Genomic DNA, 131,062 nt, shown 5'->3' on the forward strand with positions numbered 1-131,062 from the left:
ACTCCACTGATTCGTTCATTATTTCCTCTCTGACAAACCCCTCGCAACCACGATCTTTTTACTGCCGCTACAGCTTTGCCTTTTCCGGAATGTCATAGAGTTGGAATCATACAGTATGTAGCCTTTTAAGTTTGGCTTCTTTCAGTTAACAATATATGTTTAAGATTCCTCTGTGTCTTTGCATGGCCTGATAGCTCATGTCTCTGTATTGCTGAACGATATTCCATCGTATGGATGTTGTGATGGTTAATTTTATGTGTCAGTTTGACTGGGCCATGGAGGGAAGCCTGGGAGGGGCAAACGGGCAGACGTTAGATTAGATATTATTCTGGGTATGTCAGTGAGGGTGTTTCTGGATGAGATTAACATTTGAATCAACAGACTGAGAAAGCAGATGGCCTTCCCCAACGTGGGCAGGCCTCATCCAATCCACTGAATGCCAGAATAGAACAAAAGGCTGAGCCAGAGAGAATTCAGTCACTTTGCCTGAGAGTCTTCAAGAGGGACATCAGTATTTTCTTGCCTTAGGACCCACTGGAACTTGAATCATCAGCTCTCCTTCTTAGGCCTTTGGACTACCGATCTAGGACTTTTTGGTCCCAGATATATATTATATATTTAAGAGAAGAACAAAACAGCCCAGACAGAGAGCCAGACTAACTTATACTCTTCCATATAAGGCAACCAAATATTTACAAGGCCAAATGGGAAAAGGGCGAGAGCTAAAGGCAAATGACAAGCAGTGCCCAATCCCTTGGGACTTGTAAGACATTGCACCTCGGACATGTTCTACTTTCATTTCCAGATACCTAATCAATGTTTCTTCCAATGGTTCAGTTTAATGCCTAGAACACAGAGTTGGTAGACCTGGGAGGAATTGAAGGTGTGTGTGTGGAGCTGAGGTACACGGTGTTGCGGAATGGAATGGGAAAACCAATAATTCACAGTGTGAAATGTGAACCAGAAACATACTGTTTTATTATTGTTATTGTTTGCCGACTGAATCCCTAGGCAAGTGTACCTGCAGAAATGCAGATTATATGTAGAAACGTCAAGAACAATGAAGGAACACTGCATACCCATTTTCCCACCACCCAAGCTTGACTATTCTTAGCTTGAAATTTAAATGTCCTCATTAATTTACGCGATTTTTTGGGAATGTTATTTATCTGAAAGTACTGAACACTGCTAAGTAATTTTCTCCTCTTGTTTTTTTGAATAAATGGGAAAGGGAGTTTGAAATCCCAGTTTAAAATTCTTGTAAAACATTAAGCTAAAACACCAAGGTCTCAGGTGAACCTGTTTTTATAAATGGTCATAAGCAGCTAAGAATTGGAGTCACATAAAATATTTATACTTCTTTCTGTCTTATGGTGGTAGACAAAGTTGGGAAGTGGAGAGCCAGAAGGCAAAAGAAAGATACGCATGGCTTCACTTGGCAGTCAGCTGACCAAACCTTCAGGTTTTAGTTAGATTCTTAAAGAAGATTTTACGTAGATTAGATACAATATCTTTCCAAGTATATGCCAGTGCTTTGTAACACATTACCCGCTTCCCTAGCTCGAGGTACAGTTATGCCAACAGCACTTTTATGTCTCCAACTAATCGCGTAAGTACCCACCTGTCTAAATTAGGACATCTAATACCCTCTTGTAAGCTCTTCTCATCGAGAAGACATAAGAACCCAAAGAACCCACTTAATCCAATAGGATCAGTCTTATTCCGAAACACCACAAAGGCAGACAAGTACGAGATCCCATCTGTTCACCAGGAGATGCTGGTTTTAAAATATTGTTGCCACACTTTATGGCACTATTAAAAACTGGCTCCTACTGACAACACCAAATGCTGACAGCGATGTAGGGTAACAGGAACTCTCATTCGTAGTTGGTGGGAATGCAACATGGTATAGTCATTTTGGAAGACCATTTGGCAATTGATTACAAAATATAAACTACTGTACAATCCAATAATCATGCTCCCAGGTGTTTTCCCAAATAAGCTAAAAACTTACATACACACAGAAACCTAGACACAAATGTTTATAGCAGCTTTATTCATAATTGTCAAAAATTGGAAACAACCAAGATGTCCTTTAATGAGTGAATGAATAAACAAACTGTGGTCCGTCTGCGATGAAGGATAGTTGGAAGAAGGCAGGTAGGGACAAGGGGCCCCCCTGCTCTAAGAGGAAACCACCCTTAAAAGGATTTTATACCACCCTGGAAGGAGAGACCCCCACCACACACACTCTTTCCCATGTAATAGATGACAAAAACCTGATTAGATAGACAAAAATTTATCAGATTAAAACAGCCCACCAACAAGCCCATAACAACACCTAGACTTAGAAATTCCAGTGGTGGCAACCCTCTCTTGTCCCCTCCCTCTTCGAGAGCTTTGTACTATCATTTTGCTATCGCTCAAACCTTGCTTCGCTGCCCACCACTCTTCGTCTGGTCTACCTCTTCATTCTCCAGAGTGGCGTGATCAAGAACTGCAGGCACCAAAGGAAAAGAAATCCTGTAACATCTGAATTAGGGTTCTCTAAAGAAACAGAATAAATAGAATATATAAATATATATGACTTTTATTTTAATGTGGTCAATTTTTGAGTCTTTTAAAAAATATGTTGTGCTATTTGCATCTTGATTAAATGGATCTATCCTATCCCAACATCATAAAATTATGTATTTATGACTATACATATAGAGAACATATCCTTTATATTTGCTTCCAAAAGTTTTAATATTTTGGGCAGTGATTTTTGTCTGCTTTAATTACTACTATATTCCAAATGTCTGGAAGAGTGTTGGCACAAAAAAGGCAGGCAACATTTGTTAAAAGAGTGAAAGGAGGGGCACCTGGGTGGCTCAGTGGGTTAAGCGTCTGCCTTTGGCTCAGATCATGATCTGCATGGGGCTCCCTACTTAGCAGGGAGTTTGCTTCTTCCTCCCCCTGCTCTTGCACTCTCTCTCTCTCAAATAAATGCATAAAATATTTTTTTTAAAGTGAAAGGAGAGGAAATGTTCAGGGGAAAGCAAAGTAAGAATAGAAAATCAAAATGGTTAGGGGAAGATGGAATTTCTTTCATTTGTGCAAGGTAGAGAGCATTGTCTTGTGGCATATCTTTCCGTACTTATTGATTGGAAATCAATGGGTGCCTATTTAGAGCATGATAAATCCTTGTATCTGGCCATTATCCAAGACAAAGTTAAGATAGCTGCTGTCTGACTCAGCTGCAAGATCAAACCAGGAAATAATAGCCTACAGATGTGGGGCTGTCACGTATGAGTGGCTTCACCCAGCTGCTTAGGCATCATCCATTATGAGTTCTAAACTGGTTCCTGATTAGACAATATGTTTACCCTATTGTTAGGTGTGTTTAATGAATACCTTTATAGCCTCTTTATATTGCATTTACTTTTTATACAGCATTAGATAACACATTTATTTTGGCTTTACACTGATAAAAGATAATCTAAGTTTTAACCTAGTGGACCCAATGAGGTTATTTCAGGCTATCATAAATTTTAATCCAAACATCAAATTCTCCTCTTGAGGTACTTGATTTTCCTTGAGCTAATGAGGAGATACTTTCCATAGCCTCACAGGCTCTGATCTTCAAAGCGGTATCCATCATGACATCAGTTGCTTTCACTAAACCCACATTCATTGTCCCTTGAACCAATGCAAGAACTGCCTCATATTGTCCCAAGGAGTAGTGGTATGATATGGCGCCCATTGTCCCTTAGGCTAAGAGCAAAGGCAAATCTTTTTCATAAGCGGCAGGGACAGAAACCAGGGTTCCCAAACCGATCCAGTGAAATCTCCTGTAGGATTAGCACGGTTGAGAGGGAAGATGTGAATCACTGGGATAAGTTAAAGATTGACATCTGGCTGGAAGAAAAATAGCAAACTGGTGCTTCTGTGGATGTGAAACTTCTGGGCAGAAACTACATTTTTGCATACCATGGGACGCTGATATCATACCCAAGAACTGAGACATAATTTTTATCTCTTATTAATTATCTTGCTTTTATCAAGTCTGCTTCCTGTATGACATACATATTTAGCATATCATGACTCACTGTTAAAGGTTACTTCCCAATTTATCTGAACATGTTCCATCATGTCACTGGTTGTCCATACCTGGTACACGATGTCTTCTGGTTGGGCCCAAGTGTTACGTCAGATAACCCCTAAGGATAGCTAAATATTGAGGGCTCCAACACACGCATTGTGAGCTGTGCAGAGCTGCAGCCTTACCCCCAAATTCCCACAGTCCCTACCCCACCCCCACTGGCCCCGCCCATATCTCCTCCCTCTGCTCTACCTGGATCCCAGCCCCTCTCCTGTCCTGCATCTGTCCTACAGCCAGATCAGAGTTCATGGTTTTCTATGCTTTCTTATTCCAGTCTGCATGTTTCTCTAGTCCACAGAGCTTTTAACCGTCGGAGTGAAATCTCTCCACCTGGTATTCCTCTTACGTCACACAAATATAAAGTTTACAGATTCTATCACTTGAAGTAGTATCAATGAGCACCTAGTGAATATTGTAGATAGAAATATTTCGTAGATAGAATTTTGTAGATAAAAATACGTTGTAGATAGAATATTGTAGATAGACAATGTAGATAGAAATATTTAACCTACACTCACATATTGTTGGGTGTATTCTGGTATACTTTCTCACTCCATTCACTCAGCAGTATTCCGGGCATTGTTTTAAAGTCTGGTGTAGACACCAATTGTTATCATTATTTGTTTCAATACATTGATTACTGTCATCAATTACTTGAAAGAAGAGCTTGATCACTTCTCTATAGTTTGGTTTGCTCCCATAGAGCTCAGCCTTTTCCCACGGATACCTCCCAAACACATTACTGGGCATTTTTAATCATTAAATAAGTTGCTTGGCTGGTTCTCTGAATAGACACCATTCTGCAAGAGGACGATGGTACATATTCAGTCTTGCCCGAATACAAGGGTTTATCAGATAGTTGTAAGTCATGCCGCTTACCAATAGAAGGAAAAGTCACTTGTTTTAGCTACTATATGTGCCAGGAACTCCAGCTCTGAAGAGTAGCTGCTATCATCAAGAGCAACAGGATAGGGCAAATGTACTGGAAAAGGAGAATAAAATTACAGGATCAACTTCAAAGACTGTTGGAGCTTGGGTTATATCGTATTTACTACATATCCTTTTGTCAGCTTACTTGATCATTAGCTCTCCACTTCGTGGCTTAGTTCCTAGATAGTTCATTTGCACAAAGTTAATATTCCTTTTCACCTAAATCTTTTGTTACATTAATAAAGTTGTGAATCCTTACTCTGGTTTGTTCAGTAGATTGCTATCAAATCGTTTCCCAGTTTATGTAAATAAGAATTTATAAAGACTAAGCAAACAAGTAACATTTGATTCTAATCCAAATAGTACATGATTAAAATCAAGTCTATCAATTTTGTTAAAAATGGTTAGTAACTGTCAATATTGATATATGTTTCATTTTTAACATTTAATCGATATAGGAAAAATAATACCCAAAGATAGCTAATTTAGAACCCTTGTTTCTATTTTTTCTTTGCCCCAGAATAATTTATAGATTTTATTTATTTATTTATTTATTTATTTATTTATTTATTTATTGAGAGAGAGAGTGAGCACAAGCAGTGGGAAAGGCACAGGGAAAGGGAGAGGGAGAGAGAGAATCTCAAGCAGACTCTATACTCATCATGGGGCCTGAAGTGAGGCTCAATCTCGTGACCCTAGGATCATGGCCTGAGCTGAAATCAAGAGTCAGACACTTAACCCACTGAACCACCCAGGCAACCTTGCCCAAGAGTAATTTAAAAGGGTGATTATGAACTTCCAAATGGAAGTATTACATTTTGTTTTGATTTTTTATTATTTTGTTGTGCGTTTCCACATTTTTTGCATTATGGTTGAGAACGTGGTCTTATGTGAATTCTGATTTGGGAACTCTAAAATGTTTCAGTGTGACCTAATGAATCATCGATCTGGTAAGTATTTGATGTGGATTTCACAAATAAGTGTTTATTTTCACATATTAAGTGTAGGGCTTGCTATCCTTTTATTAATAAGGACTGTTAATTCCATTAAAAATTTTCAATTTTTACCATTCGCATTTTGATATTTTTATTTCCGAGTTATAATTAACTTTCCTACTCTGGTTGGGGATTTCTCATTTTCTCCTTGTCATTCTGTCAAATTTTGCTTGCTATATATTTGATGGTGTATTGATAGGTACATTAGCAATTCATGATTTTCTCACTAATAAAGATTTTTGCCATATAGTCTAGATATTTTTATTTTTATATTGCTACATTTATCTTTTTTATATTAGTGTTTGCCTTGTTTATCTTTCCCATTCTTTCTGGTCACTTTTTAATGTATGATTTTTTAATATCAAAAAGTTAGAATTTGTTTTTATCCCCCACAGTATAACAGCTTCTGCTTTTTTTTTTTTTTTTTTTTNTTTTTTTTTTAGGTAGGCACCATGCCCAATGGCTCACACTCACAACCCTGAGATCAAAGGTCACACATTCTACTGACTGAGCCAGCCAGGTGCCCTTGAAAGCTTCTACCTTTTCATAGGATAAAACTATTTCATGTTTATTTTTCTTTCTCATATCTTCCTATCCTACTTTTTATTTGCCAATTATCACTCTTTCTTATTCCTTATCCTCTTCCTACCTTTGTTGGACTGAGGCTTTTTTTCTCCGTATACTTAATTTTGATTGTCTTTTGTGGCATATATATAGACAGATAGCTATATCTGTCTATTAATAGATATAGATACATATTACATGTCTTCCTAACACCTAATATATATACTTATATATATATAAAATATATATATAATTTTAATATTAATTGTACTTATATTTTTAATACATGTATTTAATTGTATTCTTCTAGTAATATCTAAAGATATTCAGTGTTTTTTTATATTCTCAAACATAAGAAAAACCGAACATGATTTGTCTTCCCTCCTTCTAATGTCCCAGAATCTTCTATGTGGAGATAATTTTAATAAGTTCCAGTTTGTTGTTTTAAAGCTTTGGCTCTTTTCACATTATACATCAATAATCAGACTTTATATGTTTTGCTGGTATTACCACTGTTTTTCACATCCCACATATATATATCCTTCATTTTTAGTTTATTTATTTTATTTTAGTACTTAAATGTGCATAGCAGTGTTATTCTTTTTTTTATTTGTTTATTTATTTATTTTAAGTAAGCTGTAGGCCCAATGTGGGCCTTGAACTCACGACCCCAAGATCAAGAGTCATGTGCTCTACAGACTGAACCAGCTGGGTGCCTCTCAGAGAGGCTTTTTTCCCCCCCATTATTTTAATTAACATATAATGTATTATTGGTTTCAGAGGTACAGGTCCTTGATTCATCAGTCTTATATAATACCCAGTGCTCATTACATCACATGCCCTCCTTAATGTTCATCACCCAGTTACCCCATCCCTCCACTCCCCTCCCCTCCTATCCCTCATTTTTAGAGTCATTGTTTAATTTACTAGAATTTATCTATCCTCAAACAATTCTTTCAGGAAGAATGTGTGGCTATGCCCTTACCTTGCTTATCTATGAGGGCTCTTCAGTTTTTCCTGGAATCACTTACCTGAAGCAAAGTCTGGCTTATCTGCTCCAGTTTACATGCTCGGTATTCTACTGAGAGGTGACCACAACTGCCCTTTGTCCACGTGGGAAGAAGGAGAGTGAGTGTACCTGCTCTGTATCCTGCTACCATGGATAATTCTGCCAACTATCCCAATGACTTTCTTGCTTCTTGCATTTACTTATTTGAGCTTGGAGTTGCTGTGAAATGCCCGTGTCTTCAAACCAAAACTCTTCTGCATGTCTTTTGGGCTACAATTTTCTTCAGTAGTATTTTCTGGTGAGGGAAGAAGCCAGCTCAGCACCTCTACCCATTACTTAGGTGTTTCTGAGTGTCCCAGGAGAAGAGTTTGTGTAGCTAGGACCTGCCTCGCTGTGCTCACAGCGGCAGAGTGGCCTGACTATTGAGTCAGATATGGCTCTGGCGAGCTGTGTCCAAAGCAGAGAACCTAAGAAGTCTCTTGTTTTCACAGAAGCCGTATGTGCAAGGGTGGTATAGTAGACAGAGTGATGACCTTCTCAGGGTGTCCTTGTACTCAAGCCCAGAGCTTGCAGAAGTGTTCACTTACATGGCAAAAGGGACTTTGCAGCTGTGATTAAGGATCACATGAAGTTGGGAAGAATATCCTGTACAGTAGTGACAAGGGGGGCCCAATGTAATCATGAGAGAGGGGAAAGGGTTACAGTCACAAAAGCAAATGTGGTCACAGAAGCTAAGTTTGTAGAGATGAACTTTGAAGATGGAGGAAGTGACATGAGCCAAGCAGGCAGCTGCTGTAGGCAGCTTCAAAAAAGCAAAGAAATGAATTCTCCATGAGCGCCTCCGGAAGGGACACAATTCTGTCAACACCTTGAGTTGAGCCCGTAAAACCCGTTTCGGACTTCTGACCTCCAGAACTGTAAGGTAAGATATTTGTGCTGTCTTTAGGCACTAAGTTTGCTATATTTTGTTTCTACTTTGTTACAGCAGCAATAGGAAGCTCTCAGGTGGCATCTTTCCCCAGCAATAGTGATTTGGGGGGGGGGCTCCCTATTCCCTGTGCTATCTTCAGTGTAGGTTGGTCCCAGCCAAACCAGCCAAAGCTCTTCAGAGAAACCTTTTTCTTCTCCCCTGTCCTGGAGGCAAGAGAATGGACATGCCAGTTACCTCACAAATGGGAATCCACGGAGGTTCGCACTTTCGTGGAACAAAGCTATCAGGCCATGCTGGCTTCTGTAACGGTAAAACAGCCCAGAAATATCACTGGGGCTGGTGAAAGGTAAAATCTTGTTCAGGGATGTGAGGAGGAAGAAGCAAGCAAAAGAAAGGCCCTCTGCCCCGATGAACCCTCCTGAGAGCTGAGTAGAAGGCATGGTCCTACTGGCTAGGTTCTCTGTTCTGGCTACTCCCCCAGGAACTCCTGGCTGTGAGTCCATAGCAGAAGGAAATCTCCAGATTCAGTCCTGACAGTTCTGCACCCCAATGCTTAAGTGTAGAAGCAACCTGCTCTGACAGCTGTGTAGCTCCAGGTGACCTCTGGATGCTGGGTCAGATTCAGTCCCTGGGCCCAACCTCCCAAGACCCAAACGTGCCATCCCTTCATTTCCGTCTCTGCTTCAGTGTCAGAGCTGGCTCATCCTCACCTTCACAGTAACTCTATTTCAGGGTCCCCATTCCCCATACCTAGCTTGGTTGATTCTGGAAGATGCCCACAACTTCAAATCTTAGGGAACAAGAATTAGAATAGAGCTTCCTTGGGGCACCTGGGTGGCTCAGTCGCTTAAGAGTCTGACTCTTGACTTCAGCTCAGGTCATGATCTTGGGGTCCTGGGATCCAGCCCTGTGTAGTCATGCTCACTCTCTCTCTTTCTCTCTCAAGAGTAAATCTTAACAACAAACAACAAAAAAATACAGCTTTCTTTCCTCCAAAAAATTTCTGAATTGCTTAACCTCTTCTTCCCCCCCACCCCATAAGAAAAATCTGCTTCAAGGTGATTTTTCTGTCCCGGGCTGACTGTGAAGCAAGTGGCAATTACAAAGAGAAAAGTTAAACAAATGTAAGTTTGGGTTGTGTACTCTTTGGTAAGGCACTCTTCCATGATTGGGCTTGGATCCTTGTTTTCTGACTTACCATGAATCCTTATGACTAACTCTGTCCATCATACTGTCATGTATCTTTCATGATAGAAATCAAGTGACACGGTGTCTGGCATATTGAAAATGCTTAATACAGATGAATTATTTTGAAGTAATGCTGTGGCAAAGAATGCTGATTGCCTTACGATATCCCTTCTCCCTTCTCCTTTAATAACAGAACCCTGGGAAGTATGCTTGGCTGTAAGATGATCTTTCTTAGACCCTTTGCAATTAGATGTGGCCAGTGAATAATAATGTAACTATGCTCTGAGGCATCTAAGAAGGTTCCACAAAAGGCCTGTGCCCTTTAGCCCATCTGCTCTTCCTCTTTCCTGTTTTTTGGAATGTAAATGTGATGGCCAGAGCAGAGCAGGAACTTTGCATCATTTTCTTCTGGATTATTTTTATGTGAGAAAAATTAATGTCCATATGGTTTAAGTCACTTTATTTTAGATTTCTGTATGCAGCTGAACACAATCCCAACTAAATCAAGCATATTTTTCCTTGCTTGTAGAGAACAGAAGAAAAGAAACATGGAGAGAAGATTGAGGAAATGGGGAAAAGACAAAACAAAACAAACTAGTGTTAAGATTCTAGGGGTGGTGTAGTCCCTCAAGTCTTTCAAAGAACAAAACATCCAATCTATTCTGCTATCACATGTGTTTTGGTGACACAAATGAGCTCACAGACAATTGGTAAGCAGGGAAATATCAGTGTAATAATGTTGAAGTCACTTTGGTTTGTAAACAATTTTTCCCAGCATGTGATTTCCAAGAAATCAGGAGCAAACTTCCTCCACAATTAAAGAGCATGCATTAGCAACAACGTAGGAATGCCTTAAGAAAGAAATCCTACAGAGGTACTTTCCTTTAGAGAAAGCAAGGGCTAGATTACTGGTTTCAACAACTGCTGCATATTTCCCTACATTAAGCTATTTGCTGAAGCTGTGAAGACAGATAAGGAAGTTGCAACGATATTTCCTTCTGTATTTTAAATATTTTTTAAAGACTATTTATTTATTTGAAAGAGAGCAAGTAAGCAAGCATGAGTGGTGGGCAGAGGCAGAGGGAGAGGGAGAAGCAGACCCCTGCTGAGCAGGAAGCCCAATGAGGGGCTTGATCCCAGGACCCTGAGATCATGACCTGAGCTGAAGGCAGCCGCTTAACTGACTGAGCCACCTAGGCTCTGTATTTTAAAAAAATGATGAATCCTCCTGAATCGGATTTTTAATTTTGATAAATCTGGTCTCTTGGAAGCAAATGCCCCTATGTTTCAAGGAAGGAAATGCAACTCCCCAGATTCAAAGGCTACACAGGGCAAATTGCTAGTGGAGACCAACAGAGCCACTAAAAAAAAAAAAAAAATAGGGGCACCTGGGTGGCCAAGTTGATTAGGCATCTGGCTCTCAGTTTCGGCTCAGGTCATGGTCTCAGGGTTGTGAGATTGAGCCCCACACAGGGCTCTGTCCTCAGAGCAGAATCTGCTTGAGATTCTCTCTCTCCCTCTCCCTTTGCCTCTCCCCACACTTACAGGAGCAGGCTCTCTCTCTCTCTTTCTCTTAATAGATGAATAAAATCTTCAAAAAAAATAGATGTTTATTGTTTTTGTTAGTGCTCCTGTTATAAAGTTAGACAGTGTGGTCTTCCCTAACCCTATTATCCCATATGACCTTTTTTTTAGCACATGCTTTTGTAGAATGTAAAGCCTTAAATGAATGCATATATGATTTTACTTAAAAAAAAAACTAGCTGTACTAGGAAAACAGTGAGAATAGCTCTAGAGCAAACTATAACTGATACAATATTCCTCTTTCACATCTTACCACCAATTCTTCAGTCACAGTTGGCTTTCCAACCTGCTGCCTTTTATAATTTCATCTGCTTGTAACATCTAGAAAAAAAGTCTTGGAAAATGCCAAGTCTGAAGCCTTTTACCGTTCATGCTCCTTTTCTCAGAAGGCTGCAAGGGGTTATGCTTTTCCAGAATGAGAGCATGAATGGAGGGATGTAGGAGTCAGGGGCTCAAGGCAGGAGAGCAGTGGGGTGCGGTGTAGGGCAATAGTGATGGAAGGTCCCCAGAAAACCTTCCTGGAACTGACAGAAGACAAATAGCTCAGATGGGGTTCTTGGAAATGCAAATGAAGGGATATGCTTGAGCATATGGAAAACTAACATTTAAAGGTATCTTGCAGCTCTACTGGGGACACTGGGAAGAATTAGCTATAAGGCCAGAGAAAGCCAGTCCTAACTTGATTTGAGAAACAAGAGATAGGACAGTACTTGTATTTCCCATTATATAGTGTGGACCACACATCCTACACTGGCCATGAGGACTGAAGAATAAAAAAACGGATGCCATCCTGTTGTATTTCAAGAGTTCCAGGAACAACCCTGTACTTTTATTAGGAGATTTATTTGTCCTAAACACATGGAATGCTTCATGCTTTTGTGCCTGTGGCATAGCTCAGAGGGATTCTCTACCTCCCAAAACTCTGGTCAGGAAGCGCCATCTCTGCACTTCTCCCAGAGACGTAAAATTCTGATCACCTACTCGCTCTTTCTGAGTATCCTTATCCAGACCTTTGGCTTTAAATAGCAATAGTATACCTAGCCTACTTCTCCCAATTTCCTAGGCCAGGCCCAGATCTTGCTCCTGAAAGATTCCTTGTTTATCTTATATGCCTCTTCCACAGATACTAAGTTTATTGTGATGTAGGCCTCCCTTGAAAAGGGTGGGCCTTCCTAGGGAAACAACCTCTTAAAATACACACAAGTGAATACCTACTCTTCTCAAACTATTCCAAAAAATAGAAAAGGAAAACTTCCAAATTCATTCTCTGAGGCTAGTATCACCTGGATACCAAAAACAAATAAAGATACCACAAAAAAGGGAGAACTATAGGCCAATATCTCTCATGAATAAGGATGTAAAAATTCTGAACAAAATATGAGCAAGCTGGGTCCAACAATACATTTAAAAAATCGTACACCACAATCAACTGGGATCTATACCTGTGATGCAAGGTTGTTCGATATTTGCAAATCAGTTGACATGATACATCACATCAACAAGAGAAAGAATAAAAACCATATGATCATTTCAGTAGATGCAGAAAAAGCATTCAATAAAGTACAACATCCATTCAGGATAAAAACCCTCTGCAAAGTAGGTCTAGAGGGAACACCTCAACATAATAAAGGCCTTATATGAAAAACCGACAGCCAACATCATACTCAATAGTGAAAAACTGAGAGCTGTCCCCCTAAGGTCAGGAACAAGACAAGGATGTCCACTCTCACCACTTTTTTTTTTTAATGTTCCAAATGTGATGGGTTTATTTTATTTTACTCTGATGCAAACCCAAAGATTCCACTACAACACGGAGACCAATATATTAAAAGGTCATGAAAAAGTGGTGTGGAACACACAGGACATGATATACAAACTGGAGGATCTGGTCATTTCCTTTGTAACGTGACACTACATTGTCGCTGTGGAACACATTTAAAATAACACTTCGGAACTCAGCGGAAATGTGGCACAAACATGACAACTTCCAGGCATGCCTTCAAGTCCCTCCCTTAGGATGGACTCACAATTTCTAGAGTCAGTGTGGGGTGGAATACAATTCTTTGGAAGAATAAAAAGTTTATACTTTTGAAATTTCACAGAATTTTAAGGCCAAAACATGGTGGGTTCTCTTTACCTCTAGGGACAAATCAGATGCTTTACTCAAAACCACTTTAAAGTTCTAGTTCAAATCCCAACCTAACCTTGTGACCTCCTGCTTTGAAGTTCATTCTGTCCGCTAAAGCTGATAGGGTTGGTTTGATGCCTGGTCAAAGGGTCTGAGTATAACCCAGTCCAATCAGGCTGGCATTATTTATTTCAGCAGATAGAGAAGTTCTACAATACAACTTATATTTACCTGCAATGCCAAGAGGGGTATTGTTACTGCCGGCCATCCCAGCAAGTTTTATTGATGTTTTAATCTTCTCGTTAACCTTCTGTTAGATAGACCCTCCAAATTCAGTGCCATCATTCACATGAGTGTGCAGCTGGAAGTCTGCAGCCTTGTAAACCAGGCCAAAATTATTCTGTGACAGTTTGGATGTGACTGTGTCAAAACTCATCTGATAGCCAGCAAGCCAACCTTCAAAGGCTAACACAGCCCAGCCATAGATGGTTGGTCCAGAAAGATTTATACCAACATTACTGAAGAAGACCTTCAGCATTGCCCTGGTGGGGCAGGCCCTCTGCTCAGAGATATGTGTAACACACCAACTTACTGTGACCTAGGAAAGGCCACCAAGGAAGTCTTCAATAAAGGATATGGATTTGGCACGGTCAAAATAGATTTGAGAACCACATCTTGTAGTGGTGTGGAGTTTTCCACTTCTGGTCATGCATATGCTGATACAGGAAAAGCATCAGGCAACATAGAGACCAAATATAAGGTCTGTAACTATGGATTTACATTCACCCAGAAATGGAACACAGACAATACTCTTGGAACAGAAGTCTCTTTGGAGAATAAATTGGCTGAAGGGTGAAACTGACTCTTCTCAAATACCATATTTGTACCGAACACAGGAAAGAGGAGTGCAAAATTGAAGGCCTCTTATAAACAGGATTGTTTCAGTCTTGGCACTATCACCACTTTTATTCAAAATAGTACTGGAGGTCCTAGCCATAGCTATTACAACACATAAAGAAATAAAAGGCTTTCAAATTGATAAGGAAGAAGTAAAATTCTCACTATTGCAGATGACATGATACTGTGTATATAAAGCCCAAAATCTCCACCAAAAAGCTACTAGAATTGATAAATTAATTCAGTAAAGTCTCAGTTATTGTACAGAAATCTGTTCCATTCCTGTGCTCTAATAATAAAGCAGCAGAAAGTGAAAGTAAGAAAACAATCCCATTTACAATTACACCAAATACAATAAAATATCGAAGAATAAACTTAACCAAAGAGGTAAAACACCTGTATTCTGAAAACTATAAAACACATCTTGAAAGAAATTCAAGACAATGCAAAGAAATGGAAAGACATTCCATGCTCATGGATTGGAAGAACAAATATTGTTAAAATAGCTATACTACCCAAAGCAATATACACATTTAATGCAATCGCTATCAAAATACCACCAGCATTTTTCACAGAACTAGAAAAATCCTAAAATTTATATGGAACCACAAAAGACCCCAAATAGCCAAAACAATCTTAGAGGAAAAAAACAAACAAACAAACACAGAGCTGGAGGCATTACAGTTCCAGTCTCCAAGTTATAATACAAAGTGGTAGTAATTAAAACAATATGACACTGGCATAAAAATAGACATATAGACCAATAGAAGAGAATAGGAAACCCAGAAATAAACCCACGATTATATGGTCAATGAATTTCCACAAAGGAGGAATGAGTAAACAATGGGAAAAAAGTCTCTTCAACATATGGTGTTAGGAAAACTGGACAGCTATATGCAAAAGAATGAAACAGGACCACTTTCTTTCACTATACACAAAAATAAACTTAAAATGGATTAAAAATTTAAATGTGAGACCTGAAAGTATGGTTCCTAGAAGAAATCCTAGAAGATAGCACAGGAAGTAATGGCTCTGACATCGGCCATAGCAACATTTTTCTAAATATATCTCCTGTGGCAAGGGAAATGAAAGCAAAAATAAACTATTTGGGACCACAACAAAATAAAAAGTTTCTGCACAGTGAAAGAAACAATCAACAAAACTGAAAGGCAACCTACTGAATGGAAGATGGTATTTGCAAATGACTTATCCAATAAAGGGTTAGTATCCAAAATACATAAAGAACTTATACAACTCAAATCCAAAAAACAAACAGTCCAATTTTAAAATGGGCAGAAGACATGAACAAACATTTCTCCAAAGAAGACTTTTAGATGGCCAACAGACACATGAAAGATGTTCAACATCACTCATCATCAGGGAAATGCAAATCAAAACCACAATGAGATATCACTTCACACCTATCAGAATGGCTAAAATCAAAAACTCAAGAAACAAGTGTTGGTAAGGATGTGAAGAAAAAGGAACTCTCATGCACTGTTGGTGGGAATGGAAACTGGTGCAGCCACTCTGGAAAACATTATGGAGTTTCCTCAAAAAATTAAAAATAGAACTACCCTATGATCCAGTAATTGCACTACTGGGTATTTACCCAAAAATACAAAAACATGAACTCAAAGGGATACATGTACCCCTATGTTTATTGCAGCATTATTTACAATAGCCAAACTTTGGAAGTAGCCCAAGTGTCCATCAATTGATGAATGAATGAAGATGTGGCAAATATATATATATATATGGGTGTGTGTGTGTGTATAGAATGGAATTTTACAAATATTTATAAATATTATAAAAAATAAAATCTTGACATTTGCAATAACATGGATAGAGCTAGAGAGTATAATGCTAAGTAAAATAAGTCAGACTGGAAAAGACAAATACCATATGATTTCACTCATATGTAGAATTTAAGAAACAAAACAAAAGAACAAAGGAAAAAAAAGAGAGAAAGAGAAACCAAGAAACAGACTCTCAACTATAGAGAACAAACTGATGGTTACCAGAGGGGAGGTGGGTGGGGGGATAGGTGAAATAATTGATTGGGATTAAAGGGTACACTTATCATGAGGAAAAAATAATTAAATAACTAAAATATGCAGTAGGTGACATATCCTCTTTCTGGCCTTTGTTGCTTTTATTTATTTATTTTATTTTTGAGAGAGAGTGTGAGAACACACAAGCACACTCAAGGGTTGGGGGAGGAACAGAGGGGGAAGGAGAGAGAGAATCTTAAGTAGACTCCATGCTCAGTGCAGACTTGGTCTTGGGGCTGGATCCCATGACTTCGAGATCATGACCTGAGCGGAAGACCCTCAAACAACTGAGCCACCCAGGTGCCCCAAGTTGTCTTCAATTGCATGGGAAATCTATAGCTTCTCTTGTGGTTTTTAGCTACTTCACTGTGTAACCATTTTGAAGGCATTTACAGCGACAAAAAGGAATCCAGACTTATGTTAAAAATTTAACAGGTGGAGTGGTAAGAATGCAAATAATGCAAACAGGTGACAAAGTACCTGTTGGGCATGGCTACATGAGGAGGCGAGAAAAAATGTCTCAACTTACTCTTTGGCCTGGCAGCTGAAATATTCTATTGACAGTGATTATTACAGAACTCTTAAGTTTTGAGTTGTTAAAATGTGAAAACCAATGTGGATCCTAGGACCAGAAAAATACAGTAATTTTAGAATTATAGAAAAATTTCAGTTCCTCAGGCATTGTGCCAGGCATCAAAGACCATTTCAAGCATTGCCCCAGCCCTCAGGAAGTTTCTATAAGATGAAGTAATGATTACACAGAGGAAACAACCAGGAAGAAAAGCAAAGACAAGACCAGTTCTGATTACATGAGAAATTACATGGTAAGGACTCTGGCAAGAGCTGAAGGATGAGAGTGCCATCCAAAGGTCAAATTAATACAATTGCCTCATTATCCACACACAAGAGACTAAATGTTTGAAACTATAGTAATTTTCCTTATGAATACAGTTCAGAAATTATGCATTTTCCTGGTCATGTAAATGCAACTAATATGGTTGATTCTGAACATCTGGAACACTTTTGGCCGCGTGGAACCTGGAACAAAGCATGTGGCATCCTTTTTAAGGGTGTGTGCTTTCACAATTTAGGGAGGAATCCCTGATAGAATTCCACAGTTAAAAGCAAATACAATGTTTAATATGCTGTCCTGTGTGGTAGAGGAACACCCAGCTAATAAATGATGGGGCCCAGGGTAACCCAAATGTCAATGTGGAACATCTTCTGTGGAATGTGGATGCATTTAGAGACTTCAATGATTTTGCTTTCTTAATAGAACCCAAATGCTCTTAACTATTCCAGATAGTATTAAAAATTAACTCAAATATAGGTGGACTCAAAATATTATAGTGTTCCTTTAATGATTGTTGTGGTCACTGATGTAGAAAAAGAGCTAGGTCCTCCCTTTTATCAACATGGCTATTTCAAATGGGCTATTGTAAATTCTTGTGTATTACTGATCATTTCTTTATATTTTCTGTGTAAGAATTATGTATGAAGTGCATTAAAATATATTTAAATTTTGCTCCTTATAAGAATTATTCATTATGGTCAGTGAAAGAATATAGAAAATAGAACCTTGAAATAAAGCAAATGACCCAATTGACAATTGAAATGCTTTCTTTTCTAAGTCATATTTCACTCAGTTTGGCTTGCAAATTTTTCAGCAGCCCCCTAAAATATTTCTATTTTGTGGAGGGGAGGACTTTCTAAATGCAGTAAAATTTAAGTTTTTTAGGGAAGCAGAATTCAACACACATCTTTGAAAGGAGAGTCACATACCATACTTTAAGTTAATTTAACTATATTTACAAGTTATGTTTAACTTATTGGTATGTCATCCAACCATATTTTTATTACCTGTGAAAGGTGTGGCTCATGACCATGATAGAATTTTTAGTACTAATGACCACTTCACTATGGTGAAATAATCTATGATGAAGAAATTTTAAAACAGTTAGTAAAAGAGTACAAGAACACTAATTCAAAGGGATACATGCACCCCTATGTTTATAGTAGCATTATATACAATAGCTAAGATATGGAAGAAGCCCAAGTGTCTCTCGACTGATGAATGGATAAAGAAGATTTGGTGTATACATATAATAGAATATTATTCAGCCATAAAAAAGAATGAAATCTTGCCACTGGCAATGACATGAATGGAGCTAGAGTATAATGCTTAGTGAAATAAGTCGGTCAGAGAAAGATAAATAACATGCTTTAAAACATATGTGGAATTTAAGAAACAAAAGAAAGCAAATAAACAAAGGAGAGAGAGCGAGACAAATCAAGAAACAGACTTAATTATACAGAACAAACTGATGGTTGGGGGGATGGTTGAAATAGGAGATGGGTTGAAGAAGTGCCCTTATCGAGATGAAAACAGCGTGATGTATGGAAGCGTCGAATCACTATATTGTTCACCTAAGGCTAATATAACACTGTATGGTAACTACCTGGAATTAAAATTAAAGCTTAAAAAAAAAGTAGCTTTGTAAAAATTGTGAATACCTGGGAAAATGCTAATTTAACAACAGAAACTATTCATATTTACACATGAATGTTCTATCATAAAATAACCAGTTATACTAAATCCAAACTTAAGAAGTAATATTTATTAAGAAATAATGACTCATTTTTCACAAGTGTCTTTACATTTATTCCTGTGTTCTTTTTCTCTTTTAAGATTTTAATTATTTATTTGACAGAGAGAGAGACAACCAGTGAGAGAGGGAACACAAGCAGGGGAGTGGGAGAGGAAGAAGCAGGCTCATAGCAGAGGAGCCCGATATGGGGCTCCATCCCAGGACTCCAGGATCACGCCCTGAGCCGAAGGCAGGCGCTTAATGACTGAGCCACCCAGGCGCCCCTTCCATGTTCTTTTTCAATAGGGAGCACTCCTTGTGCATTTAAAAAGTGACTGATTCGACAATATATAGTTTATATATTTGTTTTTCAGGAAGATATTCTTTTAAGTGAGATTCTCTAGAATGTACATAAACAAATTTATTCCAGGAAAGTCAGCTGAGGAGTGTTTTAAGTGGTGGTTTCACTGTTCAATGAAACATTGTTCATAATCTTGTTGATGTAAAACCCTGAGGAAGGAAATGCGTTCCGGAATGGAAGCAAACATTATAAAGAGTTTAGGGCAGTCTGGTTTGTCATGTGGCTGGGATTTCAAAAAGGAAGAGGAAGTTGCATAATTCAGTTGAGCAAGTGACCCATAAGTGATCGACTATTTTTGTTCTTTACGGTAAAATTTCATCTTTAGGAATAGCAACAATGCTAATCATGGTAGTACTATTCATTTTTAGTGTTTCAAGGACCTTAAAAAGACAAAGTTCTCAGTTCTGAAAATTGAATAAAAATGTAATCATTCTTATATTTACTCCTACCCATAAGCAACATTACAAACCAAGAAGAGATCCAAGAGACACTGTTTTAAAATAAGAATATTGTACTTTAGGCATAGCATTGAATAGAAAGAGATTTTAGTATTCAGTAATATCTTCGGTTAGGCATACAGACCCTAGCTTGGAAAACTGTTAGAGTATATTCACATTTGTGGATCGGTTTTTGTACCAGACCAAAGTCCAAAGGAAATAACTGCATTAGCATTTATAGCTAACCTGTGATCACGGTTTGGGTCTAAACTAATAAATAATATATTAATCTTATTATGTTTACATAAATATTAGTCAAAGATGAGTCATGTAAAGTGATATGATTACATTTCTTTTCTTGGTCAATTTGCCTCATTTCCCCCCCACCTGTTTTGTACTCTAATGTCCTATTAATTCATCTGCCCTCTCCGAGAAATGGGAATCTCCTGCTATGTTCAAATATGTTACTTTTCTTGGGGACATTCCCCCTAGAGCCCTCTATCATCCAGTTTCAAATGGGTTTGCTCCTTTCTGGGCCTCTTGCATAGCTGTCATTCAAGGATCTCCCTTCAACACCATCCTTCAACAATGTTCACCTTGCTGAGGCTGAAGCCTCTATGTTGTGGGAACCTCCTCATCCCCCTTTCCTTTTCCTTCTTATATTCTTATTTTTGTGCAGCAAATGCACATTTACGTTGTCATTTACTTTCTGACAAAAAGAGCATGAGAAATAAACTTTATGATTCTTTGTAGTATTTATAAAAATGTCTTCATGTATCACACTCGAATGATCTCAACTGCCTCAGCGTAGACCTCTAGGTTAGAAATCACTTTCCCTTATAATTTTGAAGGCATTGCTCCATTGTCTACTGGTTTCAGGCATTTCTGTTGAGAAGTCCAATCCATTCTGTTTCTCAGTCATGAGCACAGGACCTGTTTCTTCTACCCGAGAACCTGTGCATGAACTCAGTCTCCAATGCCCTCTCCTCCTTAAAGGTAGGAAACCGAGGCTGAAAGTACCAACTCTCTAATCAAATGTGGTTTTGGTTTTTTTTTTTTTTTTTTTTTTAAGATTTTTATTCATTTGACAGAGAAGGCTTGGGAGAGAGGGCTCAAACAGGGAGAGTAGCAGGCTCCTGGCTAAGCACAGTGCTTGATGCGGGACTCAATCCCGGGATCCTGTGATCATGACCTGAACTGAAGCCAGACACTTAACGCCTGAGCCATCCAGATGCTCCACCTCGAATCCAATGCTTGGTCTTCCGGACAACCAGCCTTGGTCATGAAGCTATCTAGGGCTTCTTCCCTCTTAGCCGCTTCATTAGCATAACAAGGACACACCTATCACTCCTGAAACTCAAAGGGTTTCCGAAGCTCTGATCCAGGACCTAGGGACAAAGACTAAAAGTATATACACACACCACATACTGTTCTCTGGCTTTTGACAAAAGTAATGTCATTGTCTACCATTATGATATCAGACAAAATAGCTTCACCACCCTGTGTTTCACCTACTTACCCTTCTCCTTACTCCCCACGCTCTGGCAACTATTTTTTACTGCCTCTATAATTTTACTTTTTACTTTTTCCATAATGTCATATAGTTAGCATCATGTAGCCTTTTTAGACTGTGTGCTTTCACATAGCAATATGTAGTTAAGGTTCCTCCATGTCCTTGCATGACTTGATAGCTCATTTCTTTTTCTTGCTGAATAATAATCCATAGCATGGAGGTACCATAGTTTATCCATTCACCCGTGGAATTTGCTTCTAGTTTGGGGCAATTATGAATAAAGCAGCTATAAATATTCATGTGCAGAGTTTTTTTTGTTTGTTTGCTTGTTTTTAAAGATTTATCTATTTACTTGAGAGAGAGCACAGGCAGGAGAGGCAGAGAGAGAGGGAGAGAGAATTCCAAGCAAACTCCGCATGAAGTATGGAGCCTGCCTTGGGGCTCCATTTCAAAACCCTGAGGTCACAACCTGAGCCCAAACCAAGTGCCAGAAGCTTAGCCAGCTGTGCCACCCAGGAGTCGCCATGTGCAGAGTTCTGTGTGAACATAAGTTTTCCATTCGAGTAAATATTCATGAGCATGATAACTGGTTCGTATGGCAAGACTATGTTGATTTGTGTAACAACTTCCAAATTACCTTCCAAAGTGGCTGTACCATTTACATTCCCACTGGCAATGAATAAGCATTCTGGTTGCTCCATATCCTCACTGGCATCTGGTGTTGTCAGTATTTTGGATTTTAGCCTTGCTCATAGGTGTGCCCTGGTATCTCCTTGTTGCTTTAATTTGCATTTCTCTAATGTCGTATGCTGTTGAGTCTCCTTTCATACACTTACTTGTCATTTGTATATCTTATTTGGTGAGGTGTCTGTTCAGATCTTTTGCCTAGTTTTAAAATGGGTTGTTTTCTTGTTGTTGAGGTTTCAGTGTTCTTTGAATATTTTGAATACAAGCCTTTTATCATATATGTATTTGCAAATATTTTCTCCTAGTTTGTGGCTTGTCTTTTCCTTTTCTAAACAGTGTCTTTCACAGAGCCAAAGTTTTAAATTTTACTGAAGTTTAACTTGTAAATTTTTTCTTTCATGGATTGTGTTTTTGTTATATCTAAAAACTTATGACCAAACCCAAGGTCACCTAGATTTTCTCCAACGTTATCTCTCAGAAGTTTAGTTTTGTGTTTTAAATTTAGGTCAATGATCCATTTCACTTTTTTAAGATTGTATTTATTTAGTTCAGAGAGAAAGAGCGAACACAAGCAGAGAGGAGGAGCAGAGTATGAGGAAGAAGCAGACTTCCCGCTGAGCAGAGCAGGGAGCCCGATGTGGGGCTCAATGCGTGGACCCTGGGATCACGACCTGAGCTGAAGGCAGATGCTTAATTGACTGAGCCACCCAGGCGCACCCAACGATACATTTCAAATTAAGTTTTGCAAAAGGTATAAAGTCTATGGTTAGATTTTTTTTTTTTTGCACGTGAATGTTCAGTTGTTCTAGCACCATTTGTTGAAAAGACTATCCAATTAGCACATTTCTCAAAGATCCATTGAATGTATTCATGTGAGTCTATTTCTGGGCTCTGTATTCTGTGCCACTGAACTATTTTTCTAGTCTTTTGCAATGCCACACTCTTTTGAATACTGTAGCTTTATAGTAAGTTTTAATATTGGGCACTGTCCTGCCTGTGACTTTGTTCCTCTTCTTCAGTATTGGTTGGCTCTCCTGGGACTTTTGTCTTTCCATGAAGACTTTAGGATTAGCTTGTTGATGTCCAAAAAATAACTTGCTGAGATTTTAATTGAGATTACATCAAATCTATCAAGTTGGGAAGAACTGACATCTTTTTTTTTTAAATTTTGTTTATTTATTTGAGAGAAAGAGAGTAGGAGAGGGTGGAGAATCAGAGGGAGAAGCAGACTCCCCGCTGAGCAGGGAGACCAGTGCGGGACTCCATCCCGGGACACCAGGATCATGACCTGAGCCAAAGGCAGTCGCTTAACTAACCGAGTCACCCAGGCGCCCAGAACTGACATCTTGACAATATTCAATCTTCCTACTTATGAACATGGAATATCTTTCCACTTATGTGGATCTTCTTTGATTTCTTTCATCCAAATTTTATAGTTTTCCTCATATAGATTTTGTACACATTGTGTTAGATTTATACCTAAGTATTTCATTTTTTTGGTGCTAATATGAGTGGTATTGTGTCTTTAATTTCAAATTCCATTTGTTCATTCCTGGAAAATATAAGCAAGTAGCTTTTGTATATGTTAACCTTGTATCTTACAACTTTGCTATAATTGCTTATCAGTTTTAGGGTTTTTTTTTTTTTTGGTTAATTTTTTGGGGATTTTCTACATAACCATGTCACACATTTATTATTAAAAACAGGTATATTTCTTCCTTACCAATCCACTGTCTAATTATTTTTAAATGTCTAGTTTATCAGCTAGACCATAAACTCTCTGAGGGAGAGTTATTATCTTGTTTACTTGTCATCTCTTTTATGTTCAGATTTTTATTAGTTTTACCACATTAAATTGTTGTGGCACTAAATAACTTAGCTAGAAATTAAATGCTTCTAAGTTAATGCTATTTTGTCAAGTACTCTATGTTGGTATTTGGTAACTATGGTACCTATAGTAACTTGGTAAACTTGGCTAATTTAGTGCCTCAATTTCTCTGTGTGCTAACAGGGGTGTTGTATCTATGCTATAGATTGGTGTAAGGACTAAAGACTATATACATCAAGTTTTTAGGACAGTACCTTGAACATAGCCCTCAAGAAATACCGTTTTTTAGTGTTTGCATTAGGATATGGGTTATTACTTTTGTACAATACCACACATAACCTTGAACAGCCAACGAACTTTCGCTCAGATGGACAAAGAGTAATAAAAGCCAAAGAAAAAAATTGTAACAGACAAGGAAGGAGTTGAGAAGGATTAGTGGAAGCAATGTTTCTGAGCCTGTGAGTGGAGCGGTAAAGTGTGAGGGTCGAGAGGAGTAGGAGTAAAGCGGTGGGAGTTCAAGGCTGGCAAGGAAATCTCCAAAGGATAGGTTCTCAGGACTCTCTTTGTATTGGAGGTGATGGGAACCAAAGGACCTTAAACACAGACGAACACAGTAGAGGGCAAGTGGCACGGACCCTTCCGGACTACCCCTGGGGAGGGTGGAGAAGGTGGGGAGCTTAACCACTGGCAGCGGGTGGGCGGCATTACCTTCCCCAACCCTAGCACTAGCAGGAGCGGCCCACGCCTCTCCCCCGTAACCCCGCCCCCACCCCCGCTGCCCTGTTACCATAGGGACTGGGTCACCTGACCGGGAGCCGCGCGCCTGCGCGGGCGGAAGGCGGGGGTGGCACCGTGACGCGCCTCGCGGGCGGTCCTTGGGCGAGCGCGGCTCTTCTCTCTTCGGGTTTCGGAAGTCCGTGCCAGTTACCGGAGGCTGCGGCAACGGCGGTGAGCGGGTCCTTGTGGCCTAGGTGAGCAGCGGTCTGGGAAGAGAGGGGCGCTCAGGCCGTGTCCCGGGTGCGGGGACTAGGGGCGGAGGCGAGGGAGCCACGGGTCACCTAGCGGAGAGCGTCTTGGGCTCAGCGGTTTTCGGGTAGCGGTGGCGACGCCCTCTCCTCAGGGGTCTCCGCGCCCCTCCTGGCTCCCCGCGGGGTCCAGGGCGAAAGTTTGCCCCAGCAGCGCGCTCTGCCTGCGACCCTGTGGGTTTCATGGTCCCGCCCGGGACGGGGCCGAGGGGCGAGGGGGTGGGGGGACAGCGGGAGGTCGGCGGGGTTAGGGACAGCCCTGAGGCCCGGTCCGCGGCGACGCCGTCAGCTGCCGCCTCAGCTCGGACTCGTCGTTCTGGTCCGTCTCGGCCGTTTTTGTTCCTCTTGGCTGAGATCCCTCGGGACCGGCGGAGGACGAGCGGCTGGCTGTGGCTCCTCACGGTGCTCTGCGTTTCTTGGACTGTACCCAGTCACCTTCCTGGGTGGCTTAATCGGACCGCCCTGGATTTGGAAGGAGGAAGAAGGTGTCTGTCTTTTGAGTGGGCCGAGCCTTGACTTTCTGGAAGGGGGTGGGGAGGGCTTGTTCGCTGCGCGCCTATTCCTGGAGAAGTTGGAGGAAAGGGAGCAACGTTCCAGAAGGGTGTGTGCAGAAGGAAAATCCCTTGAGATGTAATGACTCAGAGTTTTCATTTCAGGATTTCCTTGTAATAATGGGAAAGTGAAGGCATATTGATGTGGAAAGTTTTCCTTTTCACTGAAGTGGAATTATTTAATCATGGAGTCTTCCAATGTGCCCGTTTTTGAAAGGAATTTCTAGGTTATCTAGTCTGTATATATTACCTGCATACACATTTACTGTGATTTTTTTTTTATGTAGTACATTACTTCAGAAGTACATTTGGCTTACCAAACTCTTAACATCTGCGTATTTGAAAGAAAAAAAAACAATTGATTAAAAAAGAAAATTACATTGAAAACAGCTGCAGGCCGTTAGCTTTATCTTCGATGTATATGTAAGTTATTGAAATTCAGATTTTCCAATCTTTACCTTTTCTATTTGAGGTTGAGGGCAAACGGTTAAAAAAAAAAAGTTTTTCATGTTTTCTGTTACCAATTTAGTACTATAAATTTTTGTCCTTTAAATGGTACGGAAATAGTATAGATCAAGTGGTTTGTGCCACAGAATGAAAATAAGGAAGTGGAATGTCTTTTAAAATGTTCAGGAAATAGTCCATTATAATACAAATTTAACTTCGACAACATTAATTTTTAGTTATTTTGAGCATTATAAGGATACAAAAATCTTTACCAGAAGAGGAATTTATAAATTGCCGGCAGTTGAATGTACTCATCAGTAAATCCATTCCTTAAATTAAACATGACTCAACTATTTTTTTTTTCTTGTTTTTGCCAGATTTAGGTACTTTTTAAGGTAGTAAATGCCACGATTTTCTAAAAAAAAAAAAAATTCCTCTGAACAACTTTAAAATATGTCCTGTATATGGGGCGCCTGGGTGGCACAGCGGTTAAGCGCCTGCCTTTGGCTCAGGGCGTGATCCCGGCATTATGGGATCGAGCCCCACATCAGGCTCCTCCGATATGAGCCTGCTTCTTCCTCTCCCACTCCCCCTGCTTGTGTTCCCTCTCTCACTGGCTGTCTCTATCTCTGTCGAATAAATAAATAAAATCTTTAAAAAAAAATATGTCCTGTATATAGTAATAGTTATATTAGCATTTATTAATTTCTTTCCAAGTGCTGCCAACATTATTTGTATATTTATTTAATTTTTGAGGAGGTAGTAGTAACCTTTTGAGCAGTAACATGGCTCGAAATGTAAGCAATAGAAAAGGTGTGCAGTGTAGTCTCCTTCCTTCTAAAGGTCCTCCAGCCAACCACATTTCCTTCCTATAGGAGCCAGTGTTTTTATGATTCTTAGGTATCCATCCAGGGTTATTTGATACCTATACAAACAAACATATATTCTCCCCCTTCCTCTTTCCTTTTTTATTGTGGTAAAATACACATAACAAAATTTACCATCTCAACCATTTTTAAGGATGCAGTTCATATACATTGACAGTGTTGTACACCATTACCACCATCCATCCTTAACAAACTCTTCATCTAGTAAAATGGGAACTCTATACCCATTAGACAGTAACTCCCCATTTTCTCCTTCCCCCAGCCCTTGGTAACCACCATTATACCTTATGATTTTGACGAAGTACCTCATATAAGTGGGATCACGCAGTATTTGTCTTTTTGTGATTGGTGTATTTCACCTAACGTAATGTCTTCAAGATTCATCCAGCATGATGCAGAAGTACCTTCCATTTTAAAGCTGAATAGTGTTCCATTGTATGTGTATACCACATGGTCTTGTCCATTTATTTATAGATGGACAGTTGAATTACTTCCATATTTGAGCTTTTGTGGATATTGCTGCTGTGAACATGGGTGTACAAATATCTCTTTAGACACAGATTTTAATTCTTTTGGATGTATACCCAGAGGGGGAATGATGGATCATATCGTAATTAATTTTTTTTTTTTTTTTTGTGGAACCACCATACTGTTTTCTATAGTGGCTGTACCATTTTATATTCCCATCAACAGTGCATAAGGGTTCCAATTTTTCCATATCCCCGTTAATTGATACTTAAAAAAAAATTCCAATATAGTCAACATACAGTGTTTTATTAGTTTTGGTTGTACAATATAGTGATTCAGCAATACCATATATCACCCATTGTTCATTAGGACAGATACATTCTTTAATCCCCATCACCAATTTCACCGATCCCCCCAGCTACTTCCCTTCTGGTAACCATAAGTTTGTTCTCTATAGTTAAGAGTCTGTTTTTTGGTTTGCCTCTTTTTTTCTTCCCTTTGCTCATTTGTTTTTTAAATTCCACATTCCACATATGAATGAAATCGTATGGTATTTGCCTTTCTCTGACTGACTTTGCTAACTTTATCCATGTTGTTGCAAATGGCAAGATGTCATTCTTTTTTATGGCTGAATAATATTTGTGTGTGTGTGTATGTGTATACATCCCACATCTTCATCTATTGATGGACACTTGGGCTGCCTCCATAGTTTGGCCATTGTAAATAATGCTGCAGTAAACACAGGGGTTCATGTATCTCTTAGAATTCATGTTTTTGTATTTTTTGGGTACATACCCAGTAGTGCAATTACTGGATCATAGGGTAGTTCTGTTTTTAATTTTTTGAGGAACTTCCATCCTGTTTTCTAGAGTGGCTGCTCCAGTTTGCGTTCCCACCAACAGTGCAGGAAGGTTCCTTTTTCTCACATCATGGCCAACACTTGCTTTTTCTTGTGTTTTTGATTTTAGCCGTTCTGATAGGTGTGAAGTGATATCTCATTGTGGTTTTGATTTGCATTTCCCTGACGATGAGTGATGTTGAGCATCTTTTCATATGTCTGTTGGCCATCCAAATGTGTTTTTTGGAGAAATGTCTGCTTTTAAATTGGATTATTCTTTGGACTTTGAGTTGTTTAAGTGCTTTATATATTTTGGATATTAATCCATTATCAGGTGTGTAATCTGCAGATACCCAGATTTCCCATTCAGTAGGATGCCTTTTAGTTTTGTTGATTGTTTTTTTGCTGTGCAGAAATCTTTTATTTTGAGGCAGTCCCAACAGTTCATTTTTGCTTTTGGTTTTCTTGCCTTAGGAGAATTATCTAGAAAAATGTTGCTATAGCTGTTACAACCACAACTGTCTGTACTCTCTTCTGGGTTTTTTATGGTTTCAGGTTTCACATTTAGGTCTTTAATCCATTTTGAGTTTATTTTTTGTGTATGGTGTGAGAAGTGGTCCGATTTAGTTTTTTGCATGTATCTGACCAATTTTCCCTCAGTACTTTTTTTTTTTTTATAGTAGCCATCCTAATGGGTGTGAGGTGGTATCTCCTAGTTTTGATTTGCATTTTTGTAATGATTAATGATGTTGAGCATCTTTTCATGTGTTTATGGCCATTCTTGTATCTTTTTTTGAGAAATGTCTATTCAAGTCCTTTGCGAGTTTTTTTTTCCTTGTTGAGTTTTTATAGTTCTCTAAATATTCTAGATGTTAATCCCTTATTGGATATATGATTTGCAAATATTTTCTCCCATTCTGTGGGTTGCTTTTTTTGCTCTGTTGATGCTATCTTTTCATGTACAAAAATTAAAAATTTTCACGAAGTCCAGTGTGTCTAGATCTTTTTTTTTTTTTTTTTAACCTGTACCTTTGGTATCATGTCCAAAGAAATCACTGGTAAATGCAAAGTCATGAATCTTTCGTCCTATGTTTTCTTCTAAGAGTTTTTACTGTTTTACATCTCAAGTTTAGGTCCTTTACCCATTTTGAGTTAATTTTTGTAGTGTTAGGTATGAGTCCACCTTCATGCTTTTGCACATGGATGTCCAATTTTCTCTGCCATTTGTTGAAGAGACTTTTACTCATTGAATGGTCTTGGCGCTCTTGTCAAAAATTATTTAACCATATGTGTGAGGGTTTATTTATAGGTTTCTCATCTTTTCCATTGATCTGTATGCCTTTTGCTAATACCCTACTGTTTGATTAGTGTAGCTTTATAGTTAGTTTTGAAATGAGGAAGTATGAGTCTTCCACTTTTGTTCTTTTTCAGGATTGTTTTGGATATTTGAGTCCTTTGAAACTTCATATGGATTTAGGATGTGTTTTTCTATTCCTGGAAAAAAGTTACTGTGATTCTGATAAGGATTGCATTGAATATTGAGATCACTGTGATCTCATTTTAACAGTATTAAGTCTACCAATCCATGAACATGGGATGTGCTGCATTTTATTTTATATATTCTTTTTGATTTCTTCCAGCAGTGTTTTGTAGTTTTTGTTTAAAGATTTCTTTTTTTATTTTGGAGAGAGAGAGAAAGAGCGCGCGCACGTGCACGTGGAAGCAGAAGCAGGGGGAGGGGTAGAAGGGTAGAGGGGGACAGAGAGGTTGAGAATTTCAAGCAGACTCTCTGCTGAGTGCAGAGCCTGACCTGGGGCTCAATCTCATGACCCTGAGATTCTGACCTGAGACCAAGATTGGATGCTTAACTGACTAAGCCACACAGGTACCCCTGTAGTTTTCATTGTACAAGGCTTTTACCTGCTTGATTAAATTGACAAATTCATTAATTAATTCCTAAGTATTATTTTTGATGCTATTGTAAGACCATAACAGTATTCAGATTGTTCCTTTTTCATGTATAGAAATCCACTGATTTTGTGCATTGACTACCCTATGTTGCTGAATTTATTAGTTCTAACAACTTTTTTTGTGGAGTCTTAATAGTTTTCTAAACCCTAGATATATAAATCAAATAATCTGCACGATCATTATACTTACCCAATTTGGATGCTTGTTATTTCTTATTTTTGCCTAATTGCTCTGGCTAGAACTTCCAGTACTATATTGAATAGAAATGGTAGAAGTGGGTTTCCTTGCCTTGTTCCTGATCTTAGAGGAGAAACAATCGGTCTTTCACCATTGGGTGTTATATTTGGTGTGAGTTTTTCGAATGTGGCTCTTATTAAGTAGATGTAATTTTCTTTTATTTTGTTTGTTCAATGTTTTTGTTTTTTTTAATCATAAAAGGGTGTTAAATTTAATGTTTTTTTCTGCATCCATTGAGATGATCGTGTGTTTTGTTTTTGTTTTTTACCCTTCATTTTGTTCATGTGACCTATTATACTGATTAGTTTTTTTGTATGTTGAACCATGCTTGTATTCAGGAATAAATCCCACTTGTTGAAAGGTGTATAATCCTTCAGTGTGCTGTTGAATTCCATTTGCTTAGTATTTTGAGGATTTTTTTCAGTGTTCATAAGGGATGTTGGTCTGTAATTTTCTTTTGTGGAGTGACTGGCTTTGGTATCAGGTTAATGCTGTCCTCAGAATGAGTTAGGAAGTGTTCCCTTCAACTTTTGCCAAATTTTGAGAAGGATTGGTATTCTTTTTTAAATGTTTAGTAGAATTCACCAATGAGGCTTAAGGCTTGGGGATTTTATTTGTTGGGAGATTTTTTTTTTTTTTTTAAAGATTTTATTTATTTATTCGACAGAGATAGAGACAGCCATCGAGAGAGGGAACACAAGCAGGGGGAGTGGGAGAGGAAGAAGAAGGCTCATAGCGGAGGAGCCTGATGTGGGGCTCGATCCCATAACGCCGGGATCACGCCCTGAGCCGAAGGCAGACGCTTAACCGCTGTGCCACCCAGGCGCCCCTTGTTGGGAGATTTTTGATTATTGATTCAGTCTTCTCACTAGTTATAGGTGTATTCAGATTTTTAATATATTTGTGATTTGTTCTGTGTAGGCTTAATGTTTCTTGGAATTTGTCCATTTCATCTGAGTTATCCAGTATTTTGGTGTACAAGCATTCAGAGTATTTTCAATTTATTTCTGTAGAATCAATGTGAATATTCCCATTTTCTCACTTCAGTATTTTGAATTTTCTTTTTGTGTATTTGTGTCTTGCAAAGGGTTTGTCAATTTTGTCGATTTTTTTTCAAAGAACCAACTTTTGGTTTCATTGATTTTTTTTGTTTTTTTCTATTTTCTAGTTTATTATCTCTATTCTAATCTTTATGATTTCTTTCTGCTAGCTTTAGGTTTAGTTTGTACTTCTTTTTCTAGATTTTTAAGCTCCCTCTTCCTTGTAACACAAATGTTAGCACGTTTATATATTGTTCTAAAGCACGCTTTGTTTTTCCAGGTAATGATATTTTAGATCCCTTTCAATATTGTATATAGAACTTTCTCCTTTGTTTGAAGTCTTTTGCTATTGCAGTTGGTGCTTCAGTGAATAAGATTTTATATATGTCACTTTTTATGTGCAAGTATATTTGTGGACTGAAGACTTGGATTGCAGGGTTGGAGGGTATCTGCATTTATAATTTTTTTTTTTTAAAGATTTTATTTATCTGACAGAGATAGAGACAGCCAGCGAGAGAGGGAACACAAGCAGGGGGAGTGGGAGAGGAAGAAGCAGGCTCATAGCAGAGGAGCCTGATGTGGGGCTCGATCCCATAATGCCGGGATCACGCCCTGAGCCGAAGGCAGACGCTCAACCGCTGTGCCACCCAGGCGCCCCGTGCATTTATAATTTTGATAAGATACTGCAAACTTACTCTGTATGGAGATTGTACACTTCCATGAGTAATGTATGAGTGTTTCTCAAAACCTTACTATCAGAGAGTGTTGTCAAACTTTGGATTTTTACCAGTCCAATAGGTCAGAAATGGAATCCTGTAGGTAAGAGGAAAGTCTTCTACTTAACAGATTTATGTGACCACATTTCACAATGGCTTATGAGAATCTCCCTGGATAATTATTAAAAAGAAGAGTTCCTAAGTCCTTCCATGAAATCTGTGTCAGCCTGGGAAGCTATTTTTAACTACTGCCCAAGTAATTCTGATCTGATGATTAGCCAAGTTTGAGAACCATCGCTCTAGATGACGGTTATGACTTTATCAAAATGAGTTCATTGATATCATTTATGAACTGTCTGGAATGCTTTTTATTCCTTAGTGTACTATAAAATTTGGTCATCACCGTTTACTGTCTGAGCCCAATGGACACTTATTTTTTATATTTTAGTTTATCTTCAGAAAAATTTGCAGAAGTGAAGGTAAAAGGGTCAGTTGAAGCACAGTTTTACCAGAAATACAATTTTAATAACTGGAACACAAGAAACCCATGAGTTTTTGTTGTTTTTCTGTTTTTAAAGATTTTATTTATTTAGAGAGAGTGGGGGAGGGGCAGAGGGAGAGGGAGAGAGAATATCTCAAGCAGATTCTGCGCTCAGCACAGAGCCTGATGCAGGGCTCAATATCATGACTCTGAGATCATGTCCTGAGCTGAAATCAAGCACTGGATCCCAGCATGCCAAAAAACCCATGTTTTTATTCTAAATTTTCCTGGATTTGAAAGTATATGTAGCTGAAATGGTCAGCATCTTTTTGAGTACAACTAATTGCTCATCATTTGTCATGAGTGAAATTAGCACATGTATTGTTCCTAGGTTTCAAATATGTTTCTATTACAGTTTATCATTACTTGTGGTTTTCCTTCATGAACTTGGTTTTCAAAATACAGTACTGATTCTGCATCTCAAATACATCTCTAATTCTGTTGTTACCATCTGGTAATTTTTGTACTTGCATTGTCTAAATGCAGTACTTTTGCAAATTGTAATGGCCCGTGATTTTATTGAGAGGATGACCATCTTCTGTATTTGTGGAGAATTTTCATTTATACCTTATATTATAAACACCAATTAGAATAATCAATGTGATAAGTTTTTAAAAATTTCACTATATTACTGTTTCTTTACAGTCAAATTGTTTAAAGGCCAACCTTCATTTGGCCACTTAAAAGCCATATCAAGTAAATTTTGGTCTACAAATATGAAAGGATATAAGATGGTAATAGTAAAACAGGATCAAGGGACTTGTTTCAAAATATTGCATGGTAAAGTTCTTTTGAATGAAAAGTTTTATTTCTTTTATTAACTACAAGTATTTTGTTTACTTTTAAATTTTAAAAATTTCAATTGGGATATCATGGTCTGAAAATTCATGGTCTGTAATTTGCTTATGTAATCAATTTCCTCATTATCATGAGTCTAGGGTATAGCTACATGTCTTCTGATTTGTCTAATAAATGTTTTCCTCCAGTTTCCTTTTCTCTGCCATCATGGGTGAAAAATGAAAAATTCCAAGCGCTCAAGGAACACTTTTTTAGAAAACAAGCTACAGATAATGTCTTCAGAGTTTATATGTTCTTGAAAGAGGATGCAGTACTCTGGGCAATACAAACTGAAGGATGAAAGAGTGCAATTATTTCAGTATTGCATCATTCTAGGTGATCTTATTTTTTGTTCTTTTTAGTTTTTTAGCATAGTTGCCAATAACTGATGAATTCTGATGTACTAATTTCTGGATTGATGAAATGGGTGTTTCAAGATAGAGGAAAACAAGTTCACTAAAATACCATAATAGACCTTAGATTTATAAAAAAGTTCAGTTGAACACTTATGATATTTAACAGATAGAGTGATTTTACTATATTTAAAGATTTTTCTTTCTCCTTTTTCCTTTGGAAGATCTCTAAGAAAGAATAAAAGTCACTCAATAGAACTGCTGAGAAAAGGAACTCTAAAATTAAAATTGAGTCCATTGGACCCTGTTGAGGACAGATTTCTGAACCCTAGTCTACACTTAATGTCTAGTTTCAGTTTCTGGGCTAGGACTTTAGAATCTTTATTAACATTTCTGATTTATCCTTTTGAACTTTAAATTTGAAGAAATGCTGTTTTAGGACCTTAAGATGGTTTTTAATTTGCTATCGTATGGTAGTATAGTAGTCACCACCACCCCCCCCCCCCCAAAANCCCCCCGCAAATCTGCATGGTCAGCTGTGGTCTGAACGCAGTAGCCTAACACTAAGTCACAATGCCTGTGTCATTCACCTCACTTCATCTCATCATTTTATCATCTAACATCATCACAAGAAGGGCAGGTACATTACGGTAAGATGTTTAGAGAGGGAGAGCACATTCATGTAACTTTTGCAGTATGTTGTTTTATTGTTACTAATTTCTTACTGTGCCTAGCTGTATTTTAAACTTTATCATAGTTCTATATGTATAGGAAAAAGCATAGTACATATAGGTTCAGTTGCTGTCACTAATTCAGATATCCATTAAGGGTCTTGGAATGTGTCCCTTTCTGATTAAGGGGGTACTTTAGGTTCCTGATGTGCATTTGTTGGTTCTTGTGCTAATTAAAAAAGTTTTGTACTGCATTATTGAAACTAATTAGGCTACTTATATGTTTAAATAAGGGAATAGTTTAATATGCTGCCTTCCTCTGAAAATAATTTATGGGACTAGAACATTCAAGCCCTTTGCTGTTGAAGAGTTCCAGGAACATAGCATGTAGTGGCAGATATTTAAAGAAAAATGTGTTCTAAATTTTTTGTCTTACAGAAAAGATACTTTGTTGATTTACTGTATCATACATTAAGTTGAAACCCTGGAAAGAAACTTTAAGTTGGGGGCAGAGCTGAGACTAAGACTTGCGTTTTTTTTCCCCCACTCATATTTTTTAATTTTTTAAATGTTTAAAAATTCAAATGTAATAGAGCTATAACATATTAGTTTTAGATGTACAATGTAATGATTCTCTGTGTGTAATGTGAAATGATCTCAGTAAGTCTAGTTAATATCCATCACCACACATGGTTTTTTTCCTTGTGAGAATTTCTAAGATTTACTCTCAGCAACTTTCAAATATACAGGACAGCATTATTAACTCTAGTCATCATCCTGTACATTACATTTTCAGGACTTATTTTATAAGTGGAAGCTTGTGCCTTTTGACCCCCTTCACCCATTTTGCCCATCCCTTTCCCTTCCCACCTCCCTCCCACCTCTGGGAACCACCCATCTGTTCTCTGTATCCATGAGTTTTTTTGTTGTTGTTTAGATTCCACATATAAATGAGGTCATATGGTTATTCTCTTTGACTTATTTCACATAGCATAATACCCTAAGGTCTGTCCATGTTGTCAAAAATAGCAAGATGTCCTTTTTTGGTTTTTTTTTTTTAATGGCTTGAAAATACTCCATTGTGTGTGTTTGTGTAGTCTCACACTTTCTTGGCAAGATTTCCTCTTCTGTTATGGCTGAAAAATATTCCATTGTGTATATATACCCCCCCTTTTTTTTTAATCTATTCATCCATTTGTGGACACAGCTTGCTTCCATGTCTTGGCTATTTTAAATGGTGCTGCCTGGAACATGGAGGTGCAGATATCTTTAAGTTAGTGTTTTTTCCTTCAGGTAATACCTGAAGGTGGAATTGCTGGATCATATGGTGTTTTTTGTTTTTTTTTTTTTAAATTTTTGGAGGAACCTCTGTGCTGTTTTCCACAGTGGCTGCACCAATTTACATTCCCACCAGTGTACAAGGGTTCCTTTTTCTCCATATCTTCACCGACATTTACTTCTTGTCCTTTTGAAAATAGCCATTCTAACTGGTGGAGGTGATAATCTCATTCTTGTTCTAATTTGCATTTCCCTAATGATTAATGATGTGAGTTGAGCACCTTTTCATATACTTGTTTGCCATCTGTATGTCTTTGGGAAAATGTCTATTTGGATCCTCTGTCCATTTTTGAATCAGATTTATTTATTTATTTTTCTCTTGAGTTGTAGGAGTTCTTTATTTTGGATATTAACTCCTTATCAAGTATATGACTTGGAAATATTTTCTCCTGTTTTGTAGGTTGCCTTTTAGTTTCTTGACTGTTACCTTTGCTCTGCAGGGGTTTTTTAGTTTGACATAGTTCCCACTTGTTTATTTTTCTTTTGTTGTATTTGATTTTGGTGTTACATCCAAAAAAAATCATCACCAAGACCAACGTCAAAGAGCTTATCTATATCTTTTTTCTAGGGGTTTTTAGGCCTTAAGTTCAAGTCCTTAATCCATTTTGACTTGATTTTTGTGTATGATATAAGATATTGGTCCAGTTTCATTGTTTTGCATGTGTGTCTCCAGTTTTCCCAGCACCATTCATTAAAGAGACTCTGTTTTCTTCATTGTATATTCCTGGCTTCTTTGTCATAAGTTAATTGACCACACATATGTGGGTTTATTTCTGGGCTGTCTTTTCTGTTCCATTGAACTGTGTGCCTTTTTTTATACCAGTAGCATACCCTTTTGATTACTAGAGCTTTGAAAGGTAATTTAAAATCTGGAAGTGTGCCGCCTCTAGCTTGTTTTTCTTTCAAGATTGCTTTGGCTGTTGGGAGTCTTTTGTGGTTCCATACATATTTTAGGATTTTATATTCTAGGCCTTTGAAAATGCTATTGGAAGTTTTATAGAGATTGTATTAAATTTGTAGATTGCTTTGGGAAATATGGACATTTTAACAATATCAATTCCCCTGTGAGCACAGAATATCTTTATTTGTATTGTCTTCAGTTTTTTTCATCCTTGTCTTATGGTTTCAGTTTACAGGTCTTTTGCCTCTTTGATTAAATTTATTTCTAAATACCTTATTGTTTTATGCATTTGTAAATGGAATTGTTTTCTTAATTTTTCTTTTAGCTTATTAGCGTATAGAAGCAGGTGATTTTTGTATATTGATTTTTTTTATCCTGCAACTCTACTGGACTTGTTTATTAGTTCAGACAGTTTTTTGATGAAGTCTTTAGGTGTTCTATACATAATGTATCACCCACACATAGAGACAGTTTCAACTTCTTCCTTTCCAATTTTGATGCCTTTTTTTTCTTACTTAATTACTCTGCTAGGCCTTCCAGTACTGTATTGAGTAAAAGTGGCAAGAGTGAGCCTCCTCATCTCTACATTTCCCCCCCATCTTTTATGTTTTTTATGTCATAATTAACTTTATTTTCTTTGCATTCCTTAGCAAATTACTGTACTTAGTTATTTTTGGTTTTTAGCATTCATACTAGTTTTGCAAATGATTACATCTTTATGGCACTAGAATATTCTGAATTTTGCAATGTATTTATTTTTAACAGTGAGATTCATATTTTCTTATATTTTCCTGTAATTAGCTCCCTTTGGTTTCTTTTCCTTTTTTTTTTTTTTTTTTTTTAAGAATTTATTTATTTATTTGACAGAGACAGCCAGCGAGAGAGGGAACACAAGCAGGGGGAGTGGGAGAGGAAGAAACAGGCTTCCCAGCAGAGCAGGGAGCCCGATGTGGGGCTCTATCCCAGGGTTCTGGGATCACGCCCTGAGCTGAAGGCAGATGCTTAATGACTGAGCTACCCGTGCTCCGCTCCCTTTGGTTTTGTAAGACACATCTAGTGGTGGTGAACTCCATTAGCTTTTGCTTGTCTGGAATACTTGTTATTGCTCCATCAGTTCTGAAGGACAGTTTTACTGAGTAGAGTATGCTTGGTGGCAGTTTTTTTCTTTATATTATGGCACTCCTTTTGGCCTGCAAAGTTTCTGCTTAAAAGTGTGCTTATAGTCTTAGGGAGGTTCCCTTGTACATAACCTGTTTTTCTCCTCCTGCTTTTAAGATTGCCTCTCTCTCTCTCTCTCTCTTTTTTTTTTTTTTTTTNTTTTTTAAATTTTTGACATTTGGGGCACATGCGTAGCTCAGTCATTCAGCGTCTGCCTTCAGCTCAGGGCGTGATCCCAGGGTCCTGGGATCAAGCACTGCATTGGGTTCCCTGCTCCACTGGGAGCCTATGTCTTCCTCTCCCACTCCCCCTGCTTGTGTTCCCTGTCTCACTGGCTGTCTCTCTCTCTCTGATAAATAAATAAATCCTTAAAAAAAATAAATTTTTGACATTTATTTATAATGTATTTTGATGTGGGTCACTTTGGATTCATGTTATTTGGAACTTTTTGAAGTTCCTGGATCTGTATATCTGTTTCCTTTCCCAGCTTGGGGAAGTTTTTAGCCATTATTTTGTCAAATAAGTTTTCTTCTGCCTCTTTCCGTCTTCTTCTGGGACCCTTATAATGGGAGTGTTGGTTTACTTGATGTCCTGTTAGTGTCTTATGCTGTCTTCCTCCCGCCCCCCTGTATTTTGTTGCTCGGATTGGATTAGTTCTTCTACTCAGTTCTTGAGTTCACTGATTCTATGTTCTACTTCATTTAACCTGTTGTTGAACCGCTCTGTTGTATTTTCATTTACGTTATTGTATTTTTCAGCTCTGTGACTTCTAGTTGGTACTTTATTTTCTTTTGGAATTTTCACTTTTTTCACCCATTGTTCTCCTGAGCTAGGTGAGCATCTGTATGAAGGTTATTTTGAACTCTGTTGTCAGGTGAATTATCTCCATTTCATTAAGGTCTTTTACTCAGGTTTTGTCTTGTTCTCTTACTTGGAATATTCCTTTGTTTCTCTGTTTTCCTTGATTTTCTATTGATTTCAGTGATTAGATTAAAAAAGCATCTCTCTTAGTCTTGAGTGACACACCTCACTTAAGAGATGGACCTCATCATTTAACTCAGTTCTCAGTTATCTCTCATAACTTTTTAATTGTCCAAGCAGCCTACTTTATTCTTAGTTGCTCCTAGTAGTTGAGGGTGTGCCAAGTTCTGTCAGTCTTCTAAAAGGGAGGATCTCAGTCAGCACCTAGGTTCAGGCTGATTGGAAGCTAGACCTTCAGGCAGCGGCTTTTAAAGTATGCAAAATACCTCTTTCAGGGGAAGATTTCTGTCTGCTCATTCTGTGTTGTGCCCTAGGGTGATAGCCAGTTCACTTTTTTTTTTTTTGGTCGTTGTTGTTATTTATAGTCCTGTTGAATTTGGGAATACAGGCTTCCTGGCTACCAAAGCCTGTTTATCTGGGGATGTGCCCTGTGGGCAGCAGCCTGTGTGCCAGGCCTGTACACTAGCTTCTTTCTTGGAGACACCAGTGACCTGGTATGGGGCAGAGGGAGAGTGCAAAGATGGCACCCACTAGCCTTCCCAGTCTCTGGAGAGAATTATAGTCAGCTCTTAGATGTGTGTTTAATTAGAAGCCTGTCCCTCAGGCACAGCAATGAAGATAAGCTAATTGACTTCTTTCATAGAAAGATTTGGGGGGGTGGTATTTATTTCAGTCTGTTGTCTCTGCCTTGTGCCCTGTTGAAGGTTGCCTGTTAACAACTGTTTCTGTTTGTTACAGTCTTAAGGGATTGATGAATTTAAGCCTTGCTGGTCACTACAGCCAGGCAATCAAGGAGTATCTTCTGGGCAGCAGCTAGCTAGAGTACCAGATGTGTTGTAACTGCAGTTTAAGATCACTGAATCTGCAGTCCCATATTTTCATTATCCTATGGGTTTTTTTAACAGCTGGGATTAAATAAACACCATTTTAACTTAATCACTCATCATTTTAAAAAGTGGAGACCGGTTGTAGTGGTTGGTTTGATTGAGGGAGTGAGGTCAGCAACTCAGAAAATGATCTGTATTGCCATCCTAGGTCATATTATCTGGAAAACCTTATTAGTATGTTTCCTACCTCATTAACCTGAGTATTGCAGTTAGAAAACAAATTAACTAGATGTCCCAAAATATTACATATGGTACCTGAGTTACGGAAACCTTTAGTCTGTACATACATAAAGACTCCAAGGAAGCTACCATGACATTGCCTTGCAGATAGAGAGTCAAATGGGAAAGTTGATACTGAGGCAGAATAGTCAGGTATTTTTTATTTTTAGATGTTTTAAAGGAACCCTGTAACTATTCCAAGTTCTGAGAAACCTCTTAGTAGAAACTAACTTGGGGGTTATTTTCTAAGCCTAGGGATGCAGTGGGTACAGGGGCCTTTCGTTATGCATGGAGATAGTTGAGAGTCGATGAGGTTGCAAAGAGTTTACAGTGGGCCAAACCTGGTCTAGGGGTAAGTGGAGAGACCAGTTTTTTCCAGGAATTAGACCAGTGAAACAAAGCTGTTAGGAATGTTGTGCTTATACTGTGGTAGAGTAGATGGCAAGATGCTTTGCCTACTAATCTCAGGGTCAGTGGAATCTTGTGATTGACGCTTAGTCAGTCAGCTGAAGGAAAGGCCTAGAAATAAAACTCTGTAGTCAGTACAATAATAGCATGTGAGAAGAATTTTAAGTGAAAATAAAACGAGAATTCACATACTGATGTAATAGAATTATATTCACAATCCCCTTAAATCTCATTATTGGTCATTTTGAAATTCCATCCATACGTGAAAGGATTTTTCAAAGGTAGCTTGGTAGTTCTTCAAAAAGGGCTAATTATTTTTGACATTAGATCAAAGGTTAGCTCATACAAGTTAATGGAATCCTTCAGAAAAATAATACAAGAATTTATTATTCTCCCTGAAAACCATGAACAGTTTGTGTTCAAAGTTGTAGACTTGAAAGATAAGAAAATTTGAACTTTTCAATGAATGTTTGAAAATATTTTGTTACTGATATTTTGACAATATTGGTCAAACTTTAATAAACATTTGTTTTTTTTAGGATAAGGAATCATGTTAGATAAATAAGAAATTAAAAGCCTTGATCTCAAGAGCAGAGAGAAACATTAACTATATAACATAAGGCAGAGTGAAACTTCTGAAGTGAGAGAAACGGTGTTAGACTGACGTCATCAAAGCTATCCTCACAGAAGTGGCTCTTGACTGGGATTTTGATAGAGAAGCCCTTGAAGGACATTCTGGGAAGAGGAAGCAGCTTTTGCAAAGATATGGGACACAGAAGAACTCAACCAGGGTGGGAAATAGCAAGTAGTTTGCGGCTAGAATGTTGTAATGCTTAGAAAGAAATTACGTGAAATGAGGCCACGAAAATAGTTTGTGAAGTAAAATCATTGAGGAATCCTTTGTATTTTAGGAGAATGATGAGTTGATTAAGGTTACACACTTAGAGCAAACTTGACACTAAATTTTTTAAAAAGCATAAGGTGGGGTGATATTTGTTATTTAAAGCATGAGAAGCCCATTTTATTTCTGGGATTGAGTTTGAGTATTTGTGAGTATGAAGTAACTTCTGGGGAATGAGTGACCTAAGAGTTGTTCAGACAACTTAGGTTAATATTTGTTTAAGGAAAAGCTTCTATGAGGAAAATACTTGAGAAAACTCACTGAATTTTGAAATTTACCACTCATCCAGTTCCTTTTTTATGAGGAAAAGGGGATCTTGTAGGTGGCCAGTGACAGAACTAAAAGTGGAAACCAAAAATAATAATAGTACTAGATTAAAAGTCAACATTTGTACCACTGAATTTAAAATGATTTTATGGATATTGATAAAATGGTTGGAAATGTAAATAAAACATGTTTAAGTGGGAAGCTTAATGATTTTTTGAAAGGTACTCCATTTTGTTTCCCTGGATTAATAGAATTAAACCATTTCTTATTATGCTTTCTCATGAATTTGCATTTTATTCACAAATACAAGCCTTATTTTCCCCTTAAAAACTGTATCAGGCCATTTTTTTAAAAACATTTATTTTTTTGAGAGAGAAAGGGAGGGGAAGAGCATGAGCGGGGAGGGGACTGCAGACTGCACTGAGCACAGAGCCTGATGCAGGGCTTGATCTCAAGACCCTGAGCCAAAACCAAGAGTTGGATGCTTAACTGACTGTGCCACCCAGGTGCCCCAGAGTACATACATTTTTTAAAAAGTACTGTTATTCAGCATCTAGCCAAGAGACAGAAACCATATAATAATTTGAACAGTGAAAATTTAATGTACATAAATATTAATTATAACATGATTAAAGGAACAGGAACTGTAAAAAGTAAAGTAGTAAAAAGTAAAGAGAACTTTAATGAATACAGGAATATCAAATTTAATAAGTATCTCCTAACCCCAGGACTGAGTTAGAGTGCCCCAAGAAGAGGCTGCCCTTTTCCTATGCCTGACAGCCCAGGCCTTGTTGGAGAGTGCAGCTGTTGCTCAGTGGATAGTGAAGTTGGTTTCTCAAAACGAAACTTACTGGAGATTCTCCCTGTGGAGTGCTGGTGGAGGCCAGCTACAGGAAGGTACTGCACCTTGGAATTTGCTGCACATGAGGGGAGTGTTACAGGGAAAGCTACTCATGGGGTGATGCCTTGCAGGTGGCAGCATGCTAGGGAAGCTGCTCCACAGAGTGCTGGGGTCGGTGTTGGTTTTGTGCACTGTGGGAATTGGGTACTTTAGAAGCTGCTCCCTGCGAGGAGCAAGATGCTAGAGAAACAGGTACTGCAGCAGCCTGGCTGGAGTGGTATACTGGAAACTGGAATGAAAATCCTTTTCTCCAGTGTATCTCCAGCTCCCTGCACTGACAAAGCTCAGCCTCATGCTAGCTGGCCACAGAGCGATATTTAAAGGGCCCAGCTCCATTTTCACAGCCCACAGTAATGTGTGGATTTGGAGATGGGAGGTAGTAAATTGATAGCCAGCTCAAGAACCTCTGACATACCTACCCTATGCCAGTTCAGGATATATTGTTTTGTTGGGTTTAAAGAAAGTACCAGATACTCATCTCAAAAATAACAAAATTTTCAAGTACATATCTTTGTGATACTTTTAGAGAATTTTGTTTTAAATTATTACAAAAAGCAGAGATGCCTGGGTGGCTCAGTCGGCTAAGCATCTGCCTTTGGCTCAGGTCATGATCCCAGGGTCCTGGGATTGAGCCCCACATCGGGCTCCTGCAGGGAAGCCTGCTTCTCCCTCTCCCACTCCCCCTGCTTGTGTTCCCTCTCTCGCTGTCCGTCAAATGAATAAATAAAATCTTTAAAAATAAATTATTACAAAAAACAATGGTCATTAAAAACATTGAACAGTATAGAAATGTTTAAAACGTAATAACTTCCATCTTATTCCTTAGTCCTTTAGTATCTGTATCATTTACGTCTTCTAAAGATAAAATTGTTAACAATTAGTATGTATTTTTTCTAAGTACATCTATAAGAATATATGTGTGCCTATATATATATATATATTTTTTTTCCCCCTAGTGATAGAGATTTCATAGATACTATATAGGAGCTCTTGTAGGTTTTTGTTCAGATATAATCCTTGCTCATTTCCTAAGCACTTGTGTAAGCTAGGTAAGTCACATAACCACTCTATTTGATTTTTTAAACTTTTGAAATGAAGGGACTTTTCCTTGAAGGGAAATTTAAGATCTGCAGTGGACATAGTTTGATAGTAGTAGTAAGGGAGGGAGAAGTAGTTTGGTAAACAGTAATAAGTTTTTAGTGTACGCTAGATGTTCATATTTTTCCATGTGTTTTGCAATATTAAACGTTCCTTATTGTGTTGAAAATTTACAGAAGTTTATATGTATCGCTGGTTTATATATACTACTTAAATTTCAGGGATGCTGGGTGGCTCAGTTGGTTATGCATCTGCCTTTGGCTCAAGTCATGATCTCAGGGTCCTGGTATTGAGTTCTGCATTGGGCTCCGTGCTCAGCAGGGAGCCTACTTCTCCCTCTGCCTGCTGCTCTGTTTCTGCCTGGTGCACGCTCTGACAAATAAATAAAATCTTTAAAAAAAAATTAAATTTCAATGAAATTTGAATTAAAGATTTATTTTTTGTTTTTTCTTTAGAAAAATCCTGCAAAAATGTCTCTGTACCCATCTCTTGAAGACCTGAAGGTAGACAAAGTTATTCAGGTATGTTCAAGTTGTTTGTGTAATTTTCTTTAATATATACAGTGTCATCTATTCTACTTACAGGTGAAGTGAAGCAAAGAACTTAAATAGCAGATGTATTCATTTTTACACTTACACATTTTTCAGTTTGTTGATTATAGACTAAAAAGTTACAGAAAAGCTACCAATTCTTTTTCATTTCACTGTGAATTAATGGACATGGGATATTATTTCTTTAAAACTGTACTTAAACTCTTTCAAGATAGCTTATTTTTAAGATTAAAATTTAAATTAAATATCATATACTTAAGTTGGTAAAATACACTTCAACTCTTTAGATGGTCATAGTTTTAAGTTAGTATGTACTTTGGATAGGACATATCTTTAAAAATAATTCTTTGGGGGCGCCTGAGTGGTACAGCGGTTAAGCGTCTGCCTTCGGCTCAGGGCGTGATCCCAGCATTATGGGATCGAGCCCTGCATCAGGCTCCTCTGCCAAGAGCCTGCTTCTTCCTCTCCCTCTCCCCCTGCTTGTGTTCCTTCTCTCGCTGGCTGTGTCTATCTCTGTCGAATAAATAAATAAAAAAATTAAAAAAAAATAATTCTTTGCCTTTACTTTGAAGTTAAAAATTACAGAAATGGTGAATGCTGTTTGAAGTAGTGTAAAAGCACAATGAAAGCAAAGTGATTTATTTCCTTTTAGATGGAAGTGGCAGACATTTCATGTGTTTATCTTCTACATGTCTAAATGTTAGATATTATAGTATTTCTAATTTCATGAAGTCCAAAGTTCTTTGTAGTCCTTCAAGTATTAACTTTGAAAATAGATGCTTCTGTTTAAGAAAGCTTGGAAATAGGGGTCAAGTCTTGGCTGTTTTGTAAGTTTTTATTCTGTTTAGCTGGGGATAATTTGTAGTACTTCAAAGCTTCTTACCCTGAGAATCCTTTTACTTGGGCCTTGGCCCCCGTTTACGCTAAGTAAGATTTACTTCTTAAGTATTTAATGGGCATAAAAATTTATTACAAACTTGTGATAAGTCTTAAGCAACGTCAAGGATAAAAGTGTCTTTTAGGCAAAATGTTGGCTTTTCTAGGGTGAAAACCCCCAGCAATAATAGTGGCAGCTGTATGGCTGAAATTGTTACCTGTAGCAATGATTGGGTAAATTTGGGGGGAGATCATGAACACATATATTCCATCATAAATCTGAGGATATTAAAATGTGGCTTATAAAATCTCTGATTTCTGTTCAGCTGCTAAAGTCTTTGATGCTTCAATTTTAAGAGGTTTGTTCAGTAACCTTAAATGCTATATTCTTTCTTCAGTATTTTGTCAGTATTTTTCTCATTGGGTTTTTATTTCTGCACAGTTCATCTGAACAAGCATACTTAGTTTTTAAAAAGCTTTTATCTGAAATACGTAACCTTCAAGAATAACAAGCCATTAATATGACATCAGAGCAGTAAATGATAAAGATTTGCATACGGATGTGGAAGATTGACTAATCTGTTTTCATTCTTTTTTGTTAGTTTTTATAGAATTGAACTGTTAAGCATCTGCCTTCGGCTCAGGTCGTGATCTCAGGGTCCTAGGATCGAGCCCCACATGGGACTCCCTAGTGGAGCAGGGAGTCTGCTTCTCACTCTCCCTCTGCCCCTTCCCCCACTCGTGTGTGCGTGCACCCGTGCGCACACACACATCTCTCTCATTTGCGCTCTCTCAAGTAAATAAATAAAATCTTAAAAGAAAAAAAATTTGAACTCTAACCATAGCTGACTTTGAGCAGAGGTTTTTGGTTTTTGAAACAGGAAAAGGAAAGTTGATATTGACAAATGTTTGATTGGAGAATAGGTCTACAAACACATCACACCTCTTTAAGGAAAAGCAAATTGTATAGATACTTCCATTAGAAGACATTTTATGTTCTGAGCAGGAAGTTAGCTGCTTGGAGATGTAACCATGAGTAAGAAGGGGGGAACATGAGTTTTTACTCTTTCTTTATCTGAAAATATTCCTTCCTGCCTTAGCCACTACAGTCTTGGGCTGGTTTTTCTTGTTGCTGTTGTTTCCTTTTCTCTGATAGAGGTATTTAAGTTTATTTTTGTTCTTGAGATGTCCTTGCACAGGTAGCATTTATTTCTAATCTTCTGCCCTTGTTACACCACAGCAAAGCTAAATTTGCAGCAGTTAACTGGCAGTTCATATTTTGTATTTTACAAAAGCCATTAGGCTGTTGCTTTCAGCAGCATAAAATCCCAGAATCTCTATCCATTGTGAATCCTTAACAGTTGTCTGTGGTTGTTATACCTACATAAAGTAAGCTTTTAAGAAACAGTGATGTAACAGAAACCCAGTGCTTACAGTCTCCTAAGACAGTGAGCATGGCTCCACATGCTCTGGCAGTAACTGAGTAATCCTTGGGGAGCCTCATCACTTTTTTTTTTTTTTTTATAGTTTGAGATTTCACATAAGTCTGAAATAATTTGCTACATTTAATGGCATATAGTCTTTAAGCCCTTGATGTACCACCTTCTGTTTTATTTTTATTATAGATTACATAAATATATAATTACTAGCTTTCTATATATATTCTCACTTCAGTATTCCTTGGATAAGGAAAAAAGCAATGAGTAAAGAATAGAAAATAATGTAAAAAGGAACAATTTTTAAAAATTAATACATTTTATTATTTTTTTATTTTAGAGAGGAGAATGAGCAGGGGAGAGGGAGAGAGAATCTTAAGCAGACTATACACTGAGTGCAGAGCCCGACTTGGGCTCTCATGACCCTGAGGTCATTCATGACATGAGGTGAAACTGAGTCAGGCACTTAACCGACTGCATCACCCAGGTGCCCCAATACATTCTATTTTTTAAAGCAGTTTTAGGTTCACAGCAAAATTGAGTGGAAGGTACAAAGACTTTCCATCTTAATTCTCCCTCCCCCAACACATACACATAGCACATCCTCCCACACTGTTGTTATTCTCATCTGTGTGATACATTTGTTACAATTGATTAACGTACACTGACATGTTATTCAACCACTCAAAGTCCATAGTTTACGTTAGGGTTCACTCTTGGTGTTGTATACTTGGTGTTTTGACAAATGTGTAATGACATAGAGGCACCATTGTTGTATAGAATCTAGTATCACATAGAAGTCTGTATTACAGAATACTGCCCTAAAAATTCTTGTCTATTCTTGCCTCCCTCCCGACTCATTTCTGGCAACTTCTGATCTTTTTACTGTCTCTGTAGTTTGCCTTTTCCAAAATGTCAAACAGTTGGAATCATACTGTATTCAGGCTTTTCAGATTCCTTTCTTTCACTTAATAATATGCATTTAAGTTTCCTCCCTGTCTTTTCATGGCTTGATAGTTCATTTCCTTTGAGTGAACAGTGTTGTGTTTTTTTCCTTAGAGATTATCCAAGAAATAATCCACTGGCTCCTAGCTATTTTTAGCTGATAGCTGGTGAAAGAACTTTGAAAATTCAATATACTTGGAGCTTGTGGACTATTATTTAAAATGGTAGAGATTTTCATTGCATTTTATTTCAGTTTAGAATGTGACAAATTGTAAAACAATAAATACTAAAGTATGATGCAATAACAAGCATGTCAGAACATTTACAATCCAAATGAGTGAAGTAGGATCCAGTGCCTTTATAGGCTATACTTATTTAAATTAAGCATCCATCACTCCAAGCATCTTTGGGACTATTCTTGTCATTATTTTCAGGGCTAGGTTAAGATATAAGGTATAAAACTTCGTTATGTAATCCACATATTTCCAATTAAGTAAAAAATGATATGACAGATTGGCCATACAACCAATCTTACCTCTAAATGATACATGGCTGTTTTAGAAAGTCAGACCTATTTGTATAGGAAAAAGGATTTCATTTTGGAATACTTAATGTAACATGGGCTGTGAAGGCAGCCTGAGAGGGGTTCCTGGCATACTTGAACATGAGTAGCATTTTGATAAATATATACATTGCAAAACGATTTTGACAAGTTTGTTTAAAAGTTACAAATTACATTATTTCAATCATTATCCTTTTATGTCTGTGATAAAGTATGCATTTTACATACTTTGTAATTTTTTTTATTTAGTATAGTGTATTACCTTCTTATAATTGCTAAAATGAAGATGAAGATAATTTCAGTAGGATATGCTAGAATGGCAAAATACTAGCAATGTAGTAAGATTTAAACTTTGGGGTGTTTTTCTGATATGTGACTTGCGTGAATATGGTTGAGCTTTTTCCTTATGCAAATAAAATATTAGACTAGTTAGTAAAAAAAATGAAAATGTAAAATGTGTAGCCATACATTTTATAATGCATTTTGAAAATACTAATTTATTAATTTTCAGCAGCACTATGAAATATTGGCTGTATGGTACTTAGTCAAATTTTATATCATAGTGTTAAAATATTTAGAATATGAAATGTGTTTTAGATTTGCAGATTTTCTTTGAAAAACATGTTGAAGTGTGTAAAATTAAACTACTGTTTAAATTTTTTTTAAAAGATTTTATTTTTTTAATTTATTTTAGAGAAAGAGCAAGTGCAAGCAGTGGGGGGAAGGAGCAGAGGGAGAGGAAGGAGAACCTCAAGCAGAGACTCTGCCCTGAGCGCAGAGCAGATGCAGGGCTTGATTTCAGACCCTGAGCTCAAGACCTAAGCTGAAATCAGGAGTAAGATGCTCAACTGACTGAGCCATCCACACACCCCAAAAGTAAACTTTATTGAATAAGACTTCAGTGTTTTAGTTTCTTCTTAGAAGTACTAAATTTAACTTATAAATTATATAAGAATTTTTAAGTAAGTGTATGTATAACATTGTTATATATATGAATTTTCTTTTTTCTTTTTCAGGCTCAAACTGCCTTTTCTGCAAACCCTGCCAACCCAGCAATTCTCTCTGAAGCTTCTGCTCCCATCTCTCAAGATGGAAGTAGGTTTATACTTGAGTTCATTCTTCCTGAACTAAAATATGTTTAAGTCTTCTTTTACTGAAATAGGGAATCCAAGATTTTTTTAATCTGCAGCGTGAAATAATGTGGTTAAAATTCTAGTAATAGAAAAAAATGTTTCCTTCAAAAAAAATAACCCTTTAATCAAGAAAGTAAACTGTGAATATGAAGATAGGTTTTATAACTTAATCAGAATTAAGTGAATTAAGTAAAGTCTCAGCCCTCATAAGACCCTAACTTATGACTGATTGATTTATGAAGAAAACTTATATGTGAGCTATGCCCCATGCTACTGCTCTTGAACTTCCTGAACTGTCCCTCCATCTTTTGGGGTGAGGGTGGGGTTTGAAATTTTCAACCACTTCCTTTTGGGGGAGCTTCCCAAATTCTGGAATCTTCATTAGGTCTCCATATACTTATCTTTGGTTCCTTTTCCTTCTAAGTTTATAGGGATTTAGGACTGAGCCCCTAAATAATACGACTTAAGATAAAAAGAGTATTAAAATAGGTTTTTGTAGCCAGACATAGCTATTGATAACATTCTTTCAGAAAATTCATTTTAATCACAAACTGTGAAAAAAAGAACAGTTGGAAATAGTACCTAACTCTGCTACTAAGTTAAGTACTGTTAATGTTTAAATACATTGTTTCCAAGATTTCATTGGAATGTGGTTAACTTTTTTTAAATAAGATACTAAATAGACTTCTGTAAGCTTTGGTTTTTTTTTTATTGTAGTTCAGAAGAATCATTTCATAGCAGTGTTTATTAAATGAGTTGTAAAGTAGCTGGCTTGACAATAAACATTTTAGTCAGTTGTTCTGAGGTGGAGAATCAGTGGTATGCTTATGAAATTCCTAATCAAAGAGATGTATTTTAAGAAAAAAGAAAGGTAAGATAATTTATTTGGAATAATTATTTCTGTCTTGACTGTTTCAGCTTTTTCTATATTTCCCATTTGTAATTATCATTATAGAGATAAGGAGACGATTTTCCAAATTGCTAATTTAGATTCATTCTAGATTTTATAGCATACATGTAATTTTTTAACACAAGTAGAAGCCATAATAACAGTTTTCATATTAAATATTCTAATGGGTTTTTTAAATTTATTTATTTTTTTTATTTAAACTTATTTATTCATTCATGTTAGATCTCTATCCTAAATTGTATCCGGAGCTCTACCAGTACATGGGCCTGAGTTTAAATGAAGAAGAAATCCGTGCAAATATGGCCTTGGTCCCTGGAGCATCAGTTCAGGGGGTACGTATACTGTACTTACTTTTGATTTGTATAAAGCCATATTTTAGACATAGACAAGTGATCTCCTTCTCTTCATGGCCAACTCATAAATTTATAACTTTAGCGTTGACCTCTCTTCTCTAATTTTAGACTGCCTTCTGGATATCGCTTCTTAAATGATCTACTTTCTTTTGACCTTTTACCACTTTTCTAATTTATTAGGAGTTAAAGATCCAAATGCCTTTGACTAGTCCATTTTCCTTAGTCTTCTGCATTTAGTCAGTTACTAAGACCTAGTGATTCTGTCCTCCCCATGTTTCTTGTATGCACTTTATCCATTCCAGTCCTACTATAACCCTCTTCAGGGTTTCTGTACTTCTTATCTAGATTATCACAGTCATCTCTTAAATTTTCTCTAGTAACTTCTTATATCAAACAGTACTAAGCCGCTGCTAGGTTAATCTTTCTGAAATACAGGTCTGTCGTACGTTTTTTTTTTTTTTTTTTGGTCATAATCTTTTAACATTCCAAAGTCTAAAGCTCCCTTGTTCTGGCAAGCAGTTAAGTTACATGTGCATCAGCTTGGTCCTTCTGAGGCTTGATTTTACATGTCGTTAGAGTAGGTCTGAAACAGCCTTTATTGTAGGGTTATGTAGCCCTATTACCCAAGATGTGTGTCCCCTCGGGTTCTCTGCTGAAGGCCCTGGGTATTCAGTAAGCACACCACTTTTGCTGGTAGGACCTTGGATGTCTGCCAATCCTGTGTGATCTGCAGGAAGGCTTAGCTTACAGCTTCCTGCATGTACTTTGCCGGGCCTCCGGAGCTTTACCTCACAGATACTGAGATTAGTATTTAGCAGACGGTTCAAGGAGACCTGTATATAGATTTCTGGAGCTTTTTCTCTGTGTAGCTCCTTCCTCTTTGAGACTCAGCCCTGAAAAGTCTTGCTGTTTTACTAGCTCTTCAGCCTTCCTGATTTTTGTCCCCCCAGCTTACAAGAGTGCAGTGTTCTGCTTGGGATTTGTACTTCTGCGTTCCAGTCCAGATAGTGGTCTGGGTAGCCAATTCAACTCCAGCTCGAGATGCATTATTGTTTAGAGGCTGGTGCTTGGAAGTCTATAAAGGGGACGCATTGTTGCAAGTTCCCTGGAGACCCACTCGAATGTGAGGCTGAGTGCAATCCCCACTTCTCTTAACGAGCTTGCGCAAAGTGGCCGTAAGAAAGCCAGGAGATGAAAAGGCTCACCTCACATGTTTCCTTTCAGGGATTACTGCTCTACATTGCCTAATGCCCAATGTTCAAAAACTGTTGCCTCCTATTTTTCCAGATTTTTAGTTATTTATAGCAAGAAGGTAAGCCTGGCTCCATTATGACTGCCCGCAGAAGTCTGGGTTTTGTTTTTGTTTTTTGGTGTTTTTTTAATAAATTTTACTGTTGGACATGGAAGACCTATTTAAAGGCACCTCAAAGAACCCCCTGGATTCCAAACATAGTCTCGAACCCATTATCTAGCAGCAACCCAATTTCTTCTTGGTAACTAGGATTAGTCACACTTGCCTGTTCAGTAATTTCTTTTTGCCTTTGTTTCAGTGGTATATGAAGTCCAAAACAGCAGTCAGGTGATGATCTTCTAATTCAGGGGAAACGTTGTGTTCCCCAGTTGAGGCATTCCTCCCTCTTAAATAAGACCTTCACACTGTAGAGCTCAAAATGTGGGGACAGGATGCAAAAGTTTTGTGTGTGTTTAGATATAAGAGTGAGAGGAACCATTCCCATGGCCACACCTTGGTTTCCAGACCTTTTATTTGGGCCTTGGAAGAAAATGCATCATGTATTTGGTTGATCATTCAAAGCATATATTGTATCCTTTAAGGTAGAACTCCTTTAATGGGTTGTCTCCCACTGGCACCTTAAATGAGTAGAGATGAGACTCAGTAGCTTAAGAACCCACACATTCCAGGCACTGTGCCAGGTGGATACAATAGTGAACCACAGCAATGCCCCTCTCCCCACCACACACACTTCTGAAGCTCACATTGTAGACAAATAAACCAGTGCTTATGACATGAACCAAATGAAAGAAGAGTAAGTGAATAAAGTGCTAGGGCTATATTTTGACATAGTGAGCATGTATGTTCTTTCTGAAGGGTTAACATTTGAGTAGAGAACTGAGTGAAATGGAGTAAGGCATGTGAATGTCCGGTGGGAGAATATTCCGTACAGTAGTGATGGAACTTGAAGGCTTTCAGGCAGAAATGAACTTAGTGGACTTGAGAGATAAGACTTGTGTGTTGAGCAGAGGAAGCAAGGCAGGACATGGCAGCAGATGGCATTGGAGGGGTAGTGGAGACCAGGCACTGTGTGGCATCGTACACCATGGTGTAAGGGATTGGGATCAGAGTTGTAGGAGTGGTCTAATCATGATTTCTTTTCCTTTTTTAAGATTTCTTTGCTTGCTCTCTGTGGAGAATCAGGAAGACGATCTAGAATGTTATTGTAGTAGCCCTCGCCAGAAATGGTTGCTTGCTTACAATGGGGGAAGGGGACAGTGGTAATGTGGTGTTGGTCATAATAAGTAAGAACACCTAGTAAGTCAAGTACTTAAAAATATTGCCAGAAGAAATATTTTCCAATAGTAATACCCACTCCAAAGGCCCCTCAACCCTTTTGTTTGTTCTGTATTCCAGCTAAACTAATTCATTTGCTTTTAAGTTTTTCTGTTTCTATCCCATTACCTGATTTTCCTGTGTCTCTTATAGCTGTAGTCATTTCTCTTTTGAATCTTTATAATCTCACAAGTAATATTTTTTGGCATTGCATTCTGATTTCTAGTGTAGTTGTGTATGTACAGTATTCCTGTTAGACTATTAGCTTTGGAATATGCTATCATAATTACCAGGAATTCTGAACAAAAACTTTGCCATCTGTGGTGATTATGTAATTGAGGTTCCTCTTTCCCTATGAATGCTGCTCTGAGCATCACAGTTCTTAAGTAGGTTAGAGGTGGTTTTTTTTTTTTTTCTTTTTTTGACAGATTCCAACGAAGAAGCCTTTGATTAGCTCTTCCCTCACTGTCTTTTTGGTTGAGAAAAGGGTTCACTTAAAATAAAAAACCAGTTTTGGTCAAGAAAACTTGAGATAGTGATCACTTAGAACATTCCATTTGAAACATTCAAAGATCACCTCAGCCGACGTTGGATTCACCCTCCTAGTGAAAGGGTATATAACCTGGACTTTAATCCACATCATGTACATGGGATTGATGACATCATGGGTGAACCATTAGTCCAGCAGGATGATAAACCCGAAGCCGAGGCTGCCAGTCTAAGACAGTACAAGGATGTGGCAAAGCCAGTCATTGAATTATACAAGAGCCGAGGAGTGCTTCACCAGTTTTCTGTCACAGAGACTAACAAAATCTGGCGCTATGTTTACATGCTTTTCTTGAACAAGGTCAAACCAACCTGTTCAGTCCAAAGAAGCATACTGAGCCCGCCCAGTGGAAGAACCAGGAAAATGTCGTTCTTTCAGTTGTATGTGTAGTACTTTGGTGCCGTGTCCAAGTTAGAAGCTAGTGGGGATAGCTTACAGTGTCTTTTCTAGTGAATGGTGAACTGAAATGAAAACGAATGAGTAGAAAGTGTTCCTGAAGAGGCTCCTCTCTGTCTTTCACGAGAAGGGTCACCTACACATGTCAGAGATGCCTCTGCATGTCTCTAGTCCTTCACAAGAAAGCAAGTGCAGGCTGGACTTAAGTGGTGTCGAACTCAAACTCTAGCTGATTTCAGACTGTCGTGTTGTTCCCATAGTAGCCTTTTCGCACGTGACGGTGTAGGCCTTTGGTTCCCTCCGTTCCCCGAAGGCTGTTGAACCACAATACCAGGAAGCCTTGTCCCAAATTTTCTGGTATGTGCCCTTCCTGGTGACCATGCAATTGAAGCATCAGTTGCTCTTTCTGGTTGCTTCCCTGGCCTTGAGTGAGTGTCCACAATTTTTCTGTTAAGAGTGATACCTTTTTTGCATTACATACTCCATAGAATCTCTCCTTTGCAGACATCTGGAATGAACAGATTTGGCTTCCAATATTTTTATTAGACTATTTTTTTACATCTGTTTTCTCCCTCTCTAGGCTATGAAGTAATACAGATAGTTACTGCTTTGAATTCTCTTAGATCTGAGAGTGAGGGGAGGGTGTGAAATCGCTTCCTGCACCAGGAGCTGAGCTCTGCAGAGGCTCTACTTACGCTGCTGGGCTGACTCTTATGGGTTGACACTGCCCTTTTCTTTTATTGTGAAAAAAATAAAATCCTCAAAGTCTTTGGGAGTTTTCAAAAAAGTGGGAGATACTTACCTACATAAATGTTAAAGGATCATATCTTGTGTATAAAAGTAATAAGACATAAGAAGTTACTTCACTAAAAGAATAGCTTTTTATTCAAGACAAAAAAAAAGTATTTTGAAATGCTGCTAAATATTGATGCTGACAGTGTTTTTCTCCTGTGAGTGACCCAAGCATATTATGAATAGTTGGTAAGGGAACGGAGCCTGTGGGTTGAGGAAAATGTTGCACTAGCTGTGCCCAGACTGCGTATGGCAGCTTTATGATTATGGGAAAACAAATTCTTAAAAATTTCCTGTCTATTCCAAAGATGCTTTCTATGGGATGGCCATTAAGTCTAGAAATATAGATAATACAATTTTGTCATTCTTTGTAATGTAGTATCAATAAACCATTTATTAAAAAAAAAAAAACTTGAGAAAATTGAAAAACTGGAAACAGGGTATCTGCCATGCTTCCCTCCTATAGCCGTTCTTGGTCAGTCTGGTTTGTGCATATAATTGGTTAATCCTTAAATGTTCATTACAGAGAACGAGAAATATATTATCCTGTCTTGCGTGTGCCAGTACTCATGTAAACATGCAGTTTTAATTCTCACAGTGGCACTGTGAGGTAAAAAGGTTCCCTCTCTATAGAAATGCTGAAAGGATCAGTAGATGTCTAATAAAGATCAGACCACATATAAAAGAACCCTCTGGAAAATACTGTGTGAGTTTTAGCAGTATGGTATGGCCTTTAAACTCAAGGATAGGGGCGCCTGGGTGGCACAGCGGTTAAGCGTCTGCCTTCGGCTCAGGGCGTGATCCCGGCGTTATGGGATCGCCCCACGTCAGGCTCCTCTGCTATGAGCCTGCTTCTTCCTCTCCCACTCTCCCCTGCTTGTGTTCCCTCTCTCGCTGGCTGTCTCTATCTCTGTCAAATAAATAAATAAATCTTTAAAAAAAAAAAATAAACTCAAGGATAATACATTTGGAGACAAGCCAAAGTATACATGAAGTACATACCAGTGAATTCAGAAAGTATGTCATTGAATCTACTGGAGGTGATAAATTTCCTTAAGAATTAGTAAATAAAAACTAGGGTCCTTTTTGCATAAGTCAAACTTTATCTGAAGGAACCGTGCAGATTACTTTTTGGGAAACCACAAGTGAATATATTCAAATTAATTATCATTTTAGGTTTTTCTTTTTTCATGGAGAATGTTTCTAAGTATTGACACATTGTGTGTGTTTTTATTAGCAGTTGGTAGCAAGACCTTCCAGTATGAACTATATGGTGGCTCCTGTAACTGGTAACGATGTTGGAATTCGTAGAGCAGAAATTAAGCAAGGGATTCGTGAAGTCATTTTGTGTAAGGATCAAGATGGAAAAATTGGGCTCAGGCTTAAATCAATAGATAATGTAAGTATTTTAAATTGTATTTCAGTTTGTCCAAATAGCTTGAAATATTAAGTGATCACTATTAGAATAATTTACAGTGGGAATGTTTTAATTAATTATAATATTGCATTTATAATCAAGATCATTTTAAATTTGCTTATTTTTTTCACTTGGTGATGCCTTATTCTGAAGAGGCAGAGTTTGTACTTCATTACCTTAAATGAATTTTTTTTTTTTGAGTCTTCTTTCTGGAATAAAGTTCACTGGTCTTCATATATTATAACATAGTTTATACAAATAAAATGGCATTCAAATAGGGCATTATATGTGATGTTAAGAGACTGACCAGTGAGAATCGGTGGCCTTTATGGCGTCTATTTTTAAATTAAATAATGATCATTTAACTTGCGAAGTCGGTTTGCGGGTTTATTATTTCCATCCTTCATTTTGAATTTAATAGGTCATTTTTTGAGTAAAAGTTATTTTCTAATTAGGGCAGCCATACCTTTACCTTTGTAATTACTTTACCTCTTACCTCACTGTACTGAAGAAATTAAACGGGGTTACTCTCTGAGGAGGCATTTAGGGTTGTTAAGGATATGCTGAGTCTTTATCCCGATTTGTGGCTCTTGGATTCCTTATTAGTCTTAAGTCTTATCGTCCAACTTTTTCACACAGAAAATGATAATGAGTGTCCCACACTGTGGTAAATGGCTGAGGCTGGTCTTGGTAGGAAGCCCCAACCCTGCCTGCCTACCCACCCAGAGGGCTGAGGACATCAGTGACTACACACATGTAACTTATTCAGGACACAACAGCGTGTTCTTTCGAAGCCCTGACTTCACTGCTCTCCCTTTCCTTTCAGTGATTAGTATGTGCTGCCCATCTGCCAGGATTTCTTCTCTGCTCCTTCCTCTGTCTTAAAAGACAAGACACTCTTCATAGGCCCCTATCTCCAATGCACTTATCCCTGCAGTGGATTTCTCCATTTGGTCAAAACTCACTGCTCTGACCATTTTACAGGGTGCCGTGTAGTTTTCAGTACTGCCCTAAGGTAAACTGTAAGACACAGGACAGAAGTTATGTTTGATCCAGCCTAAGGGGATAGAAAGGGTCCAACTTTGTAGACACTTTCATATTTTACCAATTTTACTCTTCTTTTATACTTGTTTGTTTACATTTTCTTCAACATCTGAGTTTGGGAATTTATAGGAGTATAAATACCCATGTGGGTTTCGTTCGTTTACTGAACTTGAGTTTTCTGTATTTCATAGTGGATTCCTTCTAAGAACTGGAGTGGTATTGAATGTACCCACCTTTTTAGGCTGTTCAATAAACCCAATCTTATTTATCCTATAATTTAGCAAATGGGTTAAGGAGTCCTTCAGCTATAAGGAGAGTTATGACCTTACACTAAACTATCATTTTTTAAACTAAAAGAAATCATGAAATTTCTAACAGTTGACTCGCTTTCCCCCTAAACAAGAACCATGTGCCAATACCTATTTTTGTATTCTACCAGACCCATAGAAGCTTACATTTATTATGGAAACCCTACTTTATTTTCCTTAGACTTTTTATTCCAAGATGAAGGGGATGATTGAGGTTGGTCAGGTGGGTGGTGGGTCATGAGGTAGAAATTACTAGTGAGATCTCACATTTTTCCGTTATTTTTTGGGGTCATTGCCTCGATAAAATTTTCAGTTTCCTTTTTGGGAGTAACGACACACATATTCATGTAGCTTCTTTCCCTCTCTTTCTCTCTCTCTCTCTTTTTTTTTTTTTTTTTTTTTTTTTTTTAACTAGGGTAGATTCCTAATCCGAACAGTTTGTTCCTAATTTTCCAGCATTTTTAAACCATATCATAACAGTGGTAAATAACCAAAGTTATTTTATTATTCTCTAGGGCATATTTGTTCAGCTGGTCCAGGCAAATTCTCCAGCCTCATTGGTTGGTCTGAGATTTGGGGACCAAGTACTCCAGATCAATGGGGAAAACTGCGCAGGCTGGAGCTCTGATAAAGCACACAAGGTGCTCAAACAAGCTTTTGGAGAGAAGATTACTATGACTGTTCGTGACAGGTGAGTTGACTAGACAGTTCACATGGAAACTTTCAAAGAGTAACTTGGACCAATAGAAGAGTGAAATTTTTAATTTAATCCATTATGTTTACAGGCCCTTTGAACGGACAGTTACCATGCATAAGGATAGTACTGGACATGTGGGCTTTATCTTTAAAAATGGAAAGATAACATCCATTGTGAAAGACAGTTCTGCAGCCAGAAATGGTCTTCTCACAGAACATAACATCTGTGAAGTCAACGGGCAGAATGTCATAGGGCTGAAGGTAAGGAATAGAACTCATGTCTTGTGCTGCTGTTTTATTTTAGCAGCTGTCTTTTCCATTTGTGTGTTTTGGTGGTGTTTTCATGTTGACCTTCAAAATAAATAGAAACTCAGTGGGGAGATGGGTGACCTGGGGCTCTGGCTGTGCTCTCAGGCCAAAGGAATTACTTGGGCTATCTGTAATTAATGTTCCCATAGCAAAGGGCTTGACTCTGATCTCAGCAGTCCCTTGAACTAAAATTCTGTGGAGACGTGGGCATTGAAGATTTTGATGACATTCTGAATGAATGATTGCTCAGCTTTTTCAGCCCAGGAATTGGTAGGAAATGAGTCATGGTTTCTGTTTATATTAATACCTTGTTTTTTTCCTCTACAGATTCCTAAATATGCCTATTTTAAAGTGTAAAGGTTTTCATTAAGACCTGTTTATTTCATAAACTTCGTTAAGAATGCACCATTAACTGAGGGTAGTATTGTATGTGAGGAAAATTATTTCATCTTCAGTAATGAACAGATATTTTGGCTAAAATATCTACTCAATTTACTTAGCAATTTTGTTTCCATCTGTAAAATGGTGATTCTATAGAATTAAACTTGGTAAGAAGAACTGGAAAAAAATTATAAATATTAAGGGTCAGATTTTAGAGAACTTAGCAAAAAGTAAGAGGACATACATATTTATCAAGAATAACATAGTTTCATATTTATGAAATAAAGCCTTAGTATTAATTTTCATTACGTGTTTTCAACAGGATTCTCAAATTGCAGACATACTGTCAACATCTGAGACTGTAGTTACTATTACAATCATGCCTGCTTTTATCTTTGAACATATTATTAAACGGTAAGTAGACAGTACTTCAACTTGGTGCTTATGGTCCTCTGAGTTAAAAGAAAGTACAGTGCTTATATTAAGTCTCAAATCTTTGGTTCTTTTACCTAAGGGATGACATGGCATTTATCTAGAAATTTGAAGTTACTTATTTATATCAGAAGAATTGGTAGGTAAGGACAGTCCCTCACAACTTCCCAAGTACTGAATAAAATTCACCATACACTTCTGAAATGTTGACGTTTTCTAGTTGAAAAGAGGTATATGAGCAGAAGTGGGCAGACTTTCATTTCAGCTTTCAGTAAAGTTGACTGCAGTTGCACTCTGCCTGCAGCTCCTCTGCTCAGTAGAAATCTATTCTGGTAGTTCATGATGGAGCATTCTTGCCTATGGGATGTTAGGAGTAATGGTTTTGTTCTGAGAGCATCTGAGGGGGCAGGTAGATTCGTGTAGGGGTGTGGGATGTGGTGCTAGGATGGGCCTCAGGAAATGAGGATTGGACAGCTGGGTAGGGGAATAGAAAAGAGGCAGCAAGTGTTGTTATCTTCCCTAGAACTTTTAAAATCCTGGCTTCTATCATAGCTTTTTTGCCAAGCCAACTTAGATCCTTCTTTCAGAATCTATCTTGCCTGTGGAAGTAAGATTTAAAAGATTAAAGACAATAACCTTAATAAAATTTTTCAGTTTCTGGGTAGGAAAAAAAGGCAAGTGTTATAGTCAAGACTACTTGTTCTCTTAAACCAGTGATAGGTTCCCTCTTACCATTTCCCTCCCAGTGCATAACAGTGTTGTCGTTTTCCTTGTTTTTAGTCATCAGCTTTAATATACCAGGACTTACTTGTATCTTATCTAACTTTTCTAGCCAAGGTACAGATGGCGTTTCATACTGGGTACATTTGCAAACAGCGAGATTCCCCTGAGACTCCTAGATCTGAACTCATTAAAAAAAAAAAAAAGACCTTCCCTCTCCCCACAGTCCCACTTGATGCTAACAAGTGCTAAGTTTGAATGGGAGTTTTCTTGGATTAGCATAGCCTTTTTGAAAAAAGAAACCCAAACCGCACTATTTAATAAAGTGATTCTCCCATAGGATGGCACCAAGCATTATGAAAAGCCTGATGGATCACACCATTCCTGAGGTTTAAAAGTCATGGCACAGTGGAAACTTCACCGAACTTCTCCAGTTTACTTCTTGGGCAACTTAACTTTATATTATGCACATGAAGCTTTCTAGGAGCCAGAGAGCATATGCTGCATGAAGACCTTTCTATCTTACATCATGGCTGGGAATCTTCCTGTTTTGATTGGATATCTTGTTCACACTTCAAGATCGTTATAGCCTTATCCTGGTTTTACAGATGTGAAACTTTGGACAGATTAACTGATTTTCATAGAGTAGTTTCTCTACTGGAAACCCAGTGCTTTTATAAGCCATTATGATTAGAATGACTGATACAGGCTTAGCTCTGTGTTAGAACCAATCACCTTTATCTTACATATCAAGTAGTGCTGTTCATATTACTTTACTTCTATGGTATAATTGCATTTTTAATGTGTTACCATAGTACATATAGAATGATTGCTTTTGATGGTTTTTTAGTTTGTGAGTGTGTGTGTGTATGTATGTGCCTGTGAAACACCAATTAAGTACACTGGTTTCATTCCATGTAAGCATTATACAGTGTATGTAGGTTGCAAGAGATTGTGTTGATCGTCATTAACTTGTAACTACCTTTACTTAATATGCTTCAACTGTCGCCTTAACTGTGTTAAGCATCTAGAATAAAAGCCAAAATATAACTATTGCTGCCTTTCTACAACCTAAAATGCAGTTCTATGTTAAACTGAAATGTACACTAGCCCAGAACAATTTAATGGTACATACTGAGCTATAACATAGCTGCTTAGTTGCATTTGAGATTTTCTAGTCAATTGTGTAATGGAAATTTCTTTCTTTAAAAGTTACTGGTATTACTTTCTGAGAAATGAATCACTATATATTAAATGTAAAAATTCTCATACCAAATAGGATAAACTCTTGACTCCTTTATTTGTAGATTAAGTGGAATAATACCTAATTTTGTCATTTAACATTCTGTAACCTAGCTACTTTGGGATGGTCTTAGGATGTTTCCCAGGTCATTTCCTGACCCCTCCCCACAAACAAAATGGCAGTGACCTTTACCCTCATTTTTTTCTTTTTGGTTTATGCCTATTCCATCTAATTCAATATGTATAAATAAAGTTGACTTTTAGTCTCTTGCATCATTTGGAAACTGTCCGTGCCTTTCACCAAACTTGAATGTGAAGTTCCCACCTTGGGCCCATGGGAATTGTCTCCCAGAGCAGCGGCCATCCGGAAGCGCTCTGCCGAGACAGTAGAGTGTGTGTTAGGAGAAGTGCTTCAACCTGTGAACCGCAGATGGCCAGCCTGCACGCTTCAGGCTGAGCATCAGGACCGCACGGAGGCCACGGACGCTCCCTGCAACACCTGAGACTGAGTCCTGTTTAATGACACGACGAACTTTGAAAACTGTTACCCTGGGTCATTTTTCCTCCATGTCATACAGCCTACAAAATAAAACTCTTCTATAGTCTTTAAAAACATTGTCATAATATAAAAGGAAATCAGCAGTGTTGCTTTACAGCTTACCTTGTTGAAATTCGGAAAAGCAAACCGAATGTTTCCCAGTTTACCTACCTCGTTGCCTAGATTTGGGTCTGAGGTTGGTTCCAAAAATGTAAGAATGAATGACATTCACATCACTTAAGTATGGTTTTCTAGAAGGATCAATACTTGAAGCTCTTAAAAGGTACTAATCTTGGTAATAATAAATCACTTAAATAAGAAAATGAAAACTGCTTTCATTACAGAAAAATATTTTTAATGTAGAAAAGATGAGCATTTAATAGCTATAATGAAATAAACCGTTCCTATACACAGTAAACTTACTGTTACAAGAATTGTTAATCTTTCCCCAGGTTCTTAGAATCTGAGGACAGTAGGTTATACAAAGTAACCACTTCATGAAAACACATACCCAAAAACCCAGATGGGCAGCAATTCTGTAGGTTAGGAAGACAAAACAGAGTGACTCAGAAGTAGTAGAGTATACTGCACATTTTCTTGGAAAATTCTGAATTGTTCAATGTTTTCTGAAAGTTTTCCCATTTCAGTTTCGTATCTCTTAGCTACTTTACTTTGCCACCCAAACCTGTCTTCTGACCATCAGCATACTGGGATGATCGTCTGCCTTACAAATGTAACGCTTCCTCCCTAACACTGCCATATCTGTCTGCCTTACAGGATGGCAACCAATGGCTTTCATTGAAGTTGCCATGATTTAGGAAGTTTAAAACCACAAATGTCTCATGTGGTAAAACTTCTAATTACTATCATTGCACATTCACCAGTTCATTTAAAAGTCTGGTTTAAAAATACATTAAATAGAGTTCAACTTAACATTCAAGAGAGGAAAAGGCACTTAGTATTGCAATTTCCAGAACATAATTTGTCTGTCTTCCCCTCCCGTGATGATACTGCTACACTGTTCATTCATCCATATACATGTCACAGCACCTAAGAGAGAGAGACCTTGTGGTTAGATAGTAAGTTGACCAGGGCCCCCCAAAATACACTCTCAAGTACTATGTTGTCTTCTCTCATCCTGTAATTAGGTGTATAAATTAAAAACTGGTACAAGAACTTCTGAGTAATAAAACCACTTAAACGTAAAGCTAAAATAACGGGATGCAAACAGCGCTTCCTACAGCAGTAGTCAGGACACGGATGAGAGGAGAAGGTAGGGAACTGGTGGAAGTTTGCTAGTTCTGTTCCTACGGGAAGGAGTCAAATGTTACTTAAGCCAGTAAGTTGAGGATGACGTAAACAGATCACTTTACGATGTTAAGGAAATAACCACATAACTGAGTGACAGAGGGAAGGGAATAAGGGGACAGTTACTGGTCACAGTGGAAAGTAAATAGGTACTTATAGCCATAGATATTAGAAGAATTAAAAACCATTAATCTTCCAGAAGATGAAGAGGCAACCATGCCGAGGTACACAAATACCATGAATCTCCACGAGATACTAAGTGGAAAAACCCAAGTGGACAGAACAGTCAACATGCCTACAACCTACCCTCTCAATCGTAAGAGGGCACACCTCCAGGATAGACTGGAAGGCATCCTTTGGGGAGGAGAACGTTGGGGGTGGGGTGGGGTGGGGTGGGGCCAGTGGTGGGAAGAAGATCGTTTTCATTGTAATTCATTATTTTTGTGTTTGGGTTTCTTTAAAACTATGGGCATGTATGTAAAACAATGATTCCAGCTTTTACTATAGTTTTTAATTCTCCACGTGGAAGTTAATGTAAAAACTTCCTTTTTGGAATCAAATGTCTGTCAACATCAATCTCAGTCCTGAAGGACCCAAGAGATTGCAGATCACCTGGCCCACCAGGGTGCTGGAGGGGACCACTGGCCGAGTGGAGGGAAATGGTGTGTTTCCTGCCTGGGAAGAGGATGTTTCCTGATGGGAAGAGCAGATTTGAGTTCAGCATTTTAGGAAGAAAGGTGAGTCAACTGCATAACTGCTTACCTGTGTGGCCCTGTATTCTCTCACTGATTTTTCCTCCGAGCAGGTCCCAAACAAGTAGCTCACCAGACTGACTTCCAGATAAAACAGAATTTCCATCCCAGATAAAGCATCTGCGGGCATGAAGGAGGGGCTGTGTTACCCTGGCCAAAGCAAGCCCAAATGACAGGGTCATGAATTTGTACATGTCTTCCCCCATTAGCAACTCAAAAAATATACCTCTGGGGCTCGTCTGAAGTCAGAGAAGAGATGAGCATCCCTGTCTGCACATCTATGACGTTTAGACAGCCATCTTCCCCTGTGCTGAGGACATGGCGACTGTCTGTAACACAAGGTGGCACGGCTTCAGAAGTGTGTGGGAGATTATTCTGACATTTTACCTCTGGCAGAACGTTCACTTTCATGCTCCTTGAGCTACTTGTACTTGACTGATGACTCTCCTCTCTTTGAAATGCTTCTAAGACACAGGGCTGATGACCCTTTGGTGTGAGTTCATTTGCATATTATAAATTAATTTCTCCTGTGAGCTGACGAATTAAGAACAGTGTCCACTACTGCTTCTCTGTAGGTGCCAATGGCATAAGTATACGGTATTGTGCCATGAAGCAGTCTCAGATACAGGCGACACTTTTTATCGGCAGTTTTCCTTTTTACATTCTTCTTATTTTAAAGTAATAATTCCAAATCCCCCAGTTATCATCTGTATTGAAAAGGATCATACTACCTGGGCTAAAAGCAGTATCACATACAGTCCCTGAGTGGCATGGGATCTGGTGCAATATGGTGGCCGTAGTGAGGTCCCAAATATTCACTGTGCCTTCTTTGGTGCCTGAAACCAACAGTGTACTTGCAGCATTTAAACTAATTGTATCTACCTAAGGAAGAAAACACAAAGTATCCATTTAGGGTTATGGTCAGTAGTGGTTTGCCCAGGCTGACCCCACTATCTGGACTGATTAAGGTTAAACTCCACTGTATGGCGTACTGATGAGGCTGATTCAGCAGACGGCTTTCAACATCGCCTACTGAATTATTTAAAAATGAATTGCTTCATATGCTAGTGAATTAAATGAAATATTGGTAGGGTAAATGTAATGCTGGATTTTTTTTTTTTAAGATTTATTTATTGTTAGAGCGAGCATGTGCGAGAGCGAGTCAGGCGGAGGGGTGCAGGGAGAGAATTTTCAAGCAGACTACCCACTGAGCATGGAGCTGGACAAGGGGCTCGATCCCACAACCCATGAGATCACGACCTGAACCAGGAGTTGGATGCTTAACTGACAGCCACCCAGCCGCCCCATTTGCTGTTTTAAAATAGCCTACAATTGCCAGGTTTCAGAATGATACCTCCATGAGTTATAAATCATACCACGGTGCCGGACGGTGGGAGGCACAGCTGACCTGTGATTATTTGTGGGATTTGGGAAAAGCAGGGGCTCTCTCAAGGTCATGTCTGCATGCCCACCTGGAGTTACAGACTACATAAATAATTCTCAACCTCAGCTCATTTGTTGACCATGCAAATCAGGCATCCATTCGCCACCTCGGAGATAAGGCAGTGCTGTCACCTCAAGTGGGAGGTGCGGCAGTGGGACCGGCGTGACCGGCCGAGTGCAAACAGCTAGGCTGTGGTTCCGCCCCGGCTGGCGTGTGCTTACTGGGCCGCCCCAGACTGCCAGAGGACATCACGCTGGACAGACGGCCCCTTCTACCGTCTGTGTCAGAAAACACGAAAGACGATGGGGCACACCTTGTTGCCCCAAATAGTTTGAGAGTGTCCAAATATTCAGTGTCATGCTCAGAAATTGGTATTTTGGAAATCTGATGGGACCATAACTAATTCTCAGGGAAACAGCAAATTGGAGGGAAAAAAAGACAAGGCCTGGAAACCCAAAGAGTCAAGTCAAAGAAAAGAACGGAGAGCCATGCTCTCTTCCAGTAAGCAAAAGCCAATGAAACAAAAACAGAAGCACACAGGTAAAACCAACCGCCCCCACCCTCCGCCAGACTCCATCTCGGCTTCCGAGCAGCACCGTCGCCGGTACTCACACTGACGTCGTGTTCCAGCTCGGCCAGCATGTCAAAGCGCTGTCTTCTGGTGCAGGTCATTTCTGCAGGAATGCCAGACCACACCTGGGGTGGAATATATTGCAGAAGGTATTTGCAAACATTTAGAACGAAAGCATTTCCAACACATTCAAGGAAAACGCTCTTGATCAACCAACTGCCAGTTAATGCCAACAAAATACAGCCCTGAAATGCTTCTGGCTCCTTCCTGCAGTGCCCCTGCTTTTATCCCCGCCACAGGTGCTCACTGAGTGTCAGCTGCACCTGTGTGTCTCTTTCTATCCTTTGCTGTTGTATTTGGTGGTTTTTGTGCGAACATGAGTGCAAAAGTGTTGTAGTGTCTACTAATGTTTTGAGGAGATGCAAAAAGGCAAGTCACCAAGGAAATTATTAAAATTTGGTGTAGGCAAGAAAATTCATCTGTAAGAATGGGGGGAATCCTGAAAAAAAAACTAGAAGGAATTCTAACAGTTTTAGGTTCTTGCTTGCTTTTTATATAAATGCAAACTGGAAACTGAGGATGATGAATACTGGTGTGGTCTTTGCAAGATAGTTGTGTAGGCTTCCAAAGAAGAGGCCAAAGCTGGCTCACCTCAATAGAATGGTGAATGAATGTGCATTTATATGTTCTAACTTGACATGATTCCCCACTTTAACTTGACATTTTCAGCTAGTTCCAACTGTGTGAGATAAGAGGGCTTGCTACTGTATACAGCTGGCCCTTGCACGATGTGGGGGAGTTCAACTCCACTCCATGCAGTTGAAAATCTGCGTATAACTTTGACTCTCCCAAATCTTTACTGCTAATAGCCTACTGTTGACTGGAAGTCTTACCAATAACATAAAGAGTTGACTAACGTATTTTGTGTTACATGTACCAAATATGGTACCAAATACCATAGGCTTACAATAAAGTAAGCTAGAGAAAAGAAAATGTTAAGAAAATCATAAAATAAATTTACAGTGCTCTATGTATTTATTGACAAAAATCCATGTCTAAGTGGACCTGTGCAGTTCGAACCTGTGTTGTTCAAGGGTCACCTGTATTTCTCCGTAACTCTCTCTCGTGAATTCCACATCATTCCAACCCTGTTAAGCACACACTACAAAAATCGGGAAGACTTCCTATTGAGGAGTATGAATGTTGAAAACACACAGGCAATGGCATTCAGTATCTTTACAGATGACGTATACACTTAGTGAGAAAGAGTGAAGTGACTGAGCACATTAACAATAGGTGCAGAATGGTTTGTAATGCTTGCAGTATCCAAACATTTTAAGTCAGAAATTCTACACAAACCTTCACCGTGGAGTCCCACGATGCGGAATACAGTCGGTTGTCATGCCAACAGATCTTACTAACGGCATCGTCATGTCCCATTAATGTGTCCTGGCGTCTCGCAAATGCTATAGAGTAAAAATAGCTAACAGAAAAGAGAATGAGACTATTAAAAAGCATTCTAGCTTAATTTTGAAACCCTCTAACACATATTCAAGGAAAGTTATGTTGTTTAATTCTGCACTAAGACTCACTAGAATTATAAAGTACTTGTTCTCACATTATTAAACTAAAATACTCAATATCTGAATTTGAAACTAGAAATCTCCAGGTCTGGCTCATTTGTGTTTTCACCTCAGGTTAAAACACAGAGAACAACAGAGTCCAGTGGGAAGAATTATTAGATTCAAATAATCACAGTCAAAGCCACCAGAACTACCCTGATCTAATATCTGTTCCTTTTTGAAAACAACTCAGTGTCCCACCAATGGAAGACCTGTCCTTTCCTGCCTTCCATCCACAAAGACAGCTATGCCGTGCAAGGAGCGTGAGCACGCTGATACATACACGTTATTATCCCACGAAGAACTTATGACAGTGGCATCTCCTGGCAAAAGTAAACAAGATGATAGAGCCTGAAAAACAAATGGTTTGACATTAGTAACTTATCATAATTAGTACATTTCTAAGGGGGTAAAACTATCTTATAAGCTACCCCCAAAATTAATGCTCAAATTCTATTTATTTTGGCCTTCCTCGTATTTGGGAAGTTTTTTTTCAACTGGCTAATTCCAGATGCTTAGTTTCTTCCCACATGTAAGAAAGTCAAAGTGTGTCCAGGGCACATGGATCTAGCCTGAAGATTTTCAGGGGCTCTGGATGGCCCTCACGGCAGCCGTGGGCTGGAGGAACTCCTTACATGGGTAAATCATGAGGGGAGGGTGGGTTCGAGTTATCCTCAAGGAGCCTCTCTGGATTACAGACTTCCACAGGTAAGTAGAACTTCCAAAATTCTTTAGGGAATTTCAAAACCTTTTGGATGGTTTACATGAACAATCAAATGTGTGTTTTTTTTTTAGAAGAATTGGTTTTCTAGTATACGGTGTCCTATCCACTCAGAAATGCGTACATTATTTAAAAATACAGACAAGTTTAGTTTGACGGTTCCAGAAAAGGAAAGACTGATTAAGGAGAATTCTACTGGTGGTACTTCTAGCTTTCCAGGCTAAAAGCAAAATCACTGTATTTTGAGAAAGAGGCACTCTGAAAAAATTTTAAATTGAATTTAGAAGTAATGTCACTGAGGCATTCTGTAGACACCACACAGGAATAAACCCAATTGCTTGGGGAGAAACAAAATGCCATCATATGTGTGTATAAAACAAACTGCTACGTGAATTACCATCATACCACTGGTTTAAAATTAAAATAAACTCACCATATTTGAAAACGATATACTTCTTTGTAGCATTTTGGATTCCTTGGAGAACATCTTCAAGGTAGAATCTGATTTAATGATAAGGCAAACATATGAGAAAGATTTCCCGACCCTTACAGAGGACAAGCAACAGCGGAGGCCAGCAGGCAGCAGAAGCGGGGTGGCAGGTGGGGCCAGAGGACCTGGGGCCCCATCCGGTGACCTGTCACCCCACGACAAGGAAACCGGCACATACCCAGTGCAGGCCCAGCACACTGCTCACATTTCAGCATGACTGAACACGGAGCAGGCCTAGTCACTGACAGAAGCTCAAAGTGAAAAGCCGGGGTGGGGGGGGCTCCTGGGTGGCTCAGTCATCTGAGCGTCTGCCTTCAGCTCAGTTCTTGATCTCAGGGTCCTGGGATCGAGTCCCACATCAGGCTCCCTGCTCGGGGAGCCTGCTTCTCCCTCTCTCTCTGTCCTTCCCCGTGCTCATGCTCTCTCTCTCAAATAAATATACAAAATCTTAAAAAAAAAAAAAAAGTTAAGGAGGAATAAAATAGCAATTTTAAATTAAAGACAAAAATCATGACAATATGTTATTTTTAAACAAATAGCTCAATCATGGTGTGATACCCCTGCACTGAATTAGCATTTATGAAGCAACCACTGACCTCCTAAAGAATAATAAAGCAGGGATTCAAATTTCCTCGCCTAACAGAAGCTTAAAAAAGTGTAGCAAAACCATCTCTTGGGAACTGAGACCTGCAAAAATGACAATGAGCTCCAAACATCCCATATTTGAAGCAAGTAACACATTTCCTAATTTGTAAACATACAACATGATACAGAAAAGGTCAGGATGAGCTTGAAATGATTTCTGTGTAGTAACATTCAGCATTTCGACCTCATTTTTGTGACACCAACACACACGAGTCCTGAGACTATCATCAAGCTGAAACACCCTCCAGCATCAGCTTGCCAACAAAGTCCGAAGAGTAAACACGGCGCCTGAACTTGACCCTGCGGGGCATTCTCAACTCTGAGCCTCTTCCCAACTGTGCTGACTCTGAAGAATGCGCTTCCCATCAGACACTTCTGAGCGGTCACCAAAGTCTCCTGCCGCTCATGAATCTGGGGCATCGTACAGGAAGCCGCAAGCCAGCCCGGGGTAAGGATGCTGTCCTCCAAACCAAAGATTCCATGCCCGTGCTAGAGGTGAACCTGCCAAAAGCCGCTGCCCCGGCCAGGCTCGCAGCTGGCGAGCCCCCCACCTGCCCACGCAGCTAAACGGGGACCACTGCGTTAGGAAGGACGGTCACTCTGCAGTGGTGACCAGGATGTATATAAATCAGTACTACAAGTTCCTGATAGAAGCAACAAACAGAAAAAACAAAGGCTTTGACTTAAAAAAAAAAAAAAAAAAGAACCCTTTTTCCCCTTCACTTGGTAAATTTACAAAGAAGGGATGTCATGCTTAATGAGCGTCAGGGGTTTAAGCCTCCATGCTCCCCCAACTCATGGTTTACAAGGTCATAAAAGTACAGCACACTGAAGGACTTAAACCCTGGCAGACAAAGCCAGCTAAGAACTCAGGTTCTGCTTACCGATAAAAAGCTTTAGAGATCAAATGCTTTCAAGATAAAGCATTCAGCCTTGTGTTACGATGCTGGCACGCTGGGCGGGCGGGGCCCTGGGAGAACGCGGATCGCGTCCCTCTACCAGAGCCTCGTCTTGCTGACCCGAACGGGGCCCAGCGCGTGTCCTGAACGTTAATTTCCTTTGGCCTACGGTAGAACCATTATCTATGCTTTGTGGAAAATTCTGTTTTATGCATCCTGAGATTGTCCTTGGAAGAGCAAGGAAGGACATGCTACAGATAAGAAACCACCATTACATAACCCGAGAGCGGTAACTCTGATTTCTCTGGAAGGGTTTAGTTGGATGGCACCATTTCCAGACTTAATCAATGAAACCCGTGATTTCCTATGATAAATGCTAAAGGACAAGTCCCCTCCAGACAGCTGGCTGCTAACCCTGCCAGATAAAGCTGTCTTAAATACAAGCAGATGACTAAGACCCTGATAGTGCAGAACACTGACAATGCATGAATTAGATTGCCAGCGAAATTTGACAAATCCCCTAAAATATATATCAAGGGACACAAATGAGACATCGAACAGCAAACGTGCACGTGCCCGTGCTCCAGCGCACCGTGCCCAGGGGCGCCCCTGCTGCACCCGCAGCTGCCCAGACCTTCTGGGCTCAGGTGACCCGCGGCGAGCATGTGTGCCCCCCGCCAAGCCAGGAGCTGGGAATAAGCTCTTTCGGCCCCATCCCTTACATTTCTGGAAACGTCACCAGCAACAGAAAGGCAAGCTCATGATTGTTTCTGGCAAACTACAATGACATTTTCTGTTAAATGCCACAAACTGCTGAAAATTCGGTGGAGGCAGCACCCGTAACCAAGAGTTATGAAACATGCGTGCTTCGTGGTTCCAGGTAAACCAGTGGTCAGGCAGAAAAACATACCTTGCGAGGTTGTAAAGACCGAAGACCCGTTGCAAGAGACGGCTATTCCAGTAACTGCCCTGTGTAAAGACAGAATTTTATAAGTTACCAACAACCATGTGCTGGGACACTCATCTCTTTCAAGTCCTTGTGACTTTTACCAAGTGTCTGTGTTTTTTTTTCTGTCACAGCTTGTCTGCTGGATCTGTCCTGCACACGTTACACCTGCCACAACCAAATCATCGCTTGGGAGCTTCGAATTTTGTTTCCGTGAGACCTGTGGCCAGAAACCATCCCCACTCTCGGCTTCTCTGGCTGCCATATTCGAAGTGGAACACCTTCCTGACTGGAAATTCCACCTTATCTGACTATCCCCCAAATTACTGAAACTCTGCTTTACAAGCATGTCACTTGCTTCGCTGCTGAATCCAGTTTACTGAGCCTCTGTTCAGTGATGATACCACTGCCTGGTTTTACCATTTCCTTTTACAAGTTCATTCATGACTTCACTGTCTGGGATGCTAAGGCCTCTTTCTATGTGTCACTTATAGAAGTTGAGAAAAGGAAAGCCACTGCTACAGTGAATAGGGTGGAACTATGTATTTCTTTGCAGGAGGCTGTGTTCGGGTCCAGCGCCATGGATCTGAAGTAGACTGGGACATTCAGACTCACCCCTGACCCCTGGTGTCTGTGATATCAGCATATCAGACAGGATGTCTACGGCCATGAAGCACGGCAACGGGCTCGTCTCTGAGCCTAGGTTTCCCCATCCGTAACAGGATGGCTCGGGGGAGGTCAGTGCTTCTCAGGCCTTCCTACCAAATGTGTGAATATCCTTAATGGCAGAAGTCTGAACACTCATAACCCCTCTGGGTCTGACAGCAAGCCCCCCCCTTTTTGGAAAGTATAGTTATCATTTTTAAAACTCCTGTGAACTTAGTCCTTTGATCTCTTTCTCTCTCCACACATACACACATTCATCATAATTTTTTAAAAAGACACATTTTCCCCTACAGTATCTGTGAATTCAACACTTGGGGAAGATATACCATGTTTCTCCCATCAAAGACTCGAGGGGCTGTGTACCCCAGTTTGAGAGGCACAAAACTACCTGCTGGCCGTAGATCCCGTCCTGGACTCTAGAAAGACCAGGGGAAGAAATGACACCATGGAAGGCTGACAAAAATTCATTTTGTGCCAAACATTCCCTTGCCACATTGACCTCTACAGGACACTACAGACATTTTGGGGGGAGAAAAACCAAACAAGACAACATTGAGAGAGAATTTCCACCCCCTTGACTCCACTTAAAACAGCACACTCCAGCCAAGATCCCAAGGACAGCACAGAGGCGTTCTTACTCTTTGTGGATTTTATATTGCTCGTGTAACTGCAGTTTGGTGATGTTATTCCAGGCCAGGCTTTTGCTTTCTTCGGTCAGGTCTTCAAAAGACTCTTCACCTGGAGAGACTACATTGAGTTGTTGCCAAGTGAGTCGGCTGAATTATTAGCAAGCACCAGAGACAACAAGCATCAGAGTCACAGTATTTTCTGTTAAAATCAAATGACCAAGGAAACACAGTGTCCCACTGAAATAGAACTACTCTGAAATGAACCTGAGAGCTCCATGTTCGTCAAGGGAAAACAATAAAATGTATCATCTAAATAACATAAAAATCCTTTGGAGAAAGATTAAAAAGTATCTGAATACTGAATGAGGGCTTTTTATACTCTTATCAGTGTTCCCAAAGTTTTCACTCAGCCGCTGACTTAGGAACTTCAGGAAGCACAAGACTGAGTAACTATTTCTTTGTCAGTAATTATTGCAAAAACCTGATTGTTCCTTACAAATTCTGTGGTTTCCTTTTGGTTTTGAGGGGGAGAAAGCAGGCGCCCGTTCCGAGCTACAAGTGCCCTGGCCAGAACGGGGGAAGCTGTCTCTCCTGTCTTCTTCTGGGCAAGTATTCCCTAATATAATCACAAGACAGTGGTATGAGCCTGGTGACTAAGCGGGCCACGGGTTTAAGAGGCATCACAAGATAATCTTATGGTCTTTATGACTGAACCCCGTGGGGCATTATCTCCTAGAGAAGAACTCTAGCTAGCCCCTGCGGGCCCCTGCGAGCTATCCTCCAGGCCTGAGACAGTACTCCGCTCTGGGCACGTACAAAGTCACCAGATGCCTGGAACAGACAGAAGTGCAGATATAAGAAATCACATGACTTTGCTCCCAAGGTTCCACATAGTGTCAGACTCCTTCTGGGGTCCTGTGGGCTTGAGGCTGTCCAATGTGAAACACGGAGAACTGGATGAAGGGGGAGTGTTCTTTCCTCCTTCTCCAAATACTAGGATGTGACAACAGGGTCAAGTTCACTTTAGCACCCAGCATGTGCCAGGCATACAACAGACACTGTACATGTTTGTAAAAATGACTAAGAAAACGAATCAAATAAAGAAAACAAAGCACCTTAAATTCAAGGTCTGTATGTGGGGAAGGAGGAGGAGAATGAGGGATGGAGGAAGTCGTTTTTGGGAGAAAGCAGGGGAGCGCAGGGTCAAGGGTGACCCTAAGAGCCGCACGGCTGGCATGGGCCAACATGAAAGCAAGTGGCTAAGCATCACACACTGACTTGGAAAACCACAGAACAGAAGGAGCACTGGAACAACAACAAGACACTGCCAAGTCTCGTGTAACGGGAGCAGTACTCCCGGGAAATAAAAGTAACTTGATTTTCTTTAAAATCAGCAGTTAAAACACAAAAGCAACAGCAACAAAACAGGCTTGTCAGAGTTGCTGTTTTTCAGGAGAACTGCAGTCGGACGCCCAAACACAACCACCTCTAGGCCACACGACAACTCATGTCTCACCTACTCTTCAGAATCTTCAGGAACATCTGAACTAGAGAAGAGAAACAAAGGGTGCTCACATTTATTCTCTTTACAAAACTTACCTGGGGAATCTGCCAGGGGGGCATTGTGACTGCAGGTTTGGGAGAAATTTTTAAACTTTGGGGTGATCCGTCGAGGATGTGGTGTCACAAAGAGCTGTTTTGGCGTCTGGCCAAACTCCAAGATTTGGGTCAGCATGGCGACTTTCTCGTCAGGGTCCTCAATGCTTTAGGACAGAACACAGGTAACGCAGTGAACCATGGGGTTCCAGTTCCCTGACAGCACAAATGTCAGATAATGCAGCTCAACAGGACAGAGACTTAACCCTCAAAGAGTAACAGCGACTTTGTGCCAGGACTGTCCAAGCCTCATCACAGACCTTTAGAGAATTTTCTGAGGCTCAGTAACTTACCTAATGGGGAAAGCAAGATATAATTCTCTGTAAAATTTCCACACCTTCATATGATCAAAGAGCTGCATTCATCATTTAGACAGAGAGGTATTTCATAATTCAAGTAGAAACTCCTTCTAGACATATAGGTACCTGTTCAAGTCCACGCCTCCTTCATAGGTCAGAGGATGAAATACTGAAAAAAAGAGATGAAAAACCCTCTTGAAAGAGGTTCTGTTTGGTTATAACAGACCCTCTGCACAGAATCTTAAAAACTCAACTACTTTAAACTTCTATTCAAAGAAACTGATGGTTACTTTGAAAAAAAAAAAAGGCTAATAAAAACTAACAGCAGTAAATATCAACTCGAGTTATCTTTCGCTGAGCAGAAATCCAATTGGCAGGGGAGACAGCCTCTTATCTCCAGGTATTTGCCAGCGAGCACCTCTGCCCCCAGGGGAAGCGCAGATCACCCTGTCCTGCCCTGTGCAAGGTCCGGCCTGACCTGCCAGCTCCTCTTCCCTGGCTTCACCACCCAGCAGCCTGGCGGCAGGTAAGAAGGGACCTGAGGAGGGGGTGTGCTGCTGCTGGTTTCTTTCTGCTCCATTAATAAGCAGCCCTGGGGCCCTTCAAGAAACTGCAGGTGCTCTTCGATCATATTCTGATTGAGTTTTAATGGAAATTAGTGAGTGGGGTGGAGAGTAATGCTAACATTGGAAGACTTTAGAAGAACACCTCTGGGGATCGTAGTGAAGTTGGGGTTCTTTGGGCAAAAGACCTTCCTCCTCTGTTACTCAGTACCTGACCCAGGGCCATGGAGCCTGGAGCCACTGTCTGCACACAGAAGATGCTTCTGCCAAACACAAGCCTGATTGCTCTGGCCACGTTTTTTCTCTTTCTTTTTGCTTTTGTTTTCATCAAATGCTATATGAAACTTTCGAGACTCTCACATACCATTATGGGCCCCAATGGCATCAGTCCCTTTTTGCTTGTAGCCAAATATTAGATCAATCCACTCGTGAAGGTGCTCTGACACATAATTGCTTTCCAACGCGTCTTTGCTCTTCTGGAGAAAGTCCTCGGGACCTATGAGATTAGACTCGATCAAAACATCACTGTCTCCATTTATTCTTTCCCATTTCTTTTGTCTACCCATATGCAGACAAAGCTTCTAAGAGAAGTGAGAGGTACTTCTTTCTTTTTTCTTTTCTTTTCTTTTCTTTTCTTTTCTTTTCTTTTCTTTTCTTTTCTTTTCTTTTCTTTTCTTTTCTTATTTGTCAGAGAAAGAGAGAGCTAGAGTGCACAAGCAGGGGGAGAGGCAGGTAGAGGGAGAAGCAGGCTCCCCGCTGAGTAAGGAACCTGATGCGGGGCTCCATCCCAGGACCCTGGGATCATGACCTGAGCTGAAGGCAGACACTTCACTGACTGAGCCACCCAGGTGTCCCGAGGTACATATTTCTTAATGAGGTTTTTGTGCCCCAAGAATATAAAATATAAATTTTGGCGGGGAGAGGGGAGTGGTGAAGATCATTTTCAACAGCATTTAGGTCTTTCAAATACATATCAATGTTTTTACATCATAGACTCACAGACTAGTTCTGATTTGGGACAGGACCGATAGTGCCTCATTTACATAGAGAATTATACTGTTACTTTAAAAAATCCAGGCAAGTACATCATAATACTGAAGTGGCCCCCCAGGTGCAGAACTGCTGTAATTCGGTACTTCCAAGGCGGTACTCACTCCGGGCCCAGGGCGGAAGTTCCACATCATCAACCATCTGCCCTCCTTGTCTCTTTCCCAGATCCAACTTCAGACTATTGACTAAAAAGCTGACATCATCACCATAGAATTCAGGAATCAACTGAAAGTTTTGGGGTGGGTGGGTGATGGGGTGGAAAGAACAGCAACATTTTTAAAAGCAGTTAGAAACCACAAGCCCAGTGAATTATTACCTTTATTAACTGCTTACCTCTTTAAAATCTGTTGCACCATCCAAACAGTTTTTCCAAGTTTCTGCAATACTAGATGCAAAAAACCCCCCAAAAACAAAAAAACAAAACAAAACAAAACAAAACAAAATCAGCTGATCTGAAGTCTTGGGTCTGGTAACAGCAACCACAGGGCTGTCTATGCATCTAGGTGTTGTCCTGCACTTCACCTGTACTAACTAACTCATTTCTCTCATTAACTCATAATTCTCAACATCGGTACAAGGATCCCCTTTGACAGAAGAGACGCCTTCTCTGAGCTCATGCAGGGAGTGATACGGGTGAGGACACGGACCCACAAAAGGCGTCTCCAAGCCCACTATGGGAGCCTCCAACCACACACGGCCTCATCAATGGGCCAACACAGCCTGCTGCTTAAACAGAAAACCTAGCACAGCTGTTTTGAGTAGCTCATTTCAAAAAGGAATTATAAATAAACACGTATAAATCTTAGAAAAAGACTGGAGGGACGTAGATCAAAAGATTGACAATGAATATTATCTCAGCATAGTGGGAGGCCACGTGAACTTAATTTTCTTCTTCATATTTTCTGACTTTTTTTGGGGAAGGAAACATTACTTTTATAATTTAAAAAGTCATTTAAACACCCACAGGAAATTATATTCAATTCACAGCAGAATTATTTAGAATAATGAGAGGTTGGAAACAGTCTAAATGTCCAACAATAGAGAAATAGTTAAAATACTTAAATTATGGCATACATTAGGATGTGACACAATAATTTAAAAGTCACTGTTTTGAAGAACATCTGATATATGGGGAAACTTCAACATATAACACGATGCGGCTACAACAGGCAGGACAAAAGCTGTAATTAAAAGATGTTCTTACAGTTACACACACACACACACACACACACACACACACACACACACACACACGACTAGAAAAAGCCTGAAAGGAACAGATGTACCAATCAGTGATTCTTGGTTTCTTGACATTTTTGTATCCATTTTTTTTGAAGCAAACATATTGCACGTTTATAATTAGAAAGTCTAAGAACTGGTAGGTGAGGCATTAGGGCAAACCTGTTGAACATTCTATCTGCGTTATCAAATCTTCCATTCTGCAGGCACAGCATGTACTCGGGTGCTAGGGGGGAAATCAGAGTGGAGTGAGATAACGGAATCCCTGCCAAATCCACCAGAAACAACACTGAACTGGGAGCGCTGGTAAAGAATCTTACCGATCCTGACAAGATAAAAGAGCACATAACCCGGGGAAGAGTAGTGACTGCCGTACATGAACTTTGGCTCAGGCATTTCCTGGTAGCGTGTCTGCAACAGACGGAGAAAGACGTGCTAGGTGTCGGCCGTGGGAACTGTAACTGCCTCAAGTAGTCAGACCTCAAATTGTGGCATGGGTACGTTATTTCCCTTAGGTTCTCTCGTAAGTAGGAAAAGCAGAAGAGGAGGGGGAGAGAAACTGTGAACACACACAGTATTCTCGTAACAAGTATTTTGCTTTTCTTGGCTCAGTGGGAACAATGTTGGGCTGGATTGAACAGAATGCACGTTACGTGTCTCTTGTGCAATTTACCAGAGAGCACCTTTGTGCAACTAAATCCGTAAACATGTGATCAGGCCAGCCTCCTACTTCCTGAATTGCAGGCAAAAGATGCCAACAAGGGGTGGGTGAGCAGCTAAACTCACAGGGGAAGGCAGGGGGCAGAGAGGGGAGTAAGAAAAAATACGACATAGGTCCTCTAGTCACTGGGCATAGACCTCCCCTAAGTCTTGGAGAAAGGAGTTTCCCTTACTATAAAAACAGAGGCCATGGCTCAGGGAGCTGCTTAGAAGCCGGGTATCCCCAAATCCACGTACCAGGAGTCTCTCCAGCCGTTCCTTGTTTAGGGCCCCTACTGGCCTGCTAAGATCCCGGAAGGTTCCTGGATTTGACAAATCTGTGGAAATAAATACATTTTTATTTTTATTTATTTTTTTAAAAGATTATATTTATTTATTTGACAGAGAGAGACAGCCAGCGAGAGAGGGAACACAAACAGGGGGAGTGGGAGAGGAAGGAGCAGGCTCATAGCGGAGGAGCCTGATGTGGGGCTCGATCCTATAACGCCTGGATCACGCCCTGAGCCGAAGGCAGATGCTTAACCGCTGTGCCACCCAGGCGCCCTGAAATAAATACATTTTTAAAAAATGAATTAATTAAAGCAAGCAAACTTAATAACATTACCCCCCCCATGGATATACATGCACAGATTTATTTCCAAAAATAATTTTTAAAAATTGAGATGGACTCATTAGAATTATAGTATTTCTGAAAGTCACTTATATAACTAGTTAGTAAAGGTTAGGGCTTGGGTTTTAAGTCAGCAAGTCACTCAAGAGTAGCATCTCTAACTTGAAAATGCCCTGATTATTGATTTTTTTTAAGTTTAAGAAAACCATATTCCAACGAAAACGACAATAAAAAATAAGCACATTTTAAAAGTCTGTATTCTTCTACCGAGATTTGCTGAAGTTTGAATTACAGTGAATATTATTATTGTGCAATAACAGAATTTGAGAGTTGGGGACTGAATATCATCAGAGAAATAAATTCTCATATTCCCAGAAAGTCTGTCATTTCATTCAAGTGTAGGGGTTCAATTAGTAAACTGTCTAAAAGGAATTTATTGTTCAGAATATATAATTTAGAATATTACAAAATCAAATCATAATATAGCCACATTTTTGTTAAAAGAATTTGAGAGGAACACATATACCACAAGGTTAAAATGGTTATTTCTCTTTAATGTAATTATTGATGATTTTTATTTCCTTCTTTAAATATTTTAATACTTTCTAAATGTTCCAGAACGAATAATTATTACTTTTGGTAATCACACTTTTGAGTGTGCATTTTAAAACAATATGACAACCCAAAACAAATTTTCAAAGTGAAAAACTTAAGTATCTCAAATGTGGTCATTACAGGTAATGATGATATGGCTTAAAAACATAGCCATACTTTCTGCACATGTCTTTCAAGAAGTCTGTGAGTCCTTTTTTTAGGATTAAAAGAATTTACGAGAGAGTGGAGAAAACACACATAAAACCCATATAACTTAGAGAACACTGATCCAGTACCTCAGAATGGAAACTAGCAATCATTAGTACAAAAATCCAGATGGGTTCGAATCTGTTTACACATCACAATGGAACTCCTGCTTTTCTCTGAACACCCAGCTCTGTGGCATTTACCCAGTTCGGCGCTGCAGTAATCGTCGATTACCCACGGGAACACGGGGTACTGAGAGAGGTCGTTGCAGCTGCGGTCCGCCAGGTTGTTGAGGTGCAGGAGGTACTGGTAGTTGGAGAGGTGCCCGCGCTGCCACTGCAGCGTGTAGCTCTCGGCCGTGCGCTCCGCGACGTGGTTCTCTGGGGAGGACAGGGCCCGCGGGTCGCCACTGAACTTGGAGAACGCTGGTTAAGTGGTACTGAGTGTGTAAAAACTAGATGGTTTTTTAAAATATATTCTTTTAAAGATTTTATTTATTTATCTGACAGAGAGAGACAGAGAGGGAGCACAAGTAGGGGGAGCGGCAGGCAGAGGGAGAGGGAGAAGCAGGCTCCCCGCTGAGCAGGGAGTCCGGTGTGGGGCTCCATCCCAGGACCCTGAGATCATGACCTGAACCGAAGGCAGACGCTTTACCGACTGAGCCACCCAGGCGCCCCAAAAACTAGGTGTTTTAAACGTAGACCCTTCAATGCATTTTTGAAAAATACATTTTAAGGAAATGAAAAGTAGGCCGTGGTTGGTTTTCACCAAATAACTGTTGCATTAAATATGAATATCTCCAAGGATATTCACCAGGTGGGAATATTATTACATATATAAAACATATCGTATATATTAAATATACAATAAAAACAAATATGAAGGTATGGAGCAAATACGTATTACATGGTAACACATAATATTTACTATATGATATATATAGGCTGCAAATATACAAAGTGCTTGAGTTTTAACGCCTTAAAGAAGCCATGGCCATTTGTAAAAGCTTATTTCCTCCATTTTTTATGAAACCAAAACAAAAACAATCTGAGTTTTCTTTTAGATCAGGAAGAGGTCTACTACCACAGATTTACCAGTGCCTATGTATTAGGCATGCATGTGAGGAGTGAGGCAAAGAAAAGAACCCACTGAAGGAGAAAAACGTGTCTGGCAGGAAAACATGATTTCTCCAAAGAGAAGAACAAGAAAGCAACACCCCCCTACCCCCGCCCTCCCCCACTCCCCTCCGGAGAATACCCTCAGGGAACAAGGAATCACAGAGTATGTGGCACCAAGGACAGCTGTCCTCTCAGAGAGCATGGAGTGACTCAACTATTCTACTTTTCAGAAAATTGTGCTTTCAACGTTTTGTTGGCTGCACCAAGAAAATTATCTAACTCATCTGTAAATTCAATATTTATCCTTATTTACTTTTACCAAGTTTCTTCTCTAACCAGCTACGAGGAAAGAGCTTAAAAACTCAAATATTCCAAGTTCATGGATCGGAAGAATTAACATAGTTAAAATGTCCATGCTACCCAGAGCAATCTACACTTTCAATGCTATCCTGATCAAAATACTGATAACATTTTTCAAGGAATTGGAACAAATAGTCCTTAAATTGTATGGAACCAGAAAAGGCCCCGAATCGCCAAGGAACTGTTGCAAAGGAAAAACAAAGCTGGGGGCATCACAATGGCGATTTCGAGCTGTACTACAAAGCTGTCATCACAAAGACAGCATGGTACTGGCACAAAAACAGACACATAGACCAATGGAACAGAATAGAGACCCCAGAAATGGACCCTCGGCTCTTTGGGCAACTAATCTTTGATAAAGCAGGAAAAAACTTCCGGTGGAAAAAAGACAGTCTCTTCAATAAATGGTGCTGGGAAAATTGGACAGCTACATGCAAAAGAATGAAACTTGACCACTCTCTCACACCATACACAAAAATAAACTCCAAATGGATGAAAGACCTCAATGTGAGACAGGAATCCATCAAAATTCTAGAGGAGAACATAGGCAACAACTTCTATGACATCGGCCAGAGCAACCTTTTTCACGACACATCGCCAAAGGCAAGAGAAATAAAAGATAAAATGAACTTATGGGACTTTATCAGGATAAAAAGCTTCTGCACAGCCAAGGAAACAATTAAAAAAACTAAGAGGCAGCCCACAGAATGGGAGAAGATATTTGCAAATGACGCTACAGATAAAAGACTGGTATCCAAGATCTACAAAGAACTTCTCAAACTCAATACACGAGAAACAAATAAACAAATCATAAAATGGGCAGAAGATATGAACAGACACTTTTCCAATGAAGACATACAAATGGCTAACAGACACATGAAAAAATGTTCAAAATCATTAGCCATCAGGGAAATTCAAATCAAAACCACACTGAGATACCACCTTACGCCAGTTAGAATGGCAAAGATAGACAAGGCAAGAAACAACAATTGTTGGAGAGGATGTGGAGAAAGGGGATCCCTCCTACATTGTTGGTGGGAATGCAAGTTGGTACAGCCACTCTGGAAAACAGTGTGGAGGTCCCTTAAAAAGTTAAAAATTGAGCTACCCTATGACCCAGCCATTGCAATACTGGGTATTTACCCCAAAGATACAGATGTAGTGAAGAGAAGGGCCATATGCACCCCAATGTTCATAGCAGTATTGTCCATAACAGCTAAATCGAGGAAGGAACTGAGATGCCCTTCAACAGATTAAGAAGTTGTGGTCCATATATACAATGGAATATTACTCAGCTATCAGAAAGAATGAGTTCTCAACATTTGCTGCAACATGGACGGCACTGGAGGAGATCATGTTAAGTGAAATAAGTCAAGCAGAGAAAGACAATTATCATATGATTTTTCTCATCTATGGAGCATAAGAACTAGGAAGATCAGTAGGGGAAGAAAGGGATAAAGAAAGGGGGGTAATCAGAAGGGGGAATGAAGCATGAAAGACTATGGACTCTGGGAAACAAACTGAGGGCTTCAGAGGGGAGGGGGTGGGGGAAGGGAATAGACTGGTAATGGGTAGTAAGGAGGGCACGTATTGCATGGTGCACTGGGTGTTATACGCAAGTAATGAATCATCGAACTTTGCATCAGAAACCAGGGATGTACTGTATGGAGACTAACATAATATAATTAAAAAAAATTAAAAAAAAACCTCAAAACACTTATTCTCATTCGCTGCACTCACACCACCTCAGAGAAAGTCTGACCAACCTGAGGAATAAGATGAGAGGGAATAAGGAAGCTCTATAGAAGGCAGGTTTTTAGGTTTAGGTCATGGCAAGTGTTTTGACTTGAGATTTTAGGGCTCACCATGAAAGTTGAGTTTTTGTTGTAATCTTGTTATATAGTTAGAGGAACAAAATTAAAAAAATTTAATCAGGAGGCAGAAAATAACAGTCACCTTGTATCAGAGCTTACTTAGGCATTAAACATAACACCTTAATGAGGAAGAAAAAAATACGAACTCTAAGCCCACTACAAAATAAAATATATTCCTTATTGAAAATAAATTATTCTTCTGAGGGAAAATTCTATTTCTAAGGGAGTAAGAACAGCAAACAAAGTTAAGATGGCATTAATAAAATCCCAACATCTGTTTTTGAAAATCAACCCATTCTCGTTATCTAACAACTCCATATACAAGAATAATTCAAGCATGCAATTTCGTATATTTATGCCTAAAAAGAAAAATCAGGTGTTCTTTCTGAAAAAGGCGGTAAAATTCACATTTTTATGGGAGACTGAGGAATTATTAATTAAAAGCAAATCAAGTCTCATGGTACCATTCTGAATACAGAAGCCTCATGTGTTTTTTTCATGTTGTTTTCCACCTCTGTGATTAAGACCACAGTTAATGATCACAAACACATGACTGGACAACTCACTGCTTCACATTAAGAAACCAAGGCTTGGTTTCCATAAACGAATATAGACATGACTGAACAGAAAAATAATTAGGTGGATTCTTTATAATCCATTCAACTTGGGGGTTGTTAAAATATAAAAAAAATTTAAATATATTTATCGAAAGTTTTTCAAACACACAACTGGAATGGACTACTGCCAAATTCCATTTATATGAAATTATGATTTAGTTTTTAGAATGCCATTCTGCCAACCCCAGTTCCTGATGAGAAGAAATAAGGAGACCCAGAGAGGTGATTCTAGATATAGCGTCTCTCTCCTCCTATTTCCTATCCCAGGTACTTAGGGTTGAACTACCCTCATATGAAGAGATACAATGAAGGGTGAGCACCATACCTAGATACGTGGCAATATAAAAATAGAGGTCGTCTCTATCTTGAGGTTCATAGAACTTTAGGTAGATGTCAGAACAGAGATCGTCTTCTGTGCAAAACACTTCCAAGCCCTATAAATTCAGAAAGAAAACAGTAAAATAAATAGCACTGTATTTACCTTGCAATCTCAAAACAAGCTATGTAAGTACAAAAGCCTTTCAATTAAAGATCTATATTTTTTATATGTAGGTCTTATTTATTTATGTTCCCCACATATAAATCGGATTCAGCGATGCACATATGTGTGTGTGTTTGTATGAATATGTGTGCTGTGTAGGTACGCGTGTGCATACACAGTTCATCCAAAAGAAAGACTTGGAGTCAATGTGCTTACAATACAACATACTTGGCACTTTTCAGACATGCCATGAGTGTCTACAAGTCAACAAACCATTGGCTAAGCTGAAGATATGACAATCATCCACCCAGAAGTGACATTCCATGGAACTCACCAAAGGCATGAGGCCGTGCCTCCTTTTGTAAATGCGGCGGACATCTTGGAGTGTTATCTGGACCACAGGTTTCTTTAAAAGTAGAAAGACAATCTCAAACATCAATGTTCAGACACAATTAGAATCTGCCCCTTTAGTATCAGAAAGGTGAAAAAGTCGCCAAATCTTGACTTCCCGACGTGTTACATGTGAACAATCGGAAAGGCAGCTCTTAGAACAAGGCATTTCTGGTTTTATGTCCTGGTCTGCCCTTTTCCATTAATTTTATGATCTTGGATGAGTCTCCTTACCCTCGCTCACAACTCCAAAAATGATAAGGCACTGATCTATCATTCAGGGTCCTGCAAGGTTGCTGAGTGATAAGGGATATTAAAGTGCTGGTACAGATAACCTCTCAGGAATTCTGCTATCTTTGATTTTCTTAGAACTGACACAGTACATCTTTTTTTTAGAAGCCTGTTCTTTATCTCTGTAAAAACTACATTGTATATGGGGCGCCTGGGTGGCACAGCGGTTAAGCATCTGCCTTCGGCTCAGGGCGTGATCCCGGCGTTGTGGGATCAAGCCCCACATCAGGCTCCTCTGCTATGAGCCTGCTTCTTCCTCTCCCACTCCCCCCTGCTTGTGTTCCCTCTCTCGCTGGCTGTCTCTATCTCTGTCAAATAAATAAATAAAATCTTTAAAAAAAAACAAAAAAAAACAAAAAAACTACATTGTATGAAGGCTCATAAGCAACTACGGTATTAAGCAGGGCCTCTAAATTTTTCTTTCTTTACGAGAAGGAAAATTTTCTTGCTTCTCGAGAGGCTTAAAACACTAGTGAGAGGAGAACGAGGTTAGAAAAGCCACTGAGATTGGCTAAATGCTGACACATCCACCTTCCCCCGAGAAAGAGAGGAAAAGCCCACACGTGGAACTGTGGACACTGCCTGAAGACTGGTCAAGGATCCCAGCCCAGAGATTTAGGATCCTGAAGCTACAGCACGTACTCAGATATCATCCCAAAGGTTTGTGACCCAAGCCATAGTAACAGTGGTGGCCAAGCCAACTATTAACACCACGTAAGAATGCCCTTCAGTAACGTGTAGTGTCCGTGGAAGGGCTTGGTGAGGGTGCCCTGCCACCTGGTGGACAGAATTGTCATAGCACCATTTTTCACAGAAAACTATCTGTTTTAGTGGCAGAAGGACTGACAAACCAGCCTGGAGGAGAATTTCTAAGACTCAGCCTCCTATGACAGAAAACACGTTCTTTAAGCTGCCCTGCCAAATGGTCCAACACACTATCAGAGTGTATTAGCATTTCTGGTCTTCTAATGAACCATTCCAAAAAGGGTTCAGGTTCAGATCTAGATAAAGCGACGTATCTTTACAAGTTTTAGTGTGGAAATCCGCTTGATCTTTACTATCTGGTCTGGTAAGTCTAAAGTCATTGTGAAGGAGAAGACTGTTTCCGGCACCACGGCAGAAGCACTACAGCCTCCCCAGAGGCGCCCGTGCGCTAGCTGGCGCAGAACACGTCATCCTGCTTGAGACAGACTCAGATCTACTGACTTTGCTCCTCATTAAAGAGACACAAGAAATAACCACATAGAAGTACATAGAAGCAAATATACAGAAAATACCCATTTCTCTTTCATTTTAGTATATTTCATTGGTCTCTTCCAGAAGTGCTTCCGAGGAGAAAGGTATGAACCTCTAACAACCCTTTACTAAAATCGGGGGAGGGGGACAGGGTTTCTCTCACAGCAAGAGCTAGTGACCCCAGAATTACTGGGAAGAGATCAGAAGAGCTCGAACCTGGATGAGCAGGCATCAGGAGGACATGCGGGAGGCCTGATAAACTCACAGCTGCTGGAGGGAAGGGGGTGGAATTTCTATCCTCACCAAACTATGAGGACACCGTAACCGTGAGGCCAAGTCCCCAGGAAAGCTGACTGCTCCGGTGAGAAAGCAGCTCCCCATCTGACCCTGTGTCTCTCCTTACCGGGTGCCCGTTGAGAGGCTGGAAATACAGGTTTGTGTCAGTGATGCACACGTGTCCAGGATTCGTCACCAGCGGCGTCACCATTTCCGCTTTGCATTCCATGTGCAGCTTTTCAGACACACTCTGGAATCTGACAATACAGTTTTCAGCAAAAGTAAGAAAAATCACAAATCAATCTACTTCCTAGGTTTAACCTTCTTGAAGGGAGCTACAGTGTGACTGCGGATGGCACCTGTCTAAACACTACACTTAATACAAGAAAAATGGTACTATAAATTGGTTGTTTAAATAAAACTGACATTCTTTAAAAAACAAAAACTGGACATTCTTTTCAATGGTCTAGTGAGAACTCAAACAACAACAACAACAACAGATGGGTTTATCGATCACAGAAGAGAAGACAAATAAGTAATACCAAGCAACCCTTGACAGCTGAATTCTTCTTCCTCCCAAAATAAATTGGCCTGGAAACGAATCCTATATTGACAAATTTTTCTATTGCTGTGTCTCTAAGACCTATTTTCATAGTCACAGGTGCCATTTACTCCGCACAGCACTTTATAAGGCTATGAATCCATAATCACGATTCCTTGAATGTCAGTTCCAAGCTATGTTCTTTTGTGGCTTTACTGCAGTAAAACCAGTCAAATGTAATTTTTCCACTACCCTCCTAAATTATTTAGTCAAAAAAGTCCATTTTCTTTTTGCTTTACTAACTAGTGAAAAAAATGAGAGGGAAAACCACCAAGTCATCAGTATTTGAAGGCAATTCCTTAGTTACGTAACTTGTTTAAAAATAAACCCCCCATTGTGATAAGTGACAATGGGGTGAAAGCCCGCGGGTCAGACTTCAACTTCCTTAGGGAATGAAGGGGACCGCAGAGCTGCCACCCTAACCACACACCGACTAGAAGAGCTACACAAGCCTTTTTAAAAGCCATCAGAAAGCTTAAGATGCAAGGAAACCTGAATGAAGAGAGCAACGGTCGGGTGGCGGGAAGAGGAACCACCTGTGACAGATAGAAGGGGCAGGGCTGCGGGAAGGAGAGAGGTCTAGAGAGAAGCAGAAAGCAGAGTCAGGACTGAAGAGCAGAGGTGCAAAAATTGCCACTGGGTGGAGAGCAGGGGCCGGGGGCCGGGGGACATCTCCCAGGGTTCAGAAAGCTGGTGGCTCAGCCGTAAAGCACAAAGATATCTCCAGGGTCCTTCATGCGCTCAGGTCCCGAGCCCCTCTCGATTGCTCCCCAGAGAGAATCGTAGGCAGCAGAGACAGGAAACATAACTATGGCTGCCACGAAGCCTTTACCCCCTCAGTCACGGATCATGCTGTCAGAGACCCCCGCACAAGAAGGGGTGCGCGCGACCACTTCTGGAGCCAAACAGCATTTAGTTGGGTCTCTACATCCAGATAAGAGAAATGAAGAATTATGGTGACTAACATATCATAATAAAAAAAAAAGAGGGAGAGAGAGAAATGAAGAATTACTTAAACAAGCTGAACAACAGACTGGACACAGCAGAGAAGTCCAGTCAGGCTGAAAACAGGTCATGACAAAGTGGCCTAACTGAAACAAAACAAAAGAAGACAAGAGAGGGGCGCCTGGGTGGCACAGCGGTTAGGCGTCTGCCTTCAGCTCAGGGCGTGATCCCGGTGTTGGCGTTGTGGGATCGAGCCCCACGTCAGGCTCCTCCTCTATGAGCCTGCTTCTTCCTCTCCCACTCCCCCTGCTTGTGTTCCCTCTCTCGCTGGCTGTCTCTATCTCTGTCGAATAAATAAATAAAATCTTTAAAAAAAAATTAAAAAAAAAATAAATAAAAAAAGAAGACAAGAGAAGAAAAAAAATACAAAGCAGAGTATGTGAGACCTGAGGGAATATATAAAACACACTGACATAAGCATAACTCCAGTTACAGGGGAAGAGACAGAAAACGGGGCAGAGGAAATGGGGGAGGGAATGCGGATTCCTAGGCGTGTGTCACCCCAAAACCCCGAGGTCCTGGGCAGGATGAGCACAGAGAAATGGACACGTGACACGGAGGCAACAGCGAGACAAATGCTGTGGCTTCACAGCCAACATTGGACACCAACAGACAATGGGATGAGAATGTCTACAGCAGTGAAAGTAACACCTGCCCACCTAGAAGTCCACAGCCAGCAAAAATGAAGGGGAAACAGAGATCTGCTAAGCTGAGGGAAATCATCTCGAACAGATCTGCATTATAGGAAATGCTACAGAAATTTCCTCAGGCTAAGGAGAAAGGACACTGGATTAAACACACGGGGGCTGCAGAATGGAAAGAAGAGCACCAGAAGGAGCAAAGAGTTAAATATCTGAGTAAAGAGAAGAAAATTTATTTTTCAATATTTTTAGTTTACATAGACACATATGTACATATCTAAATTCTTGAAAAAGCTAATGACTATTTGAAGCAAAAATAAGAACACTACTTTATGGGTTTTGTGCGACATGTAGAAATTTAATATAAGGCCACAAGATGACAGTGGGCAGGAGAGGCTCTATGGAAATCCACTGGTGTAAGGTTCCTGGACTGCTGTAGAGTCCTGTCATGTTACTGGAAGCACACGGCGGTACAAGAGGCATAACACGATCTCTGGAGCAACTGCTAAAAATGACACGTAAAGTGTCATAGCTCAAAAATTTAAAGAGAGTAGATAAAGTGGAATACTTAAAAATATTAGAGAGACCCAAAGACAGCAAAAAAGGCAGGTCAGAAAAGCAAAGAACAAATGGAATGCTAACAAACAGTAAGAGGGTTTAAAATTAACTATATCAGTAATTATTTAATCGTAAATGAATTAGGGGTGCCTGGGTGGTTAAACTGGTTAAGCATCCGACTCCTGGTTTTGGCGCAGGTTGTGATCTCAGGGTTGTGAGATCGAGCCCCACATCAGGCTCTGCACTGAGCGTGGAAGTCTGCTTGAGATTCTCTCTCTCCCTCTGCCCTGTCCCCTGCCGTGCTCGCTCTCTTTCTAAAAAATTAAATAAAGAAAGAAACGAATTAAACATCCCCATTAAAAAGGAGAGGTTGTCATACTGTGGAAATAGCAAGAATCAACTATATAAATTGTGTGTTTTTCAGAAACAGAATAAAGACACAGGTTAAAAGTAGAGGGATAGACAAAGACCTTAATGTGCAATCATAATGAAAATACTGGCATGACTAGATTAAGAGAGGACAAAGCCAACTTCAAGACAAATGGATAAGGAGGGATACTTGCTAATGATGAAAGTTCAACGCCTCAAGAAGACATTATACATCTAAATGTGTATGAGCCTAACAATATAGTTTCACAATACACAAGGCATAAATTTAACAGAAATGGGGGAATAATTCCACAATCATTGTTGGCCATTTTAACACCCTTCTCTCAGTAATTGATAGAACAAATCAACAAAACATCCACAAAATACAGATGATCCGAACACGATATTCAACAACTGCAGGGTACACATGCCCCTCAGGGACACGGGAAGCTTTCACCGTGACAGACCATGTGCTGGGCCCAAAACAAATCTCAACAGTAGCAAAAGACTGAAATCATATAGAATATACTCTCTGAACCGAGATGGTATTTAACTGAACGTCAATAACAATAAAATAATAATCAAATCCCCAAATATGCAGAAGTTAAACAACGTACTTCTAAATAATCCACAGGTCAAAGAAGAAATGACACAGGAAATTACAAAATATTTTTACAGTAATGACAGTGAAGACATAACATATCAAAATGTGTGGGATGCCGGAAGCCGGTGCTTAGAGGTCAAGTTACATTTAAGTACTACTTATATTACAAGAAGGTCTAAAACTGGTGATCTGATCTTTGTAAGATGGTGGAAAAGGAACGGTTAAACCCAAAGTAAGCCAAAGGAAGGAAATCCTAAGAGTGGAAATCAATTTTATATAAAATGGAAAAGTAGAGAAAAATCAACAAAGTCAAAAGTTGGTTCTCTGAAAGGTTAGTAAAATTGGTAAATCACTGGCAAAACTGATAAAGAAAAAAAGAGAAAAGACAGCCTTGGTGTAAGGACTGAAAGAGAGACCAGCACTACAGATCCTACTGACATCAAAAGGGCCTTAAGAGCTTCGTACCAATAAGCCTGGTATGAAGTGGACACATTTTTTGAAAACCACAACTTGCCAAAACAGGCACAAGAAGAAAGAGACAACCTACACAGTCTCATGTCTAGTAAATAAATCAAATAAATAAGAACACCCAGGCCTGTAAGACTTCATCAGTAATTTCTATTAAAAGTTTTAGGAAGAAATACAACCCAATACACACTCTTTCAGAAAACAGAGGATAAAGAAACATCACCACACTGATTGGATGAGGCTGGCATAACTCTGACAGCAAATCCTGACAAATATATTGAAGCTTTACAGAGCAAGATCCCTCATGAACACAGATGCAAAAATCCTTTACAAAACACTAGCAAAGCAAATCCAGTAATATCAAAGCATATAAAAAGAATACTTCATGATCAAGTTGGATTTACCTCATGAATAAGGCTGGCTAACATTGAAAAAATTCAATCAATGTAATTCACAACATTAACAGAATAAAATAGAAAAAAATGTGATCATTTCAGTAAGTGCAGAAAAAAACATTTAACAAAACTCTAAACCTATTACAGAAAATACTCTCAGCAAACCAGGAATAAACGGGAGCTTCATCATTCTGATAAAGGGCATCCATGAAAAACCTACAGCTAGCCTCATCTTTTAGTTGTGAAACAAACCCTTTTCCCATAAGATCAAGAATGGGGCAAGGATGTGCTCCCACCACATCTATTAATTAAATGGTACAATGAAGAAAGACATAGAAATAAAACCCATAAGGATTTCTGTGAAACTGTCATTATTCACAGATTAAACAGTTATGTATATAGAAAACTCTATGCAACATAAAAAAAACGCACAAGGACCAATGAGTAAATCTGGAAATGTCACAGAATACAAGGTGAATGTAAAAAAAGAGAAAACCCACTGTATTTCTATATGCCAGTAACAAATAACTGGAAAAAATCAAATTTAAATAGCATCCAAAAAACCACCAATCTAGGAATCCATCCACCCAAATATGGCCACATGGACAGACAGAGCATCTCTGGCAGTGGGGGAAAGCGGGGCAGGTGTAAAAGACCTCTGTGGACTATCTTTACACCTTTTCTTCAGATCTAAAATTAGTCCCACATAAAGTACTTTAGAGGGGATGTTTTGGGGTAAAAAGGGGGACACCTGAATATGAAAGTATAAATTACACGGCGTTAGAGAATCATCAATACTTGAGTATTGTATAGTACGGAGGAGTGCCAGAGAATACCCTTCGAAGAGACACGTGTTGAAGTAGTTATGGGTGAAGTGTCATGACGTCTTGTAATGTAACTTCAAGTGATTCTGAAAAAGGTATGTATTTTATACACAATACAAACAAATGCACACCTGTACACGTTACCTATACGTACATACATGTATGTAAACATGAACACACACGTACTCACAAGCACGTGCAACTGAAGCAAACTGACAAAATGTTAACAAACTAATGCCTGGTGACCCATAGGGTATCTGTGTTCATTATATTACTCTTGCAATTTGCGAGGATTTGAAAATTCTCAGAATGAACAGTAGGGAAAAATAAACCCAGTTATCCTTCATTTCTTCAATAAGAAAGTATTTCCTCAGAACTATGATGAAAGCTTATTTTGGCAAAAGTTTACTTTTGTCTTCGAGAGGAAGTATACAACTCTGGAATATCCTATTTTATACTGCAAAAGTTTCTTCCCCAAATTCTTCAGCCTAACATTTTAGAGACTGGGTTAAATTAAAACTTCCAGAATGAGCCATTTTTAAGTTAATGTCACGCTGAAGCCCAGGATTGAAAAAGTCGCTACTTAGAAGAATTATGCATTCTAAGTAGGTCAAAAGAAGCTAATTCTTCTTATTCCTTTTCCTTCCTAAAATGGAAGCTATTCTTCCCCCGGCAATCTGCTTACCTAATACATCCTGCAAGTATTAAAATAGAAAGAAAATTAATGCTGTGAAGGTGAAACAGAAAAAGCAACGAACAAATAAACACACAGAAACATCATTGGCCAGATGGCTTTCCTGACAAGTTCTTCAACGCTTGAAAATGGAGTGTGAAGGTCACAAATCTCACAAAGATAGCAATAAAACAGAGTATTACACACTAACCTCATTTATAAACATAAGCGTCTAGCAAAAGCCTAGCACCTCATAATCCATAAATGAATCTATTCAACCATTACATTCTATGTTGTCCTAAGCTGTAGTGATCTACAGATTCAGCAGAACTCTAAAATAAGAATGTAAAATAAAAATATATAATGAATAGGGCCTGAAATAACTTATACGTAAGATTTTGTACATATTAAAGAGTTTACATATAAAGTTAATGGACCTGATGACAAAGTTTAGCAGGGTTGCTGAAAACAAAATGAATACACAAAAATCCATGGCATTCTATATATCAACAATAAACGGAAGATGAGTTTTTCAGGACATCATTTACAACACCATCAGAAATATGAAGTACTTGGACTACACCTAGCACAAGAGAGGAAAGACCTTTATGGAAAAAACCATAGGGAAGACATTAAAGGAGGCCTCAATAAATGAGTGATTCATTGCAATCATCATCAAAATCTCAGGGAGCTTTTATGGAACTCAACAAGCTGTTTCTAAATTTATACAGAAGTGCAGCATAAGGCCAAGAATAGTGAAGACATAAATTAAAAAGGAAAATAAGCTGTGAGGCCCTGAACCTGCAGATGCCAGGCGTTGTGATGAAGCTACGTGGTTGATAACAGCGGTATTGCAGATGAGATACAAACCTACTTAGTATTAGGCAAGAAAGAAATAAGAGAACAGGTTCATATAAAACCATAATTATTTGCAAGAAATATATTGTATACTTAGAAAAGCCAAGAAAATCAATGAAAAAAACAGTGGACCAGTGGGAATGTAGTCTCCTCGTCCCTGCAAGACACTTTAGTAAGATACTGATCACAGCCTGAAGGGTCAGGAAAGACTTTCTGGAACAACCGACAGCTAAGCTGAAATCAGATGAATAAGTACGAGTCAGCCTGGTGCAAAAGAGGAAGGAGGCCGAGCAGTCTAGGCACAGGCAACATGTCCAAAGGCTCAGAGGGAAGAGACCAAGCGGTAAGCTCCGGATCCGTATAAATGCAAAGAGCTAGCACACAGAATTTGAGAGAAGCCACCAGCGACCAGAGTAGGCACAAGGGCTAGAACCTAAGCCATGGAAGGTTAAAACTTTACCCTGAAGGCAATGGGAAATCCTTAAGAGTTTTAAACAGACAAGTGATATAATTAAGTAAGTTCTTTAGAAAAACCACATTTTCAAAGTACACTTGGTACAGTAGAGAAAAGAGGACAGGAAAAGGGAAGACTGGGTCAGGCGGAAAAGCTAACAGCTGTTACAGTGTTCTGAGCGAAGGTGTTGGTGGCCTGAACTCAGGCAACAGAAGGGGGAAACGGTGGTGGCAGACTAGAAAGATCTTAGGGAGTATCAGTCAACAGGCCTGGCTGACTGACCAAAGTCAGGATGGAGAAGCAGAGGCGAGGGCCATTCCCGACCACAGGTCTGGGCGCCACAGATGGCAACATGGGTGGTTTGGGACAAGCTGAAGGAGGCATACAGGTTGAAGACGTCCGCTCCTTGTAGAATCAGGGAATGAGGGGCGCCTGGGCAGCTCAGTTGGTTAAGCATCCAACTCCTGATTTTGGCTCAGGTCATGATCTCGAGGTCCTGGGATCGAGCCCTGCATTGGGCTCCATGCTCAGTGGGGAGTCTGCTTAAGATTCTCTCTGCCCCTTCCCTTCCTCGCACATGTGTGCGCGCTCTCTAAAATAAATAAATCTTAAAAAAAACAAATTAGAATCAGGGAATGAAATCATTAACTTACCTGTTTTTGTCAAATGACGTTCTAGCCAAACGTGACTGCAAAATAGCTGTTATCTATGAAAAAAAAAACCATTTAAAAATAAGTACTTATGAGTAAAACATCAATACAATTTAATTCACGATAAAGACAATTTACTTTAGAAATTCTTACCATAGCAGTTTGGTCCCCTAGTTTGTCAAGGCAAGATGCTCTGTGAAGCTACAATATTACAGATATACAAGAATTTATTTTTTTCTCTAAAACAATATGAAGGTATTTCCTTAGAAGCAATGAAAAACAGCATTGTTATTTAGCAACAGTTAAGATCACTTCTGATATATCTATGACTTCTTCCTAGTATACAGTTTCAAATTCAACATATTCAAGTAAATTTGCTTCATATTTATAAAAGAAATTGTGGTTTTAGTGAGATGTATGAATATGATTTTTTTTTTTTAAGTTTCTACCTAAATTTGCTTTGAATTCTCTGCCTGGTGAATGCCCAAGTGAGGTGCTGGCTTACCTGAAGCAAGGTCTCCACAACGTCCTCCAGTTTCCCTGAAACATCCAATTCAAACACATACTCCATTTTGCCCTAACAAAAGAGGGAAACAAATCAAAGGAAGAGAAGAAGCATGTCAAACCGTATTCCTTTAAGAACATCTGCAACCCCCCTGCTGACCTGTGCATGTATCTGCCTGCACCCCCCTCTGGAAGGAGAGAGTAGATTCTGTCAGATTTCCTGCTACATTGATTATTTCCTCCCTTCTGCTAACTTCGGGCTCAGTTTGTGGTTCTAGTTCCAGTTTCTTGATGTGTACAGTTGGGTTTTTAAATCTGAGACATTTCTTTTCCTTAAGGTAGGCAGGTATCACTACGAACGTCCCCCTTAGGACTACTTTAGCTGCATTCTCTAAGTTTAGGCATGTTCTGGTTTTGATCTTGTTTGTCTCAAGGTATTTTTTAATTTCCCTTTTTATTTCTTCTTTGGCCCACTGGTGGTTCAAAGGTGTTTTCAACTTCCACGGAGTCTGCTATGTATTTCTAGTTTTATTCCATGGTGGGCAGAAGGGATACTTGATGTGATTTCAATCTTGAATTTGTTTTGATTGTTTTGTGACCTAACATGTGATGCATCCTAGAGAATGTTCCATGTGCATGTGAGAAGAACGTGAACTCTGCTGCTGTTGGGTAGAGTGTTCTCTATGTGCCTCTGAGGTCCACCTGGTCTACAGTGTTGTTCAGACCTGCTGTTTCCTAAATGACCTTCCGTCTGGATGTTCTACCCATTACTGAAAGTGGGGCGCTGAGGTCTCCTATTATTACTGGGCTGCTGCCAATTTCTCCCTTTAATCCTGTCAATGTTTGCTTCAAATACTGGGGTGCTCGGAGGATGGGGGACTATATGTTGTGAAGGTTAATGTGATGTGTCACATGCTCTCTTCTTCTCCTTGCCCCAAGGAAGAGTCTGCCAAGCTGTGCTGTCCTCTGTCTGCTGGACTATGGGTCCCCTGCAGCAACAGCCCAATGTCCAGCTCCTCCTTGTTTTCAGTGGCCCCAGGCATCTAGGGCATATGCCAGGTCCTGTCACCACTCCAAGACAGGCAAGACCGAAGCCAGTCCCTTGGGCAGCCACCCCAACAGTCAGAATACTGGGCACATGGTCCAGTCTTGTCTCTCCCTCCCCGGGAGAAGTTGGGGGCTGAGCGTTCTCTCCCATCCCGTGGTGCTGTGTCCAGGGAGGGCCTACACTGAAAGGATATTACAAACATCCCTATCAGCTTCAATAAGGCTGATTTCATGCTAAGCTGGGGGTGCAGGGCCTCTTAATTGGTTTCCAGGTTTGTCACAAAAGGCATTGGTCCATGTATTGTTGATTGAATCAGTGTCTCCGTGAGAGGAACAAGGACTTCCTATTCTGTCATCTCTCATGGTCACCATCAGTGTCACTGTAGCCCTCTTTTTAAACTCTGGAAATTCTCTGGTGTTCTAATTCACACTGGAACAAAAGAGCTTTTCTTTACTTCAGACAACCTCCCTCATCTCCCTTTACATAACTTTTCAATGGGCCAAGAACGGCTTTGCACTTCAAGTGGGTATCAGGAGAGCTTTAGGAAGAAGAGCCCCCCAGGCAGTGGTTCTCAGAGTGGGGGGTATCCTACCAACCCCATGAGGCTTTTGTCCATGTGTGGAGGTACAAGCCAACAGCAGGGGTGACGGTGTAGTAGGGGTGCTTAGTTTAGCCTGGGAGCAGGCTGCAGGGCAAGGGGTGCCCCAGACAATTAAGAACTATCCTTCCCCAAATGTCAACAGCCCCACATGAGAGTTATTAAATCTCATATTTACAGTTTCTGACTAACTGGCACATGCAAGTGTTTCTCGTGCATAAACCCCCAAGGCCACAGCGTGTGGTCCGCGTGTCCCACAAGTGCTGGTTGAGAAACTGCAGAGACAGAGATTCGGCCTGTAGGGCCGTCTGCTCAGAGAGGGTGGCTTTTCCTCATTCGCAGAGGTGGTGGCCCTATCCAGAGTACTAGCCTGATGCAGGTCCAATAAAGTATTATCCTATAATGCAGGTCCTATAAAATATCTTGTGGTAAAAGTATTGGTAAAAGCTGAAGCAAAAGAATTAAATAAAGCCCAGAATGGTTAAATGTAACATCTATGCTTACTTGACAAGTCCTGGAAAGCCAGGCATTCTATTCAAGTCAATTAAAAGAATTTATAAATTATGACTGAGCTCCCAAATAAGGGTATTTTATAACCTATAAATATTCCTCAAGCATTTTTAAAAAATGCATTCTCAGTAATATCCAGCAAATAATCTTATAAATCATATTCTGATTTCAATTTTTAATCTAATAATTAAAGCTTTTTTCTCCCCTATTTGACACATTTGTTTTTAAGGCAAAAAGTTAATTGAAATCTCTTGGACTGAAGTCTCCCTTGGGTAATTCTGTTTTAACTTCTGGTAACAAGCTTCTAAATACTCATTATTATTATATTTGATTAAAGATGTTAATAAAGTCACAAAATCTTATTGCTTAAAATCACTATACAAATTGCTAGGAATAAATGAAAGGCTTTACTTACCCTTTCGATTTTATATGGGGCAACAATGTTGTGTTCTTTAATGAAATATACCTGAGAAAAACAAATCAATGCTTGTAAAATAACTAAAAATTTTCAGAGTAATGAGTTACCATAAATCAGGATATTATGAATTGAATTTAAATCATTGCTACATAATCTCAATTTCCAGCCCTTGCATTAATCTTAGTATGACTTCAATGTTCTGATGTTAGAATAACAAATATTAAATTAAAAAGAGATTCATCAAGGCAACAAGGTAGCAATCACTACTGGATAAATAAAATATTTAAGATGTTTTATGAATGTCGGTACTTGTACCAAGTAACAAAGTAGACGGCCGAAGGAAGCTAATGTAAGGGCCAATTTTCTAAGAAATGGGTAAAACAGAGTCACTGTGGTATGAAATACATTTATTAACATAAAGAAATTTCTCTTCTCTAGAGGTGATCTGGGCACACGGTATTTCATATACACTTACACTGTATGTCAGCAACCATGTCTAACAAGCAACGTCACCCCCAGAGCCATTAACATGGAGCCTGGACCCTTAGCCCTGCCTTCCCGACTGTTTTGGTGAAGGGTTGCCTGGCTGGGCCCTCAACACCAGCCACTTGACTAGGCCACAGAATGCAGACCTCCCTCCATCTGTCAGCTGTTCAAAACCTTTGCTTCTGTGGTAATATGCTTGTGCACTTTCTCCCATTTGAAACAAACCATAGATAAAAACCCTCCCTTGGTCTTATATCCTCCTTTTGCCATTTCTGTTCCTTTTTGTGGCAAAACTGTTTGCAAGAGCTGACTGTACTTTCTCTTGGGCTCAGGACAGGTTTTCAGCTGCACCACATTACGGAATCCAGTCCTGAGAAGGTCACAAAAGGTGCAAAGATCACCATGTCACCAAATCCAAGAGTCTGTTCTAAGGACTTCCTCGATTCTGTTTCTCAGAGCACAGGACAGAGCTGATGGTTCTTCCTGAAGCAATTGTCCAGTTGGCTTCCAGCCACGGGCTCCTGGCCCTCCCCGACCTCACCCACTGCTCCTACTGTCTTCCTTCGGACCCTGGCTTCCTAACCTCCCCCTCCCCCCCGGTGGAGCCGCTGGGGCTTCGTCCTCAGATGCCCTGTGCACACTGGAAGGCTCATCCAGCCCCAGGGCGTTACCCAGGTTCTCATTCTCATCTCCGCCTCCTCCCTGAGACCCACACCGTTGCTCCCAAATGCCTACCAGATGTTTCCTCTCAGAGGCAACATTCTGAACAAAGCCTGCTCTTCTCCAGGCTTCTTTACAGCAGTAAAAGGCACTGCTATCCACCCTGCTGGAGTCATTCCTGACTGTTTTCCTTTGTGCCTTGCAACTAATGCATCAGCACATCTGTGGGGTTTTCCTTCAGAATACATCCAGACACTGACCACCTCTCACCCTGCATCACTACCATCCTGATCCAAAACCTCTGGGTTCCCACACCCCTAAAGGCCCTCCTTGCTTCCGCTCGTGCCCCCCCCCCCGCCACAGCATATTCTCTACCAGGCCTCCAAGAGATGTACAAATATATACGAAGCAGATGGTGCCCCTCTTCTTCTCAGCTCTCCAGGGGTTTTTCTCTTTTGTGCTTTATTCGGACTCCTTACTGTGGCCTGCAAGCTCTCCATGACACAGATCCTGCCACTGCTCCAACCCTTCTCCCAGCTGCCCTTTGTGCCTTGCCCCAGGCACAGTCACCCTCACCGTGCCGGCCACCCGCCAGGACACTGGCCTCGCAGGGCCTCCATTACTCAGGATGCTGCCTGGCTCATTCGCTCAGGCCTCCTGAGCGGTTGCCTTCACACGCACCTCCTTGGCGAGGAGCCCCGGCCACTCTATCTACAGCAGCACACGTGCTCCTCATCCTTCTCTATCCTTTCATCCTGTTGGCATTGTCTTCATTAGAGAAGATGTCTGCTTATTGTCTCTTGCCCCCATCTCAAGATAAAGTCCACGGGGAGAGGGGCTTTGGATATTTTGTTCTTTCCTATAGCTTCATAACCTTGAATATACTTACTGAACATACAAATACATGAATAAAAACTATGATTTACACACACATACACCCCTCTGTATTCTACAAAAGAAAATTTGGAAGCAAAACTCTCTAAAGCCTAAAGGACCATAACATATTTCTCAAACAGCGTGACCACTTAAGGTAGTCAAAACCCACAAAAGTTGAGTTTTTTTGACTGTATACTCAATCCAGAAGTTTGAAATAATTCTAGGTTGACTATAACTGGTCACCCTTGGAGGTGAGGCTGGTTTTGAGTGTGCCTGACACGAGACCTCTTCTTATGGATAATTTTTATAATGGAAACCACACTTCTGACTGAAAAATTACCTCTCCCTTTAAGATGCAGACTTTCTAGCAGTCGACCATGATGCAGAGGAACACTTCAGAAACAACGAGAGCACAGGCGCAGGCCGCGAGTAGTAAAACTGCCGTTCTGCCCCTCACCACCCAGAGTGGCTACAGGCCATTTGCCTATATACCACTTAAAACAACATGAAGGCAAAGACAGGCTGTGAAATGCTTTCTTCCTTAAGATTCATTGACTCATGGAAATCAGACCTAGAGAATCACCTAAGCTGATATCTCCCAACTTTCATAAAATACTTTTCAATATGCATTAAAAAGTGTTCCATGAGCAGAAGGGGTAAGTGATCTAAAAACTCTGTTCCCAACCATCTGCCTCCTTGAGTCCCTCATGGCACTTCCTCTGGACCCTCTCTCTGTTTGTTTGCTAAGGCTTCGAAGTCAAGTGCTGAAATAAAGAAAGGTGTGTCTTTGCTTCCCACAGCTTCTCCTAAACTTACCTGGCCACAGAAGGATTTTCCTTTGAACGCTTCACCGAATTAGGGCTCTGTACATAGTTGGGACAACTTGATCTCTAACCCTCTCATTTTAGAGATGAAGAAGGTAAAATCCAGGGCAAAAAGCAAATGGGAGAGATCCTCTACTCCTGTATTACTTATAAGTTTAAAAAAAAAAGAACACTATAGATGAACTAATGAATGATAGGAGAAAAACTGTGTTTTAATTTTTCTCCATGTTGCCGGTATTAAGCACAATACTGGGAATATATATGTATGCCGCGTAAATTTGGGATGAAAAAAAGTCAGAATCCCAAACCTCATAATTTGTATGAGATGGCACATCCTGAGTTGGTGCCCTAGTTGTCACCATGAGTCAACCTGAGATCCCCCTCAGTGCTCTGCTGCAGGCCTCCCATCTTCTAAATGGCTCAGAGGCCACAGGAGGGACCACAGTGCTTTCAGCTCAACCCCCACACGCTGGCAGAACTCAAGAGGACAAAACCACCAGCCTGTGGGTGTCACACAACTCTATAAACATTAAGGATCTCAGGGAGCCTAGGTGGCTCAGTCAGTTGTGTGCCTTAGGCTCCGGTCATGATCCCGGAGTTCCAGGATTGAGCCCTGCATTGGGCTCCCTGCTCAGCAGGGGGCCTGCTTCTCCCTCTGTCCCTCCCCCTGCTTGTGCTGTCTCTCTTGCTCTCTCAAATAAATAAATACAATCTTTTTTTTTTTAAGATTGTATTTATTTATTTGACAGAGACAGCCAGTGAGAGAGGGAACACAAGCAGGGGGAGTGGGAGAGGAAGAAGCAGGCATAGCAGAGGAGTCTGATTGTGGGGCTCAATCCCAGAACGCTGGGATCACGCCCTGAGCCGAAGGCAGACGCTTAATGACTGCGCCACCCAGGCGCCCCGATAAATACAATCTTAAATAAATTAAAAAAAATTAAGGATCTCATGAGGGAATCACAGCTTTTAAAAAAATATAGTTCTCAATAGTTCAATCTTAAAAGCATCTAAACATCTATTCCAACAGTCTTCATCTGAGATTTCTATAAATAATGTCACCGTGCTTAAAAAAAAAAAAGTGTGTGTGTGTGTGTGTGTTCACTGAGGTTAGGAAAAAATATTTACTATGTGCTGCTTACCTGACTGAAAATGAGTGAAATCTCCCCGGATTTTGCCCTACAATGCAGATAGAAGTCATTAAAAATATATAATTTTTGGGGGGGGGTAGAAGTAAAATTAAACAGTAACAAAGACATACTTTGCAAAGTGTCTATTGGATCCATTTTCTCCATATTTTCCTATTTTTATGCAATCTCTCAAAGGAATCTGCACAAAATTGAGAGAGAAATATTATAGAAATAAGCAGGGTAAAATATACACAAAAAGTAAGAATGTCTCTGTTCACATTTAAAATGCATTTACCTTAATGATGGGCTGGGATATTGTATCTGGTTCAAAAATAACTGATTTTGAACATATTTTTAAGGAGCCTCTGATTTTCCTAGGATCAAAGTACAAAGGATTATTATTAATGAACATAATAAAAGTCACTAAAGAATCATAGTACATTTTAACTAGAAAATAGATTACTAAAGCATTAACTGAAAGAACAATGTAATTAATTTTAATTACATTGACCCCAGGCCGATGATTTGCCAACCCGATCCCATTATTCATTAGGGACTGAAATTTTTATCACTCCCTCTGTGTTTATTATCTAGAATTCATCAACAAAGAACAACTTTATAGTATTTATTTATGATTTGGAGTACAGTATTTATCTATGATTTGAAGTACAATTTGTACAAAGAAAGCAGAAAAAAAATGCTTGATTCTTTATCTCTATTTACCAAGTTTTAGAATAAAGAGTTGGTGTCCTGGGATCCCTGCCAGGTAATATAAATATCTCACGAACTGGTGGATTTTAACGATTCTGAAGCATCTCTACCACTGCAGGCATTGTTCTTTTTCAATGTCAGTTTGTCCCATTTGTTGCCCAACTCTTCAAGTTGGCCCTTGTGTCCTTTTAATTCAATGTACGGTAGGTTTCCGACACCTCTCTTACTTGCCAGTAGGACAAGACGTGCCAGGCTCATCCCGCACCCTTCCTGCCCCAGACTTAGACTCAGCCACTTCTCAAGAGCCCTCATTCCTTTTCTTGGGAAGCAGTATTCAGAGAGCACAATCTCATTGCTATGGGGTTCTTTTCTAGGACTTTCCGGAGGGGAGAGCTAGAAAATACTTTCTTTTAAAAGAAAAGTATATGAATTGATATAAACATTTCCAATTCAAATGTAAGATTAGGCTTTTAACTTAGCTCCTTTACTATTAGATTTGTGTCTATTTCATCCTGAAAGTCTTGTCTTGGCATCAACATATTACTCATTTGCTTCATTTAACTATATAAATCAATGTGCATGTGTGAAAAAAACCAGTTTCAAAATAATAATACCATAATTACTAACAACAATATTACTACTAAAACATGTATAACCTTTCTTGCAATTCTTTTTCTACTCGGGCTATATGTATCTCACCAGACACACAAATTACTATGTTGTGAAGGTGATTAAAGTAATTCTTCTCTGTGGTTAACCTTCCAACTTATATACACTTTAGTTCACTTGTTTCATTTTCTTTTCAATTTTTAAGATTTGCTGTTTCTTCTAAAATTTAATTCTGTATTAAAATCCATGTAAAATATTTCTACATTTCCAAAAGCAAAGTTATAAAATAAGGGGCATTCGGAGAAGTCCAGTTGTCATTTTATATTATTTCCCCATTGTTCCTTCTCTGTGTAGATAATTGCTTTCATTAGCTTTTAGTTTATGCTTTTTTATGTATATAATTTAAAATGTTTTGCTTTTAAAAATAGAACGAAAAAATTATCCCTCTTCTTTCATAATTATGTGAAAGAGAGCATACAATACATAATATTCTGTTCCTTACTTTTTGCACCGAGTGTATGCTGGCGATCAGTCCAGAGCACTATACAGACCTCCTTCATTCCTTTGTTACTTCTGCATAGTACTCCATTATGAGGACACACCGCTGTTTATTCACTCAGTCCCCTAGTGGATCGTTTCCAGTATTGCAATTACAAGTAGTGTTATGATAAATAACCTTGTACATATGTCCGTTTCTGTATTTCCCAGGGCACCTCTGAGACAGTTCCCTAGAAGCAACCTTGCTAGATTGATGGGTTAATGCACATGCAATGTTGCTAGATATCACTGAATTTACTTCCATGGGTTGTACCGCTGAACTTTAAAAATAACTTAAAAATTACAAAAACAGGTTTCAATTTGCTAGCTTATATCTATGTTTTAAAAATAAACAAATGCACTTAATTTTAAGCAAGACATTTTATGGTATGGGGCAGAGGAATATTGAGAGGAAAAACAACAGTACGGAATTCAGGAGAAGAATGTGAGCAAAATTCCAGAAGAAAGCAAGGTGCTGCTTTCAAGGAAACATAATTGTCTAATTTGAATGCTCAGGAAACAGACATGTCATAAGCTCCCAAACAAAAAGCTAAGTAATTTTTACTTCAGGCTGTATTTAAACAAATGCCACATGGCCTTGATGGTCCTTTCAAGATAAAAACCTGAAGAACACTAAAAATTAAAGAGTTTATCTAATATCAAAGTGTTTCAAGTTGTGTCCTATAGTTAAGGGACATCTCCAAAGGAAATCATTAGCAGATACAATTTTGCGGGAACAATTCTGATCTTAGTTAATTCCAAGTTGGCATTTTAAACAAAACACTTCATTACACATTTTTGTACACAGCTTTCAAAAGCTATGGCCAGAGAAACCAAATCTGTTTTTATAGCAATAAGTAATGATTACAATATAGAGAAAACTGATTTTGCTTCCAGTTCAAATCAAATTATTCATTTTGAAAGTACTGAATTTTATGCCGCTCTGGTGTTTTATGATTATTACTTTACAACACCATAACCCAAATAATTGAGAGAGTAAGTATAAAAGTGATACAGGAAAAAAGAGCTAGAATGAATCGGTCCTGTCCAGCTCAGTTAAGACACCCACATGAGAGGAATTCATACACAGTTTCTCAGCTTTAGAAACTATCTGAAGTTACGACAGCAACTTCTAAGTCCCCATTTCCTGTTACTTTCCCAGTATGAAAGGGGGACAAATCTATATGACCATACATTTAATTTTAAAGATATCAGACAGGGAAAGGTCTGCTGGTCCATAGAGATCCAAAAATCTCCCTTACCTTTCATTCTGACCGCCCTTGTTCTGAATGTGATTAGCTGTGTGTTGTTCAAAGTAGTATTCCTCCAAGTTAAGTAGGAGCAAGGAAAATCTAAATTTGGAAAAACCAGAACAAAACAAAACCTCATGTTTGTTTTTTTAAGCATAAGAAAGCAGAATATTTAAAGCATCTGTTCCCAAAATGATTGTCCATTCATTAAATCAACAAATACCTGTTAGGTGTGTATTATACACCAGATGCTCTTCTCTATTCAGTGGGAGAAAGCAACAGACAGACTTGCCCAGCCGAGCCAAATATAAAATAAATAAAATTACTCAGAGGAGGATTTTTAAAATTCCTTTAGGAGAAACCCCAAATTTCATGAAATAAAACTTATTTTTGCCTGAACCAAACCTAGGGCTTTCCCACCTATGGAGTTTTCATCCTTTGTTTCTGCTGGCTGACCACCAAGCTTCCCTACCTCCCCTTCCATACCACACGCCCCTCCCGCTTCAGTGTTCTGCCTCATGGTTAGTTGCACTTATCCTACCACTTCCACAAGATCACATGCCTCTGAGAGGCAGATATCTAAATATCTCCCTGTAATAACCAGTCTAACACTTTGGTGTTGAATAAATAAGTAAATTGAACAGAACAGGATTAAAATATAGTTCTTTTAAAAGTTTTAAGTGTTTTAAACTTTTTTAAAAAAGGTTTTATTTATTTATTTGACAGAGACAGAGAAAGCACAAGCAGGGGGAGCAGGAAAGGGAGAAGCAGGCTCCCCACTGAGCAGGGAGCCCAGCGCGGGGCTCAATTACAGGACCCTGGGATCATGACCTGAGCTGAAGGCAGATGCTTAACTGACTGAAATACCCAGGTGCCCAAGTGTTTTAAACTTTTAAAAACACAATAAGGTAATAAGAAAATGTATTAATTCAGTTGTATGGCCACAGAAACAGATACATGGCAAATAACTGGAAACAAGTGTTATTCGTTCAGGAAACATCATTGGCATCTAGAGTTACAGGAAAAGCTCTCAGGGGGAGTGTAGGACAGGAGTTCTGGTGTGTTGGAGTGTGTGTCTCCAATAAACGTAGCAGATTGGGCATGTATGTCTATTTCTGCTCCCTCCAGAAGCACCACTAAAACTTGAGTGAATGAAAATATTTTTTAAATGGTAAAACCACAGACCAAAGAAAATCGAAGAGTCACAAACGAAGATGAGAGCAACAAATCTGAGAGAAATGGAAAGCAGATGGGAGGAATCAGCAATGATCAGAACCAGAACGGCACACATCTCCAGTAGAAGGTACCAATCAGAAGAAAACCAACTCAAGTCATAGGACTTCCAAAAAGTCCCGAAATTGCAAGTATCAGGTACAAAGAAGAGAGGGAGGAAGCATGGGGGGTAGTGGGAAGTCTGAATGAGTCAGTAACCAGATTCCTCCCCTGATGCTTATCCTATCTCCAAACTAGACATCAAGCACAGTGGAGAGCAGGGCTATGGTGTAAAAAGTAGGAAGACATAATCATTCCAAGTAACAGTTGGTAGACAACTTTTAGAAAAAATGAAATAGCTGTAGAGAAAAAACCCATGGATAGGGGTATCTAATCTGCAAGAGCCAGGTCTTTACAATATCATCCCCTACTGAAGCCCAACAGAGAAGGCCTGCCCATAGTGACACAGAATTACACGCTTCACACTTAAACAGGAATGGATAACCCAAGATCACCAGCCTCTAATATGAAAGAACTAGACCAAAACAAGCAGAAGAACACAACTTGAAGTTCTAGACACAATACAGAGAACAGGAGGTCAAAATCCTATAATAAATATACTTACAAAGAAAAAATTACATTCATGGAACAAGACATTGCTCATTACAAAGAAAATCGAACCAAAAGAAAAATAACTCATAAAGAATAATGACAGCAGGAACCAGCTTTACCATCTAATAGGTAACTTTTTATTAGCCTATTTATGTCTTTAAATCCATGAAAAAGAATTAATCATATGCTAAAATGCCAGAGCTCAAAGTAAAACGCTCAATTAAGTATTAAGTATTAATACTAAATTCTGCATTTCAATACAATCATAAGAGTTAGGATTGCTAGAACAGTCCTTTGACGCATCAGATAATTTCCATGAAGGCTTAAATCAGAGAGATATTTATTAGTTAACTTGCCCCTTATTTTCAGTTTGTGCCTTAATGACTTGAAACCCTTTGCTTGGGCTGGAGATTTAACCCTGTCTTCCCGCTCTTCATCTCCTCCACTCCTCCTCTTAGACAGAAGGTAAAATAAAATAAGTATCTTTAATAAGACAATGGCATAATTTTATTGCTATGAAGCACAAGAAGCCTTCATAGACAACCAGCTCTTCCATATAATTATTAAAATATAGTCCTATTCCTTGCAATAGCATGAATGAATCTAAAGGATATTAAGCTAAATGAAATAAATCAGAGAAAGACAAATATCATATGATGTCACTCATATGTGGAATTTAAGAAACAAACGAATAAAGAAAAAAAGAATACTCAAAAACCCACAAAACCAGATTCACGTATAGAAAACTGGTGGTTGCCAGAGGGGAGGTGGATGGGGGGATGGCTGAAATTGGTGAAGGGGTTTAAGAGTACATTTGTCATGAGCACTAAGTAATGTACAGGATTGTTGAATGATTATATTATACACTGAAACTAATATAATGCTATATGTTAATGATACTTAAATTAAAAATAAGCAGGTTTTTAAAAAAAATAATGTATAAGCCTATTATATATAAAAATAGAATTATATTAATAATTTTATTTATATATGTTAATTATATATTTTTAGAAAAATAAAATATATTCCTATTATTATATATTATGTACTATATATAATATTACAGTATATTATTATTAAATGTCCATACCACCCAAAGTGATTTGCAAATTCAATGGAATCCCTATCAAAATCTCAATGGCATTTATTAGAGACATAGAAAAAAAATCCTAAAATGCATATGGAATTGAATAGCCAAAACAATCAAGAAAGAAAAAGCTAGCAGCCTCACAGTTCCTGATTTCAAAACGTATTATGAAGCTACAGTAATCGAAACAAAATCAAAATCAGCAAAAAGATATATATATACCAACGGAACAGAATAGAGGCCAGAAATAAACCCTCACATATGTGGTCAAATATGAGTTCCAAGGCCACAAATAAGAAAAGGGCAATCTCTTCAACAAATGATGCTGGGAAAACTGGATTTCCACATGCAAAAGAATGAAGTTGGGCCCTTACTTTAACATCACATACAAAAATTAACTCAAGATGGATTAAAGACTTAAATGCAAGACTTGAAAGTATGAAACTCCTAGAAGAAGACTTGGTGGAAAGCTTCACAACATTGTATTTGGCAGTGATTTCTTGGATAGAACACCAAAAGCATAGGCAACAAAAGCAAAAGTAAACAAATGTGACTGAATCAAACTTAAAAACCTCTGTGTGGCAAAGAAAACAATCAACAGAATGAGAAGGCAACTTAAACAATTAAAAAAAATATTTGCAAACCACATAACTGAGAAGGAGTTACTACCCACAATATACAAAGAACTCCTACAGCTCAACAAAAACAAAATGTAACCCAATTAAAAAATGGACAAGGGGCGCCTGGGTAGCGCAGTCATTAAGCGTCTGCCTTCGGCTCAGGGCGTGATCCCGGTGTTCTGGGATCGAGTCCCACATTGGGCTTCTCTGCAGGGAGCCTGCTTCTTCCTCTCCCACTCCCCCTGCTTTGTGTTCCCTCTCTCGCTGGCTGTCTCTCTGTCAAATAAATAAAATCTTTTAAAAAAAAATGGACAAAAGACTTGAATTGAAGAATATATCTTCTCCAAAGAAGATAAACAAATGGCCAAAAAGTATATGAAAAGATACTCAGTATCACTAATCATCAGGAAAACACCAACCAAAACTACAAATGAGCCATCACCTCATACACTATTAAAACAAACCAGAACAACCCCGAAAATAACAAATGTTGGTGAGGATGTGGAGAAACTGGGACCCTTGCCCACTGTTGATAGGACTGTAAAACGTTGCAACTGCTATGGAAAACAGTATAGAGGTTCTTTCAAAAATTAAAAGATAACTACCACACAAGCCACAGTCCCACTTCTGGGTACATATCCAAAAGAACTGGAAACAGGATCTCAAAGAGATATTTGCATCACCATGCTCACAGCAGCATTATTTATAATAGCCAGGAGGGGGAAGCAACCTAAATGTTCATCAAGGATGAACGGATAAAGAAAATGTGGTTTATACATACAATGGAGTATTATTCAGCTTTAAAAAAGAAGGTAGTCCTGTCTACATGGAGGAACCATTATGCTAGTGAAATAAGCTAGTCACACAGAAACAAGCATTACATAATTCCACTCATATAAAGTATCTAAAGTCGGCAAACTCTTACTCAGAGAAAACAGAATGGTGGTGGCTAGGAGCTGGTAGTAGGGGAAAAGCAGAGCTGCTTCTCAGGGAGCTGCTTTTCAGTGGGTAGAGAGCTCCAGTTCTGCACGACGGAAAAGCTCTAGCAACCCGCCGCACAACAATGTGAGCATACTGGACACTACTGTACTACACACGTAAAAGTGGCTAAGACAGTAAGCCTACATGATGTGTTTTTTACCACAATTAAAAAAAATTAATATCAACTACGTAGAATTGGAGTCACTATCTTGGCAAGTAACTTACATTCTCCTTAATTTACCAAGACACGTATTTTATAAGAAATGTAAAACACATGGTATACAGATAGAACCAAATCATATTATTTAAAGTTAAACGATTAAGGAATTTTTCTGAGTTTGCATTTTCTTTCTACTGAGGTGTTCAGTGACACCTGCTTTAAAAATGTTTGTAGGTGGGGCGCCTGGGTGGCACAGCGGTTAAGCGTCTGCCTTCAGCTCAGGGCGCGATCCCGGCGTTATGGGATCGAGCCCCACATCGGGCTCCTCCGCTGAGCCTGCTTCTTCCTCTCCCGCTCCCCCTGCTTGTGTTCCCTCTCTCACTGGCTGTCTCTATCTCTGTCAAATAAATAAATAAAATCTTTAAAAAAAATTAAAAAATAAAAATAAAAATGTTTGTTAGGTACAAATTATTACAATAAAGTTTCATGGTATTTTGAATGATGATTTTCAAACCATATCCTCACGAGGAAAAGGTTCTGTGAAATCACTTTTTAAATGTTTTCTTGAGGAGACTCTTGGCGCTGCCCCTGGAGATTCCTTAGCTTAATCCGTCTTTACAGAAGTGTGGAGGGCTCTTTGGATTCTCTTTGACAAATTTACTCATTCCGCAACTTAACTTTCCTAAAAACATGCTGCCCCATCCTCAGGTCACCTAATTTGTAAAGCATACTATTCAGCACTCCACCAAAGTATAATATAAGTTCACTCAAGGCGGCCTTCAGAGTAACCTTGCGTCTGTGCCCACTCACCCACCACTCCATGCTCTACTGATCAACAGTATTTACAATGGATCCAGAAGATTCGGCTAGTCCATCATTTCTCTGGATTGGAGAGGTTTCACTGTGTTGAGGAGAACTGTTATGTGCTCAGTGAGAGAAAGTGCCCCGATGCCGTGGTGACGTGTGTACATGGACAGACACAGGAAAAGGCAAGAGCCCTGCACTTGCCGTCTCTACTCTTGGTCAAACTAGACTCTACGGCCCCTACTACTCAGAGAGTTGGTGCAAATACATTGGGCATTTTTTGTGAGCTTCTTAAAATGGCTCTGAAATGAGGACATTAAGAAAAATGTTGAATGGACAAGGGCGAGAACACAGTCTTGTGACTCACATGAAAATATTCCCCCTGTAATTTATTTGACAGTGACCTCTGAATACAGTCACATATTGTCCCACATATCTATATTAACAGTAATTTCTCCTTTCTCGATTCTGCTATTAAGACATCAAAAAAAAAAAAAACCCAAAAAACAAAAACCCACCTTATGCTCTAACGAAGTTCCATTGAACTAAGCTGCTGCATTTTCCTGACCTACCAGCCAGAACTCTGACAGAAGAGATTAGCATGATGTGACTTTATAGTGGATTCATGCTGGAGCCCCGGTGGCAACAGCTTCCTCTTCTAGTGGTTTATAAATGATCTGTCTGCTCTAGAATTAGCACTCAACCGACTTATGCACATATGTTCTTTCTGCACCTTTCCAAGTCCCTAGATCGCGGAATGAGTCTGTGGTCCCAAACTCAAATTGTCCCGGAAGCTTGCAGCAGGAGAGGTAGCACGCATCTTCGCCCATCTCAGGAACACTGATTCTGTCATTTCCAGGCTGAAGGTCAGTATCACTAACACAGTACAAAATAAGAGCCATGTCCTCAGTTATACATCAGTTTTCCACTACCGGCCCGGGCCCTAGGCAGCAGCCTGCTTTTAAATTCAACTTTAGGATATTAAAAAAAATTTTTTTAAAAATCTGTAGCATTTTTTAAATCCACCACTCAGTTGGGGCTTCAACTTTCTTGATGCTAATTGTGCAGGCCTGTGACATCCTCTTAATCTGTCCCTGGTTGTTGTCCTTCCCGTCTTATACTTTTAAAAAATTATAAGCTCAGAGGAACATTACCCATACAACCATCCTATGTTTGATTGCTTGTCTGATTTTCTATAACTCTTCACTGAAGACTGCTGGGCTTGGATGTTCCGAATTTTATTTGAAAGTTTCAAAACTTTCTGGATCAATATCCATTCCAGAACTGTCCAGTAATAATAGCTTTTTGTTTTTTCCTTGAAATTTTCAATTTCTGCCTTCTAAAAAATCTACTTCTGTGTTATGACAGAATCCTTCTTGATTCCTCCCACCCTGGGCTTCAATGATAAACAACGGACTGCCTTTTCTGAAGGTTTCCAGGACTGCTACTTAATTAGTTTCTCTTTAATATTCAGAATTTTGCAAAGTTCTCAAGTTCTCTGCCTTAAAAGAGATTAAAATTTCAACAAGGAAACTCAAGAAACTGTAATTATATCTCACTAAGCATTGACTAACTAAGGTCTCCTGTCATTTTCTGTGTTGCTATTTCCTGTTTCAATCTACATCAGGTACATGCCCGCCATTTTTTCTACTCAATTAGGTGGAATGCAGTTATCCTCCGTTCCTCTTTCTAATAAGTTCTGTGGGCTTTTCCCCTATATTCATGGATTCCCCTGCAGTTGTACTCCTTGACATTCAGGACCCACTGTCTCACCTACCAACAAGTCATTCCTTTTGAACATCTCTGTAGCTTTTCAACACTAGATTCCAATCTTTTTTTTTTTTTAAGATTTCATTTATTTAGTTTTGATTGAGAGAGGAAGAGAGAGAGTGCGTGCATGAGCACGGGGGAGGGGCAGAGGGAGAAGCAGACTCCCCACTGAGCAGGGTGCCAGATGTGGGGCTTGATCCCAGCAGCCCGGGATCATGACCTGAGCTGAAGGCAAACGCTTAACCGACTGAGCCACCCAGGCGCCCCTAGATTCCAATCTTGAGTTCCCATCCTTAGAAGCTCCAGTAACACCTAAGACACACATTAATCCTCTTCTGTAATAAAATTTAACACATTTTATTATCCATGCTCTACATATTTGCATAGAGACATCTGAGTGACTAAATGTTATTTCTAGGTCTGGAACTGATAGCTTTCTCACGTAAATTACCATCCCCCTCTTCCCCTGGAGTACCACTTTATTTCCTACCAGCTGTCCTCCAGTGTAACCAGTGTCACCATTTCATCTGGCCCTGTGATCCTTTCCTTTTGGGGGTAAGTTTAAAACTCTACCACTTGGCCGGACTCGGAAATTACATCCTCCTCTGCCTATGTGAGACGCAGTTACTTCCTGGACAAGATGGTTCAGATATTGAAATCCCTTTCATTGTCACCATCCATAAGGCCAGTCATTTCCACTTTCAAGTCTCAACTATCTATGAGAACAAATGGCAAAAATATCATCTATGCTTTCAAAATCTTTCAATTTCCTCATCAAGGGTCATAGCCTGAGGAAGGATGCTCCATGAGCCTTCTCTAAACTATGAAGAAGATAAACACGGAAGCATAGTTCAAAGGAACCCAAAAAAAGGGGGGGATGCTTAATTACTGTTATCTAGAAAGTGCTTCTCAAACCAGAACGTGTGTACGATCATGTGGGGATCACATTAAAATACAGATTCTAATGCAGCACATCTGGGGCGCAGCCTGAGACTGGCCATTTTCTTTCTTTCATTCTTTTTTCTTTCTCTCTTTCTCTCTCTTTCTCTTTCTTTCTTTCTTAAGATTTTATTTATTTGTCAGAGAGAGAGCACAAGCAGGGGAAGCAGCAGGCAGGGGGAGAAGCAGGCTCCGCACTGAGCAGGGAGCTCGATGTGGAACTCAATCCCAAGACCCTGGGATCATGACCTGAGCCGAAGGCAGACACTTAACCGACACCCAAGGGTGCCTAGACTGTGCATTTTGTAACAAGCTCCAAGTCAATGCAGAGGCTGCCGGCCCATGGATTACACTGAGAATAACAAGGTGCTAACTCATACCCACGTAAACTGGGCTTCCATCATTCCTCAGTCATTCTAAATTTCTGAGATACCATAAAAATAAGCATTAGCCTCATATTTAAAACAGAAGCAGCACGTTATGGTGGCACAGGGGGTGGCCTTGGATCACATAACATCTGTTCTAGCCTTAGCTCAGCCACGACTTGGCTGTTAGACTTTTACTCCAATCACTTTATCCATTTAGGCCTCAACTATAAAATCGAGGGAAGGGAGATAAATTAGATTACCTCAAAAGTCTCTTCTTAACCAGTTGGTTTATAGATTTACTAAATAAACCCAGGCTTACACAAATCAGCAGGAATCCCATTTCAGACATTATTGGCAGATTACATGTCTAGAACAACAATCTCACTATAGATAGAGAGCCTCTAAAATCGCTAGATAAATTACTACCATCTTTTTTTTGAAATGCTTGGCTGAGGTGATGGGAAAGTGAGGGAAAGCCTCAGAAGAGAGAAGTTAGCAGGTACTAGAGCAGACTTTTCCCCTGAAGGCTTTGCCCAACTCTGAGTACTAGAGAGAGTACATTCATAGGGCCACATGCCCTGAGAGGACAAGGTGGGTGGGATGGGGGGTGGGCAGGGGCAGAAAAAGCTAGGATCCCTGAAGTTAACACCGTTGGAGGATGGAAATAAAACCACCTACCCAACCTCCCATTCCCTGGGGGAGATGGTAGGACCTGGGCTCTGAGCTGGGGGCAAAGTCAGTCTCCCCTGAGAATATGAAACCACCAGCCTGCCTTGACACACATTTGGGGCTAGAACTCACACTACTTATGTAGCCCAATAAAACTCAAGACAAACCAGGGTGGTCTCTCCTAGCACCCCAGGCAGAAATGAATGCAAACACTTTCTGGAAAAATCCACTGAAATCCAGGACTGCAAGAATTCCCAAGGATAAGCTTCCAAACAACAAGAAGCCACAATCAAAAATCCTAGAACAAATGAGAAACAATATTACCAGATGAGGGTCAATATAAGCAACAGACTGTTCAGTCAAACCTGTAAAAGCTACAAATAATTTATTTTCCATATCTCATCACTCCAATAGATAAGTTTAAAGAAAGAGAAGGACATCAAAAGTATAACAAAGAAACAGGCTTTTATCGAAACTGATCAGGCAGTTATAAATGACCCAAATAGAACTAGAAATTTAAAAATAATTGAAATTAAAGCAAATGAATGATATAGACAGCAAATCAGGCAACTAGAGAAAAAATCTGTAAATTTTAAGATGGATTTACATAACCCAGAATGCAGCACAGAAAAATATAGATAAATGTTAAAGAGTGTTTATGAGCAATAAAAGCAATATTCTAAAAGCTGAAGGCTTGGTTCTAAATTTTCTAAAACTGTTCAGCTTTAGGAATACCAATCAGGACAGGTAAATAAAAAGAAATTTCTATATAGACAACAGCAAAGCACTACAAAGTGGAGATCTTAAAAGCAGCCAGAGAAAAGATAGAGTCCTTACAAAGAACAGTTAGACTTAAATGACAAGTGTTTGTTGCAGGCTGGGTTCCCGGGAACGGAAAGCGGCCTCTTGCAAAGCTCCACGGAAGCCTGCTGTGTTCCTGGGTCAAAGGCAAACAGCCCCAGCCAAAAGCAAGTCTTGGACCCTGGTGTCTTAATTATGCCAGAGAAAGTGCTGGTGGTTCCCTAACCATGAATACAGATAAAACAAGTTCTGCCCCTATCCTGCCACATCATACAGACTCAAGTGCAAGGCTTAACAGCCCCAATCAGGCCAGGGAAGGGACAAGGCCAATGCACAGCCACAAATGCTGAGCTGGACATGGTGAGCCAAGGTTCCATCACAGCACAGCTCTACTGCACCATGGCTCCTGATCATTCCACGGGATCCAGGTTTCTCCTGGAGTCTGAGGCCTGACCTTGTCAGGCAGCTAAGAGCTGCACCACGGGGGCACAGCACACCTGTTACTGACCTTTTTGCTGAGTTCAGGAATTGAGTTTCCTCCCACCAACAACTGCTCCAGCAAGTTGGGTGCATATTCCCTGGCTATCTGTCGTCATCTGCACAATCTTCAAAATGCTGAGAACATTACAGTTGACCCTTGAACAACATGGGTTTGAACTGTGCTGATCCATTTACATGTGGGGTTTTTTTTCAATAAATACACTACAGGACTGTAAATGTATTTTGTCTTCCTTAGGATTTTTCTTAACAACATTTTCTTTTCTCTAGCTTACTTTAAAAATACAGTATATAATACATATAGCATACAAAATATGTGTTAATCGACTGTTATTGGAAGGCTTCCAGTAAACAGCAGACCATTAGTAGTTAAGTTTTGGGGGAGTCAAATGTTATACACAGATTTTTGACTGTGCAGGGGCTTGGTGTCCCCAACCCCCGTGTTGTTCAAGGGCCAAAAGTATGCATCTAACAAAACTGATCTCCAAAACAAGAACATAAACACACGTTCAGACAGACAAAAACAGTTTATTATCATCAGAGGGAACTTCTAAAGGATATTCTTCAGGAAAGAGAAAATAATTTAACAGAGAAGATATGATAGGCAAGAAGGAATGCTGAACCAAGACAACGGTAAACATGCATGTACAACTATATAAAAATAAACACTAACTAGACAATTGTAATGTCTAATTTGTAGGTTTAAAATCTAGATTGAAAATACTAGACAATAGAGACTACAATTTAGGATGGGACAATAGAAGTACTCCAAGGTCTTTATAGTGTTAGGGAGAAGGGTTAAGAGAATGATTAGTTTCAGATCTTAAGCTAAATATCAATGTTAAAATTTCAAGGTAAGCTCTAGAAAAACAGAAACAGAATATATAAGTACCGTACTCTTCAGGAAAAATGAAAGAGACCAAGGGAGTCTTAATCCAAAAGAAGGGGAAAAAAGACAAAATTAACCAAAAAAATTAAAAAATAAAAATAAATTCAAATACTTCTGTAATATAATAAATATAAATGTACTAAATCTGTCAAGACAAAAATTATTGGAAAATGAATTATTAAAATATCCAACCACTATTCTATTAATAAGAAATATGCCTAAAACATAAGAACACAGAAAAGTTGAAAAGTAAAAAAATGAAAAATTCCATATAATGCAAATACCCCAAAGAAAACTGATACAGTTATATTAATACCAGACAAAACAGAAAAAAAATAATTACTAGAAGAGATCATTATATATTGATAAAAGAGTCAATTTTCTAAGAAGATAGCAATTTTAAGCTTATATAGACTTAATAACATCCCCTGAAAATATTATAGCAAAAATTGATAGAAATATAGGTCAAAGTTTGCATCATGAAGCATCTCCCAGTAATTGATTAGTCAATCAGAAAAAAATTCATTAAGAAAAATGAAGGATCTAAATCTAACTAATAAGCTTAATGTAACAGATATATAGATACTATGCCAATGTTAATACACATCTATTTTCAACCTCACATCAATTTGTGAAAAATGACTACAATCTAAGTCATAATAATTTCAAAGAATTAGTATTATACAGAACTTATTCACTAAACACAAATTAAAAAATAAAAAACGGGGTGCCTTGGTGGCTCAGTTGGTTAAGCATCCTACTCTTTGATCTCAGCTCAATCTTGATCTCAGGGTCCTGAGTTCAAGCCCCATGCTAGATATGGAGCCTACTTAATAAAATAAAAACAAAGAGATAATTTCAAAATCTTAGAGTTTTAAATGTTAAGTCACAAGTGTATGTGTCTGATGGATAAAAGATGAAATTGCAATGGTATTTAGAAAAAAAACAAGCGATGAATTCATTAAATGGTCGTACCCACTTTATATCACATCAAAAACAATTTTTTAATAAAAATCATAGAGCAAACGCACTCAAAGTTTATGGTTATCTTTTTGTGTCTTCTTAAATGGTAACCATTTTGGAAGAAGCTAATTTCAGACAACGATAAGGGCATAAAGTAAAGGACCAGTAATGCAGTTTGGGTAAAGCCAATGTAAATTGCAAGTCAATCAAAATATTTGCAACATTTATTTCTCCTCCCACTATTTTTTGTTTTGTTTTGTTTTTTGTTTTTATGTGAGAAAAATAAACCCTATTTCTGAGTCACAGTTAGGTAGATTTCCTTCAACCCTTCAACATTCCTGACTAACTGTGGTTCTGCAGTTTATTTCCATTTTCAACACCTGGCATATCTCAATGAGATATTACAAGAATAGGATGGTAAGTCTTAGAAATAAAAGAATAAACAGGAGTATAGTAAAGCACTTTGCCCTCTCAACCAGTACTTTTAGTATAATAAATAATCAATTGATAAAATAACTTATTAAGTAAAAGATACTTAGTGTCAGCGAGAAATTTAATATCAGCATAACCAAGAGAATCACATACACATGGAATGTTTGAAAGCAAAGTTGAATTCTAAGAAGTGCCCGTAAAACTATTAAGGAAATATGTGTGCTCAATATAGAATTCATGATTCATGACAATGTTTTATCCTGGGATGACAGCTTACAAGCTACACCTAAGTAATTTGTTGTACAACATTATAGAGAGAAAAATTTGACTCTCCCCTAGTAAGAGCACGCCTCAACTATCTAAATTTCTAATCACCCAAGGAAAAAATAGCTATTCTTCCATCACACCACTCCCAGAAGTGAAGATAAAAAATATTTAACAATTAGCCTACTCTTAAATCTTAAAATAGAAATATCTTAAATAGCCGTTTGTAAAATATCCCTATCCGCTAACCCACTGTACACATTTGTTATTTCCAACAGCTCCAAAGAAAGATATGTGAATTGTCTTTAAAAAATTTTTCCATTTATCTTCATTAACACCTACACAGTGCATTTTTAAAAACCAGCAAAATCAATATAGTTTCTGACATCTAAATCTTAACCAGGATACTAGTGTACTTAACTTTAATGACCAAGTATCTCTTCGTTTTCTAATACTGACAATTACCAAAGCATTTCTTTATAAACATTACTAATAGGTGGCACAGTTGATCAAGCCAGAAATCTGAGAGGACTGCCATGTTGAACAAATAAAAATACAGGACACCTAGTTAAATCTGAATTTCAGAAAAGTTACCAAAAAATTTAGTATAAATATGCACCAAATATTGCATGGGACATACTTACACTAAAAGATTTTTCACTATTCACCTGAAATTCAAATTTAACTGGGCATTCTGTATTGTATCTGACAACTCTAGCTGGGATTCTTTCTCTGTTACCTTCTATATGAAATCCACCAGTCCAAGGCCTGTTCATTCTACCTCTTAAAAACATCTAAAACCCATCCACCTGTCTTCATTTCTTCTGCCCCCATCTTGGTCTAAGCCACCAAACCAGGAAACTGCCAACCCGTCTCTCTGTTCTACCTTTGTAGAAATATCACTTACTCTAAATGCAGTGGCATGAGTTTAATACCAAAGGAAATAAAAGCTAACTTCAGTTGTCTCCTTTCCTGGGGTCATTATTTGGTAGTGGTAGAAATCTAAACTCTCAAAAGCAGCATGAGAGGGGGTCAGTGATCTCACAACTCTGAAGAAGTGAGGCCTTTCGCTGGGTCAGCTCTGAAGCAGTCCCGAGGAAAGTAACAGTTCTCTTGGGTACACCTGAGCCAATGACATAGCTCAATCATTGTGCTAATTGGTGTTTACTGCCACAAAGGGATGAGTGAGGAAAAATCTGTGCAGAAATAAAGTTGGTTTAAAATATTCTTGTCTTTCAGAGTACATTCTAAGATTTATAGGGACTGCTTGGTTCTAGCCCACACCTCATTGTGAGACAGATGCCTTTCATCCAACTAGGACTCTATGGACACCTTCTGGGTCAAAGTCCACTTATCAGCCCAAGGTTGCAAAGCCAGGGAGCAGAGCATTAAAAAATTGGAGCAGTCAGCAAGTAAGATTCAAATATATCGAAGATAAGCAGCACCAACTTCTTCAGATTACTGATGTTCAGAAACAGCTGCGGCCTCTTGACAGGTGAATACATGTTTTGGTTGTGAGAGCTACAGTTATCTCAGTGTGCTGCTAGCCTGTCACATTGTCTGATCAATAGATACCAACAAAGCAGATTATACACCAAAACCCAATGCAGACTTGAAGATTTGTGTGACATTGCAGAGCAGTATAAACCAACCAAATTAAACAAAAATTATAGCTATGGAATTAACTGGCAGATCTAAAGAAAACAGGTTTTCCTCTATATCAAAGAGGCCACAGAATTGTTACAAATGATTCTTTCATCACAGAACATGATGGCAATTCAAGTGCTTGTAAGTTCTTACAATGCAGATTGGCACATCCATCTACTTAATACAGAATACCCCCAATTCTTAATGTTGTTGGTACAGAACAAAGAAGCTCTACTCAAGTTCCTTCCACATTAAACAAGCATTATAAATGAAGTCAGAAGAGCCTCTACAAGTGTGAGTTACTTTATTTAGGGTCCAGTTATTATTTATTATTAAAAGATAAGTCTTTGTGGATAAAACCTAATCACAAAACCAAAACGTTCTCAGAAGCCATATCCAAGATATGCTTTTTTAAAATACATCTTCTTCTCTACAGCACGGAAAGAAATTTTAAACCATGGATATCCTGGCCAGCCCAACATTAGAGATTAGAAAAGGACATGAATGTTTGGACGAAATGGGTCAAATCAATACCTATAAAATAAGTGTGGATGCTGCAAGATCACACAAACCTTAAAGCCTACACATGTATTTTCCATAATCTGCTTTGTTGGTGTTCACTGTAGGGGCCAAGGGCAGGCTGCTCCAAAATGTGCCCCTTTGTCATCTTATTTGAAATAAAAGTTACTTAAGAAACAGCCAGTGCAAGGTCACTCAGACCCTCCTCTGTCCCCTTGAAAGCAGGAAACAAATCTCCCATATGAGAAATACGCTCCCTGTACCATGAAGTAAAAAAGACATCTTTATCACCAGAGTAAGGGACTTAGAAGTCAAGAAAGCTGTAGAAACAAGCCTTTTTTTTTCTCCTAATCTACTACCTCAGCCTAAATTCTGCTCAGAATTCCCTAATTAAAGCTCCCAAACACCTGTTTTCTTTTCCTGTCAATGCCTCACAAACGTATTGTCTCTTTGTCTAAAATGTATAAAAACTACCTTCCTTCATCATTTCTTTAGGTCTCTATATTTTAATAGTGAACCTCTAACTACAGGTAGTAAAACTTTGGCTTTCTCCTCCTGTTAATCTATTTTACGTAAATTTTGTTTAGTCTAGCTGGAAGACCTTCAAGGGTAAAGAAGGTTTTTTTCCTTCCCTACACCATTGATCACACAACAAAGTGACAGGCTAGCAGCACTCCTGGTTAACTTGTTCTCACAATCAAAATAACTGTAAAACGATTCATTCCCATTTCTTTCTGGCACCTGGGACCACAGACCCGAAAATCAGCAAGTTATTTCTGTCACCAGAAACATACTTAGGGCAGAAGTGAGCTTTTTTTTGTTTTGTTTTTACAAACAACTTCCTTTGGAGGCTGAGGATCAGAAACTAAATCGGTGCTGCTTTGAGATCATTTGAGCTTCTGCTCCTCGTGGGACCCCAAATCCTTACTAGGATCTGGGAATAATGACTGTTGTGCCTCACCGCGCGTTCGAATCCAAAGCCTTCGAATACACTTATATATGAAGAGGCCCATTGCTCGGCAGAACAGTTTGTGGGGTTGGCGCTTGGTTTTCTCAGAGTAAGGCCTTTCTTGAGGCCCACCTCGCGGCCCAGCCGGACAGGGGGCTGGGCAGGCCTTAGTCTTCCGTCCGAAGAAGTTGGCAGAAAAAGGCATAGCGAAGCGAGGCGTCAGCGTCTGCCCGGGTGCAGGCGGGGTGGTCACTGCCCGCACGGTGCCGCCTGGGCCGAACAACCAAGCGGCTCCCACGCAGTGCCCGGACCCAGCCACCGTGACTGGGGGGCCAGGGAGGCCGCCGGCCCGCTCACCCCCAGCCGCACGCCTCCAGAGAACGCCGGAGCTCGAGTTCGGGGCCGGGCGTCCGCGAGGGAGTCCACGCCAGGACCCGCGCGGCCTCTTCCGGGTGAGCCGGGCCGCGGGCGCCGGGACCGGCGTAGCCCCGCCTGCGCTCCGCTCCCCGGCAGACCGGGACCCGGACGGGGCCCAGACCCCGGCCGGGTTCCCGGGCTCTGGCCGCGACCCCCGCCCAGCGCCCAGCACGCCCCGGGCCGGCCTTTGTGCTGGGACTCCCACACTGGGACCTGGCTCTGGGACCCCCGCCCGCAACCCCGCTCTCGCCCCGGAGCTGGTCCCCGGCCTCCGACCCCCGCTCCCACCNGGCCCGCGGCGTCCGGGCCGCGCTCAGCGGAGCATGTTCGCGTGGGGACTCCGGCGGCGCCGTGACTCAGGCCGGAGGAGGGGCGCGCGCTGACCCGAGGCGCCCGACACTCAGGCCCCCGGGGGCCCGCGAGGGACCCGGGCCAGCCTGCGGTCTGTCCTTACACGCCAACGTTCTCCTCTTCACCACCCGCTGCACCGCGGGGTTCTCAGTGTTGCACGCACGAAGACGGATGCTAGCCGGCGAACTACCCCGCTCTGCTGGCCACGGGGACTCGAAATAACGTTTGGGGCTCTCGATCTCTTGGTAGCTGAAAGACTTGGTCGCATGACTTTTTTCTCTTTTTCTAACAGCTTTATTGAGATAGAACTCACATGCCAAGCAATTCACCCATTAGACTGTACCATTCAGTGGTTTTTAGTATAGTCACAGATACACGCCACTCTACCCTTTAGTTATTAGACCCCCCGCAGTACCCTTCAGTTATCACAGCCACGCTCCCTAAGCCCAACCCTAGTAAGCACCGATCAACTTTTCTGTGTCTATGAATTTGCCTAGTCCTGACATCTCATACAAAAGCCATCATACATTATGTAGCCTTTTATGTCTGGCTTCTTTCATTTAGCATAAATGTTTTTCAGGTTCATTCACATATCTGTACTTCATTCTTTTTTATTGCTGGAGATTATTCTGTGTATGGATATACCATATTATGTTAATCCATTCATCATTTGGCTATTATGAATGATGTTGCAAAGAACATTGTTGTACATGTTTTTGCATGGACGGATGTTTTCATGTCTACTGACCACATACTTAGGAGTGGAATTGCTGGGTCATGTGTTAACTCTGTGTTTAAATGTTTGCAAGACTGCCAAAATGTTTCCCAAAGTGGCTGCCCCATTTTACATTTCCACCAGCACTGTCTAAGGGTTCCAATTTCTTCACATCCTTGCCAACACTTGTTATTATCTGACTTCTTGATTATAGCCATCCTAGTGGGTGTGAGTGGTATCTCACTGTGGTTATGACTCCTTAACATATCCTGAGTCTGCGCTTGTGGCTGTAAAGGGATTCTTGAATAACAAACTTCTCAATTGCAGATATGCTGACACATATCTGATATCGTCTTACAGATCAGGTTCTGCAGAATTCGATTTTTAAAAGCTTCAAGTAAATGTGTATTTCAGCTCACTAGGATGTGGCAGGACTCCGAAGGGAAGATGGAGAGCCAAGACTGAAGCCAGGGCTGGATCTTATCGTGCTTCATCTCAGCAGCATTGGAAAAATGATATGCATGAAGTGGGCACCCATTACAACGGTTTTGGAATGAGTGAAGGTGCATGGACACCCTGTAAAATTGGATTAAGTCCCTTCCATGTGACCAGGTGCTGTGCAGAACCTGGAACTGTAAAAACATGTCAGAGACATTAGCCCAGGGCACTGGTAGGAAATTGTGGTGAATTGGAGAATCAAGACAAATACATGAACAGATACACAATGAAATAGGATAATAAAATTTCTAAAGAGGGACAACATGACAGCTTTCTCATGAGAAGTACTACAATAGATAGGAATTCAGAAGAGAGATACCACTTTGGCTGGAATACGGCAAGAAAACAGCATGCAAGTTTTCTCCTTTTATTTATTTTTTATTTCTTTTTAAAGATTTTATTTATTTGAGGGACACAGAGGGAGTATAAGCAGGGGGAGGAGGGGCAGGGGGGAGGGAGAAGCAGGCTCCCTGCTGAGTGGGGAGCCCAATGCAGAGCTTGATCCCAGGACCTTCCTTGGGATCATGACCTGAGCCAAAGGCAAACGCTTAACCCACTGAGCCACCCAGGCGCCCAAGTTTTCTCCTTTGAAACATTAAAGGGTAATGTGATTCCAGTAGGTGGAGAGTGACAATTTCTCCTTGACCAAATCTGAGCCAGGCCTCTTTGAGCCTTCTCAGCTTGGCTTCAGCCGTGGCCTATAAAAACTACAGACTCCCAGCACAAATGATTTTGTCCACACTCTCCCCCACATTAAAAGACTTAAACTACCACTAACATAGTTTCTAACAGCTCAAGGCCTCATACCTGGGATGACACTGGCTTCCTTTAAAGTCCCTGCCTGAGAAAGCTCAAGGCTGCCAAAAGAATTTGTTTGTTCTAGCCAATACCTGACATAAGCCCCTGACTGCTGTTTCTTGGAGCGTTTACTAAAAAGGGCTTACAATTGGGACTTCTTTCTCTGTGCCTTTGAGGTAGACATACGGTGCCTCCTACAACTCAGCAGTGCCTTCCTTGCTCAAGGACCTGAAAGCCATTCCTTTGAAATGTAGTCATCAGGAAGGATCGGCTTCTGTCTCCCTGTCCCCAAAGATAATTGCCAGCTAGCAGAGAGAGATACTGCATTTAAACTGATTAACCCTTTGTAATTTTTCACTTCCCTGGTTTTATCTTTGACAACAGGAGGGGAAGAAACTGCGCTCAAAAGGATTATCTTGAACAATAGCTCAGAAGAGAGATGCTTCTGCTGTCACAGAGTTTGTGTTTGTAGAGAATTAAGACAGAGAGGTGGGAATTTCCTCAGCAACCCACCCTCCAAATCATCCAGCCCACTAGCATCTGTTCCCTTGCCTTCATTACTGCTATTTTGAGGTATATTTGCTCCTACAAAAGGCCAACTTCTTCCTTCTCAACAATTTGGCCTTTGTTATTATGCTTTGTCTCTTCTCCCTTCTCTCTTGCTTTGCCTATTTCTCCCTCACTTTTGAGTCATCCCATCCAAATAGAAATATAGTTTTCAAAAAATGTTCCTTTAATTCCTTCCAGCTCCCCCATTCTTAGCAAAACTTTTTGAGACATATGTCCATACATGCTGTCTGCATTTTCTCTCCTTGGATTGATTCTTTTCAGTCTATCTCAATTGGGCTTTTGTTTCCATCCTTTGACTGAAATGTTGTCAAGTCACTGCATTCACTGGTCACTTTTCTCCTTTTGACTTCCCTGAACTCTCAGCAGAGCTCAGCATACTTGAACATTGCATTCAACATAGCTCCTTGTGAGAGCACTTCCCTTATGACTTCCAAGATTCCACGGTTTCCTTGCTTATCTCTTACCCTGGTTCTTAGTTTTTCTCAGTATCCTTGGTTGGTTTCTCTCCTGCCTAACTTCATAACGTTGATTCTCTGCACTCGCTATACAGGTCATTCCAACCAGTGCCATGATTGGGTGGGGTAAGAACAATAGGAACCAGGACAAAGTCTTAGGTCTAGGTGTGTGTGAATTAAAATGAGTAGCAAATTTCCGAGGCTCTACCATGTGAATACCTACCACGGAAGACAGGAGCGAAAATTTCAGGACATGCAGCCAAGTAAAAGACTTCAGTGGAGGGTAAATGAAAGCTTACTTTGAAATGTATGTCCCTCAGGAATGGAAGTTTGGGACAGAACACTGAACTTCCAATAAGATCAAGTAAAGCCCTAAGGCCAGCTTACCTTGATCTTCAGTTGCTTACAACTATCGTTTGAGGTGATACTGCCTACCTCAAACAAAGGTAATTGCGTATCCCAGGAAATATGGTGAAGTTCTGGGAGAGACCTCATCTCTTTACCCCTTCCCCCATTATCATCCTCATAAAACTCAGAGCTTTATTCTTTTGAAACAATTTCCATTCAGCGCTATTTTGCAATCACAAAACACATTTTTGAACTCTTGATAATATTTTTATGTTTATTTTACAGACTCTAAAAACTTCAAAGAGCTTTGTACTCACCAGTTTTTTTTTAATTGTGTTTGGTTGCAGATAAGGATATGTACATTTCTGTACCTCCCATTTGCAAGGAATCCATCATCAGTGTAAACAAAAGTGTTGTCCTTATCTATAAAATAAATATCTTCCACTAATGCTTATTTCTGAAGAATGTTTGCTTGAGTTATTTTTAAAAATCTTATGAAGGCATACATATTTAATTATCACCCCTTCTTAAGTTAGAAGTGATAGCATACTTTTTTTTTTACCTAGACAAAATGGCCAATCATCCTTCTCTTATATATGTTATGTCTTGCTACCATAATGCCTTGAAGCTTCCTGTTCTCTGTCTGAAATGCCATTTTGCCTTTCACTCAACATTTCTCCCTGTCAAAATCCTACCTACTTACGTTGCCACTCAAGACTTTGAGGCCTTCCCTGATGCACCCAGGTGGACTTCATCTCACAGCCATCCATTTCAGTACATGTTTATTTCTTACCAGTGTATGTCAGACATCGTGGTGGGCACTGGATAGTGACCTTACAAAGCTCACGGTCAGATGGGGATTTTAACAGTGATCCCAGTCTCCTTTTATTATGAGGGTCTTTCTCTCCATTTAGGTTGGAAACTCCCTGGAAACAGGCACGATGACATCCACATTACCAGTCATCACAGTGTCTTGCACTTAGTGGGTGCTCAATAAATGTTTTTGTCACTACTGTGTCTGTTAGGATTTGTTGCACTATAAGTAATAGAAAATTCAGTTAACAGTTGAAGTTCTTTTTCTCAGTATTGGTTTTGTTTTAACTGCTCAGTGTTATGATATGACTTTTCTCTGAGGCTTATACCCATATGGTCCATAGATCACTGCTTGATCACCATGGTCATACCCAGCTTCTTTTTTTTTTTTTTTAAGATTTTTTATTTATTTAACAGGGATAGCCAGAGAGAGAGGGAACACAAGCAGGGGGAGTGGGAGAGGAAGAAGCAGGCTCCCAGCAGAGGAGCCAGTTGTGGGACTCGATCCTGGAATGCTGGGATCACGCCCTGAGCCGAAGGCGGAAGCCTAACGACTGTGCTACCCAGGCGTCCCCATACCCAGCTTCTGAACAGAAGTGAAGAGGAAAGCTAGAGTTGGTCTTGTGTGTCCCTTTTACTAGGCAACCAAAAGCAGTCTCAGAAACATACTCCAGACCTGCACTTACATCTCGTTGGCCAGAACTGTTATACAGGCAAGCCTGTGGCAGGAATGAAGACTAAGAAAACAAGTATTTAAATCTTAAAGGCAGGATAGTGGAAAACAGCCAGACAAAAGGAGGCAGGGAATGGTTCTTGAGTCACCCTACCAGCAGTATGTACCCCATTACTAAAATAAAAAATAGTCATGGACTATACTTTGATAGTTCTTTCTTTTTTAAGATTTTACTTATTTATTTGACAGAGAGAGCACGAGCAAACAAGCAGGGGGAGGGGCAGGCAGAGGGAGTGGGAGAAGCAGGCTCCCCACCTAGCAGGGAGCCTGTTGCGGGGCTCGATCCCAGGACCCTGGGAACATGACTTGAGCAGAAGGCAGATGCTTAACTGACTGAGCCACCCAGGTGCCCCTTGATTGTTCTTCTTAAAGATCATCATTCTGTGAGACTATTATTGTCTTCTTTATTTTTTTACAATAAATATGTACTGACTGTTTGCTGTGTGCCAGGAAATGCTCCAGATGCGTAGACACAGTTGTAAATAAAGTCCTTGCCCAAATGGAGCTTATATTCTGCAGAGATGGACAGATTTAAAAAGCAAATAAAAGAAATTCAGGCAGGGATAAGTTCCATGAAGATAAATAGAGTAGAACAAGGGATAGAGTGTGAAGGGGGTAGGTACTGCTTTCAGGAAGGGGGTCACTGAAGCCCCCTCTGATGATTGATACTTGAGCTAGTAACTGAATGAATTTAGACAGAAAAGTGACGATTCCGGGAACGGCATTTCAGACAGAAGGGACAATAAGCACAGCAGTACTGAGACAGGAGGTGAAAGAGCCAAGCACACTAAGGGAGAGGTGCTAAGGCAGCTGGGGCCAGAGCCATGGAGCCGGGGAGGGCATTGGACTATTAATTCTTATTGTTGTCGTCATTGTTGACAATGCCCCTGGGGAATTAAGAACAGGGGAGTGACCTGATCTGATGTTTAAATTTTCCTGCAGTGTGACTAGCCTGATAGAAGCTCAGAACCTACATAGACAGCTTTGAAAGTTAGATAGGAATGGTTACTGGCTCTTTCCTCTTTCACTTCTTATTTAAACAACAAGGAGAATTTTCAGCTTAGGTGTCTGGAAATCAGAGGCATAGTGGGCTTCAGGGTTTACTGAGCCAGTGGCTCAACATTTTCCTGAAAGATACAGTTACTCTACATTTGTGTTAGGCCTTCAGCATCATTAGCTGATAGTAGGTTTGGTTCCCCTTCCCACGGGGCTGACAGGTGGTATAGGTTTTCTCCATCAGGGTGAGAGACCCCATCTAGCCCAGCGTCCTAGCAAGAATCCAGAGATTCACCCTGATCAGACCTCCTAGGTCACACGACTACTCTGAATCAAAGACTTTGGAAAAATGGAGTGTTCTATGGGATGTAGACCATGGCCATCTCTAAAACTACAGGTAGGAGTGTTTTCCCCAAAGCACACGGCTAAGTGAAGAAGGGGAGGAAAAACAAGTGAAAAGCGTGTGAGAAGGACCAGATCGTGGGTCAGCAATGAGACGCTCGCTCTGCCACTCACAGTAGACACTACACGTCCCCCCTTGCATTTTTCCACTTTGGCAATGTGGGGGTGTACCTCTTCCCTTTCGTGCCTGTTCAGGCTTTTGAATTAGTGTTGAGGTTAGTGGAGCAATCAAGACCTTACATTTTAGCCAGGCAATTCTTATAAGTGAGATTTTAAAAACTTTTAAATGATCTTTCCCCACACAGTTAATATTGTTTCTGAAATTCAGATTTCTACGGCCAGTTGCAAAATCCCAGTGTGCCTCAGGAAATGCATATGCCCACCACTGCATCAATTTTCTTCTCCTCAGGTAACATACATTTGTCAGAGGGCATCTGTAATCTGTCATCCGCTCAAAGCATCTTCCCTGAATGACTGGGTACTTTATAAACCCAGCAACTTTTTTTTTATCAGGCACATTGTCCATTAGAGATTAGTGTGATTTAAATTAGAAGGTAAGCAGCAAATGATAAATGAAACAGTGACTTTAAGATATACACTACATCCTTCAGAATGCAGAAATGTCAACTTCATTAATAAATAAATAAAAAGTAAGGGCGACTGGGTGGCTCAGACAGTTAAACGTTGACTCGGGACTTTGACTCAGGTCATGATCTCAGAGCCCCAATTCCAGCTCCTTACTCAGTGCGGTCTGCTTGAGATTCTCTTTCTCCCTCTCCCATTGTCCCTCCCCATTCTCGCATGGGCTCTCTCTCCAAATAACTAAGTAAGTAAGTAAATAAATAAATAAATAAACAAAATCTTTAAAAAAAATTTAGTAAAAGGGCGCCTGGATGACTCAGTCGGTTGAGCGTCTGCCTTTGGGCTCAGGTCATGATCCCAAGGTCCTGGGATCGAGCCCCACATTGAGCTCCCTGCTCAGTGGGGAGCCTGCTTCTCCCTCTCCCTCTGCCCCTCTGGCTTGTGCTCCTTCTTGCTCGCTCTCTGTCTCAAATAAATAAATAAATAAAATCTTTTTAAAAATTTAAAAAATAAATAAAAAGTAAAACAAAATGAGATGCCATTTTCATATATCAAATTAGCAAATAATCAGGGCTGCTAATGGTAGCATTGAGTACATGTGAGAAGAGCACTGGGTGCATTCTTAAACACAACTGGTAGTAAAATTCAGTACTTGCTTCAGGTGTGTGCTGGTACAAGTTTGGCAACTAGCAAACTGGGAGAGAACGGACTGATTTGTAGCACTTGCCAACAGCCATGGTATAAATACTCCTGTCATGGCCAATTTCAAGCTACCAAGATGACCTCACTGAATACAGAGTTGGGAAGATACAGGCACAAGTGAGCTTGCTCTTCTGGAGGGCGATTGAAATAGGTGGCAAGACCCACTGAACTCACTCCTAGGAATTTTTTCCTAAGAAACTATTCAGCTGCACAAAGACACTTATCTATTGATCCAAAGGTACTTGGGATATAAGAACTCAAGATTAACACAGCACAAAGGATTAAGAGTTTGGGGAGAAGAAGGGGATGGGAGATGAGCAGGGGGAGATTCAGAGTATTTGTCCTGTATCATTCAATGGCCTGAGAAGTTTGGGCTTCTCCTTAAAACAGAAGTGAAGAGATGAGAAATGGGAGGTATGGGTGGAAAAAGTATATTATTTTGTTCAGAATACATGGTTCATTGACTTCTGGCTGGTGCTCACTTCTGCATCTGCCCAAGCTTCAGAAGCCCAGGAAGGATGCCTGTTGTGGGAGCACGAGCATACTTACACACCCAAGCATTTGCAAAATTGTTTTGGACTCTTTAACTTCCTTGTCCTCCCACTTCGCATTCACAATTTAAGTCAAATTTCACTTCCTCCTTGAGCCGTCCCCCATCACCATTTTACTCAGCCACACCCCAACTAAAACACAGGAGATACTGAATGCCCAGCATTCTCAGTGTTTCCTGTTCACTGTCCAATTTTAGATCATACTATCATGTAACTATTTGTTCACATGCCTGTTTACCTTACTCTAGTAACATCTCTTTCAGGGCAGAGATGATGTTACTCATCTGATTCCTAGGGATTAGTGGAGTTGTCTGTCCCATGTATATTTCATCAATGAAAGTTAATGAAAGAAGGAGCGATTCAGCTCCATTAGTCTATTACTTGCTTTGTCATGTCCTGTTTTCTCTTATTTACTCTACTGATCTTTTCAAGTTTCAGAGTGCCTCTTACAGTAGTATTCTGAACCTAGCTATCAAATCTATCTTATCTTGCTCACATGGTTTAGATTTGTGTGCTGTGTGTCTATCCCGGCAAATTCAAGACTCTACATTTTGTGGCTCGTTCTTTCAATGGAGTTTCTCTTTTCCATGATTCCAATTCCTTCAGTTCCCTTTCTCCATACAATTAAGTACAGATCCCCTTTGTGCTGTGGTTTAAAATGTAGTAACTGCCTCACTCTACCTTTATTTCTTAATTTCTTCACTGGGGTTACAACCAACTTGGAAAGATGACTGAAAACAGGCCCAGTTTTCCTTGTGAAAGAGATGCAAAATATCACTCTACACATGGCCTTGGCCTTCAAGAGATTTTAGTTACAAAAGAGACCAGATTTTTTTTTAATCACGGAAGATTGTGTTGCTTGCCACATTTAATTCAATCACTTATTTAAAGGGTATTGACAAATGACAGGTGGAAGACGAGGGTAAAAGATGCATTATCTGTCTCTAAATACATAAAGAGTGTGGAAATTAGACCTTAAGCCCTAAAATAGCCATAGTTAGAGCAAAACAAAACACACAAGTCTACTTCAGCACAGAATTCTGAATAAGATATCCAGTGAAGACTGGGCACATATAGCATATTACTTTTTAAATGATATAAATTGCTTTTGAAAATAAGGAAGACTCCTCAGATGCTACCAATAATTGTAGAAGGCAAAATAATAGCTCCCCAAAGATATCCACATCTTCATCGTTCAAACCTGTGAATATTTACCTTCCACGGAAAGAGAGATTTTGAAGATGTGATTAAATTAAGGAATTGTGAGAATGGCCACATTATCCTAGATTATCTGGCTGTTCCCAATCAAATCACATGAGTCCTGTCTTAACTGTGTTCAGGGAGATGTGGGAGAAAGAATTAGACAGAAAACAGTGGGAGAGGGACTCAAGCCACCCTTGTTGGCTTTGGAGAGAGGGGTGGGAGGCCACAAGCCAAGAAATGTACAAGGCTCCTATAAATCAGAAAAAGTAAAGAGACAGATTTCCCCCTGGAGTCTCCAGAAAGGAACATTGCCTTCCTGACACCTTGATTTTAGCTCAGTGAGACCCTACGCAATAGTAAGATAGTAAACTGTGCTGACTTAAGACACTAGGTTTATGGTAATTTGATATAGCAGCCATAAGAAAATACCATATGACTTTTTAAAAAAAGTAATAGAACTGCTTTCCAGAACGGAAAAAAAAATAAAGAAAGAAAACCTGGCTAAGCATTTTATCTAATTTATATGGAAATGGGAAAAATAACTTTAGATCATGAATTGTCTTTTTTTAAAAAAAGATT

The 131,062-nt window shown here is 39.7% G+C and overlaps 2 protein-coding genes, 1 long non-coding RNA gene and 1 pseudogene across 5 annotated transcripts; 2 read left to right on the top strand and 2 right to left on the bottom strand.

Moving 5' to 3' along the window:
- The first annotated feature begins 7,422 nt into the window (after window positions 1–7,422).
- Window positions 7,423–10,757, top strand: LOC117803745. The gene is made up of 3 exons (XR_004627787.1): window positions 7,423–8,564; window positions 9,616–9,697; window positions 10,291–10,757. It is a non-coding gene; the product is annotated as an uncharacterized LOC117803745 (long non-coding RNA).
- A 2,276-nt stretch (window positions 10,758–13,033) lies between these two features.
- LOC105237237 lies at window positions 13,034–14,011 on the bottom strand (annotated as a pseudogene).
- A 10,649-nt stretch (window positions 14,012–24,660) lies between these two features.
- Window positions 24,661–61,366, top strand: SDCBP (syndecan binding protein). Of its 3 annotated transcripts, XM_019798682.2 has the most exons (10): window positions 24,690–24,809; window positions 25,702–25,837; window positions 43,935–44,000; window positions 48,866–48,944; window positions 50,115–50,224; window positions 55,784–55,945; window positions 57,831–58,006; window positions 58,101–58,272; window positions 59,024–59,115; window positions 60,194–61,366. In XM_019798682.2, the coding sequence occupies exons 3-10, from the start codon at window positions 43,950–43,952 to the stop codon at window positions 60,246–60,248; spliced, it is 897 nt and encodes a 298-aa protein (XP_019654241.2). In that variant the 5' UTR covers window positions 24,690–24,809; window positions 25,702–25,837; window positions 43,935–43,949; the 3' UTR covers window positions 60,249–61,366. The 3 variants fall into 3 exon arrangements, with proteins under 3 accessions (XP_002918381.2, XP_019654242.2, XP_019654241.2); XM_002918335.4 differs by lacking the exon at window positions 25,702–25,837 and having other exon boundaries at window positions 24,661–24,809; XM_019798683.2 differs by lacking the exon at window positions 25,702–25,837 and having other exon boundaries at window positions 24,661–24,809; window positions 55,787–55,945.
- NSMAF (neutral sphingomyelinase activation associated factor) lies at window positions 61,213–120,554 on the bottom strand. Its single transcript, XM_034668915.1, has 32 exons — window positions 120,482–120,554; window positions 120,362–120,392; window positions 104,178–104,267; window positions 101,354–101,432; window positions 101,190–101,257; window positions 101,071–101,107; window positions 97,083–97,133; window positions 94,513–94,584; window positions 94,161–94,208; window positions 94,011–94,063; window positions 86,035–86,164; window positions 84,049–84,120; window positions 83,559–83,667; window positions 79,468–79,644; window positions 78,091–78,170; window positions 77,454–77,544; window positions 77,296–77,359; window positions 76,228–76,279; window positions 75,999–76,119; window positions 75,209–75,340; window positions 74,408–74,450; window positions 73,926–74,089; window positions 72,336–72,444; window positions 70,996–71,054; window positions 68,485–68,552; window positions 67,614–67,681; window positions 67,068–67,191; window positions 65,750–65,833; window positions 64,425–64,575; window positions 63,920–64,022; window positions 63,704–63,813; window positions 61,213–62,683 (listed from the first exon to the last, which is right to left on the bottom strand). Exons 1-32 carry the CDS (start codon window positions 120,552–120,554, stop codon window positions 62,589–62,591), a joined length of 2,808 nt encoding a protein of 935 aa, XP_034524806.1. The 3' UTR covers window positions 61,213–62,588.
- Between the last annotated feature and the right edge of the window lie 10,508 nt (window positions 120,555–131,062).

Source organism: Ailuropoda melanoleuca, chromosome 9 (assembly GCF_002007445.2).
Source record: "Ailuropoda melanoleuca isolate Jingjing chromosome 9, ASM200744v2, whole genome shotgun sequence".
NCBI lineage: Eukaryota > Metazoa > Chordata > Mammalia > Carnivora > Ursidae > Ailuropoda > Ailuropoda melanoleuca.

Bases quoted from the DNA above. Each gene is read 5' to 3' on its own strand.
- SDCBP (XM_002918335.4), top strand. From the start codon at position 43,950: ATGTCTCTGTACCCATCTCTTGAAGACCTGAAGGTAGACAAAGTTATT. The intron at 44,001-48,865 runs GTATGTTCAAGT...TTTCTTTTTCAG, and splicing joins AGGTAGACAAAGTTATTCAG to GCTCAAACTGCCTTTTCTGC. The intron at 50,225-55,783 runs GTACGTATACTG...TGTTTTTATTAG, and splicing joins CTGGAGCATCAGTTCAGGGG to CAGTTGGTAGCAAGACCTTC.
- NSMAF (XM_034668915.1), bottom strand. From the start codon at position 120,554: ATGCCTTTTTCTGCCAACTTCTTCGGACGGAAGACTAAGGCCTGCCCA. The intron at 67,192-67,613 runs GTATGTATCAGC...CTTTTCTGTTAG, and splicing joins TCTTCGTGGGATAATAACGT to CTATTTTTACTCTATAGCAT. The intron at 63,814-63,919 runs GTATATTTTTTG...TCATGCCCGCAG, and splicing joins ACTTCAGACGAGCCCCAGAG to ATGCTTTATCTGGGATGGAA.